Genomic DNA, 112738 nt, shown 5'->3' with positions numbered 1-112738 from the left:
GTGTTGATTTTCTACTTTTCATTCAAAAATATTTTGCAATCTTGCCCTAAACTAAACGATTTCCTGAAAAAGATCAATAAATTGTATCTTATAAAGAGAGAAGACTTTCGGCTGTGTGAATGTCAGTTATGGTTAGAAATAACTTTATTTATGAGTTGGACACACTTTGTAACACAAAGGAAGTTTAAGAACCTGGTTAAGATAATGAAAAAAGTAAATACAACCTGTTTTCTCTAAAATAAGTAAATTAGGCCTATCTAAATTCCGTTTTAAACATGTAATTGCTAGTCTCCTGGTAATCCAATATTTCCACCTGATCTAAGGAAGTATTTTTGGCTCATAATGGTCTTCTAATTGAATATCAGCAAGACGTATGTGTAGTTGACTTCATCATTTGTTCATGTGTATTTCTGAGAAGGGTTTCACAATCTGCTCAGTTTGAGGTAATTTGCTTTCGATATTTGCATGCGTGTGCAGTCAGCAGAAAACTTCCTCTTTTCTTCCTGTGATGAAACACAAAGTTTTACCACTCTGCAGATGTCACTGGATCTTGTTACGTTGTAGAAACAGTTGTTTGTTCAGCTTCTAACTGAATATTCTGTCGTGTGAAAATATGACTCTTGGACATGTATGTATTGGGAGGAATCTTGTAAGGTACTGAGAAGAAGTAATGACATTTTAAGCAACATGCATGGTAAGTCATGTTTCAGTCCTGTATTTCAAATATGATGTTATCATTATCTCTTTGAGTGCTTTGGTTTTCGTGTTTTATCTGTAACTGATCGTGAAATCAACTCACATTTTGACTTTTTTCTAAAACTGATGATTGTTCTGCATATTTTGATATTCATGCTTCAACAGTCTCTATGACAAACTCCTAGACCAGGTGGAATTGATAGATACCAGCTTCTGTGACAAAGGTTGACATGTAATGTTTATCTTGTCTTCCTAAATGTTAGGTTGGTTCCAGAGACTCTGGAAGTCAAGAGTGTCTTTGTTAACACAACGTGAAGAAGAAGCTAACGCGACTAAAACCTCAGCATCCTCAGTCAGCAGTGCTTTCCTGTCACCCTCAGCTGCAACAATCTCACAAGGGACAGCCCCGTTTGAACCACTTCAGCCACCGTCTGCTCTGAGCTCACAGCAGCGATGGAGCAGAAAGTATGATGTGCTTGTGTGCCACAGCTCTGTGGACAGTGACACTGAAGAGGCAGGACGCCTTGTCTCTTTCCTGGAGACTGCTCCCAGTGATCTCAGGTGCTTTATCAGGCATAGGGATGATAGTCCAGGTGGTGCAGTTTCCGCAGAGTTGTGCGAGGCTGTTCAAAACAGTCACATATGGGCTCTGCTTATTACTCCTCACTTCCTGCATGATGAGTGGTGCAGGTATATGATGCATCAGGCCCTGGCAGAAGGACCTATGTCTCATCGGATTATACCACTGGTTAAAAATATGTCCCGCTCTCAAGTTCCTCAGGAACTAAAGTTCTTTATCAACGTTGACCTAAATATTAACCCTCATCAAGGCTATGCTCTCCTCAACCAAACTGTGCTCAAGTGTGAGTATTTTGTTAAATTCAACTTTTTTTCTGCCAACACTTTTTCCAGTGTTCTAGAATTTTATGGTGGCAAGTTATCTTTAGTAACCCCCTCCTATTCTCTTCTTCTAGATCTGGAAGAGCTGGTGAAAAAATCAAAAACACTTCACTGCAACTCAGAAAGCTCAAGCAAAGGACTAAGTGGAGGCAGTTGAAAAAAGCAGGTCTCAAAGTATAATTGAGCCAAGACGTCAACGTCTTTGGAAGTAAAGAGGAGAGATTGAGGCTTTAGGGCAAGAAACTCTGATTGCTGCTTTTGACTGAACTGAACTTTATTCCACGGGGCAGCTGACATAGGATTTGAGGTCACTGAGAATCAAAGTTTGGTCTCAGTGTCTTAAAGGAACACACCCCAAATGTATTCTCACTTCTGGTTGAAGCCTGCCTGATCATTGTTTCACCACAAAGCTTCTATTTTTAAGGCCTCTGTTTACCTCGTGCTCTCACACTGTCAACTTTTTTCTTCTTCTTTTGTTCTTGATGAAGACATACTGACTGCTTTCACAAGGCCACCGCTTCATATGCACAATGCAATAATCAAAAGAAAATAAATACATAATACATGTGAGGTTGATGAAGTTGAACTCAGAGCACACCTTATTTAAAGACAGAACAAACAAAAGAACATATGCAGATGAGTAGATTGTAAATCACAGTCTATTGGATTCTGATGTCAGCTACACAAAAGCCGATTTTTTTCTCAAATTTGACTCCTCAACTGAACGACCTTAGTAACTTTGATACCTTTTGTCCATTTTGATTCTTAAATATCAGTTCAGCATTCTAAGCAGGTTGTACTGCACTGCTTGGGAAGTGGTTTGTTGAAAGTTCCTGCTCTGTGGCCTTTCTGGCCTCAGTTCCCCACTGCATTAAAAATACTCACTTCCACAATGCAGTGCTATTGTGAAGAGAAAGACACACATTGAAAGTAAAGGATGGATGTTTTAGTTAGTTGTCTTAAAAAAAAAACCTGGATGTCACAAGACTTTTTAAAGCTAAGTGTTAGCTAATCTTAAAATGTAAAATTGCAGTTTAAAGCTCCAGAAACCATGGTGTTTTATTTGACACTAATCTTTCATAGTTATAAAAGTTGTTCTTTCACGTTTGTGTGAACTGATGTTAGGGTTTCAAACATCCTATCCCTTGGCCAGATCTTGAAAAAACGGTCATACATCAGCTTGCTTGGATTAATAGAATTCTTTGTTCTCAGGGTTGAGCCAAAAATTTATGGAATGCCTGCAGATTGTAAAAAAGCGAGCTGCTCTGGGTACGGGAAGACAAGATCATAATGGTTCTGTTTGAGATGTTTTAAGTCATTAAAATGATATCTAGATATTCTTAATCATCTTTAAAGCATATCAGTTTTTACACCTGTGTTGCATTGCTGATAACTGCTCCCTATGAGCTTGAGTGCAGCCTCAAATCCTGAAGCAGGTCTCTGCTGCCTGTTTCTCCGTCCTACTTATCAATGAATGTGACTTTGCTTTTATTTTCTCAGTAAAGACCCCTCATATCAGAAGTCTGTGTTTATAAGTCTGTGTTTATAAAGGTAGTATCAATAATAGATTTAATTTCATTCAGGAGAGACACATTAATAAACAAATATTGTGTGCTAGAATTAATTATTCTCAGAGTCTCTTTGGTGCTTGAACTCTACAGGGAGTAATCAAAGGGTGTCTGCCCTGAGCGGCTGCAAAATCTACCCCCCTGTGGAGTTCAGACACCGGCGGTGGAGATGTTGGCTAATATCATCAGAGGCTGTGATGGCGAGATTGCTGAATGTGTTGTGTCTAATGGGGAGGTGGAGGATTGCACGCAACTACTGAATGAATTTACAAAATGAAGAGAGAACCATATTTGAAATAGTCAGCAGCAAAGTGACCAGCTAACAATGAGGGTGTGCTGCAGGGCTGCTGGATAGATATGACCAGGTGATGAGACACCTGATGACTATACAGTAAATAAGAGTGAGCATGCGTGGAGGAGTGACTACAATAAATAAAATGAATCAAACAATGAAACAGCATGCAGAATAAAGTCACCCTGACTGAACTTTCACTGGAGCTTTAATCCGCCAAACTATCAATTCATTATCATTATAACTATGATAGCTATTGGGAATTATGTTTTGTTGTTTTATCCTCATCATACAAGTTATGTTTGTATCACCTTATTGTAGACAAACATAATGATCCATTTCAGTCATGTGAATAACTTAGAAACTTCTCTCAAAAAACTCTATAAATACTTGTATACTTTATTTTTTTATAAGTGTTTTATCACGTTATTGGTAAACTGTAAAAGAAAGACAAGCTATAATTGCGCATGCTGTTGTTAGAGAGACTTTTTATCTTTCTTGTGCAAACCCAAAATTATCATGTAATAAGGATATTCATACAGTTAAGGGTAAATATTTTATTCTGAGCAGCGCATGCTTTTGTTCCCTGAGTCGTATCATTATAAGTTCACATGAGCTGAAATTGTTAAACAGTAGTTGCAGTAACTACCATAAATGAGCACATATCCTGGGAATTTCTATTCATAGTGTCAGCTTGTCACACATAATTCAGCTGAATTTCAGCCCTTTGTCTCGGTTTACGATAAAGCGTTATCAATGCATGTGATCCTCATCCTAACAGAGCAGAAAACTGGAACAGGATGTCAAGTGTGACAGTGAATGTGACTATGAACAAGCCTACCAGTAGGTGGCATAGTTTCCTGTTTTATCTGACAGAGTGCTGGTGTGTTAAACCCACTCTGTTGACAGATCTTCTTCCTTTCAGCACATTATCAAAAGCTTTTCCTAAAAACCAAATTGAAACAGTAATAGAAATAGTTGCCTTTATGTGTCTCATGTATTTGTATGTGTGATCGTGTTTAAATGTGTTTGTGTATGTGAGACAGAAAGTGGGAGTAAGAGGAAACACCCACCCAACAAACTGCTGACAGTGGTCTGACCTTTCCTCAGAACTGAACTTAAAGCAGCAACAGGGGAAGTACAAGAAAAAAAGACCACTTTGGCTTACCCCAACTTTCTATAAACGCCCTCTTTACCAAATCAAGAAACCAGACTTCTTCATCTATTCTGCTGGTATTAATACTCCAAGCCACAATATTTCTGACTGACAGAGTGGTTTTAGCTCAGCTGCTTGGAACAAAGTCATAATATGTTGAAGGAACACCCTTCTTTCTCCATCCAAACAAATGATCTTCTCTGTAGGTATGATTTAATGTCCCTGGCAGCAGCTTCCCTTGTTGATTAAGAATACTGGCAGTGTTTTGCTCCAGATTGAATATCAAGTACTCAATGAACTGAGGCAAAACAGTTGTTGTCTAATATCACTTTTATTATTTTTTTTAACGCATGCAATTTTTTCCCCTTTTACAAGAAACACCATCTGCCCCTGATCTGTCAAAATGTTCTCCTTTTATTAACACCATCTCCCCACATCCCCACCCCCCTTAACAAAAGCAGTCCCACAAAGAGGGACCCTCAGTAATCATCTCTTTTGTGGTAAGCCAACATTATAACACTGAAATTTAGACTAATCTCTTAAAATCACAGATGTTGCACGAGGACTCTGCTGTAATGACAAATCCTCCACCAGATGACACACACACAAACGCACACGCACACAGTGAGAGTTTACTTTCTTAATTTTCTTATCATTGTGGTCAGGATGTGAATAAAGTCATGTACTGGAGAAAATCTTTTATTTATAGAAGTGATATCAGTAGAGGAAAAAGACAGGGATCAGTGCACCATGATTATTTGGAATTGCATGAGGTCATCTAGGCTAACTTTACTGTATTTCACAAGAATCCTCATTAGCTATGAGTCTGTTTTTCTATGTTACAAAGATGTTCCCATGTTTTTTAATATATCCAGGGTTATAAAAGTCTTGATGGGAAAACCACATCCCATGCTTTCACTGACCTTTGTCTAAAACTAGACCTATATGAGATGTGTTTCTAGAGATTAAAATGTAAATAGTTGTCTGTGACAAAAAAAAGTCTAGACTTTGAGAAACGAGTAACTGCCTAAAAAACGGGAAGGTTAAAGTTTACTTAATTAATCAATCAATCATCAATCAAGCTGTATTTATAGAGCACATCCAAATCAAAAGCAGTTCAAAGGGCTTTACAGTGATTGAAAAAAATCTAAATCAAATATATAATGACTAACAACCGACTAATGCACACAAAACAACAAAGGGAAAAAAGTTCAAATATAAGTAAATACAAGATAAAACATAACTAGCTAAGACAATGAAAAGGTAAAGATACAAGTCTAAGAAAAATCAAAGAGCCAAAAATGACAATACAAATTAGAAATATAACATGACCAGAATTCAGAATTAGTTTTGTGCTCAGGTCTAAGACTGAGTTAAACAAGGTAAGAAATTGAAAATAATTCAAGTGCTGGAGAGCTCTCTAACAGACATGACTCTACTGTTGGCATGAAACATGATATAAATGAGAGGAGAGCAGGCCACACAGTGGCAAGCTGCTGTGCTTTAGACCACCAACTGTACAGAGAAGCAGTCAGCTGCTCGTCAACAAGGTGGTCTGTCTTGGGTGCGGCAGTACTGACCTGGATGCTTCTATGTGGGGTGAGTACACTCAGCTCGCTGGTAGGGCACCTGCTAGCTTCATGGTGGAGAGAGCAGGAGATCCAAACATTTTCATTGGGTTTCTAGGAAATATACAGACTGTGCAATGAGACACAAGAAGGCAACTGGTCGAAGGAGACATCACTTTGGTTTAAGTGAGATGCTGAAAATTGTTTTCAATTAACAAATGTTGGATGAAGTCGAATGATACAGTGTTGAACATCTGCTTTCCACGAAAACAAATATGCCTCACCAAATATGTCCTCAATAGTCCCATTGTTTTGTTGTCTTCATATTGTATGTCTGTAATAGTTTATGATTTATTAGTGCTGCCTTGCAGGGAAACCATTTGCCTTTTGTGGGGCAATAAAAATCTGATCTGAACTGAACATGAAATGAAAAACAAGACCCCAGGATCTGCAGGAATTTTACTGTATTTTGGCAAACCATGGGAAAATGTTGTGCCAGCTGGAAAACACAGTTTCTCTTGCACGTCTCCTAGAGAGGCTGTTCTCTACAATTATCTGGGTGCAGACTGAATGAACAGCCGCTCTTACATGCTGATTCTGACTTGAATCACAGACCCAATAACTTGATAATGGAATGCTGCAGTGAGTTGGTTGGCTTGTAAAACAGTGATGCACCTTCAGGCTCTCTCAGATTATTTACAGAACCCCGACACTGTCCTTGAGCCAGAGCCAGCAAACATTTGCGTAGGGATCAGGTTTACACTTTGTGCAAAACAATTTTGTTGCCAGGAGTTACATTAGAAGATATACAGGATCCAGACAGTCTATTTGCAAACTAAATAAAGCAGTTGTGATTATGGTTGATGAATTAGATGTATCTTCTGAGATGCATAAACCTGACAGGTACATCCGTCCTGAAGTGTCACAATGTTGTCTCCTTTACGAACCAACCAACAGCAACAGGACACTGCAAGTACTGGTCCCTGTGGGGAAAATATGTTGTCAGATGTAAGACAAATCATCATCATTTACTACAGATCACCGGCATGGAAAGTTGACACAGCTGCCATCAGCTTCAGCCCACAGGCAGTCCACATTTCTACAGCTATTGTATTTGGATGTGCCTGGACCAAAGTTCATTACTGCTGAACTTTGATGCCAACATCCACAGTTACCACTGTCCTCTGGGAAACTATAGGCAAATATTTATCCAAATGTTTCAGCAGTCTCATGTATCTCATGTCTCACTATCACTCCTTCTATTATTAGTTTAGTTCTTGAAAAACGTGTCCCTCATGTGCTTTTTAACGCCAAATGTCAGGTCTTAACATCCCATGAACAAAAACATAACTAATTCTAAATGTTTTATACATGCTTAGACAAGAAGGACCCGGACATGTTCAGGACCGGGAGTTTTTACCCTCATAGCAGATGTATCACAGAGCAGATGTGGCCTTATATGGACATAACAAAACTGCAGAAGTTGCGGATAAAGCTTGATAACGATGAGTAACAGATAACAGAGTGAGAGGAAGAAGAGCACAACAGGCTGGGGAAATAAGTCATTTAGTTTAATAATGTATTAAACTTGATTAAGGGAAATAAACCTATTTTACTAGTGTTACATACACAAAAGGAAAGAGGCCAACGTTCACCTCGTCCTTGGAGGTAAGCTTCTCAAAGTACTGTGCCTTCAAGCTTCAAGTCTGAGCCAACATGTGTTTTACCTGGGAAGTAGTCAAAGTTTACCACTCCACACCATAGAAGCATTGATTGTACAATGTACTTTGGTGAAAATACTGTTTTCCTTCAATTAAAGTATCCTACTATTGTCCTTCTACTTTCTCTGCATAGTCTCAGAGTGAATAGGCTGATGCAAATAAAAAAGAAATTAGTGAATAGGTCGTGTTAAAATTAAAACCTCCCTTTACCACAGCCTGCAAAGTCTAGATTGTATTGTGCATGCTACAGCCAAGCAATGAAATACAAATTTGTACTCTTAAGAGACACCCTTCCTATCTTGGTCTTGTGCAACTTCGTTATCTTAACCTTTCACTGCTTCAAAAATGCAAACTGAAAAGTTCTTCCGTATATGGCTCCCTCTGATAAAACGTCTAGTTTAAGGCGAACTGGAGAGATATGGGGACAACAATCTCCCAAACTTGATGATTTACATGAGACATTTCGATAACCTGTGTATTACATTCAGCAGCAGCACCATCAGGTCTCAGCTTGTACATTAAAGCAGCCACGGTATGTGCCTCTGCTCTCTCCAGTGCGCGTACCCAAACGCGCATGCGTTACTCCACTTCAGAGGAAAGGGAACGCGCTGTAACAGAGAAAGCGTTCCAGTAAACCGCTATAACTGCCTGCGGACTGCATGCCACTGAGACCCACAGTAAACTACCCTGCGCGATTCTTGTTTCCGTTACATTGTTCAGAGGAGGGATGAGCTTTGATGCTAACGTCACATCACTGCTCCTATCCGTGTGTGCGCGCTGCGGGCTTCACCGCATATTCCTCGTTTTCCCACGCAGGGATTGCCACCCAAAAGCAACGTGAACTTGGTTGCAACATCAGTGTACAGTCCAACAGGCTCGCTCCACGGATTAAACCTCATCTGTCTGGGAGCGCTGCTGGTGCTGGTGAGTAAGACTGTACAAAAGGCTTCCGAGTCAACGTAGAGCAGCAGTTGGTGTGTGGAAGGAGTTCTCTGCAGGCTTGTACTGAGGCACAGTTAAACGTTGATATGTTGTGACTGGTTTTATTGGATCCGTGGTATCAGATTTAATTTGGTTGGCACGTCTCAGTCAGTTTCATTACTCTTATTTTGAGTTGTTCCTTGTTAGGTTTGGTTGTTAGAAGAATGGGATGGAGCCACAACTTGCATGCCTTATGATCAAGAGAGCTTATAACACGTTTTCTCTTTTTCCAACCACAGACAGTGATTTTATTTCCTTTGAATCTAACTTCAGTTCAAGTTGCTCTCTGGCACTGAACCCTGTGCCTCCTGCTTTCCTCTTTGGCACATGTTTCTTGCCAGTGCTGAGAGTGGTGAAAATGATGAGCTGACTTGCAACTATTGTAATTATAGTCATCAAGCAATGTAAATTGTTTTTCATATATCAACCTTGTGTGTTAGGTATTACTACCTACAAGTCAAATTATGCTGCATCAAACAGGATTAGTTTCTGCCTTCCCCTTTATGCAGAGTATTGCAACATTTGTTAGTTTTGTAGTCATTTGTAATCACTGATGTACTGAAAGGGGCTTTGTAATAGTTTTCACATGGCAACTTGAGGCAAACTGGCTGCCTTCCCTGTGCCTCAGTTATTCTGCTATGAAGTGCTCGTCCTTGAATCAGTCAAGATGTGTTAGCACACATCTGCACACTGAAGGTTCATTTCAGGCGAGTTCTATAAACTGTCTTGTGGTGGCTTCATAAAGATAACTGAAAGAACTACCTGTATTATTAGAGTCAAACTTAAGATCACAAAGTGAAAGATCTTTGTAGCTAAATGCAGAATCACACCAACAGTTTTTTATAAAATTATTTAATAGTGGAGTTAGATTACATTTGATCACACTATAGTATAAGAAAGCCTACTGTGAAAATGGAGAGTTGTAGACAAGCTGCAAACCTTGAACTTATATATCATAAAGGTGAGGTAGTCAAAATGAGGTAATTTATGGACTTTTTATCTGAAGGAGAGCTCAAAGTATTATACAAGATTAGATAAACTGGATTCAAACAAACAGCCTGATAGCATAATATTGTACTTTACCCTTCAAGTGGATTTGATCTTTAAACCTGTCTGATCCTGTACCACTGATCTCCACAGCTAGGTTGGTATAATATGGAACATCAACCACAGCTATAAAGTTGCAGAAATTCTGAATACTTTTTATTTTTTACTAATTTTTCATTTATTGACCACAAAAACAGATATTTGTCTTGTGTAATATCAATCTATCGAATATTATCACAGCAAATATTAAGATAAGGTAAGGTAGGGTGGAATTGGTGCCTTTTGGAAACACATCACTGTAATCACAAACCCTAGAAAATGACTTGTCATTGCAAGCAAAAGTAAATAAATGAATAAAGAAATAAAAAGCTCTGCAAATTATCAATATTCATATTTTGTTGAAAAATGATTTAGTTGTTATTTGAACTGCAGCCTTTGCTGACACCGTTTTGGATGAAGATGCATCAAAGGCCCTGAAGATGTCTTTGAGCTTGATTTCATAGGTGTATCCCATTTAATGAGACTAAAACGTTTAAAGGTTTGACCAAAATAGTGTTAAATGTTGAAAACTTGCTTTGTTGATGGATATTACACTATGATAGGTTATAAGGGCCACCTTATAGAAAAAAAGTGAGATTTTGAGATTAAAGTCGCACATTTATGAGAATAAAGTCCAAACCTTAGTCTATGAATAACCATGTTATGTTGAAGGGACAGATCATAAGAGCAGCCTGCAGCTCTCTGAACCAAAGTAAGGAACGTGGAGCATCTTGTGAAATTATTCTTTGGTATAAGTTTCACAAAAATCTCAATGCCTAATCTTTTAGCTCATCAGCAACCAAAGTATCAAGGTTCTGAGTCGATTGTGCAAAGAGCTGAGTCTGTTTTGAAGACGGGCAGGCTAATAGGCAGCAGCCTGGGCACGCTTTTACAACCACTGTTTGTCCTCAGCTGTTGCGTATAACTTCACAAGATGATACATGTTCCTCATTCTAATGCAGGCAGCTGGTTGCTCTTCCAATATCACAGTTTATGTTGTTTTGGAATACAGATAGATTAACCACATCCTGTTGGGACTTCTTCTTTCTCATTAAATTACAGCTTTATTGTCCTAAGATAATGACTTTATTCTCACACATTTTTTCCAGTAAATTTACGATTTTATTCACAAAACAAATAGCTGTAATGTGGCAAATACGATAACAAACACATTCATGTGCTATATAAAATATTAAAAAAATAACCTTATGCTATCTAGATGGATGGATGGATGGATGGACAGATAGACAGACAGAGAGATAGAGCTCTGTTCCTGTACAAATCTTTCATCTGACCGACTGAGTCAGCAGCTCCAACACTGTGCCTGCCTCTGATAGGCTTCAGTACTCCGCTTCAAAACCAGTGGGTGACAACACTGAGGCTGTGTCCTTGTTTTATACACTCTATGTGAGATACCTATTGAAAGGTCCTTCATTTATTCCATTAATAATTTAGAATGAGTGATATAAGAATAGAAAAGTGTACTCAAAGAGAACAGATGATAAACAGGATGATGGTAACTGTTGCTGTCAATAGGACCCACTCCTTATATTTGTCTCAGGAGGCAAACATTGGGTCTTCAATAGACCAGACTGGTTGTTCTAATCCAAAACCTCTCTCACATCTCATAGAAAAAACATCTTCTTAAATGGGGATTCTGGTCTGAGTAAGAGAACTCACCAAGCCACACCTAGTCATGGCTTTTAAAATGGAGAAGAGGAGTAGGCAGTGGTGTAGACAAGGATACAATACATGTAGAGTCACTGTGAGGGTGATTTTTCATTAATATAGAAGTAAAGAATATTTTGTTCATAATACATCTCATCAACTGGACTTCTTCTGTAGAACTCACATTGTCCTCTAAAACACACACACCATCCCAAGGTCAGCACTAAGATCCAAAAGAGGCCTGCTGTTACAGCTCCCACTTTATGAGACACACTTTCAGAGGAATCAGCCAAAGTATTCCTCATGCATGTCTCATTTGAACGCTCACAGTAGCTTTTTTTTGCATTAAATCCCTGATAATACCTCATATACACAACATGAGATAAAACACCCGAGTAAAACTGCAACTAAGACACAATGAGTCAGCTGATTTTAGATGGAAAGACCTGTAAAGCCCAAAGATATGTAACCTTGGTTCAATATGATAATGTGGTCTGTGATGACTAAATGGAAAAGATCAGCAGCTGCCAAAACACATCTTTCATCCAACTAATTATAAACAGATTGATTTCCATTGATAGTGCTTTTGAATACACACATACACACTTAGACAGTGGATTTATAGATACATAACTACGTAGCAAAGCTTTCAAATCTAATCTGGTTGAAGTAGTAAATCTAAATCCTGGACATTTTATTGATCCTTTAGTTACTGATTTTCATTCCAATGCCATTTCAACTGAATCTGCAAGTAACTGAAATACATAAAAGACATAGACAAAAAAGAAGACTGCTGATTTGCTGTTATTATGAAATCCCATCTAAATGTTTCAGTTTTGATGGTCAAAACAGCTCAACTTTAGGGAATGTAAGGTCTCAAGTATTACATGACATGTATTCTTGCTCGCATGAAAAGAAAGTTTTGTGTAGAGTTTATAGACTAACAAGTAACTTACACAAACTAGTTTTTTGGCTGATTCACATTCAGCCAAAACTGGATTCAACAAGTTCTGCCTGTCAGTCATAGATGTTATACATAACAGAGGCATCTTTTCTCTGCTTGAATTTCCGTCTTGTTTGTTTTGACATGTTTTTATGTTGTTTTTTCTTCATGACATGTTTGTCCTCAATGAAAGCTGTGATTGAGCCACCAAGGAAGTTTCTCTCTATGTGTTGCTGTGCAGTGTGTTAAGATCATTGAAGTTCATTCTAAATACACTAGACAGTAACACATAGAGAGACACTTACGTGGTGGATCAATCTTAGTTTTCATTGAGGACAAACATGACGTGCAAACTGACCCCTCAACATTCAGAGTTAACGGGATCATGATGTTGAGGGGGCAGTGCACACTAATGCAAAATCTATTATCTTGACCGCTTATCCCGTTAGGGGTCACGGGGGCTGGAGCCTATCCCAGCTGGCTTCGGGCGTAAGGCAGGGTACACCCTGGACAGGTCACCAACCTATCACAGGGCTCTAATGCAAAATAATATCTACAATTCCTGTTAAATGTGTTCAAAGGAAATTAAATGTTCCTTGAAGACTTTCACTTTCTATATAAACATTGAGGGTAAAAGTAAAATGTCAAGGGCCGCTGGTGGTTATGGTCTATGCGCCCCACATACAGAGGCTATAGCCCTCGTTGCAGAGGTTGCCGGTTCAACTCCCGACCGCGACCATTTCCTTCCTGCATGTTTCCCCCTGCTCTCTAAAACCCACATTTCTTGTCTCTCTACAGCTATCCTATCAATAAAAAATGTAACTTAAAAAAAGAAAAGTAAAATGTCATATAAATAATTATCTGAAGTTAAAGCTGCTGTGAGGAACTTTTGTTTTGTATCGATTCTGGCCCCCCTTGTGGACAAAGTGATGCCTCTTATCTCTTGTCCTATACATGCAAAAGTAATGTTTTCAACAAAAAACCTCATCCTGTTGTCTTTTAACAGTCAACTTTATCAGGCAATGTGATTATTTTCCATGAAAACAGTCAAATAAAGGCTGTTTCTGAAGCAAGATGTCCATCATCTGGTCTGACACCTACCCCCTCAGGGCAGTTTCAGGCATTAAAAATAACAACAGAGAAGGTGCCAGTGTTGCTGCTGATGGTCTTGTTTGCTATTGAAGGTCATAAAGAGGCATCAGTATCATTTTCAGTCTGTTTCTCAGCCAGTTCAAAACTCCTCACAGGGCCTTTAATTTCAGTGACCTGAATAATCTTTAAAAGATAAAAAAGTTTTTCCTTATCAGACTTCTAGTCAACAATTCAGATCTTTGGCTAGCTTGCCAACAAGCTGGTATGTAGGAGAAATGTGCACCAAGATCAAACTCTCTGTGACTGCCTCACCAATACCCTGCAGGGAATCCCAGCATCTCATCCACAGCCCTCCCAGGGCTCCAGAAATTGCTTTTCAAATGCAGTTGTTTTTTTGGAAGCAAAAAAGGCTTGATTAGGCGTGCAAATTCTTTGAAAGCTTCCCCTCATGAAAGCGGTCAAAATGTTACAAATGGGCACCAGATTTAGCTCCTCTGGCTGGATTAAGTTCATGGATTATGTGTTTTAGAGGTGATTTTCTATTGTGAGTAGAGTACACATGTGATTTTCTTTTGAGTGTGTGTCTGTGGTTGACAGAAATCAGCTAGTGGGTGAAAGTTCATTTGAAAAGAATATCATTTTAATCTTCATTATGTTTACATATTAGATTAACCCATTCATAAGGATTTCCCTTCAAGCTTCTTTAGATTATATTAATGACCAAAGAATTGGTTCTCACAGTAATCTGAAAATTTATATCCAATGTAAATTTTAATCATCAATCTGATTGATTTATTGAATAATACAAACACAGACGTTATAGTCTGCTTCCAAGCTACCATATCACAGTGATACTTTAAGTATGAAGCACATATCAAAGTTTGTTGACATTAAGCTGTAATAATTAGCTTAGCTATTTTTCATGTTAGCATATGACTCTTTGTTAGCATGTATTCTTCCTCTGATATAAAGAGAAAAGAGCTTTAACCAGGAAGTCATTGACAGTGTTTTCCCATGAAGTGCTTTTGCAGGAATTACTTCACTTCCACAGCGCTGCCTGACTCATCTTTAATCACTACAGTGTGTGGCTAAGCTCTTTAAGTGGTCTGTCTGCATTACTATCGTGATCCATGGTTAGACTTGCAGCATCGCTTTAGGAACATCTGTGGTAAAGGGCATTTCTGACAGGGCTAAATCTAACCCTGCTGTACTCTGCTGGCCTCTCACATCTTGAGGACTCTTGCCTGTGTCAGTCAGCCGGACAGTGAATCTCCCAGCGTATACAAAGTGCAGCGCTTGACCCTCACTGCTCTCTGGACCAGCCCTCCCTCCGCCCCCCCCTTCCCACACTCACTGTATCACACACAGCCAGCTATTGTGCTGCTCTGATCTCTGTGTTGCCTGTGGTGTCTGTGAGGAGGTCCTGTGCCTTCTGTGCTTCCTGTGATTCACGCTCATGAGAGCTATACAGTGTGTGCAGCTTTTGTAAGTCCCTCATGTTCAGGGGGCTGGGGGTGAACAAGCTGAAGGTAATAGATAGTGTTTTATTCTAGATATTGATGAGAAAAAAAGAGGTTTATAGGGCTGTCTGAAAGGCTGAAACATTTCTTGTACAAGTGATTATTTTACCAGTCACTTTTACAGAGAATAGGAAGAGAGTTTTTGGAAATTGAAAGAAGACCTGCTGACATCTTCCAGAGCCTGAGCTGGCATTCTTTAATTTTGTCTGACCAACCATCCAAATGTCAGACATGTTCAAAATCAAACAGTTTGGAACAGGAACATGCATTTTAAAGCTTTTAGCAGGAAATGATCAAGATTTTTTGATCAAGAAAGTGAAAATCAGCCCTTTTTAAAAAGTTTGATATCTTTTAATCTTTAAATAATAATATACAATGATTATTTCATTTAACCAGCTATGTAAACAAATGAAGGCTGGAAGACAATTAGCCCATTGCGAAGCTGAAGACCAATTTATAATGCCAATATCATGCTGTTGTTCTTTATTTACATTTGATTTAAATTTGATAATACATACATAGAGGAATGCAAATAGTTATGCCATAGATCTTAGAACATGACTGATATTTATGTCAGGTACAATTAAACTGCATTATTTCTATACCAGAAGTTATATTAAACACTAGTCGGGTGTTGTTTTAGATTTATTTTTGCTTTCATTTAGGATGGGGAAAATTTAAGGCAGAAAAAATAACAATAGTGACTGAGGAAATGAATAGAAGGTTTGCTTAATGTAGAATACAGAAAGACAAAAATGTACTTAAGGGGAAGCGCAAGCTAAGCATGGGGAGGTTACCGGTTTCAAGATATGCGGCGATTTATAAAATTCACCATTACAAAACCTTCTGGTCATTGATAATAGGGAACCTCTGTGTCAGCCCCCGACAGTCATTATATGAGGTTGGTGAATGTTCATGTAGAGAAACCGTGAGGTGATGTGCATTAATGTTACCCCACTACGAGCCACAATTAGGTCACATTAGTCCATTGAGCTTTTTGTACAGCTGTTCCTAAGGAGAACAGAGCGTAATAAGCAGCGTGGGAGTACACAGAGAGAAACTGTTGCCCTCAGCTTTTTATTTCAGGGCAATCAGGGTGTTATTTTAGTGTTTCATTAGCTGCCTGTGCTGTTCTGCAAGGTGCTAGTGCTCCTGTTGCAGACAACCAGTCATAAACGAGATGGGACGGGATTGGTCACCCAGCCACACTGAGGAAGCTGCCTGCAGTGTCTGCATACATTATTTTGTTTGAGCCCAGGCATTGGCAGATGTTGATTATTTCAAATGCCTTCAACCAGCACATTTAATCAGCTGACTCCTTAATCAGTATACCTCTAACCAGGACTATGTTAGCATGACATTTCTGTTTTTTTTAAATGTGTGTGAGTGAATGATGCATGTGAAGACATGCAGCATCAAACTCAGGATCACTGTGGCAAACCATATTTCAGCTCCTTGATACAAACAATTATTTAATGATTGTTGAGTGATTCCTTCTCAGGAGTTAATTTCTCTTTAGACTACAGAGATGATATTTTACTTCAAGTCCTCATATAACTCTGCAGACAAGTCAAAGCTTAACAAGTAAATTATGCAGAAATTTGTCAGTTGCTTTAATATGTCACATATTTATTTGTTTTGACTGCAGGTTGAAGCCCAGACTTTTTGCATCTGTAACACGGAGGATTTAATCATTGGCAATGAAAGAAGGAAAAGGTAAGATATTCTGTTGTGACGGTTTTTATGTGAACATGTAGGCGGTGCTTGCGCAGTGCCTTGAAAAAGTCCCTCACATTTCAATACTAAGTTATGTGTTGGTTGTGACACGTTAGGTGAATCTGTTCTAAAGGAGACTACTGGTTGGAAAGGTATGGTTTCTGAGAAATCAAACCGTGACTGCATCAGCACTAGAGCACAATTTATTCTAACAATTTCAATATGCAATATTTTTAGTTAAAAGAATATATCTCATTGTGTACCTTCCAAATAACCAAAGGACATTTAATTTAGGATTTTCCTGATTCTGTCAAAAAACCAAAGAAATATTAAGTTACCGTGTTTATAGACTTTGAAGGGAATATATTCTCACATCTGTCAAGCTCAGGAAATGTTTCAGCATTGTCTCTCAATAACTGACTAAACATAGAGACATCATAAGTGTTTAAAGAAAGAATCAAGCACCACAGAGGAGAGGGAAAAAGGTTAATTTCCCTGTTTCAGAAGAGAAAAAAAATGCATTTGAAGATTGGTCCTCTGCACATTCTTTAGTGTTCCCATCATATCCTAAACAATAACTTAGGAAACAAACACAGCCCGGCCTCATATCCGGCTCAGGATGAAGCATACTCCATTATAACTCAAAGAAACTACACCCTGATACAGGAGGAAACAGAATCATAACATGTCTTCTGTCGACAGGAAGAGGCAGAGTGTCCTTGTGTTGTGGAGTGAAGTCTACTTGGAGTCCCTGTGGTAGTGTTAATCGATCATGTGGTTTCCTCCCCTTGGCTAGCTCCAAGTTTAGGGCGTGCGTGGTGTAAAAGGACATTTACAGCAGTGTTACATTACTGTTGTTGCAATGTAGCAAGTATGAGCAGACATACACATCTCAAAATAGACATTCAGCTGTGCACTCTATTGAATTTAGCTGATCTGCCTGTTCTAAAACTATGCCATGCATGTTCAGTATAGAGCCATTTAGTTCACAGATGGTTCTGTCCTCTGTAGATAATTACTCAGGATGTTTATGGCTAAATTGTATACTGCACATGGAATAGTATGTGTGTGGCCATAAATGCCTTTTAATCTGATCTGAGCTGTTATCTGAGCCATCTGAAGACTGTGCAACTCTGAACACAGGATGCAACGTGTGTTACTCATTTCAGATCCACTTAATCAAATCAGTACTCATCTTCTGTCACTGTCTTTCTCTTCTTCCTTTTTTCTTGACATGTTTTCCTTCTCCTCTCTGTGCTTGCATGTTTTGGTTCTGCCTCACTGCATCAATTTGTTTCTCTACCACTCCCCTCTTCAACCAAATCTGAGGCTCAGCCAATTCAAAGTAACTTACTTGTTTGTGCCTTGCTTGTGTGTGTGTTCACCCCGGACTCAATTAACTGCTGTGTGCTCAATATTTCAGTGGTTCTTCTTTTGAATTCCTTCTCTCAGAAGGGTTGGTTGCTATAAACTCTAGTTAATCATCAAGGAGGTGCTCACAATTGTTGTCTTTTTCCCTCCCTGGACGAATCACCAGGATAACCTCATGCACTGTGTAGACATGAGAGGACCAAGGAGCACCTGAAGATGTCCCAGAAGACAACCAAAAGTAAGCTTGATGGCTGTGGGATGATGAGTGTTTTCTACCACATGTTGTTGGCTATTTGTTATGATTTGTCACTGACGCAGAGCAGATTATTTGAACGCGACTGTCTCTGAGTTGATATCCAGTAAAGCACTAATCTGATCTGTGTGTTATTTCACATGCCATGAAAACGAGAGGATTATGGACCAAAATGATCTTTGCCCCAGATTAATGATCACATTTATTCTTTACTCACAGTTTTTTTTTACTGGGTTACCTGTGCAGAGAAGCACCAGTAACTTTTCATTTGATCTCACTTAAAAATAACCGACAGTCAATGCTTCAGAACGACAACGCATGACAGCACACATTGGGTCACACAATGATAGCCACCTATGCCACACAACAGTCTAAAATTGAATGTCTGTCTTACCCCCAATGGTATCTGTAATACATTATCAAAGGAAAGAATGGATCTGTCTGGATGCTTTTTAAACTTTTGTCCTTTGATTTAAAAAGAGGCCCTGGCTTTTGTACCACGCACAAAGACCCTGTACAATGATTTGTTTTCATCTCAACTCTACAGTGGCAGCTGCATTGAGAGTTTCTGTATTTTGTTTTGCCATTGAGTGTTTGAAATGGGGCCTGTCACTGAAGTCGGTCTCAGTTACAGTAGATTTCTTGTCTCCTTCTTAGAACATTTTTCATTCCTCTCATGGCCATGCGGTTGCTAGACAACCAGGTCCTGTAAGTCACTGTGCCATGACAAGAAATAGTTCCACGCGAACCTCCTGTATCTCCGCAACTTGTTGTTTGTACACATTTGTTTTTCTTTGGAATTAACCGGGAGGATATAAGGTGTTAATTTAGTTGTCTTTGCACTGAGCCAAAATAGCTGTTTCAAGTTTTTGTGCTGAGCTCAGCTAATCAGCTGCTAACGCTGGCTACCTAACTGTACAGATATGAGAATTGTATAAGTTAATTTATAATTTAACTAAGTCTTTTGAAGAAGTGGTAAATCATTTTCTGAATTTCACTGGGTTTTGAATATAATTTGTGTTTTTTAGGGACGTATTAGGGAATTTCCAAAGTGACTACTTTCCTGTTTGTTATAACAGAAATTTTAATTTCAACTCATTGACTGGTCTAAAGTTAATACCAATTCAGGAAACAGTCAAAATTTTGCATTTTTTTTTTTTAGCACAGCTAAAAACAGGATCATAGATAACACTGATAAACAATTTCATATCGGTTTATAGAGTGTGCCTAATGATAGCAGTGCTAGCACCACCAGCTTTGGGTCCTCCTTGCAGGTTAACAGAACAACTTTATCTTCATTTTATGAATCAAAATACGGTCAAACTGTGCAGCTCTGCAAGATTCAATCAGTTTTCTTTGATTACAACCAGACAATGGAGCATCATTTAGGATTATGACAGTAACCGTAACTGCCATGACCAGTGGCGGGTGGCTGCACTACAGCTGAGGTACATAATATTGCAGTTTGGGTCTACTATGATAAAAAAATATCATTAACTTGTTTCTGGTGCCAACTAGTATGTATGTTCCGAAGAACTGGGTTGCCTCTTCCTTTCCATCTATATAAGAAAGAGTTAATTAGAAAGTTTCCTTACATATAGGATTCAAAACGAATATCATCATGTCCACTTTATATAAGGATGTCTTATTTTGTCCAAGTATAGAAACTAATTGAGTTGAAATTGTACGGACATGAAAAATTGAGAAGACGAGCGGTTCTAGGATAATTGAATAAGGCTTTCATTCATTTTTCAGTTATGAAAAACATGTCGGGGGTTTCCAAAACCTTCTCACATCTCCTCTCTTAATTCATTGCTTTGGGTCAAAATCGATCACAATAATTGTCAACTTTAACATGTCATATATTTCGCACATTTTACAGAATTGGATCTCTTTTTTGTGTTTAATGCATCTGATATTTAAATAAGATCACAGTATCCAGGTGGTTATTTTAATTCAAAGGTTTCTCTTTGTTAACCGATAGATTCTGTAATGGGTGGGGCATTCCCTGGAGGCTATGAAGTGTCTCTAAATCCCAGGTGGTGCCCAACGTCATGCTTTTAATATTAATTTCACTCTCATTTTCGGTACCCAGTTTGATTACGAAACTACACCTGACTTTCATGGGTACCTATTCAGTCGTAGTACCTTTTCTTAAAGAAAAACGTTTAGTTCTCATTGATTAGACACGCTTCTGGGTTAATTTCTGTTGTCTTATACCACTCTCACGGTCTTTACAACAAAGGAAACTTGAAACAAAACTGTCCATACAAGCCTCTAACTGCTGAAACTGTATTTGAAATTGAATCATTGTGTCTTTTAAAATAATTGTTTGTTTGCCTCTGTTTTTGTCTTCTTTGACTCCAGCATGGTGCCTTAGGCTTCTCCCAGTTCTCCTGTTCTTCATCTCCTTTATTACATACTACTGCTCCTATGCCATACTTCAGAGGTAATTCCACACACTCTAGCACAGCCGTTTTTTTATTTTCCTCCTTGTTTGCTCTGGTATTGAGGTCACACAATTACAGAAATGCCCATTTCTGGTAAAAAAGATTAGCTCATGAGGTCTGTGCAGAACTGAGTCATTCTTGATCATCTGAGCTGCTGGTCAACTCAATGCTTTACATTTGCTCATTCTTGCATTTTCTAAGTGTTACTGGCACACTGTTTTTATAGATTCAGCAGTAGTGTCATGCCAGCTGTGGTTATTGTCTGTCTTTCAGTTACGGAGGCACCAGCAAGTCTCTGAACAGTAGCAAGTCGCTGTGTGGTGGCTGGCTAACCCAGAAGAAGTGGGAGAGCCTTAACTTTAAGTGAGTAATGGCATGTCTGTGTTTTTTTTTTTAACTGGAGAGAGTGGATAGCCTATTAAGGAAGAGAGGTTTGCCAACAGTTTTATATGAACTTAAGGTGCCAGGCTCCTTTAAAATGGCAGAAGTACTCTTTACTGGTCGTTAAGGACAGGCGAAAAACAGGGCTTAATATTAAAAATGATTTTCCATCTAAATCATGATTACTGTAAGTTTCAGTCACTGAAGTGGAATGTGTATGTGAAATGGTTCAGAGGGAGAGTTAATGTTGGCTAAGTAGTTGGCTTGATAAAGGTTTTTTTAGGGGCAGACAAAAGCTTGTTTGTCCTGCTCAGGTTCTGCCTTGTTAAGTAATCACTGTTCCACAGCCCTGAGCCCCCTCTCATTTATTTTTCCTGCTCTATTATCAGTTTATTCAGCTGTTATTTACTGTTGCTCTTTTTGGGCCCTCTATTCTGTTATACAAAGGGTGACATGGTCCTCATATGTAGTTTGTCCCAATCTTCTTCAACTTCCCCATTTATATCCTCATCTCAGTCAACCTTCCTCCTCCTGTCCTTTGACATTTGACTTTTTTAACAGTCAAAGTTCATGCTTGCTGTGTTAACTATAAAAAGACATGAATTGCATTCCAACATAGTGTTGCCGCTGGTTGTTCTCGGACTTATGCATCACTCATTAGAGTCACACTGAGACCTTCCAGGCAATCATAGTGACATTTCTCTAATTAGTCCCCTCCCTGGAGATTTATCCTGATCTCCTGTGAACAGCTAGCTAGCGCACAAGGGTAAATGTCTCGGAGACTCACCGTCAAAGACAGTAGGTCACAAACAGCTGGAGTGTGCAGCCGGCAAACACAGAAAGGCTATATCTTCACATATTACAACCTGCCATATTTGTCTCACTCCACGGGCTCTATGAATGTTATTGTTTTCTTTTCCCTCTCTTCAGCGCAGAAATGCCAACAGAGTTTTAATGAGGGAAAATTGCTCTTGAATGACATCATGTTCATAGAGAGTTCACTTACAATGAGTCTGGTTTACCTGTTTAATAGATACCAGAACATTTGAGAAAGTGCAAATAAAGCTTTTCCATATGCCAATATGAACAGAGGACTGTTTGGCAGCACAGCTGGTATTGTCCATTGTGTGGTTTTATGGTTGTTACGGCTGAAATTTTTTAAAGTGCTTTGTTCACCCTTAATGCCTTACACCTCATTCATGTCCTCTCTGCTCTTTCAGCCACAAATCCTCTTGTAATATAATTCATCTATGCAGTGAAATTGTGTGCACTCCAGCATTGTTTGTAATTCCTGCTCTGACATTTTCATGCAGCATTAGCCGACAGACAAAGCTCTTTCTGAAACTGGAGGATTTCTTCTGGCGGGAGCATCTGTCTAAGCTGGCATTACCTTATGGCATTAAGGGCAGTGGTATGTTGATTTTGCATGATCCTACATCATCTCTGCCCCGTTTATCAGCTCATGTCTCACATCCCAGTGTTACTGGCTGTTTTTATGATGGTGCATGTTTTATACTTTTTTCATATGTTCACACATTTTAACAGGTGAATGTAACAGCTGAAAAGAAGTCTTTTCTTTTAACGTTCTGTGAATGGCACTATTAAAAGTGTTTTGTTTCTTTTTCAACATTTAACAGCCCCCTTATTTCCTCCCCTCAGAGCTGCTGCTGCTGAAAGTTCTTGCTGTAACTGCAAATTACCAGGTGCCAACCAACATTCAAAAGTAAGAGCGAGCCCACTTAAGCCAAACTGGTGCATAATGTCTAAGCCCTTTTTCCATTAAACACAGGATGAATTGTGAAAAACTATGAACACAGGATTTTGAAAAGTAATAATTTAACCATAGACAGAAATATTTTACCCTGCTTTGTGATTGGACACTTTGTCCCAATGGTACACACCCACATTCTGTTACACAGCTGTAGTCACGCATGAGCCTGTGACTTTAATTTTTAACACTTACTTGTTGTTTCATATAAACATATGACTGTTGCTTTTGCTTTATGATGAGCAAAGGTCAGTTATGTCTCTGGGGAGAATGGCTGTTTCTCACTGATCAAAACTTGAAAAGTCTCGCCTCAACACCCATGGGTGAAGTGTTTGAACGCAAATTAACCACATTGAAACAGCATGCGTGTGTTTGTGTGTGTGTGTGTGTGTGTGTGTGTGTGTGTGTTAATGTGTGTGTGTCCCGTATGTTTGTTTTTTTTTCCACAGACTTGAATGCAGAACCTGTGCAGTAATAGGCAATGGCTTTGCCATTAAGAACAGCTCATTGGGAAGCACCATCAACAAATATGACGTTGTTATTCGGTAAGAAAAAAAGTATATTTATTAGTTTACCACATTGTATTTATTCCATTTTGTTGTTGTTCTATGTATGTATTACTGTTGACTTAAAGGAAAAGAGACAGGGGAAACTTCTGCTTTCGAATCCTGTTACATCATACATTTGTCAAAAAATAACCGTGCTTTATCTTAAACCTTAAAATAGCAAAATAATACTTGGCTCAAACACTTTTCCTAATCACCCATTTTGGAACTTCAAGGGCTGACTAATAGGACTAGAAGCATCACTGGTAAATGACCTGTAAAAGGAAACGTGGTGAAAGCTCCAGTATCAGGATTGAAATCTGAAGTTCCCTTGGCTGTATGCTAATGATGGACAGTAGCCGACTGTGTGACCGTCTGACCCTGACACAGAGCTGTTGTCAAAGTAATTAGCAAGAGTTTGGGTCAAGTGAAGTTCTTCAAAGTAAAAAAAAAGGAGGTTAGTTTATTCAGGGACAAAAGCATTCTGCAAATCTAACTTTACAGCCTTGGAATGAACCCATGCATTCTGAGTTTTTATAAGCCTCTTTCGAACAGCCAGAATTTGGCCGGGCCACAATGCATTTTTCTCCCCCTGTCAACCCCTCCCTTACTCCCACCCTCCTGCCCTCCTGCCCTCCCTCCCTCTTCTCTCAGAAGCTTATCATCCACCGGCCGAGTCGAGTAAGGTTATTGACATTCAGAGTAACAATGCATGCCTGAGACTTCAACGTCATCTGCCTGGTTCTGCCGTAGGAACACGGCTAGACGGTGTCAAAGCATGTCTGGACAAAAGTTTCCAAAGTGCAGGCTTATCATTTCAGAAAAACAAGGTCTCAGTCGTTGTTAGAAAAAATGACTCATGTTGTGGATTTTAGAATATGTCAGGAATATAAAGTAATGAAGCCAATATGTTTTTATGATAGCAGTCTTTTTAAGGACTTTTGTTATATGGGCAGCTCTGGGAAATGATAGATGGGATGTGATGACAAGAGAAGAACCTGGGCTCAATGAAATCCTGGCTGCTGATTTGAGTAGCAAAGTCCTTAAGCTACCTTGATAACACTATTGCATTAAGATATTTACACAAACAAATGTTATCTCAAGATGCTTTAAAAAAAGAGCAGGTCTAGACCGTACTTTATGTTATGTTATAAACAAAGACCCAACAACAAGACAGGATAAGATCCAGTCCCATCTTACAGACCGGACTCAGTCTGATCTCATCTTAATCCACTATGAGCAGAGCACTTTGCAGCATTTAGTAAGTTACAGCTGCAAGGACAAACTTCCTTTAACAGGCAGAAACCTCGAGCAGAACCAGACTCATGTTAGACAGCCATCTGCCTCAACCGTATTAGGGTTGGAAAGAGGGATAGAGGGAGATGTATATTTGTCTCTTAATACAGTTCCTTGTCCCTGTCTCAGGTTGAATGATGCCCCAGTGAAAGGCTATGAGGATGACGTGGGGAACAAAACCACCATGAGGTTCTTCTACCCTGAGTCAGCCTCTTACAACCCTGGACAACACAACGAGCCCAGCACACTCATGGTCCTGGTGCCTTTTAAGCAGCAAGATCTACGGTGGCTTAAAGAGATCCTTTATAATGAGAAGAGGGTACAGGATATGTGTGAGAATACACTCTCTCACACAAACGCACACACTTGCTTGGTCTCTCTCTGTCTCACTTTGTTCCTCTCTTAGTTTCACATAAACACTCCTGAGCTTTTCTCTTCCTGCCCTTGCCACTCATCCAGAGCAAAACAAATACTTAAAAGGTTCTACTTCAGTGATGCCAGTGCCCTTTACATTCAAATGTAGTTTCCATTGGAGACATCCTTCACTCTGTTGCTCCCAGCACCTCCGGCCGCACTCTGCTAATAGTTGCAAGGTCATTACCCTCTAATTTGCACATCGATTTGGTTGCCTCGGGCCGTGAGGGAGTCATAGGTTCAATTGCATCTCTGTCTGTGTAAATGAACTCAGTGTACTAAGCAGGACTGTCTGTCTTTGACTCTACTTTCTGCTCTTCTGTTCCTTTTAGTTCACAACATCCTGTGTTTTATCTTTCCCTGTGTTTATATGTGCATTCCAGGTCAGGAAAGGCTTTTGGAAGCCTCCTCCCCAAATCTGGTTGGGTGACGTCAGCAAAATCAGAGTGCTGGACCCCGTCTTTTTACACCAGACTGCAGACAGACTGCTCCGGATCCCTCTCTATCCCAAGAGTAAACAGGTGAGGCATCACTTCCATTTCACTGGTTTGAAAACCATGACACTGCAGGTGTAGAGATCACAATATCAGAACCAGGATTTTTATTTTAGGTCCACACTAAATTATCCTTCTGTTCTTGAGAAGAAAGTCTTTTGTGGCTTTATTCCTCTGGTGGGGATGCCTCTCCTCTTGTGGTGCTAATTCATTTTGTCCATTCCTGAGATTTCCCACTCGAATCTTCCCTCTTGTTTGTTCCTCTTCTCCCATGCCCTCTTTCTCTTGCCCTTCACTGCCTCCCACATGAATTTTAACAAGGCTGGATGGAGCATCCACTGATTAGCCACAGCTCTTCAAGTGACACATCATGAGCGCTGTGATAAAATGTTTACTGGAAGAGGCACATCTCTTGAAATGTAGCTGGTTCAATAGCAATTTTGTGGATCCAATTACTGCAAAACATGATGAAGATTAGCTTCTGGTCTGCAGTCTGGCATCTCATTACAAGATAAGCTACTCATGTCTTTCAAGCCGCACAGTAACTCGCTGCAATATAATTGACTTTTGAAGGAAAGCCAAAATATTGTGTAAATTTCAACCAGATGCTGTGTTTTAAGAAAATTTAAAGCTCCCCGTGCTCCTTCTCTGCAAGGCTCTTCATTGTTTTATTCTCTGGAGAAAGTCCAGATTTTGTGACAGTCAGTTTTTTTCAGGATATCAGGATTTAGCTGATCTTCATTAAGCAGGAAAAGTGAAATTTGTCTTAAAGTAAAGATGAAAACAAACTCAAAAGAAACAGAAAGTCCACTTTGAGCACAACAAAAAAGTGAAAACCCAAACACAAGCTAACTTTTGAGATTATGGCTGAAGAGTAGTGATTGTGCAATAAGAAAATGATGCATTACATTTTTTTTCTAAGTACGTTGATCTGTTTTTGTTTCACAAACTGGCCTTCAACTCCCTTTGACTGAGGCAATTTAATTTTGACCCCCCCCCCCCCCTGCTATTCAAATTGGACTATTACTCATCTGGAGTGGAGCTCTAACTGGTCCATTGCATCCCTCCTGCCAAGTGGGACTTGTGTGTTTGGTGGGGATTGTCTCTGACGTGGGTGCTAGCCAAGTTTTGTTTTGGTTCTGCTTGTTCCCCTCTCCTGAGCCCTTTTGTTGTAGAGTCAGGGGGGAGAGAGGGGTGTTACCCTTTTGGACTGCAGTAAAAACACAACTGGCTGGTGCATGAGAAGATTGAGCAGTGGGAAGGCAGCGATCCTACAGGCGATCAGCGGGCTCACCCATCAGGAGCTCTGCACCATCTGCTCAGACTGGAGATGATGCAGGGAGGAAGATTGTGGGCTGGAGGAGGAAGATTTTAGGGATATGTTGATAGGGAGAGAAGGGGGTCCTCAGTTGGTTACATTTGGTGTGAAATATATACAAAATAACTCTCATTATTCAAGGCTTTACAAATGTAAGAGAGCAACTTCTTCCATAGTCTATCTTAAGGTGGTTTAGCCTCAGTCTTCTTTTTTTCAGAGGTTTGGTATTTCCTCATACTTTCAAAATCCACAAGAGGTGCCTTTTTTTAAAGAAGGAATTGAGAATGTAGACCTCCTCTTTGCAGGCACGCCACCCTCCCTCAGATAATGATCCTGCCAGATAGACTAGGACCCCCTCAAACACACACACACACACACACACACACACACACACACACACACACACACACACACACACACACACACACACACACACACACACACACACACACAGATGCATAAGCACAGGTACAAACTCATAATCCTGCACGTGTAACCACTTTCCCCTCCTTGACCGTTTAATCTTTCTTTTATGCATTGGACACACACATAACTCTTACGTTCACACCCGTCTCCCTCGTGCTGAGCTCCTGCAGGTCTGGCTTGCAGGAATGACAGTATGCAGCCCCCCTCACCGCCCTTGCTCACCAAGGCTCCATGGGCCTGCGTCCAAACTATGTGCTGGGTCGCTGCAGAGCTATGGTGTTCGCCTGTGAGCTGGCGACCACATGAGGCTAATACACACAAAATGTCAGCTGTGGCCAATTGTGGGGTGCTCATTAGATACTGAATCATAGAAAAAAAAATAGCAACTTGATCATGTATACTGTTTTAGGGGGAGGAGGAACATAGGAAATAGGTTGGTTTTCAGCTTCCTTGTGAAGTGTATCATGGTGAGATTGTCTCCTGTATGCTGCTCCGCTTTGGACAGATTGTTCTGTTTGGATATTTAACCGTGAGTTCATTGAAGCACACAACACAGAAAACACAAACTTTTAATTTACACATATCTGTCTAAATATAAACATCTAAAAAAAAGTATGAGCAAGGCTGAAAGTACTAGTTCAGGCCTTGATGTGTTTTAGCCTTTTTCCTGTCTGTGTGTTAAAAACAAATCAACACCCAGCAGTTTGATAGCTCAGTGTAGCATGAGACTTGAGGAAACAGCAGGCCTGGCTCTGTCTAAAGGTAACATCATCTGCCTACCAACTGTAGCTTGAGGGCTGCCAGACTACCAAGGGGAGACTTGAGGAAGTCACAGCCTTCAGCCAAGAACTAGTCCCATATGTCCAGTATAACTACAACTGGTGACTGATGGATTGATTCTTTGGGAAATAATAAGCAAATGTGTTAAATTATGACGTTTTGAAGTTTACACTGTGGTTTACTCTTGTTTTTGGTCTAAGCTAAGTTAATGGGGAGACAACAGTGATGGACTCTTTGTAAGCTGTTTTTTGAATATTGTTTCACAGTTGGTGTCTGAAATCAAAAATATAGTATTAAAGCTAGGGTTGGTAGTCACGGAAAACTAGCATGAATTTGAATGTAACATTTCCTCAGGACTCTGTCTAACCCCTCCCCATCTTCCCTCGGAGCTCCTCCAAAACGACGCCCCTGCTCACATACACGAGTGCCACTGATTCGCGACCATATGATCGTGACTGATTCAAAACCGGTCTTCATCACATCATTTGTGTTTTGCACTACGTCAACTCATGTCTACCTCAGCGGTAAGAAAACACCAAACATTATCATAGTGAAAGTTAAAAACACAAACAAACATGAAATGTACGCGCAAGAGGCGGGCAGAACGGCAGGACAGGATTTGATTGGTTTCATAAATTGGATCCTAATGGCAGGGATTGGTTGATGTTTTCCCAGGTTTACTCCGGCTGTAGATAGCGGCTTTTTTTGGCTCTTTTTTAAGAACATATTATGTATTGATTACCATCGGGACATAAAGATAATTTTAACCAGTATAACAAAAAGAGTATCTAAATCTGACTACCAACCCCAGCTTTAAGATTGTTTATTTATTTAAAGGGACAGTGCATATTAATTAGCATTTCAGCATAGTACCCATGTAAATATGCCAGAGTTAGACATAAGGCATAATTTTCATCTGTTGACCCCGGCAGGTCAAAACAGAGTTCATAACAAAAGATAAAGATGGAAACAATACACCATGATAGCATGACAATGAAAACACAATATATCACAAGAGCATCAGATATACAAAAATCACTAACATGAATGATGCTATCAGAAACACTGGTCAGTTCACAAAAGATCTCGAGTTACGGTACAAATCAATGTTCTAGGCAATCAGTAAACCCCAGTAAATGGAGATATTGGAGGCTAGAGTCGGGAAATACTGGTGCGTGCAGTAGAAACGTCCTTGCTGACAGGACTCTCACAGAGGAAAGCTGATGATAACATGGAAAGTGGTACAGAAGAGAGACATGAATAGGCTGTTTGGTGAGAGTGCAGCATTCTGCAGAGCGATGGAAAGAAAAGGCTCCTTCTATCTCCTGGTCACATGGAAGTGATTCTTCTTGCCCCTGTGGACATGGAAAATCATTGACAGAGTCATATGGGAAATGGCAAACAACACAGGCAATTATCTGTGTACTGTAAGACTCTGCCAGGGACAACACAACAAACATGTCTCCTCTCATTAAATCTCACATTAGTTTTATTTCTCAAGTGATGCCAGCGGGGTCAGATAATGTCCCTCTGTGTTTTTGTTTCCAGCGCAGGCAGATCACAAGTGACAGGCAGATGAAAAAGAAGGTGGCGATATGTATCTTAGCACAGAGAAATCTGCTGTGTTGAGCCACACAGAATATTGCTGTTTTCATATGTAAAGAAAATAAGGGTTTTGATGTAGAGTTTAATGGAGATAGAGATAGCACGTAAGAAATCTAATCTTATATGTATCGCACCAACTATAAACGTTGGCAGGTTTATTTTTTAACAACCTTTTATCCCCACTGTACCATGACCCCTGACACAGCCTTTATTGATCACTTCTGCATTCTCCAGATGTCATGAACTGAACAGATGCAGCATCAGTGTTGACGTATATCCAGGAGCATTTAGCAGTGACTCAGACTCAGTTTAACCCATGTGTAGAGACCATGAACTTACAGGAGCAGAACTGTGAGCAGAGAAAGCAAACATTTCAAAACAATGACGAATGCCTGACTGCTTTCAATCAGCCAGCGTAGGGATTTAATTTGGATAATACTTGACACTCATTTGGTTTTGGTTAGAATGCTAACTTGCAGATTTTTCAATGATATTCATCCTCGAGGGTCAAAAGTGCATCAGAGCAGTAAAGATGACTTTAAAATTAATTTATTGACTGTTGTATAATTATACCATTATTAAAGGGCAGTACAGAGATGTCAGGAAACAAGGGACTAGTGAGAGCTGTACTAAACAACATGCAGCTGATTTCTAGGCTGGATTTGAAGAAGAGATGTTGAAGTTTGTCGCCAGTGCTTAAAAATGAATGAACTCAGTTTTGTAGATAATACATTTTTGTACCTGTGCATATTATTGACATTTTGATTTTGTTCAAGGTATTCGTGATATAGAAAAGATAAGCTAAACCTTTATTTGTCCAACAATGGGGAAATTTTGTGTTAAAGCTGCAAAGTGGAAAGTGCAAACAATAAAGAGCATTAAAAAATAGTAATTATTAAGAATTTGAATATCTTCAGAAAAATATGTCCAGAACTAAATAAGTACATTTGCAGTATATTTACAGAACCAATAATACAAGTAAGAACTAGCACATGGGTAAAGATGTATTGCACATTTGTAGGATTGAGATGAATTGAAGTGATAATTGCTCATTCATAAATAGATTGTGTCTTGTGTCCATTTTGGTGAGAGTGTTTATCGTTGATTATAAAGTAGGACCACTGCAGGAAGGAAAGACCTGCAGTATCTCTCCGTGAGACACCCAGGGAAGGACCCTGTCACTGAACAAGCTCTCCAGTGTTGTTAGGGTCTCCTGCAAGGGGAAGGACCCACATATTTGCTGACTAGTCATTGATTTCCATGAAGGGATAGCTGGTTCTCAGTAAGATATTTCTGGGGGAATAGCAAAACGTTTACATCACAGTGTACACATGCACTGGATGATGCTGTCAACCTAATAGCAGTAAAGTAGCAACCAACACACACACGCAGAAGGTTTTACTGAATGAAACTTCTCAAGAACAAAACAGGGGTTTTGAGTTAACTTAGACTCGTATACGAATTATCCAGTAAGGACAGAGCAATATGTGCTGTTTAATCTTGTGCTGCTGTAAAAAGAAACAGAAAACTCCAGAGTGTTTTTCCTTTGTTTCTTCTTCCCTGATATTCAAATCCACAAAAACAGTTTGTGCTCCAACTTTGAACAAAACTGTGTCAGTGAGCACACTGACTCTATGCCAAGTAAGCAACATTCGTTGGAAGTTATGAAATCTCCAAAGAAGAACACTGTGAAGTCCTGTTGATCAGAGACATCATGTGGGAAATCACTGTGGAGTTGTTAGTCACTGGCATCATGAGAGCTATTCTTCAGAAGAAGTCGTAATACGCTTGTGACGAAGCTGCTGGAAAGCAGCCACAGTGCAGGGTGAGGCTGGCTGATGTTTCTTACTCCTCTGTCATCAACCAAGCTCTTGTCAATATCTTTTGAGTTTCTGCTCTGCAAGCAGCTCACAAGATGTTAAATGAATACGTTGCATAATGTTAATTTTGCAGATGCTATTACCGAATAGAGTCAAACAAGAGTTAACAAGCTCTGAAGAAACAACTGCTAATAAGAGACTGCTCGCATGTCGTAAGCTTTGGAGGTTTCACAACAGTTATTGGATGGTGTCCTGCACTCAGAAAGTTTGTGTTGATAAAGTACAAGAGAAGGTCAGAGGCAGAATTGTATGTTGCCCTCTACTACCACCTAGTGTTGAAATCAGAGGCTGCATTTAAGTCAGTTGTACCTGAATAGAGCAGAATATAGATTTTTCATACACAACAGAAGCATTTGCGGCTTCACATAAATGCTCACTGCCTTAATTTTATACACAAAGCCTACCAAATGTATGATGCATATAAAGATGAGTGTGTGTATATATGATGTGTATATATATATTGCTAAGTTTCGTTTCTTTCAACAGCCAGTGCATCCTACCACGGGTATCCTTGCTGTGTTCGTCGCTCTCAACTACTGTGATGTGGTCCATGTTGCTGGGTTTGGATACCCAAACTCAAGGAGCCAAAAGCAGCCTATCCATTACTATGGAAAAGACAACATGATGTCTATGAAAGTGGGTAGCAGTCTTCTATACCACCACAAATATAACCTGTGTACTCACATGTATGCTGGAGAAGTATTTCTACCCCCTGCTTTCTCTCTCTGCAGAATTCCTACCATGACCTCAATCAAGAAGCAGAAGCCTTAAAAAGACTGGAGGATTCAGGAGCCATTCTTTACCTGCACTCACGCCCACATTGATGATACACACACTTGATCAGTCAATTAAACCCAAAAAACTGGTTGAACATCAAATCCAATTTCAGCTCTGTTTCGGGTCCCTTTGATCCAGATCAGAGCTGAGTGTGCCTTCTGCGTTGGGATCCAAGACATCTTGCTGGTGCGTTCAGTTACACTTTTTGACATGAGTGGCACAGGTGTAGATATCAAGAATGTCCTCACGAGCACCTTAATATTTCCTTAGATTTGTCAAGTAGAATGAGTTCTGGAAATCTGGCTCGGCACTTTGGATGACATGAAAAAGTTTATAACAACTTTAAAAGTTGCAGAAAGTGTAATTACTATTTATGGTGAAACCATGTGTCTGTCATGAACCCTGTTCTGGAAAACAAGTCATGATAAACTTTGCTGGATTTTGGATCATTTTAATGCACAAATGTTGCTTTTTGAGCCCAACAGAGGATACAACTGCCACGTCTAATGAATGGAACATTTCACAGCTCAGCTCTTTTTTTTTCACTACGTCCAGACATTTCACGAATATCACTGAGCTGTAAACTTAATCAACGTGGATTATTTCTTGCTGCATACACATCAACATGATGCACATTTCTTTCTTTTTTTTAGTTCTATCAAGCCAAAATATTCTTGCTGTTGAACATAAATCTGATTCACGACTAAGATGTATGTCACAGGTCATGGGGACTTTTTAAAAACTTCACTTTAAATGTGCTTTTGTTGAAATGGAAATCACCTGATCACAATCCTGATGTACACACTTAGCTGGAGAAACATCACTTTACTTTTATGATTCCTGGACTGGAAATACTTCTTGTATTTTGCTCATTTGTGTTGTTTTGTTTTGTTTTGTTTTTTAATTTATTTAATCATTTTTTTCTGAAACAAACAATACTGGTAACTGGTACCACTGGATATTTTTTAATGTACAGAATTTGAATACATTTTTAATTACGCTGAATTTGAATTGGTTCCATTGGAGTTTTGTTAAAAGTCATATTTTTGCCAATTTTTTCCTCTTAATGAACAGGTTCATGTACTCACATATAGACATCATTATGCTTTATTGAGTTAGATGACCGTAACAAATCTGCATTATGTTAATTTTGCATTTATTTTGATATCACTGTCTTTCACCACTAGATGGCAGAGAGCATCTACAGCGTTCACTTCACACAGCATATACTTTACTGCACTGCACATGGTGCATTCATGCAGCAGCCCATCTTAAAGTGCCTGGGGTTAATGTAACAGCACATGTGCTAGGAACACATGTACAGTGTGGACATCTGGAAGACCAGAAAACTACACAACACTAATTCACATTGACTAACATACATTTGCCCCCAGAGACAGATGTTAATGATGGTTTCTACTCACTGTACACTGCTATATATTAGGTTGGTATGAATAGAGTTGTGTACTTAGCATGTTTAAACTAGACTTATTCGTGGTAAGATGTTAGCAGAGACAGGGTTCAGATCATGAGCCGAGATCTGAGTGAAAGGTGACTTTCGATGAGCTGTCAATCACAAGACTGGCAGTAAAGACTGTAATACTTCTAATTCAGCTACAATTGCTAACTAATTCAGTAATAGCAGGAGCTTCCTTAATGTGCCACATTCAGCAAAATCTGTGAATTTTTTTCTAAATCTCAAGTGAGTTACTCCATACAGTGTTGAATATTTGAATAGTGATGCCAACCTTCTTCTCAAGGTCAGACTGTACAAGAAGTACCTTTGTATGGTAAGATATGCTGGTCTTTGCTACTGTTATAGAACCCAACTGCAAGTCTATGACAGGAGGTTTTTTAACACTAACTTCTAATCCTACCATTCTACATTAGCTCAGCTGTGTGTTCTGTACTGTTTAAATCTGTGTGCTCTGCCTGCATAGTGCTGATACGAACGTTTGCAGCAGGGTAGAGACCACAATCAAACGCCTACTCTCATTTTCAGTTAACTATAATTGTCAGTTGTTGGTGCTAACTGATTGTCTTGCCACTGAAACTCAATCTGACAGACAACAAAACTTCCTTTTCATCCAATTTAAAGCTTATCATTTCAGCTCTGAGAGCCACCCATTATGTGTGGAGAGAGCATTGTTTCGTACTGTAACACCATCCCCTCTACCCCCTCCTCGTGCACTCAAATATATTTTAAAAGCACCCTAATACCGGTTCCACATGTTTCTCCTCAGGTGTACCAACACCTTAAGCATCTCACCTGTATTGTGTCTTCAAAATGTTCCACTATTTATTTTAGAGGAAGAGACGGACTGATGGTATGCGTTTGTTTTCCCAACAGAACAGGGGGATTGGCAAAGAAAGCGTCCTTCCATGTCATACATGACAGGCTGTGTTCACTTCCCTTACACAACAGGGAGTTACATAATTAAACAGGATTTGTGTGAATCTGCGGGCTGTTGATATGACAACTTGAAATCAGGTCAGACTTTTCAGCTGAAGGTATAAGCACACCTTTGAACCCCCAAGTCCTGAGTGGGCTTTAGTATGCTACATGAGCTAACACACAGCATGTACATACCAGTATGTTATCCCTGGCAATGATCACACGAGATAGCAACTGAATCCAATAAGCCCACTTGAGCATGTTATCATGACCAAATGCGCCCAAAGCTGCACTAAACAATAAGGTTCATTTGAAATGCATAGCTTTGAACTTTCAGGCACACCCTCAGTGCGCCGTGAACCCAAATGCATTGGGTTTAATTTTACATTGCTGCAGTGTCATAGAAAAATACATGTTCCATGATGATTTCTGTGTTAGTGCAGTCTCAAACAGACAGAGGGCTTTGACCGTGTGATCGTTATAACAGTGTATCTCATTACACCATCTGCTTGTATCACAGCGTTCTCAGCCTGCCAGTGCAACATCTTACTTTAGAGCAGTTGTTTTCTTTTCAGAAATCGAGTCCCTCTGATGGATCATGTGATGATGTGTCAGTCTCGGCACATCAAGGTGTTGTGTATCTAATAGTTTGTTTTTCATTCTGTGACAGGTGGAAAAACAAAATGCAGTAAATGTGGAGAACACACACACACACAAACAAACAAACAAACACAAGCACACATTTCAAAGTGCAAAAAGAAAGTCAAGAGCTGGGACATTTTATTTCAGGTGCCATAAAGTAAAAGAGCGGGAGCCACTGCTGATGTTTCTTCCTACCTTGAGTCATGGACTGGATGTTTTTGGATGTACACCTGAGAAGACACCTGAGGCCTCTATTTTTCTCAGCATTGTTAAAATAAAACGAAGACACACAATGTGGCTCTATGGTGTGTCTGTGTAAGTAGCCCAGCGGACAGTTTGTGTGGGAAGAGGCAGAAGAGGTGCAGTATGCAGCCAGCTACCTAGAGAGAGGGCATCTGGCTTGGCTCACTGATAACTCCCCCACAGCCCAGAGAGCTGCCGTGAGTCAGGTGCTCATGCAAACACTACCATGGGAACCAGGAGTATGAGTAGGAAATAAGAGTGATAGAGAGAGAGTGAAAAAAAAAGATAAGCTGCTTTTCTCCTGTGTAAGTTTTGCTAGTTCTGCTTTTTCTTTCAAAAAGCCTTTTCCCTGACTCTCATGTGGATACTGCCTCCAAGTGACGTCAAATTTTCAGTATGATTTCCCTCCTTTACTCCACACTGAGGATTTGGGTTGAAAAATGGGTTTTCTTCTCCAGCTGAAAAGGACAAGTGTCAAAAATAGCTGCAGACCTTAAAAGAAACTGAATGAAAAAATAGAAACAGGCTAATTCACAGCACTTTATGCTAAGTGGTTCTGTGTATGTGTTGCACAGCTCAAAAGGTCAGCCAACTCAGCTGATTTAAAGGCTAACGCGCCATCATTGTTTCCTAACAGGCAGCCAAAGGAACATTTTAGGTTAGCTCAGTATTTGTTTTTGCCATGAACTCAATAAAAAATGACACGACATTTTGCTTTCAGTGTAAACGAGATGCTGAAATGTGAACTTGACACCCGATGATGTTTTATTATCAGGTTTCATGAAGGTTACATCACTGCTGAGCATAATGTGGAGAAATACAGATCTTATTTGAAGCCAAGCTGAACAACAAAACTGTGTGATTAACTTGTTTCCAGACTTCTAAGGAAAACACTACAATAAAAAGGTCACCACAATGACAAAGCAATATATTAACATGATTTTAGCGTTTATATACTGTTAAACATAAAAGCTTGTGCTTCAAAATGACTACATAGAAAACAGCACAGAGAAAACAGAGACACACATTTTACCCTGAGATAATGAATTAAATTACAATCATGTATCTACACCTTTCTCCAGAGGTGACCAGTATAGAGCCACAATACATGCTTACCATTCTTACTGGCCCATTACAAATTAAATGGTAAATGGTATGCACCAGTGCAGCCACAGAGCACTGACAATGATTTATCCACAATCAATAATTCAATGTACAATATTACAACTGGAAACTCTTTTAAATATTCTGCACAACATAATAGGCCGCAGTCCCATGGTGGCCATCTTTGTGTGATGTCATGCTCCGGGTGGGAAACTTATATTGTTATCATGTATTATTACTGTTTCCCAGGCCATAAATTGTATTCATTGATAATCTGACACACTGTTGTAATTTCTCCACTCCCAAATTCACAAGCTGCAACAAAAAGCCCTTATTTTAAGCCAAAAAACAAACAACATCCGACAGTCCATTAGCTAACATCACAGCTAACGTTAGCTTTCAGCCACTTCCTGGTATTACAATCAAAAAGATTGGATGGAAAAACAGAAACAATTATTTTAGAGATGATTTCTTTGGAACTGCTAATGTTTATGTTGGTGTCTATTTCAACATCCCGTAAGCTAGCCAATCAAACAATGTTTAAGCGTTGTTCAGGCAGACTTGGGGTTCTGGCTTAATGATTGACCCTGGTAAGTTGGGACATTCAGCCTGTCACTACAACAATCACATAAGCATTACACCAGAATCTGGTAGCAAGATAAGAAATCTTGCTTGCTTACCGGTGATTTATTTTGAAACAATTTAGCATATGGCAGATGAACTTGCCAAGATTCAGATAAAGAAAGCATATTGGGGCTAATATGCTTGATGTCATATGGAAGACCCCTTTACGTTACTTAAACATGATATTATTAGCTAATTAACGTGATGTGAAAATAGACCGCAACATTAACTATAGTACCTCTAGATTCCTCTATAACATAATCAATTGGCTGTGGCAAACATTTCTCTATTCCCGTGGTATCTGTGATTCTTAATCGTAGTTGTTAACAAGGAAGTAACTGATTGTTAATGTGTGTTCTTATATTAGTTAATAGACAGTCAAATATGTTTATTAACTTAAAATCTGGCCTGATTCTCTTTATCTATTGTCTTGTCACAACTAAAGGGTGCCAAAAAAGTAGGAAAGTATGGATCAGTTACTTTGGTACTTTTCCAACTTTGAGGAAACGCCAACTACTGCGTATGGTATACCGAAACCCACAGCTTGGTGGAAATGCAGCTTTGGTAGCTGCTTATCAATCAGGGAGCGGTGAAATGACCATAATTTGTCAGAATATCAAGGTTCATATGACTTACAACCTGGGATATAGTAAGAACACATGATAAAAATATTTGACTTTGCCAATGTTTGAGGAAGATGGCCGCCGTGTGCAGTGGCGTGACCAGAAATAGGCAAAGTAAACCCATAGACAGATCAGTTTAGCCATTTTAAAGAGTGGTACGCTGAATGCACTGTATATTATATACTGCACTGTGTATGTCTGAGTACTACCTGGTTGATGCTGCATGTCTGCCTTTTAATTGGCAACCAATGACGTGCAATTTTTCACTACCACTGCCACATTTTTCATTGACATTGCCACAACATATGAATGAAAATGGATGAAAAATCATCTTTCACTCCAGGGAAATATTAAGAATTGAATTATTTTAGCATCTATACCTGACAGCAGGGACCACTGCTTCAATAATTTATGCTTCATGGCTTTTCTGTTCATCGATTTTTTTTCTCCATCAGGGTCAAAGGTCTGATGAATAAATAGGCTGTTTTGTCAAATCTAAGGCAAATTCACAACTTTGTTAAAACCTATGGAAGGTAGACCTACCTAAAAAACTATACAATATGCAACAGTCTGTTGGATGGCTTTAACACAAACACATAAAAAACTCAAGGCCAAGGAATGGCAGGAAAGGTGTTGGAGATCAGATGACTGACAGGAAGCTGCTGATTTTCCTGCCAAGATAGGCCCTTTCTAAATGACCTCCAGATATTCTTTGGGATATAAATACCATTGTATATGATTTTCTTTTTGTGTTTGTGTGTATGTGTGTGTGTGCGTGTGCGTGTGTGCGTGCGTGCATGTGTGCGAGTGTGTGTGTGTGTTTGGATGTACTGATTTGTTCTGGCTCTTGTACAGATCTGCAGATTATTTGTATCACTAAGCTATATAAGACATTTATCCCTCTCTACACATGGAGTGCGACTTGACAATCCTGTCCTCGTTCTGTTATGCCAAAGCGGGGGGAGTTTCATCCTGGCACCACTCTGTCTGTCAGTCTGTTGGTACATCTGTCTGCTTGTCCTCCAGGACTGCATGTCTGGAGGCGGCAGTGTGTACTGTTCCTCTATAACACACCACCCAGTATTTTATTTTATTTTGAGTCACTGGAGATGGCAGAAGACCTGTTCATGACCGTGACCTGTATTATGCACCAGCTAACTTTGCATTACAGTGGCATGATAGTGAGGGTATGCTATCTGGTGTGTGTTTGGGGTTAGAGTCATTGGGTTCATGTCAGCTCGGGGGCTAAATAGGACTAATCAAAAATAATGGCATAAATAGAGTTTATCTTTATTTTATCTCTATAATGGTAAATAATCACAACTTAATAATTTGAACAGGCCTACAGAAGAAAGCTCATTGAAGCAGCCCCTGGTGTTGAGGATAGGCCTGCTCGTGGGAAAGTGTTAACCCGGGAAATGTAATCTGATTACATGTAATTTGATTAAATGTATACTTCATTAAGTACATACCTGAACAAGTCCATACTTTAAGCACATACTTGTAAATAACAATTAAGTGGAAAATAGACCACCTGTAGCTCATTGAGTTGACGTGTGACTACAGCAATAGTAAAAGCGAAGTAAGACCTTAGGTGTCACCAGGGGTGGCCCATAAGATTTTAAGGGGGCCCTTGGCATCCCTGGCTACCCCTCTAGATGTGCGCCTTGGAGTAGTAGTTGCAAACATAAATGGATGTCTTCAGCCGAGCTAACTTCAAACCAGTAAGGAGAACAGAGAGATAGAGAGAGAGATAGAGAGAAAAGAGACCCCCCTCTGTTTCTTGCATGGTAAAAAGCAGAACTTTTAAAACTTTGGCAGAAACTGAATTGATGTCAGCAAGAATTACACAAAGTAAGAAACTAATGAGAAAATACAAAAATTCAGCCCGATTGCAAGTAAAGATGGAGATCCTTCTATTTTAATTTGTGTTTCTATTGTCAATGAGAAAAGTGGAAGTATGATCATAGCTGGGTACACTGCTGACCAAGCCCAAGGTAAAGCCAGATTATAGAAAAAAAAATAATGATTTCTGCAAGGAGTAAGAAAACCTTTGACTTTAGCCCCAAACACAAGGTTTAATCAAGCCAGCAGTAACAATGGACTCCCAAGCATTTGATGTTCAGAGTCAGACCCTTCCATCTCCCAAATAGTTATTTAAAATAGCTTATTAGAGCTCACCAGATAAAACAGCTGCAGAGATTCATTAAAAAGAGGGAATCTTATTAGTTTAGCGATACATATAACAATATATTTACATGTGACAACTGTGATGCAAGCAAGGCACATCACAGACAGTCCCTTATGTTTCTTGTCCCTTAATGGCCCACTGGGAGTATTTGTTCTTCAATGAAACTGTTTGCTGACACAGGGGAGTGCTTCACTCATCAGGTCGTGTTGACTGTAAATCCAGACGAAAGCTCAGAGAAGAGTGATGATGGATCTGTCATGCTGCGCGGGATCTTACTGTTATTATTACATACAGATAAATAAAAGTCTGCGTGCGTACTAGCATTGTGAGCTTAAGGGGAACATTAAATAAAATAAATCTTTTCTTCTGTCTCTGCTGGTCTCTCTGAAATAGACTCAGAGCTACTGTGAATAATTGCCCGGCCTTTTCCACTATGATGTGTTTTGGGCTTGTTATGTGCACTTGCATTATAATGTGTTGTCCCTTTTTTTCTCATATCTAATCGACTTTTTGGAGTAAGCTGAAGCCTTTTGTACCTGTCAACCACCTCTCAATGTGGTAATGCCCACCCACATGTTCAAGAGGTCAATTCTCTCTTTTTTTCCCTCTCTCTGTCTGCTTGTAATACAGAGGCTTGAGTAATGACCGTACAGAAAATGTTAAAAATACCGCCAGAAGTGGATGGTTTCATAAAGCCATGTTTTTTTCCGCCTGTCTAAAAGATATTCCAAAGCGAAAACTCTAATTAAGGGAAGAGAGCTCTTAACAACATTCATTCGTAAGCAATGTCATGGTAGTGACACTGTGTATTTTGTACACAGGTTTTATGTTGTTTGGTGACTGACAGTGCAAATGCCATACAACACTTATTTCTTTTACAAAATCAAATTTTGATCCTTCATATGACATGCAACGTAAAATAACTATTACAAAATTGGCAACCAGAGGTCTCATCATATCCCAAAGAGCAGTGATTTCAAAACATGTCCTAAGTTTTATACTTGACAGTAATGAAGCTTCTGTACACTCAGCTTTTTACGCCATAATGTATGCCTCTGTATTTATTTGTCATATTTCTGTCTTACTTCTCCCTCGTGCACCTCGAGAACAAAGCTCTCTCTGTACTATAAGCTCAGTTTCCGCCATCTTAGGCTAACTTCAGAGAGATTCAAGCCTTCTTCTCCCTGAGCGCTGAATGACAGTGATAGATGATGCTGTCATTAGAAGCAGTGAAGCTCATCTACTGGCCCTTTCTGCTGATTTCTATGAACTTCACCCACTTTTTTTAGCCATTCCCATAAAAGGCACAGGCAGTTTAATGACATAGTTACACCTCCTCCCAGCTAGTGTAGTTATGTAGTCTTCTCTTAAACTAAAAGCAACAGTCTGAGCTAAAGTAGATCACTTATTTAATTTGAGAGGAAATAGAGGGGTGGTAAAAGGAAACTAGTCTAAGCCAGACATGATTAAATAAGAGCCAGCGTCTCAGGAGAAATCATCAATTGGCTCAGTTATACGGTGGCCACACATATTTAGTAATTCAGTTTCCTTTGAATTACGTATTACACCTCCCTACAGATTCCTCAAAAGGAGACCATATCTGACACACCTGAATTTATTCCATCCTGTACAAGAGGGAGAAAAAGTGCTACAGTAAGCAGATGAGCGACAGGGCCTTGATTAGCTGCCTCTTTGCTGGCTTCGGGCAATGAAAAGGACCTTGGCGAGAGGCTGACGGCTCTGTGTTTTTATGTGAAACGATCCATATGAGAGAAAAAGAGACAGAGAAAATGAGTGTGAGAGAGAGCAGCAAGCTGGGCAGACAGTATACCTCCTTATCTTGAGGCAGAGAATTGAATAATACTTAAGCCAGTATTGCTTTACATCTTGGTGGCTTCTAAGCGTAATCCTGTGGGCTCAAGATCTAAAAGTGCTCTCATGTAATGGAATGTGCTGCACCCTGTATAACCTGGACCAGGAGCAAGGCAATAATTAATCATGTTTTGGTTGTCTGCAGAATAGCTTTGCCTATGGTGTGATTCTGGGTCATGATAGGAGGTTGACTTTGTGAGGCGTCAAAGAAGCCAGAAGACTCGGGATGCATTTTAAAACATCTTCTAAGTTTTGATAAACTTTGTACTTTAGAGCTCAGATAATTAATTATGTAAAACTTAATTATTTACTAAACTGCATAAAAAAAAATTAAAAAAAATCCTTTAATTTTCATGATTTCCTACCCTTTGGAATAGATGTACAGATTGACATTTCATATTTTGACAGGATGCTTTCATGTTAGAATTGATAATTTGCTTAGACTGGGGCTAGCCAAAAGTAAAGTCAAAGTCAATCTGTCCTTCTTGCACTAAAGAAAATGGCCGCTTACTTTGGCTGCCTGTTTTATTTTTTGATACATCTGTTTTTTTTTTTTCATGTTATGTTCAATAATGAAACAGTATCAAAGAAATGAAATAACCACCACTTCTTTGCACTCCATTAAATGCTGCTGTGCATGTTACGTGCTGAAATTACTTATCTCAGGTTCTGTTCATGACGAAGGTAATTAATTCTGGACTTAATTAATCTTCATGCTAATTACCTAACTTTCTTGAGGAGTCCTGTATCCTCCACGATAAAGGACACCAATTTACTTTCTTTTGGCATTTTTTCAGTCATTTAAATATTTAATGTGTGTAATTGGGTGTTAGGACGTCCTGTGAGGAACTCTTGTTTTCAATTTTAGCGCCTCTGTGGACAAAAAATGTGGACAGCAAATGTGTGAGTCGTGTTTTCTCACCCTGCTGTCCTTAAACAGTCTAATGTAAATCTTTCCCAGAGAAATGTAAAAAAAAAAAAAAAAAAAAAAAAAAAAAGAGGTTGTTTCTGCAGCAATACTGTAACACCTACCTCTCAGCAGTGGTTATGTGCATTTAAAATAACTATAACAAAACTGTCAGTCTCATTGCTTATGGTGTTGTCCGCTCTTGCGAGTTACGTAATGGTATCATCATTATTTTTATTCTGCATCTTAAACAAAAACCATGACTCCAAACATCTCACTGGATCTTTAACATGTTTGTGTAGGCTCTTAGTGTCACGGTTTGGTCTGTTCTCAGTTTTCTTTTAGTGATTTTTGGTTATTCTTGTTTTTCTTCAGGTTTATTTAGTTTCTATTGTCTCTTGTTTCATGTGTTGATTTTCCCCTTGGGTTATACGTTCTCCTTTTTTGTATACCATCATGTTTGTGTATAGTCTAGTGATTTCGGTTTTATTTTGTGGAAAATGATCCCAGTGTGTTAAGTTTAGTTTTACTTCCTGTGTTTTCCCTCCGTTTTGATTGTCCACACCTGTGCCTTGTTGATCTCACCTGTGTCCCCGTACTTGTTACCCAGTGTGTGTGTTTAGTCTCTGTGTATCCTCCCTTATGTGTCTGTTCATTGTTATGTGTTATGTCAAGTCTTACCGTGTCGTCCTGTGTTTGTGTTTCTAGTGGGTTTTTTTGAGGTAAAATTTTGTTGCTCTTTTGTTTATTAAATCCTTTTTATTTCAGTCTGCACATGGGGCCTCTTTCTCATTTTTCCCATCGTGACACAAGTTTTGGTACCACATGAAGTGTATAATGTTCTATCAGTGCCACAGTTTTGCCCCATCTGACTGCAATAACCCACCGGACATTCAAAGCGTAGTGCAGCCAAATGCTTTGAATGTCCGGTGGGGTAGAACGGAAGCTAGGCTATCAACCTCTTCAGACGGGGTCGGCTTTACCGTATAACTTAACTAATTCTAACAAACTAACAACAAACACTATTCTCTGTGTAAGTGAACGCTCTATTTTCAGGTGTGCAGTGCTTAACCCATTCGTCATACATATAATATGAATTTTGTGTCATTCTGAATACCTGATTTAACTTCTGAATATTGAAGGGAGTCAGTATGGTTGTGTCACTGTGGTTGGTGAGTGATGCAGACTGCAGCTGTATGTTATCCACTGGTATCCTCTGACTCCTGAAAAGTCTTAAAGTCCTGCTGTTACCATTGACGACAGCTGTAAGCTCTCTCAGTTTGTGGGCATGGGTTCGCTGTTTACACATTTTTACCACCGAGGAACTTGAAATCTCCCCTGCTGTCCAGTTAGCAGACAAGTTTCTCCCCTCTTCTTTTGGCTGTCTGAGTCTCTTTCTTCCTCTGTACACCCCAGCTCATAAAATTGTCTTTGTGTCCACAGTAAGCATCTTGGCATCATCATATCAGATTCGCTCATTTTTAGTTAAACTGAACTATCCCTTTAAGTGTTTGTTTTTTTCAACATCTGTTGTTATGCTCCTTCAAAGTGACCTGCTAAGACTATGAAAAAATTGCAAATGTGGTTGCTTTTAAACAACACTCAATGCAGAAACCAGTATCTCCCCACAGAGAAGAGGAAAGGGGTAAATGGTTAATTTAGCATGAGAAAAGCAAAGGCCTGGATGTAGTGCATACAGACAAATGTGGTCTGACTTTGTTGTCATATCATTGGATCTGGAGCGGCATGTGTTGGCCAGAGAGGAGCAATGTAACATAAGGGGATTGCCTGATACTGTCACCATAATGGTCACATGTTAATGTAGCTTACCTGTGAAATGCAAAACTATTCAGTGTTAAAAGAATTAGGTTAAGAGGTTATTTTTCATTGAAAGTGTGTGTTTGCTCATGGTGTAGGTTGCGGTGGTAACCTTGGAGCAGCCTGGGTGTTTCCTGAAGCAGCTGGTGCTGCGTATTCCAGAGGGCTGTAGCTTTAAGGAAAAATGTCAGATGACTCAAGATGGGAGAGCAGGGCTTGGCTTATGTTGTTTTCCTACCAGGGAGCAGAACTGCTGATCCTGACAAAGTGGGGATATCAATGAGAAATAGAAAAAACACTGCTCAAACAGCACAAACCCAAACAGCTCATCCTCTGACGAGAAGGCATGATTAGAAGAGCGGAAGTCTGTGAAAGCTCTCAGTTATCCAGGTCATGGTAATTCAAAGTTTAATTCAAAGGCAACTGGACTTGGTTGAGATTCTTAAAGAAGTTTTGCCTCTCATTTAAAACTTAACTGGATTCAACCTAGTTCAGTTGCCTTTGGATTAAACTTCAATTCCAGCTGCAGCCTTGCCCATGCATATCATTGGCAGTGATCTGCTGGTGTATTGAAGGAGTTTCTCAGTGACAGGGCTGCAGGTATGGATGTGATTCTCAATGTTATGCTGAAGGCTTTAGAGCTTGATAGGTTGTCTTGGCTGACACGTCTTTTAGTTTCAGGTTTGGAGGTCTGGGACTGTTCCCGTGGAGGGGATGCTGGCTGCTAATATATAAAACGATCAAGAGGTTGTTGTGGGGCTATTTCACTACTCAGTCTTGGGAAGTGTACTTCAGGGTGCTTGCTGGTTCCATCAACCCTGACCTCAGGCTGGCACTGGGGATGTTTGCAACCAGGTGTGATGTGGTCTGCTGGAAAATGTGGTGCCTTAAACAAACAAATTCAAGAATCATGAGGACTCATATGACATTGCAGACTTTTTTGACAAAGGCATCCCTTTTGCATCATCGGATCTACATTCCTCTACTACTCCTCACTCACACAGACAAGCATGTTCCAGTTTTGAGCCTAATCTAATTTAAATGTATCAATTATTTAAGCCTCTCTTTAAATTTCCAAGTGACTAGTATGGCAGAGTAGCAGATGCCAGTTTGATCTCTGGGTTTTTCTGAAAGTGAAACTGTTGGAACATTTTCCCCCTGGTGTGGTAGCACTGCAGAAGACCTGCTATTAGTAATAGCGGTAAAATATAGTGATACAAAAAACGGTTCAGTTGTAATAGAAATAAAAACTGGTATTGATTAGAGAGTAGTCAGCTCTATCTTTGTGTTGAAAAAAGCTTCAGTCCTTTCTACTATTATATTGCCAGTTGTATACCTTTTTGTCACATGTGTCCATTGCATGTTTACTATATTTGGTTATCCAACTTCAATCCTTTTTCAGTGTCTATCCTGCAAAGCACACGCAGGTCAGTGGAGACGTACTTCATAATTACAAGGTGACACAAATAAAATGAGTGATGATACCCTGACTGACCTCTGAACTCTGAACTCAAATACAGTTCGTATCTTGATGTGCATCATAATTTTGTCCTTCTCCAACCATATCTGAATGTTAACCTCAAGTGAAAGACATGAGCCAAATTCGTAACATTAGTTGAAACCAAAATAAACACATCTTCCCAAATGTCTCCATTACCACAACAAAATCTAAAAACTAGAGCTGTCAGAATTAATGCCTGCTATTTGCACACCCTGGTTAAGCCTCTTCAGCTTCTTCCTGCTGTGGCTGTGATCCAAAATTACGACAGCGCTGCGCTTTTGAATGACACATCTCACTTTGAAAAAAAACCTCCCAGACGGCTGAGCTGACGAGTCAAAAATAATGTGCATTTGTGTCGGATTGAACTGAAATATCACCAATCACCTATACCACCTGCCAGCTAAGCATGCAGGTGCAGCTAATCAGACCGATGTCAGCAGGTAACCCATCACAGAAGCCGACAGAGCTCTATTTTGGAGTGAGCGTAAGGCCTCAGACCTGTAGTTGACTCTGAATCAAAGAAGTTGTTGAAAGTCATATGCTTTTCAATCAATGAGATCATGCATACAGGATCTGTATGAAACAGAAAAGGCAATCAAACGACTCCTGAGAAGTGCAAATGCTGCCGAGTTAATCTAGGATCACTGGATGAGTGAGTAATGACTAATCTCTGAACAAATGGACACCATATTGACAAAACTTAAAAAACATAATTGTTTGATGGCCCACTGAAATCTAACGGAGTGCTTCACAGGCTATAATTATCTTCAGTTCGATGTTGTGGCCAGCAGGAAGCCCAAAGTCAAAGTACCATTGATCACTGTATCCAAAGTGAACAGTCGTAGTCTAGAGCAGTTTTGTATTCAGTACCATGCTGCCATAGTAGTATCCTGGGGGCTGCTTTCTCAACAAGATTCTGAAGGCAAGTTGAGTGGTCTATGTGGAGCTCCAAATGTCACTTTTGATTCCCATTTTGCCACATCTAAACTATCAGTCTTAAACTCTTTTTCTTTTTCTCTCGTTGACACCCTCCCCCTCTTTCCCTCGTCTCTCTTCATCATTTGTATGTGTGTTTCTGGGTGTGTGTGTGTACATAAATGCATGCTTGTGTATTGGTCTAAGAGGACTGGGTTAACCCAGGGGCACAGAAGCGGGAAGGAGCAGCTGGAGATCCACTCTCCCTTGGTTCCTGTCCCAATTAATTAGCATGGACATAGATGTGTGCACAAAAGCACACAAACACATGCACCCACGCACACATGCACACATCTGGCACGTGCACGCATATGCACACATGCACAAAGTAATATTTGCTCTGAGTTTACTACATAGTGTATTGTGCGATTCCTAGGATTCTAAATTTCTGAATCTTTGTAAACGTCAGGACTAAAATGGCCTGTGATGTCACCATAAGGGTAAAAACTCAGACACAAACAGAGTTTTATAAAACCAGATGAATGTGAATAAATGCATGAGGGCAATTCTAAACTCCAAATGTTTTTCGGTCAGCCAAAATGAAAATTTTGTAACATTAATTATTTTGTATTGCTGCCCAAATGATGGGCTTTTGACCACTTGCTTTCTCAAATGAAGAAATATCACAGAAACAGTCTCTTTAATGTCCTGCTGATGTTAAGAGAGTCAGACATGCTTTCTCGTTTATGCCCGCCTGAGCTAGATTTGTCCCAACAGGTCCAAAATGCAGCCTGCAGGCTTATCCAAGTCAAGAAAACATTATATTTATCAATTCTATCTTGGCCTCTTTTCACTGGAAACTGATTAATTTTAGAATCCTTTTAAAAAAAAATGGATCACTGTCAAGGCAAAACCAGGCCTAGCCCTGAGCTACATAACCCAGGGGTACAATTCCTGTGTGTGTTTTGAGGACAGATTACACCCTGAAGCTATGAGGAAGCACATTTCTCACCCACTTTACACAAGGATGTAAAGATTATTTAATGCATGAAAAAGTGACCCACGAGTTAAAGAGATTATTAATGCACACCTGACACTGAAACAGGAGCCATCTGAACATAATTTAATGCTGGGCTGCCAATTTATTCAACAAAATCTTTTATGTATAATGTATTGTTAAGGGATGGTTATGCAAATTAGAACCCTGACAGGGTGACACAAGACCCCTCTGCTTTGCATTGGTGTCCTGTTCACCCTGTACGCAGGGGAATGTCCAGAGGGTTGGCACCGGCCTCCCTTGAAAACCGATCAGCCATCCCAGGTTCCATCTGAAACAGCTGGCTATTTGCCTCGTTGGAGCCAGGACTTCTGCAATAATCAGCTATTTGGGATTCACATGCTGGCACTAGCTTTCTGCGTATTTAAATGTAACACATCTATTTTTGTACACTGTCTTTCTCTATGCTGACATATTTATTGAGTCACACAACGTTTCAGTCTACCATCAGGCATGACTGATGAAGATCTTTTAGACTGAAACGTTGTGTGACTTAATAAATATCTCAGCATAAAACGAGACAGTGTGCGTGAGCCTTTTTTCATTGTCTTATAGTTTCACCTTCTTCTGACCCACCTGTCACACATTTAGTTGTGCAGCAATTTTTTTTCAGCATTCAACAAATAAAGACATAAACAAGTCGACACAAAATATTTATTGAAAGATGCTTGCATTGATACCATGGAGGGCAGGGTATAAGGCAGCCTGTGCTACAACTGCTGTTTGTCCTCAGCTGTTCAGTAGTACTTCAAAAGATGATCCACACCCCTTATTTTAATAAGTTAAGAGCTGTCTTCCCCTTCAATATACCCTCCTACACAGTCTGTAATTAAAACTTCTTTCACATAAGATTACAACTTTGTTCTTGTAAGATTACAACTTCAATCTTATTAATTTGTGACTTTATCCTCAAAACCCGCTGTCATAGATGTGAAAGGGTATCTGAACAAAATGTCATGGGTTTTGTTTCTTCCTTTGTTTTTATCTGTATTGTTCTTCTTGTATTCCTTGCCTGTGTATTTTCATCCTTCTTTCTTTAGTCTTTATTATTTCTTGTTTTGTTTTGAAGTTCTTGCTGTGTGTGTGTGGTTTAGTTTTACCTTCTGCCCTTGGGTGTTTCCATCCACTTTGATTGCACCTCATTAGTTTCACCTGTGTCTTGTTTCACACCTGTGTCTGGTGAGCATGTATTCAGTCTCTGTGGCCGTTTTCGCCTACTGGCCAAAATTCAGTATGTAGTATGTAGTATGTGAAAAAGAGCAAAATCTGCAGTATGCCAAAACTACCCGGATGTCGTATTGGTTCGGGAAAATTTCACAGCATGCATCGGACCAGTCTCCCTCGCATACTGTTTCCCACAACGCACAGCGCTAACTTTCTCCTTTTATTTTTTCTTCTTTTTTGATGGGGGGAACTCTGTTTTTAGGTGCTGGGAAAATTATAAAATTCAATATAAACCATTTCTTCACTTTTTAAATCATAAGTGGATGCTAAAGAAGCAGTTTCTGGTAGTAGGTACTGCCTACTACTGCTCTTAAATTTAGTCTGTAGAATGACCTGTTCGATCTGTTATGCTGTATGCTGGGTGAGATAGTGATGCATGTACCCTGTCAATCCTGCAATCATCAAATGTACATGTCATAACCTGATAAATATCAGTTATATTGTGTATTTTATTTTCTGCTAAACCACATGGGGTTTTGTCTGCTAATGATAAAAATGCCTGATAGATATTCAGTCGACAGATTAAGTTTATGCTCATTTGCATTTAATTATAGTTTTAGATGCAAAAATAATTTACTGTTGAAATATGTACATTTTATGATTTTATATGAGTTAAAGTATTTTAAAAGCTTAAAAGTAATTTTGGTTTTGTTAAAAAGTTATGACTTTGGAAAGTTCGTCTTCCGGTAAAGAGAGAGAACCTGAAGTGAGCTGCAGAACGACGCAGAGACTCGTGCAGAATTCGTTAAAGGCTGTCTTGTGTTTATTGAGTTTTTTTTTCACATGTTGGACTGCAAACTGTTCTCATTTTATGTCGCTTTTGAATGGGCCTATATGAATGTTTACAACAGACGGAGCGTGTTTCTCCACTGCAAAAAGTGAGTTGCTGTGTTAGTTAGCTGCCGAGACGTCGGGTCTTCCTCTGTGCAGACGACCGGAAGCTGTGGACGTGCGGAGCTCCAGCTGATGTTGCCGGTGAGAGCCCCAAATCAAGGACGGTCATCTGTATCCCTGGCGGGTGTTTGGACCTTGCTGTTCATCGTTGCTGTGCTGCTGCAGATTGAGAAACACAAGAGGGACTTCAACAAGGTAGGAGTTGTTTACGTTTCACCTGATGGAGACTACAGCTGTTTGGTCTGCATGAGCTCCAACTTTAAAGGGAGCCAACAGTTTAAAACACAAGCTTGTTAGAAAACTTTAAAGAGTGCACCCAGGTAAATATTTGTCTGAACACTATACAAAATCCTTGGTCCTTTTATTTTGCTGTTTATTTTGCATACGTGTTTTCTCTCAGTTTATGGGAACTTGAATACAAGTCCCCAAACTGAGATACTGTGTGTATGCTTTGTTATTGCATGCTTTATAGTGAGTGAGAATCAGAATTTACCCTGGATGGTTATTATACATGGAGATGTCTCTTTCACCATCACATAGTATTTGAGTTAAAAGGGGTTTTAAAGCTGTATCCACACCTACATGCTGTTACGTTGACCAGCCGATGGTGAAAGGTTGCATACACCTCTACCTTTACCTCATGTTCAAAATAAACAAACCACATAGCTATCCGCCCAGGTGATCAACTGAAGACATCCATTCCTATGTTTGTACTTTTCACAGTGTCTAGTTTTCTACCTACTCCTTCTTATTGAGAACAATAAGCATGTTCACGTGATCAGAAAACACCTCCCTGATAGCTGAATGTAATATGAGACCTCATGCTGTTTGTTTCAGGTGATGGAAAATTGAGTAAGCGTGTTTTGAGTAAGTTCTTAAAGGTGACATATCATGCAAAATTGACTTTTTAATGGTTCTCTACCTGAAATATGTGTCCCTGGCATGTCTACAAACCCCCCGAGAATGAAAAAAATCCATTCTGCCCCTGTTTTGATTTCTCCACCTTTCTGTAAATGTGTGTGAAACGAGCCGTTTCAGACTTCCGTGTTTTTGTTACGTAACAACAATATCCGGTCTGTCACGGAGTCAGAGCTCGGAGCTTGTTCAGCCCATAGACTGTATAAAATAATACTGAATCCCCCCTCCGTTTTTCATTACTGCACAAATTTGTGCTAACAAGGAGCTTAGGAGGGAGGCATGCTAGTTGTAGGCTGTCTTAATAAACACAAAGGTCGGTTTTACTCCCCACGTCTGCAGATTTGAAGATCTAGTGGATGATTTTTATTTATCATGGATAAGTGCTAGCGCTAGTTAGCATAGCTACATGTCGTAGCTGTAGCTGTGTACCAAGACACACGTCAACATACTGACAAATAAAACAACAAGAAACACAGAATCTGTGACCAATCCTTCAGAAAAGGTCCCGCTGCCTTTCTGGCAGAGGTCGGTTTTACTCCCCACGTCTGCAGATTTGAAGATTTAGTGGATGATTTTTATTTGTCATGGATAAGTGCTAGCGCTAATTAGCATAGCCACATAGCTACATGTTCTTAGCTGTAACTGTAGCTGTAGCTGTGTACCAAGACACACGTCGATATACTGACAAATAAAACAACAAGAAACACTAAATCTGTGACCAATCCTTCATAAAAGGTCCTGCTGCCTTTCTGGCAGAGGTCGGTTTTACTCCCCACGTCTGCAGATTTGAAGATCTAGTGGATGATTTTTATTTATCATGGATAAGTGCTAGCGCTAGTTAGCATAACCACATAGCTACATGTTCGTAGCTGTGTACCAATACACACGTCTACATACTGATAAATAAAACAACAAGAAACACTAAATCTATGACCAATCGTTCAGAAAGGTCCTGCTACAGGCGCCTCTCCGTCAGGATCAGATTCAGAGGGTTGAAGTAACGCGATCTCTGAGCAGCCGTGTATATTCAGCCAACATGTAAACATTAGATCAACGTGCTGGAGAGCCGAGGCACATCCATTTCCGGAGGGGGCGTGGTCAGAGAAAAAACAGAGTGTTCTGAGGACGACTGAAGAAGAGGGATTTTCAGGCATGCCAAAATCTGATTTCAAAGTGTTTTTTTGAGCATAAACTTTAAAGACATGTTTTGGGGACCTCTTAGACCAATATATATTGATGAAAAAAGCGTGATATGTCCCCTTTAATAATCAATTAATCAATACTCGATTAAACTCAAGACCTCGACAGACCCTGAAGTTTACAAGAATTGAGTCAGAACACTTTAAACCCAGATATTATTGATGCACCGCTATTTCCATTTTGTAAAAGAAGCTAATTAAGCTCTGATGTGAAAGAAAGAAAAAGAAAATTAAAAAAGATTGTCTTTCAATCTCTCTCAGCTAGCTTCCACTGTATTCAGATTTTCAAAGTGAAATGAGGTATCGCACAGGCACCTCATCCATGCCTTCTAGAGCAATCAGAATGGAAATGGAAACAGGAAGTCACACTGCATAGCATTGTGTTGTGTTGCATTGTGTTGCTTAGTGCTTTGTTGCTTGCAGCAAGGACACTACAGCAGATCTTCTGATTTGGACTAAACTGTGGCAGCCTTAAATGGTGAATGGTATATGAGCAGCACTTATATAGTGTTATTTCTGCTCCACTAACCACTCAAAGCGCTTTTACACTGCACGTGTCACAATGCCCTTTTACCCACACATTCACACGCTGATAGCAGAGGCTTTTATGTAAAGTGCCCAACTGCCTATCAGTACCAATCATATTCACATTTCAATTCCTACCCTATAACATCAAATAGTACCATTAGACCGTTTTTTAAATATATGAAACATTTGAAACAGTCATTGTGAGAATGTTTGAAATGATGAAGACAGTTGGGGAATAATTAGAATAAATATACTTATTATAATAATAATGATATGAAGGGTCTCAAAGACATTTGCTGTGAATGGGTAAAAGGTCTCTGAGGCAGCTTGCCCCCTGAACCTACCTGCAGCTTTGACCTTAGCCCCAAGTGTTTACCGCGTACGGATACACCTCTGCTAATGGCTACTCTTTGGGAAACACCCATTAATGGATTACCCGCTCCAATTCTGAGCCACAGCTTGTAAACCTTTCCAAAATAACAATGGCTCTATGTGACAGCATTGCATGGATTCTCACTTAAATAAAATACATCATCCCATAAGAAACCTTCTTTACCTTACGCTTGCTCTGGTACTCATTAGTAACAGTAACCTGTTCTCACCGCCTAGCTCATTAAGGTAGCATTGCCTGGAGTAATGACCATGTTAGCACATGCTATTTGCATGAAATAAGTGTACTTGCGTTTTTTTCTTCTTCTACTGATTACTCACCATGACCCATTGCTGTCTCTCCTGGCAGCTGCCTGATGTGTCAAACAGGAATTGTTAAAACCGTCTCTCTAATTCTCTCTCTTTTTTTTGTTTCTCTTTTTTCTGGTGCCTCCGTTTTGCAACCTTGGCAGACTCAGTGCTGTAAAATAAATAGACATATAGAGCAGACAGGTTTAATAATGTTTTCCTCAGCAGCTGTGACAGGTAGACTTGCTAAGCGTTACTGGCTTAGTTGAAATTGTTTTTGCAGATGAACATTCATTTTAATTTAACACTTGGGTGATACCATATTTGCAGATGAGGAACTAAGCAATTGAGCTTTTAAATCCATTATCTTAAAACAGGTTATGTGGATATTGTATGCTTTTGCAGTAATCACTCAAGAGGATGTTATTCCTTTAGTTTGGTGCATGATATTTAGGCTAAATAGCAGGGATGAGACATGTTTTTCAAATGTTCGAATATTTGTTCACTTAGTAAAAATCCAAGAGTTAATATTTCCTCATTTTAAGATTACAGTTTTTCATTGTTTTCACCGCTGCCTGGTTGTAATTATGGAAGCAAATAGGTACCAAAATTCAAATGAAAAAAAAAAGCAAATTTGAATATTAAATTGCATCAACAGAAATGCTTATTAATTTAATACCCATCGGTACTCAAGTAAGTGTACTGTAAGTGAAGTGATTTGAGACTATTGCGAAATCTGTGTTTTCCATATAAAGCAATGTTATTATTCACCTCATTCCGTTATTACGGACCAATCATAGCTAATCTCCAATTCTCCACCCTGATTGGCAAAGGGGCGGACCCTACTACGTCCTCCAATTGGTTATGAGTCCGACGCTATCATGAGCGCGAACGTCGATCTGTGTGTGGGTGTGGCTTGCAGGAGCAGAGAGGGGAGGGGGGGGCTAAGAGGGAATCTAGTTGGGAGAGGTAAGATAAGATAAGATATTACTTTATTGATCCCCTGGGGGGGAAATTCAGTTGTTACTGCAACCCAGACATAAGTACAATCAAGAAGAAATTTCAATAAGTAAACTAAAATAAAATAAGATAAATAAAAATAAAAATAGATAAATAAAGCTAGAATACAATTTAGATATATACAATGTTACAAATGGAATATAGATTAAATAGCAGTAATTACAGGCAGCATTAAAAATGTTTCAGTAACAGTTTGACATGGTGTGATTATGGTTGGTAATGACAGATTAAGCAATAAATAAAAATAAATATGGGTATGTAATATGACCGTGAGTTGCAGTTACAATAATAGTGTTATATAACATAATGTAATATGGCAAAGGTTGTGTTGACATTCAAAGTCCTTCTCTCTTAACAGATGTTTAGTCCGTGACTACCAACAGCGGCTTTAAGTAACAGGAGAAGAAGAATGCTAACTGCATTAAATTGCAAAAGAAGAAGAAAACATTAGCGACAGTCGCTGCAATTTTCTCCGTTTCTGAAGCTCACACTACTACACATGTATTTCCAGCGACTCCAGAGAGCATGGCTTTAAAACGTAAACACACACACCATGCTGCTGCGTCAACAAAACACCAATTTAAAGATCGAGCTGGACGCTGTCAGTGCCTGCGACTAGCAGCACCTCGTCCTGCTGCTGGTTAACGCGACTGCCACACAAACAGACTCTAAACGGGACAGATGTGTGTGAGTGTGTGTTGCCGAATAGATGCCAATGATTATCGAATAGTATTTTGGCTTGGAATGCCCATCCCTGCTAAACTGTCAGTATTAAAGACATTGTCAAGCAGGTTTGACAGTCAGCATTACTACAATAAATGTTACACTGAAGACTCTGTGGACATGAGAAGCGTTTTCTTTGCACTGACTCGTGCATTCAACTGAACCAGCAATTCTGTTTCAGTTTCATATAGACATACTGTGCATTCAGAGGTAGCCAACTGTAACTGATGGGGAAAATTTGCATAGATGCACAATTCGAAACATTTCATGGGTATATTGGAGCTCAATATAAGCCATCTGTCTGCATGCAATTGACAGCTGTCAGAGAGAGAGAGAGAGAGAGAGAGAGAGAGAGAGAGAGAGAGAGAGAGAGAGAGAGAGAGAGAGAGAGAGAGAGAGAGAGAGAGAGAGAGAGAGAGGAGAGAGAGAGAGAGAGAATTAGGATTTTCAGTCAGACTGAACAGTCTTTTGTGACAAAAACGGAGTAGTAAATGAAAGATGGAGAAAGTGCATGCTGGCCATTAACACTTGAGGTGTGATGGAGTGAGGGTTAGTAACAGTGGTTATTAGACAGGCTCCCTGCAGTGAGCCAGGGCCAAAGGAGCCCCTTCGCCACAGTTCATGCTTTCTCAGTCGAAACATTGGCTAATAAAATCTCAGCCTCAGGGGCATATTACGTCCTGATAGTCATACATCAAAGGGCTGCTGTCAGCTTTAGCTGGGTTGTCTGTTAATTAAAGGAAAATAGGAGAAGAACCATTAGAAAATAAAGATAGACTGTCATTTACCTAGGCCAATTAACTTTGTTGGAGGACTGCTGTTGTCAAAAGCATCACTACATTCAAAAGGGGAATGAGTTTGGGCTGCTTGGCTTCAGTATAGATAATGATGTTGTCATGGGGGGTTAGCCTTTTCTGTCCTCAAGTTCAACTTGGCAAGCTCTTATATTATAGAGGCAGGATGGTTGTAGGGGAACCAAATAGTCAATTATGTTCAGAAAAGGAGCAGCTCCTTACTTTTTTACCATCTCCATTGTTTATCACCTCGGGAAACCACTTCCTCTATTTTATAGAAAACAGCTGTGACACTTTTTCTCAAACCAACTGTCGGGCTGTGCTCAAACAAGATAGAGGCAGACAGTTAGAATGAACTAAGGAGACAGTAGCGTGGTGTCAGTGCCATGCTGGGTAGAGTGAACTACATAAGATTGACTGTGACTGTCAGTACACTTTATTCAGGACCCCCTTCTGAAATAGTCCTATCTCGCTCTCTCATCATTTTTCAGGAATTTCACAAGAGGAGACGAGTGTTTTCTGACTTTTCTTTGTTTCACAATGTATTTCTGTGCTGTAGGTTTGATATTAAGAGGTTAATGCAACCAGTAGAGCATGTAACACCAAGGCATCCCAAAATATAAAGGAGATGTTGGAACGAGTTTAAAGGTAAAATATGAATTCAAAAAACATGGTGGTGTTTTTATGGTAATGTTGTTCTCTTTTGTTCATGGATCAGAGTCATGCTGTTCATCCACATAAATGTGAAACCAATTTACAGTTAAAAGAACATATTAAAGCATACATAGTGAGGCTGATACACAATTAACATTATTCAGTATTTCTTCCTCGTATATTAACACATCTATATAAAAAACATCACCTTTTAGAAAACCATCCTCCAGAATTACACCTTTTTTTTCAATGAAGCCCAGCTTACTTTTTTCGTGCATTCAAAGCACAAGCATATGAATAAATTGGCTGAGGAATTCTATTTTTCCAGCCATGAATCCTTCATAGTGTGGCTCACAGCACTGCTGTGAGAAGGCATGAATTTCCACCTTTAGAGCCGGCAGTCTGAGCGAGGCAGACTGCTCTGATGGAGGGTATTACCTTTGCTGAAAGGATCTGAGACTCTTATGTGATGATTCTGTGTGTGCCAGCAGGAAAACGTCTGGTCTCTGATCAGCCAAAACTGGATTGACACCATTACATAACAAAACAGTTCAAAACAACGGTATGTAAACAATCTTTACAATGAAATGTGTACATGTTTGATATCAATCTTGTGATTTAAAATCACCAACAGACAATGAGTACAATAAAAACCAATCCTACTGCAACGTTTCTGATGTAAATAAAAGACAGATCATTCCCAATCAGTGTTAGTTTTCCTGTTCAAGTTCAATCAGGCAGTGTTCCACAAGTGTCACACTGTCACCAAGATTTCACTACTTGGGCTCATCAAGCCACATGACACTTTCCTGATGATGCTGTCATACTGCAGATGGCTGACAGCCCCTTCACTCACAACTTCTACCCAGCGGGAATATGTGCAGATTAAGAATGACATTAACAAGAGCCATCAAGAGGCATCTGTCAGATGGTGCATTCGTGCTTTACAAATTGCTAGATCACGTGACCCTTTTGTTGCTTTGTCATCACTCTGAAGGCCACCTTGACATCGCACAGAGGCTGAAGCTATTCACTGTAAAACACTGAGATTAATTAAAGGATATATGTATTCTGGTTGATTGGTCGCATGATGGTCCCATCAGATGATATCAGACGACAAAGGGGAATGTGAGGCCTCTGCTCTTTGATGAATAAACGGAATGGTTGAATACATCTTGGTGAAAAGTAGTTCTTCATTTCTAATTTAAGAGAGCTTGTCCCAAAGGAGGTCTGCCCGAGAAAGAGCTGAGATTATCCAGAATTCATCCAGTCCTAATTAAAGACCTTTTACAGCTGAGTCCTCATATAAATACAAGCACAGACTCAGACACACACACGCTTCTTATTTTTATCACATGAACAGGCAGCCATGCAAAGATTGGCACAGATAAACATAGACAAGGCCAGCTGACTGCTGTGGTGTCTTATATCCATAAGCACTAAAAACATAAATACGACACTTCTCTGTGTTGGACTGAACACATCTTTAGCCACTGCTACGTGTTTAATGAGCCGTCTCCCAATTAAGAGTCAGTGAGAGGAGATTTAAAAAATTAAGCCTCATTAACAACTTCAAAGGAACAACTCCGGTTACAGCTTCTGTGCTCCTATCCCTTTGTCTGATTTCAATGATCTTTCTTGTCACAGAATGCTTTGACATTTTTTGAAATATGTGCAGTTCTTAGTTGAAGTGAGCTTAGAAGACTGTTGTCAATCTCATGCCTTTAAAGTAAATATGAAGCTTTACCAGCAGCTGAGCATAAAGCTTGAGGGAGGAACCTTTAACCGCCATGCTAAGCTCTTAAGGTACCTGCTGTTGTTCCATATTACCACCTGCACTAAGAATGAACAACTACCACAAATTGCAGTTTCTGTAATTGCTGTTTAATTTACTTTACATAGAAATGTCTTACTCACAGCAGAAATGTTTTTCTCTTTCAAGATAATTTGCCCATTCATCATGTCCTAATTGGGAGAATTCTGTATTTTTAACATTTTTGAAATAGGAAGGGCTGCTTTGGTTATGTGAGTGATGCTGGCTGCTTAGTTGTGGTTTTCTTCAACTCAGTTTACAGTTACTGTATTTAACCCCTACACCCTTTTTTAATTATTGCCTGAAGGAGAAAGCACAGCCTAAACACTGTTTCTGGTTTCTAGTAGGGATGGGCAATGATTTTTTTAATATTCGTTCACTTAGTAAAAATTTGAATAATCCAGGAATAGAAGCCAATGATTATCGAATCGTATTTTTGCTTGAAATGCCCATCCCTAGTTTCTAACTGACACAATTCTCAGTTTAATTTCCAACGCCTCTGTTAATGGCAAATGCAACTGAGCTAATTGTGCACATATGGATGCATTGGGCCATGAACAAGATGTGCATGTTGTAGCATTGCTTTTTTGATGCGACACAAAGTGATAGAGCAAATGACTAAGAAAATCCTGGTCTTATGATGGCAGTAATTTACCATGTTTATTCAGAGTAAAACAAATGTAAGATTTATGGATAATAAGTGTGGTAGTCAGGTACAACTAAAACCACATCAACAGTGCCCATTTTCATCGCAGTAACCAAATTACTATGTAAAATTTAGGGAAATATCACCAATAATTAGAGCTGTCAGCCTTATAGCATTTAGCAGGATGTGATTAAGGTCAGAACCCATTAACTTGTTAATTTATTTAAAACTTTGTGCTATTTTATTTCCCTTTCTGCACACTGTTGTTGAGTCACAGCTACATGTTCCTGCTCTTACTGCTACCTCGATGGAAAATAACCCCACTGCACTTCTGGAAGCACGTTTCACTTTGAAAAACTCTCAGGCGGCTCAGTTGACAGGTCAAAAGTAATATGCACTTAGTGTCAAATAGAATTATAATATCATCAAAGTACATTGAGTTTGAGTAACCACCCATGAGATAAGCATACAGATGCAGGCGATCAGACTGATGTCAGTGGGTAACCCATCATTAAAGCTGACAGAGCACTATTCTGGAGTAAGGGAACAAAATCAAAGAAGTTAACTGCAGCACTTGCTAAATGGATGGCATCTGACTGGAAGCCAGTCAACACTGTGGAAGACTCGGGTCAAAGGGAGGTCCTCGGGTTTGCATGTAATGCCTGACAGTCGCAGGGAATAAAAGTTTCACACATACAGGACCTGTATGAAACCGAGACAGCACCAAAACTGGAACGTCTGAAAAGTGTAAATGCTGCTGCATTAACGGAGGATCATCAGACGTCTAGAGTAAAAAAAAGTATCTCAGAATAACTGCACATCATATTGTTATTGATTGGTCATTTTGTAAATGCGCTCATGCATATTTCCATAATGTGTTACATTCATAGACTATAAATAATGGACGTAGTATCCGCGGGAGCCATATTGCAAATGCCGAAGTCAACATAACTCCTGTCGAGCTAGTGTGAGGTAAAGAGGCAGGCTTTGAGCCTCCTCGCCAACAGCTACAGTGTTCCTGCCTGTCAATCAAGTCAGCTGTGCCTTTCATAATGGAAAACTCATAATCTTAATAACTTTGAAATTGCCGCATTATGAAAAAATTCACCCCCCTTACAGTGTGTGTCGATCGGGAAATTAGATTTCCAGACTACACTCGTTTTTTGTACCAGGCTGTAAACATGTTTAATTCTGCTGTAAAGATCGGCTTTTTTGAATTGGTGTGTATGTGGTTTCTGGTACTTCCGGAGCCAGCCTTAAGCGGACACTTCCGCTTTGGATTTAATTCTTGCAGCTTGAGGTTGCCGCTTGCCTACAATGATATCCTTTAGAATCCAACAAAAAACCCCACTGTATTTCAAAGACTAAGCACTTAGAAGCTATCTCCTACCTCTAAGGGCTCATTTATGCTCCCTTTGCTTATGAAAATAGATCTGCTCGTTTCAAATATTGTAATCATCACATCCCTCATATGTCCGTGCTTCCTTTGCGATGGAATGGAGGTTAAAGAATACAGCTGCTAGACAGGGCTGCTCAAAGTTAGACATAAAAAAGTAAAGTAGAGGAAAAGTTTAAATATTTAAAGAGGAAATGGAATTAGGTACAAGCACCCACAGTACAGAGAAGGCACAGTGGCCTACTGAGCCAATATACAAATCCAAGAAAATATTCATTTGATTGAGAAAGAAGTGTGTGCACCAGTTTTTGTTCCAAATGTAAAACCCATCCTTCCATCCTTCCATCCTTCCATCCTTCCATCCATCCATCCATCCATCCATCCACCGTTGGCATAAAACTAACCTGGCTTGTCGGCTCTTCCTGTGAACCAGGTCAACTCAATAACTTCTCAAAAGCATTAAATTCCTGCCCACCTCTGGCGCCACCACTCAGTCAAAATATGATACCATTCGGTTTCAGAAAGCTAAATGCCAAACTCAAGACTTAAGAACCCAGTTCCACTTCATCCTGGTGATGAATCTGCTGCTCTATACAGCCTATAGTACACACTTGGGGTTTGATCAGTTTTCTTTAACCCTCAGCCGGAAAAAAATTCCCCAAAATGTCAAACTCCTTCTTAATCTCCACCCTGACTACTTTGTAAATAAAGTATTATATTAATACCTTACATTGACTTTACTTGGAATGGTTTCCTTTATGTTCTTACAGAGTCGAGTAAAGATGTGCACTAAATAAAGACAATGTTCACTATGTAATCCAGTTTAGCCCTATTAATTGTCAAGATGACAATTAGAAAGGCAACATTTGATGTCATCCAGAGACACAAACGGATTTTATAACACATCACGGTTTTAGCTGCATGTGTCTCAATGACACTTTAGAGGACTGAAGGATTCATCAAACATCATTCATCATGTCCTGAGAGCCATCATGAGATTGCTATCATGGGGTTTCTGTTTGATGAGGTGGTGTAGAGTGTGGGCACACGGGATATAAAGGATGAGGTTTCATTATACAGTAAATGTGACAACCTGGAACCACACAACTTGTTCGGCCCACTTATTCGTGATCATGGATCTGATCGTTGAGGTCTGACTGGGGCTTTTTAACATTTAGCATTTGATGCTTGCCTTACAGCACTCACAGCATTCAAACATGTTGTAGAGTAATCATTCAGAGGATATCAGAACAAACAAACAAGTAAGACCACACAAATATAGCTTTAATCCTGAATGAGCACTAACAAAGCACTATAAGTCTGGAATAATGTGTCACTACAGAATCTGTGCTGAAACTCAGGAATAAATCAAGACATTTTGTGCTGTTGAATAAATTATCTCGTGCACAACTTTTCCATGGAATATATTTAGACTCCAGTTGAATACTTGGGTATTACACCCCTTGTAAGCCTAATGTCTGTCATGCAAACTGGAAACAGTTAACCACATCCATCACCAGGCTTCTTACTTACCACCAAGCTGTGATTGGTCAAAACTCAAAAAAAGTCCACATGGTCACGTGGACGAGGAACTCTGCAGGTTTCATTCCAACCTACCTCTCTGCATGTCATCCCTCCCTCTCCATCATTTTCCTGTCTGCCTCTGCCTTTCCTGTCCAATGAAGGCGCATACTTTTAAAAAGACTGAACCAGAAGCTCTATAGAATTGATGCCAGAGGTTTAAAAGCTTACTACAGAAAATAGCTATCATTGATTATAGGAATACTGTGGGGTCCTCTTGATTAGAGACAGTGAATAGACCCTCCTTTATTCCTTTGACAAAAGCCGGATCAGTTAACCTTTTATGGAATACTTCACAGGTATTCCTAATTGTGTAAGGCTTGTGGGTTGTTGCTGCTTGTTTTTGGGTATCTCTTATCTTAGATAGCAAAAATCAACTCGGTGACGGGAAAGTGTTCCAAAAATAAGTTTTATTTATTTTTAGATGAAACAAGAAAACCGCTCTGCCGTGATACAGCTTCCGCGGTGAGACTGTGCTGTTTCCCACCATGACGAGATTACATGAAAGAGACGTGATTTTGCAGTTAGATCAGTGTCATAGATTTAGCTTATAAAGGTGCGTGCTCCCAACAGTGATTCAGCTGGACAGTCAGCACAGTGCAGCCTGGGGACTAATTTCTTATCTCCATCTGAGAAAGCACAGTTATGCAAGAGTTTTTTTTTCCCTCTGGGGGCTTGCTAAGTGTCAAATTAAAATGCAGATCAGCACCTAATAGGCGTGAGAACTCCCCTCACCCTTTGCACTCATATGCATGTGAAGCACCTTATGTTATGCAACTCTATAAGCATTTTAACAAAAAGATTACAATAGAGGGAAAAAAATTGAGGGATTATGGGGTTAAGATTATGGACTTGGCAGAGCTTGTGGTGGAGGCTGTCAGATATGCCTTCCAGAAGCTAGGTGCTCATTAGCATACTTCATTTGTCTAAATATAGTCCTATTCCAATGCTGAAGGGCAAGCAAACAAATCACAGCGCGTGTGGGAGGCATTTTACGGATGCTTCACCCTTATAATTTCACATCATGACAACAACATCCGCAATCTGTATCAAAATCATCAAACATCTACCTTGACATACAGTTTATGACCCTTTTAGAAACGTTTACTATGCTGCTTGTGACAGAGCACACTGCAAATGACTGCAGGCTGCAGTGATGCCAGGGGAATCTGTTAAAAGGTCACAGGCAAAACAACTAGCTTGGCTGGAGGGAGGACATGCAGTGACAAGGAGGCACGTGTTGAAGATGCATAAAGCTTCTGGGACTTCAAGAGTCTTTGAGACTCATCGGCTTAGTTTGCATATAGAGGAGCCGCGATGTAAGGAGTGTTTCCCTCAGAGGTGCATGTTAAGTGGACTGCTGCGAATGCATATGAAACAGAAGCGATGTATTTGCAGGGCTATGTATGCTTGAAGTGATTATAGAATGACTCATAAAGGATGGCTGCCTTATGCATGACGAGTTATAGTACAAAGCAGCTCACAGATGCATGGAAATGCCAAGACCCAACAGAGACAATAGCCCCAGTTGAAAATGCTTCAATTCGGTCCATTTCAACGTGGCTTGGTTTAGTCACAATCTATTAATGTTAGATACTTCTCTCCAAACCCAAACAGCCCACTAAAGTTGAAGTGAGGCAGCATTTGTACTGTACGGTGATGCGATTCGGTAGTGTGAGTAATAACTGTGCACATCTTTTAAGAGGCAAGGATTTGGCTGTCTGTGCACTCACTCTGTCAGCTGGTAGGGTGCTGCATTTTGTAACAGAGACTATGAGCTAAAGCAGTCGGTGCCTCTGCTGAAAAATGAAAATGTGTTCCAATTTTCCCCATCGTCATAGTTACAGGAGAACACTTGTTCAGCAATTTAAGCTGCATGACAAAGCAAGGACTTGCAGATCACTGTTTGTTGATGTTTTTTTTTTTCTCAGACGACATGTACTCTTGTAAATCTGTGGATATACTCAAATTGTCTGTATCATGATCTCTTTTAAATTACTCATTGATTTAAGTCCTGTGGGTGTGGGTTTGTTATTGTGTGCACGCTGTGGTGATTATTTGCCCTGAAACAGGTTAGTCATCTCGAGGTAGGTGAGAACCGGACAGCGCTCTTTCCTCTTCTAGTATTGTTTTGGTGCGTGGGAGGGAGAGGAGTCATGAGGGTTACCTACTCAATGAGCTAGAGAGATGGATAGAGAGAGGAAAAGAGGGAGAGAGAAATGGAAAGACAAATATAGAGAGAACAAACTTATCTCTGCATGAAGCAATTTGGTTTCCCACAGTTGCCTTTTGCAGACACGCCGCTGATGTGCTCAGGATGCAGTGAGTTTGATTTGCCTTGCTGCTTTACACAATGCCTCTGTGTTAAAGAATTCAAAATCAACTGAATCTCATGTGATTTGTTAGTGTCAGCACATTAACCAACCGTTTCTTTTTATCTTTATACACTTCCCTCACTCCAGGGGGCAAATAAACTGTGAAACCTGCTGTAGTTTAATTGTACGATTTTCTCAGACAATGGAAACTGTATTGGCTTGAGTGTTTAGTCAGACACTGTTAGTTTCAGGTAACAAATAGCTTACTTAAGCTTTATAAAAGTGTTTAAAAGCATAAACGTGTCCTTAACATCCTCTCTACTGATTTGAGTTCCTTTCAACATCCATATATTGTTGCATCTCTCCTGAATGGGAGACTGGAAACCTTCCTGCCAGCATGCAGAGCAGGTCTTGCGGAGGCTTTAAAATCCTGTTTGTGCTTCATGGTAACGGCACTCAGACAAAGCTGAGCGATGCCTTCATTTAGAGCCATTGTGTGGATCTATTGATTTATCTCCATCAATGATGTGGGATCTTTCACATCTCACAGACTTCTCTCGCCTTCTCCTACACACTCAAAGGCTTTCAAGTGAGCTTAAATCCTTCTCGACTTCAAAAGAAAGCCTCTAGCCTCTTTTTCCGTTCACTTAACAGTGCAACACCAAGATAAGAGACAGAGAAATGGTTCATGTCATAACTGGACAAAAAAATACTTCAGAAAATGAGAAGTAGTCAAACAATGGTCTTGAGGGAGTGAAGTTTACTAAAAAAAAAAAAGTAACCCAAAAGGTCTTTTGTTTAACTCTGTACCCATCAACCCCTCTGGAAGACATTGTAATCTAGATCAGGTTTGGTAACATTAAAGGAAAATATATAACACAGGACTTCCACCAGATCAATGTCCGGTCCTTCTCCGATCCGCTGCTGTCCAGCTCTGTGCTGTCTTGTCCGTCAACACCCACCGGTTGCGTTTTTCGGAACGCAGCACGGAGCAGGACCGCCAGACGGCTGGAGTCATGTCATCGAGGTTTCGCTGTTGTAATTACTGAATCAAGGATTGTCCAACTCCTCTCCTCATCAATGTTGTTTTTATCGTCCTCTGAAAAACCTCGGACCTGTTGACTCCAGGCCTGGCTATGCTCATCTTGACGTTTTTTTGTTTTAGTTAAGTTAGAAAGGATGTTGCGCTAACCAGAGTGTTTTATTCTGAAGATCTACCGGATTTTTTTATTTTGTTTTAGTGCCTGACTTCCTGTCCTGCTCGATCTGTGCTGATTGATGGGTCATGCTCCAGCATCCAGCAAAAATAGAAGTCTTGCGTATTTGGTCCGGAGGGCTCTGACCTGCCGGATCAGAGACGCAGCCGTAACGCAACAGAGCGGATCCAGTGGAAGTTAACAAATTGACTACAATAGAAACCTATCAGATCCGGTGCCGTGTTGGATCGGAGACGGACCGGACATAGATCCGGTGGATTTTGGCCTTAAGAATGACTAACTATGACAAGTATAAAAAGTAGGTATGCACCGAAAATTCTGCCACCTGAACATTTTCTGCCGAAAATGGCTCTAAAGTGCATTTTTGGTTTTCAGGCGAAGCGCTTTTATCACCGAACAGCACGGTCGAAACAGAATGTTGTGGTGATGCAAGCAAAAATTGCGTCTGGATTGCTTTGCGCAAGAGCGAGTCTTGACTGATTACAGCGTAGGTCACGAGTTCTCCCCGAAATTCACTTCACACCAGTGGGTCTTAACAGAGAACATTCCCTCTCTTCTTTGAGCAGCTAACTAAAGAGATCAGCTCCTCTGATGCATCTGTATCAGACATTATTCCTTTCATTGCAGCACTAAAGCGTCTTCTGAGCAAAGAGGTCGAAACAGACCACGGAGTGAAAACAATGAAAAGTACAATCTTAGAGTCCGTCAGCACACGTTTCACTGAGATCTATGTGGATCCTCTGCACTTCACCGCGACTGTATTTGATCCACGTTATAAAGATCATTACTTGGATGTGGGAATAAAGCAGTGTGCACAAGAAATTATCCAGGCCGCGATGGATGTGGAGAACCCGCTTGGAGACGGAGAAGCGCACAGCGCAGAAAAAGGACTTGTCTCTCTGAACCAGATGAGGGGCACCCTGGTTGTCTGATATGTTCAATGAGATCCTTGATTTTAGTGAGGTTAGTACACAGTCAGAGCCATAAATGCAATGGTAGGGGCAGGGGCGTGTCCATAACTTTTTGACCGGGTTGGCCCAACTAAGGCTCTCACATAGGAAGGGGTGGCCAGTGCAATTACAAATTAATAAAATTTACCCTTTCTGTCTTCACAACCTACTTTCATTAAAGTACTAAACAGTTAATCTATTCCTTTTGACTTAAAAAAAAAAACATGACAAAGAGGCATACATCTTCTAAGCTTAATTCTTTAAGGACTTACAAAAGATGTTTTTTCAAAGTCACATTTGAGGGCACTAATAAATCCACTGTCAGCCTTTTAACTCATCCCAAATTATAGATTTTAACAGAAACCCAATCTCTGACAAGGGAAACAGCCAATCATAGTTTAGAATTTTGGGGTGGCCCCTGGGATGGCCAATTGGATTTCAAGGGGTGCCAGTGCCACCCTTGGCCACCCTTCTGGACATGCCACTGGGTATGGTAGACCGGGGACAGTTGTAACATTTTTTGATATTTCTGTCTATAACTTTGAGCTCATTTAACCAAGAGTGTTCAAACTGCTATACAAACTAGCTTCAAGTGACTGCTAATAAATGGCCTAGAAAATGCCTGTCTAACACAAACAGAAAATGCATGGCTTAATCTCAAATCCAAGGAGTGAAATGTTACAACTGTCCCCGGTCTCCCTACTAATAATTGACATAATCATTTATGTCAGTGTTTCGGTTTTCGGTTTTCGGCCTTGGTTTCCTCATTTTCGGTTTTCGGTTTTCGGTTTCGGCCAAGAATTTTCATTTTGGTGCATCCCTAATAAAAAAGCGAAACTGCTTTTCTCTTCTTTTGATTTCTCCTTTCTGTAAATATATACATACTTTGTGAGAGAAAGCTCGCTTCATAATTACTTGAGGGTTTTTTCACCTTGGCTACAAACCAGCAGAATTCTTCTTCTGCAACAAAACAAAAGAAAGAAAACTACAAAATGCAAACAAAACTTCATCATAATCCATCCGCTTTTTTTTAACATCTCAAGTATCAAAGCATCAAGTGTTTGCTGCATTGCACTGCATGCCATGAGGATGAGTCAGTAAGCTTCTAAAGTGGTTGTGGATTAAAACTCTCTCCACCTCAGACAGAAATTTAGAGCATGTTTCAATGCAGGATGAATATCGAAGTGGTAGCTAACCCTGGTGCAACGAGGTCAGTGTTAATAAGTCTGACTCTGCATGCAGTCCCTGAAGTTTCTTACATGAAGTGAGATAAATAATTTATTTTAGCTTTTTTTTCTTACACTGAGAGATGCAACAGCAATAGTTTATGAGTCGTATATTCACTTGTATCATGGGAGAATGTGTAATTGTCAGTCCTAAAATTTGTAATATTTCAATTGAAGATATCCGATGGCCTCAAGGTACTTTGGTATAAAGAGCAACAAACCCCAGAAGTAAAACAAAATCAAAAACAAGAATGTCACTTATCAGAATGTCATAAACTAAAAGTCAACATGACTTATTATTTCAACCAAATGATACCATCATCGTTTTCTTAACCTTACAAAACCGTTAATATATCACTAATGGACACTTATTAGAAAGGTTGTCTGTTCTCCCATGGGCAAAGTTTCTGTGGTTCTGGCACACACTTTTAACTCACTACTTGTCGCCTCCACTTATGAGGCTCTCTTTTTTTTCACTAAGAATCAAGATTACGTTTGTGTTTGTCGCAAACTAATGTAAAAGTGTGGTGTGTGTGTCACATGAAGCCATAGCAACCAGCTGGTTAGGTTGGCTTATCATATACACTGAAGACCTGAGGGGAAAAAGCCTTGTCACATATGCAACCCCATCTCTCCATTTTGACATGATTAACAAGATATTAGGGTTTAATATATCGTGAGCAGGTTGTTATAGCAGATTGGAGATTGGAACCCAACAGGGTGAGCAGAACCAAGTGTGTCCAGACTTTGGGCGCTGTCTCATTAATGTGCACACACTAAAATGTATATAATGTATCTACCCTTTCTATCAACACCAGTCATATCTACTTTGATTACTAACATTCAAGCATCATACTGATAACACAACAAAGTGTGAACATATGGGGGACAAAAGTAGCTCAGTCCGTAGGGACTTGGCTTGGAAACCAGAGGGTGACTGGTTCAAGTCCCTCTGCGGAACAAGCTTGGACATTGGGCTTGTAGCTGGAGAGGTGCCAGTTCACTTCCTGGGTACTGTTAAGGCACTGCTCAGGGCGCTCATGCATGTGCAAGCTGCCTCAGTCTGACATCTCTCCATTAGTGCCTGTCCATAGGATCCTGCTTATGCTTATGCATGTGTGTGTTTCAGCATATGTGTGTGTAGCATGTTCAACACCAGAGTGAAAAATAACAGAATCTGCCCTCAGGGAGAATATAAAAGGAAATCTCCTTATATCTTTATGGAAGATATATAGATATAAGGATATTTATCTTATCTTATTAATATAGTTTGTCAAATTTTACAATTTGAAATACTTTAAAACTAAAAGCAAACTCCTAACTGGCAACGTTTCAGTACCATCACGTTGCCAGTCTTTTACAATATTGAGAGCCAAAAAAACCAAACAAACAAAAATTAAACACTCCATTTAAATTCAGAGTATTAGCAGCCTGTTGTAACACAAACTGGTAGATGATTTTAACAGAAAGCTGCTTCAGACAAAGCAATCAACCAATCATAGTCTAGGATTTGGCACCTAGGCAACTAGGGTGGCCAATCAGATTTCAGCCTCCACCTAAGCCCCCCCACCCCCCATCCCACAGCAACATACTTAATAAATCAATGTTTCACACCAAAAATGAGTCAGGAGTGATTTTATTCATTCTTGCAGGATTATATTTCTTTTATTGAAAGTAGAAACTTTATTTATTGTTGCTTGGCAACAACTTAATCATCCTTGCAGACACCATCAAAATGATATCTGTTGAAAATCTGAGGATAAAAGCCAGGGAGCGGTCAGGCTCAATACAAACTGCTTAAGTGCGTAGTAGCTTGTACATTTGATATGACATAAACTCATAAAATGTATATCTCATGTCCTAAAGTTTTCAATGCACATTGTAGCATAAAAGCCTACAGGATGTGATTATTTCTGTTCCAGCAGGCTGTCTGCTGTGGAGTGTGATGCTGCCCCCAGAGATAAGGTGGTTGTCATGCAGCGCCTCAGCATTTTCAATAAGAAAATGTCAGTAAAGTCAAGTAAATTATAGATTTCATTTATCCAGTGAATGCTCCAAACACTGACATCAGGTGGTAATTAACGAGTTACCAGAGGTCCCCAGGTGATACCAATCCTGCGTAATTAGTACCAATCATAATCAAGCACTTAACACATGCATGTCATAATGAGGGAGCTTTATATGTTCTGTGGAGAGGGGCAACTTCTCTTAGTCAGAGAATATTTATCGCATTTTTGATTTAATGCTTCAAAATCCAACAGGGACAACCTTTTATCCCAGTGTCTTCTTGTGTTGTCAGTGTTGCCTCCCTGTACTTCTCAGCAGGTGAATCTCAGCCAGCTCAATTTGAAGCCCCAGCCACTCTGCTGCATTACAAATCCTCATCAAAGGCTGCCATCATCCAAACACATCAAAGGGTGGACCTCTGTCTCCTGGCTGGGAAAAGGCAAAGGTTTCTGTCTCTGTGTCTGGGCATCTGTCTGTCTGTTCCATTCAAAACTCCGGAAATCCATCCTTTATTAAGCTCCTTTTATACAGAACCAAACAGAATTGTTTGCCAGTGCGAGTGGTTTTCTCTTTTCATACCTCTGACCACGGACTGTGAATCGTCTGTGTCGTGTTGGGCACCAGTTTTTTTGTCTGCAAGAGAAGTGCGGGTGGATGAGTGACCAACACACGGCGTATTGTTTTAGCTGAATCTCTGACATTTGGGAAAGATTTGTTCTCCTAAATTAACTCCTTCAAACTGTTTAACTAAACTGCTTCAGACAGATTTCTCACCATGAACAAACAGCAGGCTGAGTATACGTCACCTCAAAGCCTCGTGTGATTGGTTCATTTGCTCTCTGTGAAGCTGTATTACATAAGGTTTTTGTAACATCTTCACAGCTGGATTGTGGAGGCTTACAGCTTCTGCTCAGACTAGCAGTACAGGGGAAGACTCCCAGGAAACAAACAAGGTCTTTTAGTACATGAAACATGGAGCTACAAAACAATAGAGGCTTCAAGATATAGTACAACTTTCACTATTTGAGGAGAGTTAAATTACATGCTTCAAAAAAAAAGAGTAGAGAAACATTAAGCTGCCTTTTTCCTTTGGGTGCTTTCAGGAAAAGAGGACAGGGAACAATTACAGTAGCATGTAATAGGATATTTGAATGGCTAATGCTGTTGCCATCTTGTCTCTGAATGTTGCTACTGATGGTGAAAAACAAAATAATAGGCAACTCAGAAATACTTGAATAGCATTGTTTAACTTTCTCTGTGTCTGTGTATTTTAACCTCTGTGTGGGAGATGTTTGACGAGGTCAGCTTGTTTTCAAGAGCCAAACTCGAGGACAAAAGAAGAATATGGCAAGAACTTACTGGTGTGTTGTACTAGTTATTTTCCTCCCACTTGGCTTTTTTCCCTGGGACTGTAAATCTCTTTCTTGAGCAGGATGTTTTATTCTGTCTACACAGTTGTTAATGGCCTATGTGCTTCCTTCCTCGTCACATGCATGCATTATTTAGGGGGGGAAGAAAAAGGGTATTAGCTAGCTGTGGAAGAGGAAGAACAATAGCTAGTTATTTTGTTGGTGTTGTGCCATTCATCAGCTTTAGCAAGTTAATTTTTCTTTGTTCCTTTCCTTTCATAATTCCCTCATTGTCAAAGGGCACATCTTACTTGGCAAACGCTTAAATGGATAATTCTGTGTTTTGTTGCGTTTGTGGGTTCAATTGTGTGCTTTTGGCTTGAGGTTATGATGACTGATCATTCCTCTCCCTCACTCCCTCTCTTTCTCTCCATCTCACACACACACACACACACACACACACACACACACACACTCACACCCATGCTCTCCCACATGCACCTGCCTTGTACCTATTTCAATGCACCCTTCAATGGATGCATTATATTCATCATCGTACATTATTCAGATTTGAATCAGGGGCTGTCAGCTTGCTGACGATCCAGCTTCCAAATTTAATAGCTCGGACAAGAATAGCCTTGACGGCATATTGCTGTGATTCAGTGATTCTCTGACATGCTGGCCACTAAATGTAACATCAGGTTTCTCTTTATGACTGCTTGTGCTCTGTAGTCGCTGGATAAATGCGATTACCCCTGTGACTTTTTGCAGTGTTTTTCTCTGTGGCTAGTTAATAGCTGTAGGGGCCTTAATCAGTCTGCCAGCTGTTTTTTGTGATTGTGTCTTCCGTGTGTGTGCAGGGGTCTGTGTAATTGTAGTTTCCTGACACACAAAGCTGACTCAGGGAGGCTGTTTAAGTCCTCAGGACTCCAGGAGCTATAATCATGATAACCCATGAGAAACAACTGTTTATTGGCCTTTATAGGTTTGGACAACTACTGGTAGATTGCAGTTAAGCACACGGAGGGTTTGGGACAGAGATGGAACCAGACATTATTCTCTACACTTTTAATTGATTATTTCATATTGAGAAAGAAAGGGGAAGAGGGTGTGATGTTATCCATCCATTTTCTTGTTCTTGTTTTCACACCATGCAAGATGAAATTTTTGCCTTGAGCGTCAGAGCGAGACAAGATTGCTGTGTGTTGATAATTAAAGGTTGCTTGAGTTTCCTTTTCATGATTCGATACACAACTAATCCACTTTCAGAAAGCTTTTGTGTGGGATACAGGTTGTTTTTTCTTCTAACAAAGAGCTTAGGGTTAAATCGGTCGTTTTGTCACACTGTTGGTGATGTAATGAATTTTATGAAAAAGGCTACCTAATACTTTTTATACCTTCAATTACAAAGTTATGTGCATAGATTAATACATACACCCCCTCCACGAGCAGACACGTACACACACTGAATCCGTACACATATTATCTAACAAGGAAATGTTCTTCTTTTGGCCATAGTATGTTTATTCCCATGAGAACACACAGAAAACAGATGACATTCCAGCTATGAAAGATGATCTCTCTCTAATGATAAACATGTTGTTTAGCAAATGGAATACATAGTAAGATGCTAAAATGTCATAGTGAAAATCAATACATTGATTAGACAAGCATTTAAAAAATGGAGTGGGAAATTTAAAGATTTAGGTATCTCATTTTTTCGACAAAAGATAATTCAATATTAATACATTATCTGATAATATATAGTATAAATCTCATAATTTGCATGCCTAGAAAATACCCTGTATCTCTTACTGTAATAAACCTACCCAGCGATGAGACGCATAGGGGTTGATTCATGCATGCTAGCTCTGAAATGTGTCCCTTCAAAGATACGTTTTCTTAAAAATACTGTAAGCTCTGTCAGTTCCAGGACACGTGTCAGCTTCTTAAAGAGTAGGAACGAGGTCAAAGAACCATTTTCAAGGAAAAGACCCAGGGGCTAGGTGTGGAACAGGGCCAAAGTGCATATTGATACTTGCGTGGACAAAGAGGACTTGAAATCATTAAGGTGAAGGCTTGACTTGACGATTAAAAGAGATGATCACAAAGTAGACAAAGATTGCTGTAATTGGATGGAAAAAACCTGCTGCTATCATCAGAAGACTCAACATTAATGTGGCCGAGAAATGTCAAAGTTGAATGTCTTTGAAATATTTAAAACAAAACAAAACAAACATAAATGGATACATATTTCATTTGGCTTGTGGAGCATCTAAAATATTCATATGTGTGGTATATAAAAATCAAGAACATTGCAAAGAGCAGTTGAGCATAAATATTTAATATAAATATTTGAATCTACATTTGAATGTCTAACCAGGACTGACATGCATCAGTCAGGAGCAGTGGCTTGAGTGGGTGGTCAGGTCAGTGTGGGACACCTCGTGGGAGATTGTGCTTTCTGTACCCACAACAGGGCTTGGAATTAATGTTTTAGCTGTTGCAGATGGGAGGAGAATCCAATCTTCAACTGATAAAGATCATTGTTTACTTATGAGTCAGTAGCAAATACAGCTTTTAACATTTGCGTAGTTATAATTGTTAATTTCCAACCCTGAAAATGAGTATAAAATGAGGTACTAATTGGTTACTTTTGGGTCAAAATCCAAGCAGTTTGGGGAGACACCAGTACCAAAGAATGAGAGCATAAACAATAAGCATTAGAAGAGTGAACAAAGAAGCTAAACAGGGAAGTGGTTCTGAGTACACAGTGCCTTTTACAGAGCAGATTCCTACATCATGTCTTGTCTCTATGCAAACTAAAGGGTGAAAAGGGTTTCTGACACAGAATATCAACAATACTGACAGAGAAAGTAAATAATAATACCCCCCCCCCCCCCCCCCCCCCCCCCCCCCCCACATTTTGAAAAAATAATCAATATCAAGGGTTCATTACAACGCAGAAGCTGCTGTCGGACACATAAGCTGAGTTATGAGACTTATCAAATGAAGGTGAGTCAACACAATCTAGAGTGATATTATAGCAGTATCCATAAAAAGCCAATGGTACTCTGTTATGGCTACCAGTTTCAACTCAAATTTACATAATACAACTCGAGCTGTTATAGCAGTAAGTGGTCATTGCGATTATAAAAAGACAATCTGAACCACCGACCTTTAAGTGTAGATATAGATATTGTACGTGTGTGTCTGTATATGTGTACTTACGTGTCTACAAAACCAATCTATACTATAGATTGACACTCTAGTAGAGGAGTATTGCATGAGTTGGGGCTGGAGACAGATGTCTTGTATCTCCAGGCTTTGCAATGGAACAAGCTGGCCATTGGCTAAATGAAGCATTATATTGTCCTGCCCTCTTGTCAATTCTCTCCTGGGTTTTTCAGCTGATGCTGCCTTCAGTTACGTCAGTCAGGCAGTCCATCAACAAGGGGTGGCTCCTCCAAAGCTGCGGCAGAGCCATTGGTCTCTCCTCTGTCACCCCCTGAATCTCTCTCCTCCTTGTCCTCATCCGGACTGAGCGGGTCCGGTTGGGACAGGCGGTCTAGGGGGTCAAAAGTATGCATTTTGGGCTCAGGGCTGAGGAGCGACAGCTGAGGCAACAGTGGCCCCTCCCGTATCTTAGTAGCTAGCTCCTTGGCGCTGCAGGAAGGGGTATTGGTCTCATAGATATCGTGGAAGTTGTTATAGTCAACTTCATAGAAGCCTTTCTCCAGGGAGAGAACTGGTGTGAAGCGATAGCCCCAGAGCACCTCTGTATCTAGGTAGGAACTCCGAGCCTGACATGTCATTCCTGCCAAAGGTATGGATAGACACACACACACACACACACACACACACACACACACACACACACACACACACACACACACACACACACACACACACACACACACACACACACACACCAACATGCGCAGTACATTAATTTGTAGTGCACCCACATACACACAAACACACACACAGATGAAGAATGTAAGAAAAAGAAGAATCAGTAAATTATTCATGGTTACAGAGAGAGGGCAAAAACCTTCACTGTGTTTCCTCTAAGCCTATACATCATGTTGCTGTAATGTAGGAAACACGGCTGATCTAAATACAGCCTTATTTAGAGCCTGAGCTGAATAAATACATGCTTTATTCACACAAAGAGGATTACTAGATTAAAGAGTCAATATTTATAATCATGGGTTGCCTTTTGGAAAAAAAACAAGTTAGAGGAAAAAAGAGCACATTTGGCATCCCGGTCTAGCAACTACTTTTATAAATGGAAAGAGAGAGAGAGGCTACAGTGTTAGTGGAGTGAGAGATACATTTTGACATATTCTGCAGGTCTATTTATAGAATTGCTTTGAGTGATAAGAGAAATATTCAAGGTGTAACTAATAACATCAATGATAGCTCTGCTCCATTTAGTGCCCCAGGAAGCCATTTTTAGCAACGCAGCTTGTACAAAACAAAGACCCTGAAATGGATTTGTCCCAACAAGTCCCCAAACCTGTAAAACCACATGGGTTGTTTGTTTATATAATATACACCTACAAGAGTGTTTCTTGAATTAGCAACCCCAATGATGGCAACATAGGCTCACACAAAAATATCTCCATAATGTTGCACATTCAAACCTAACATAACTCACACTGTTTTGTAGAATTTGTGGGCTGATTTTCATCACAGGTAATTGTTTTAGTTGATAACAGGAAAATAAAAATTAAGCATAATAATTAGTCTTAATTATTCTTGTTATTGTAATTTGGTGGTCTCTGGAAGGCTAGACCCAGCCATTGCCCCCAACTGCCCTTCTCAGATGTTGGTGTAAATGATCTCAGGTTACAGTTATTAATACTGTGGTTATTCAATGTATTTTAAAACGCAGTAATTAACAAGCTATGAACCGTGCCATGGTAACAAGGCTCTCTCATTAGTAGGTAGCATGCTACCCACTGTAGTCTCTCATGTTCATTCAATATTCTCTTTTTTTGTGAAGAGGGGCTGTATGAGGTACAATTCAATAGTAATTTTATTACTCACAGGGGTCATGGTCAGAGTTCCAGAACGGATGCTAGACTAACTGCTTCTGCAGACGAGGTCAACTCTGTGCGTAATTAAGCTAATTTTAAGAGACTCAAACCCAAACACTTATGTTGTTGTAGATGTGCAGTATATTAAGAACTTTGCTTTGCAGTCAGAAAACCCTTTCATTTTTTCACTATACGCAGACGCAATGTTCATCCCCCGGTAGTGCACTTATCAGCGGTTGGAATCTGCAGCCTTCATCAGAGACCAAGAGACAAAAGTACAACCAAACTAAAGAGATAATGATAGCAACAATGACATGCTGTTTACTGCAGATACAAGATGGTAGTAGGGGCCAAATGAGTCTCAATGGATCAAAGAGAGAGGGGAGAAACTTCTTTGCTAACTGGAGGGCAGGAAAGATCTCAAGTTACCTGGTGGAGCAGTTATGTAAACTGTGAGCTCATGCCCACAAGCCAAGAGAGCTACTGCTGTCACGAGTAGGACGTGATAACAACAAGACTTCAGAGGCTTTCTGAATCAGAGGATACCAGTGGCTCACATATTGCTGCAGTCTGCATCACTCACCATTTAGAGTTCCCTGCTCTGCTGAACGCCACTGTTTTACCTCTCTTCACTCTTTTAGTGGCATATCAACTCAGTTCTAAATAAGGGACAGTATATTTTGTTTGGAGCTCAGTGCCACAGCAGTGTGGGTATGATGTAAGAATGTACAGTCATGGCCAAAAGTTTTGAGAATGACACAACTATTAATTTTCACAAAGTCTGCTGTTTCAGTTTTTATAATGGCAATTTGCATATACTCAACTGCAATTAATTGCAAAGTCCCTCTTTGCCTTGAAAATGAACTTTATCACCAAAAACACATTTCCACTGCATTTCAGCCCTGCCACAAAAGGACCAGCTAACATAATTTCAATGACACACAGGTGTCACACACATTAACACAGGTGTGGGTGTTGATGAGGACAAGGCTGGCGATCAATCTGTCATGATTGAGTGACTGGACACTTTAAAAGGAAGATGGTGCATGACACCATTGTTCCTCATCTGTTAGCCATGGTTACCTGCAAGGAAACACATGCAGCCATCATTGCATTGCACAAAAAGGGCCTAACAGGGAAGTTTATAGCAGCGAGTAAGATTGCACCTCAGTCAACCGTCTATCGAATTATCAAGAACTTCAAGGAGAGAGGTTCAATTGTTGCCAAACAGGCTCCAGGGCGCCCAAGAAAGTCCAGCAAGTGCCAGGACCGTCTCCTGAAGGTGTTACAGCTGCGGGATCGGGCCACCACCAGTGCAGAGCTTGCTCAGGAATGGCAGCAGGCAGGTGTGAGTGCATCTGCACGCACAGTGAGGCGAAGACTTTTGGAGGAAGGCCTGGTGTCAAGGAGGGCAGCAAAGAAGCCACTTCTCTCCAGTAAAAACATCAGGGACAGACTGATATTCTGCAGAAGGTACAGGGACTGGACTGCTGAGGACTGGGGTAAAGTCATTTTCTCTGATGAATACTCTTTCCGATTGTTTGGGGCATCTGGAGGAAGGCTTGTTTGGAGAAGACGAGGTGAGCGCTACCATCAGTCCTGTCTCTTGCCAACAGTGAAGCATCCTGAGACCATTCATGTGTGGGGTTGCTTTTCGGTCAAGGGAGTGGGCTCTCTCACAATCTTGCCTAAAAACACAGCCATGAATAAAGAATGGTACCAGAACGTCCTCCGAGAGCAACTTCTCCCAACCATCCAAGGGCAGTTTGGTGATGAAGAATGCCTTTTCCAGCATGATGGAGCACCTTGCTATAAAGCAAAAGTCATAACAAAATGGCTCGGGGAACAAAACATTAAGATTTTGGGCCCTTGGCCAGGAAACTCCCCAGATCTTAATCCCATTGAGAACTTGTGGTCAATCCTCAAGAGGTGGGTGGACAATAAAAAACCCACACATTCTGACAAACTCCAAGCATTGATTATGCAAGAATGGACTGCCATCAGTCAGGATTTGGTCCAGAAGTTGATTGACAGCATGCCAGGGAGAATTGCAGAGGTCTTGAAAAAGAAGGGTCAACACTGCAAATATTGACTTATTGCGTGAATTCTGTGTAATTCTCAATAAAAGCTTTTGATACTTTTGAAATGCTTATAATTGTATTTCATTATACCATAGAAACATCTGACAAAAACACCTAAAAACCCTGAAGCAGCAGACTTTGTGAAAATGTAATATTTGTGTCATTCTCAAAACTTTTGGCCATGACTGTACAGTATAAAAGCAAGAAATGAGCATATGATCTGTGGTGTTACTAAAACTGTATTATTATGTACAGTGAAGCTTTAATAAACCTCTATTTTTCTTAAAAAGTACACCTAAAGTGACAAATTATATCACAGACCTCCATTTGAGAGCTATTTTAAATACCAATTGTATCGAACCATGCTCAAAGTTATCATATTATGTCACTGTGTTGCTTATAGATTAAATTATTATGGTGGAAATGAATGGTTCCACTCTTAACTTTGGATCCCACCCTTGCAGATCCGTGACAGTCCTTGGACTTCACTTTGAAAACCACTCAAGATAAATCACAGGTTGGAGGAGCCTTACAGTGAAAATAAGAAAAGATGATTCATATAAATTCCAACAGAGAGACATGACTCACCAAGTTCACTATTTTGTATTGCTCTTCTTGACAGTTTCAAGTAGTCTTTTGTGAAAAAAGCACCATTATTGCTTATACCTTTTGCCAACATGGCCTTTTTTATGCATCTCGGTCACAGCATGCTGTGTTAGGTCATGCTCTCCTTCATGTCCTATTAGAAATTCCAGAAGGCATGAAGTGAAGAGAGCTTTTGTTGAGTTGCTGCTGACAGGCTTAACCGTACGACTCCTTTGCTTCCCATTGCTTGTTATAGCTGCAAAGTCATTTCTTTTTTTTGCTTTGTTTATCACTATTTTCATCATTGCGCTGCTGGCCGAGGAACACGTGTCGCGTCTGCGAATACTGTAAGACAAATGGGCTTTCAGACGGCAAAGTGGTCAATAGCCTATAGCTTCTGTTCCGCTTTCTTAACAAAGGGGCTGAGCTGACCAAGATCCTCTGTGGGTAATACACTTACTGTTGACGAGTATCTCATACAAGCCTACTATGAAAAACCAAAAAATCCCTTTAACATTGCCTACTTAAATTATGACAAAAGAAGAAGAAATTCCGTAAAGAAATAGAGATGAACAAGGCTGTAATTGGAACAAAATAGTAAACATCTTACTGGATTAATACATTTAAGTGTTTTCCCCTAGGTTTGCCACGACAATCTATCTATTTTTAAATATTTCATGTAGTTGATCAGATATCGGTATCAGGGTTTTACCAAGTGTTAAAATTGGCAACATTTCTCTCTTTCAACACTTTTGCTTTTGTAATATCTTAAGTTAAATAATCTACCCTGCAAAAAAGTCAAAAGAAAACTGTCCTAATGTGACCAATATATCTGATTCTCTTCTCTTGATTCAAATAGAAATGCCATGAACGCAAAATACAGGTCTGCATTGCACTTTTGCGACGGTCCCTGAATGCACCTGCAGTGACAGGCGCTCTTGAAAGACAGTCAGCTCACGGCATTCTTTGATGCCAAGGAGTTTATCCAAACTTACTAAATGTGTCTGATGTTTCACCAAACTGGATAAATCAAGCTCTAGATGCAGAGCTTTTTACAGTGAGAGCGGCTAAAACGGCAAACATCAAATATTAAACAGACGTCTCCGGGTTGTGTCTTTGTCACTAACTCACACCTGGCGTAAAAATCCTCAATGAAGAGGAAACACTGCATTTAAATCAAACTTTCAGAGCACTAGCTTTTTCAACCTTTATTTTGATGATTTCTAACAGTTTATGAAACAGTCTTAGTGTGACCATGCGTCTATATGACCTAAAATGCCAAACCTCATAGTCAAGTATTTAATTCTATTGCTATTATTGTTTCAGATTCATAAAGCAATGGACACCATACAGACCAAAAGAGCCACGTTCATTTCTGCCCAGCAGAGACTCTTAGTGAAGAGGGTGTTATCAGTTAAAAGGAATTAGGAAACAAAAGGAGGTTCTACCCAAGAGAATACTGAGCACAAATTCATGAGTCTGTATGAGCCGAGATATAAAAGCAAAGAATAGATTGAAGAGCAAAGAATTTCAAATATGCATGATGATAGAGAATTCACTGGCGAAATCATGAGCCAACCTTGATCCATCATTCTCTGGTGGAGAGAAGTGCAAAATCTCAAGAGTCAAAACTGATACTGGACCATTATCCTCCTAGACAGGTATGCCATGTACTTACTAAATGCAACTCTTCTATAACACGAGATTTATGGTGGTACTTGCTACGGCGTGTTACCATGAAGACAACTACACAACTATGAGAAGATGATAACGCAGCAAGTTTAAAAGCAGATTGACCAATTGTGTTAAACTAGGTGTAAGTAAGTAGTTCAACAATGAGCTTTCTATCATGATGTCACAACTATTGAAACTATCTAAATACTTGGATCAAAAGCTTCCTTACACCAAGCATCCTCTAGAGACACTTGGCTGTCTCTTCCCTGTTTTGTACTTTCAGAGGACTATCACAAGTTCACAAAGTTTGGCTGAAGAGACCTTTTCCTGGAAATGGCCACAAACTAACCAAGGCCACAACTCTTTAGATCACATTTCAGTCCTTCATTGGACAACTGCTGATTCTCAAAAGGCAGTAAGTTACATTTGATCTGTTTTTAAATACATTGCACCAAAAGTAACATCATCCAGAAGCTTTAAGATAGATGGAAATGGCAAACTGATGAGGCGTGTTGTGCCACAGCAAAAGGAAAGCATCTGTACCTTTTCTTCAGCTTTCCCTCTGGATGTGAGTGGCCTAGTTTCCATATTTAATCTGTCAAATGTTTGTTATTTCTGTGACCAGATCAGCAAAGAAATTATAAGATCTTTCAGACCTTGTGAGAAGGATTTTCTGTAGTGTCTGAGGTGTTGGCATACTCTTTGATATGTTGTTTTCAAAGTATCAGTTTAGCTAATACTTAATGCTCCAATTATGGTAGTGTTGTGAAGAACTGTTCATCTTCATTCTGTCCTATTAGCTTTTTGAAGATTCAGCACAAGCTGTTATTAATTCTAATGGTTGTATCATTTTATTTCAAGATTCAAGTTTCACTACTTCATTTTTTCAGATGCTGCATGTGCAGGTTTACAGAGACTCCTCACACACAGCTACAATAGCTGTTGGTGCATTTGAATTGTGTTTATAACTTATTTGGTTAATGTTAAATTGACTTAAACTAGTGTAGCGCTTTTCTAGCCTTTATGATGACTAAGAGCTTTTACACCACTTGTCACGCCACCCATTTCACACTACATTGACACACTGATAGCGGAGGATGCTATAGAGTGTGACCATCAGTGTTAGCTATTTCCACTTACACTCATTCATACTGTTGACTATGTCACCAGGAGCAATTTAGGTTTCATCGGCTTGCCCAAGAACACTTCGACATGTGATTACAAGAGCTAGGATTGAACCATCAACCTTCTGATAGAGAGACAGCTGACTCTGAAATGTTTAGTATCAACTAAGGCTGTCGAACAAACCTGTATTGACTATACAGAAGAAGAAGCAGTAGGGACAAAAGAAGAAGAAGACTGGGTTGTCAGCTAGCCAGCTAGCTATCTGAACCCCCAAAAAGTTGCCTGTTTGGGAGTTTTTGGATATTGTAAAAAAGATGGGACGTTTGTGGCCTGACGTTTCCTGTATCTCTTCAGCTGTCCTATCAATAAAAGCAAAAATGCCCCAAAAACTAACAAAAAAATAAGAGGCGATGAAGAGCAAAGTTGAAGGTTCATCTGACTGATATATATATATATATATATATATATATATATATATATATATATATATATATATATTGTTCTCTACCAATGTTTCAATAAATTTGGCAATCATTTTGTTATCTAAAATATTTTTGGCCACAGTAAAGAGTAAAATTGTGATATTGTCACAGCCCTGGTATAAACAGTTGCAAATATCACGATAATCTTCCTGTGGTGATAAGCCTATGGCTCCATAAAATACATTTTTATAGTTTAATATTTGTAAAAAAAAAACGATCAATATAACAAATATATAACAACAAATAATAATTCATCTTGTTTGACACACTTGGTTGAGAATGTCTGCTGCAGGATGTTGTGAGTACTGAAGACTCTTGTACTTTTGTGCAGTCATGAGCTTGAAGACTTGACAGCTGGCAGCAGCCATTATAATAAAAGAGGTTACTTTATTTAGCTGTGTTTGTATGTCTGATTTTCGGGTTTAATTTTCTGTAAACAAAACACACATTTGGAAGATGAAACTCATGATTTAAGTTCATAAATACCCACTCCAGTCCTTTGATAAATTACACTGCAATGCACGGAGCACGCTCACCATTTCGTGTTATATTCCTTTTATTTATTTCTGCTTAAGATATAACTGAACTCGTAGAACATTAATCACTGTAATTGCTGACATCCATAATATCATTGTGTTCAGCTGTGTTTCCCTTTCAGACCAACAGCGACAAAGCAACAAACAAACAATGAGCAAACAAGGGCGCCTTGAAAGGGACGATTAGAATTTGGTAGCTTCTTACATTACAAAAGCTGTAGCTGGGGATTTTCACAGCATGTAACACACACACAGCTTAGTGTCACCTAAAAGCAGAGCAGCAAGAACACTTTTCCACTCAAATGCACACGACAGGATACAGCCTACAAAACACCAGCATGATCTGTTAGCATAAAATATGCAAGAGTGAGGGAGGAGCGGAGAGACACGATGAAGTCCTTTACTCTGTAACTGACAAACCTCACTCACAACAGACGGTTTGACTTGTCAAACACACTCATCTTAGATCACGGCTGCTTCCCATCAAGGAGTGTCACTGTCAGTGTCAAGGTCATGTGTGTGTTGTGCATCATGGTTTACTGGCTCTCAAAATGGAAAAACCATTGATAATGTTATTGGTTGCACCTTTGTTTTACAGTTGTTGATATGTCAAAGTGTCATGATGACATTGAAGGTTTAACTGCTGCGGTCACATGCTGCTGCTGCTGCTGCTGCTGCTGCTGCTGCTGCTGCTGCTGCTGCTGCGTCTCATGCAGCACTTCATAAGGGCTATTACCTCCACCCCAGCTTATACCTGTAGACTCTGACTCTAAATTTGCCTGGGGGAAAGTGTTTCCTGCCTCTCTCCAGTCTCTGATGTGCTAAAGTTGATTTATCCTCACTGGCAGTTACTATGTCAGAGCCTATATGTCAAATAAATTATCTCTGTTTTATGTTTCATTTATAAAACACTACATCCAAGCAAGGTGAGCTGGCAGTCAAATTTAGCACTCCAAGCAAGTCGGCAGTAACACAGTTTCCTCTGTCTCGGAAAAGTCTGCTGTTTTTCTACAATTTAGCATTAGTTCATCCCCAGCTGGTACTGCGGGTTATTACAGGTCATTTGTTATCGAATGCAAAATTCTCATAATAGAATGCCCATTCATTTTATAGAACATCATATGTCTTCAATAAAACTAATAAATATCTTGTTGTTTGACAGGGTCATGTTCTTGTGTTTTTATGTGAGTCAGAGTTTACACTTGTTGTGGTGACTTTTTGTTTTGCCCTGAAGACCTGAAAATATTGTGATGTGTTGTGCTGACTAAGCTATGGATCGGCACGTAGGCCGAACAGCAGCAACTCACAGTTGACTCATTTATGTAACTGAAACCAAGAAACTGATGGTTTATTTTGAAGCAGTTTCTATTAAATAATTTTGTGAATGACAATTTTTTTGTCTAAGTTTGAAAATGTTGACAAATTACACATAAAAAAGAGGATACAGATTGCCTTGCGGTGTCAACATTTCAAAGCTTATTTCCCCTGGATGGCACACATTAAAAGGTCCACACCACTCGTTTCACGGACTCTGCCGATAGTAGGAGCTGTAGATGCAGAATATGGGCTTTGTACCTTTTAGAGTGGCTGTCACTTTTGGCAGGGCTTTACTTTTGATGGCTCATTAGTAGTCACGTTAACATGGACACTATTTCCTCTTTCCGATCTAAATCATTCTGATTGAAGGAACGAGTCCTGTGTTTACATGCACCTACGAATCTGATCAGAATAGCTATGTTACATGCCACTCTCCTCTTCCGGTCTAAGCTCAAATAGACTTTTTGTGTGATCAGCTACCTCGCCCGAAGATAGATATTTACTGCCTATTCAGTGGAGAAGTTGTCGTTACTTTGCTGTTATTATTCAAGCAACAGCTTCATATCAACCAAACCTTACTCCTACTGAGTGCAAGGAGGCGTAGATGTGCCTACTAAAAGCTTTTTAGGTACAGCTACCTGGCGACACATAACATTACCACCATGAGGATGAGAAAGCTACGGCTGAAGAACCGCACGTCACTGTTTATGTGCAATAAGACGTTGGGTATGAGCAGAAAGAACACAGCGGGAAGACAAATAGAAGTACTGCTAACATGGGAACACTTTAATTTACCACCCCTCTACAACCAAATTAAGTTGAATTGATTCAGATTAAGGTGTTTATACTGAGCATTTTTACTCTGTTTAGGTTTTTTAGCCATTAATTGAAATGTTATGCTCCATGTCAATGCAGCTAGCTTTGCTGTATGTTGATCATTGGAAAATTACTTCTTAACTCTAAGCTTGCTGATCGTAAATGTTTCCATTTCAATCTTGCTTCCATGTACAGTAAAACGCCACCAACCTTTCTCTTTCAGGATTAAGTGCTGCCACTATTTTCCAAGATTTTCCTTAAAGGTTTAAAAACAAAAGTCAAAGACAGTCTTGTTTACACTGCAACATTATTGCTGCAAGATCATTTCGATTCTGAGAAACTGCATAAAGCAAGCCTTATTTTTAATATAAATAACTTATTTTTAAAAGAACCAGAGTAACCTGAAACCTGCTGTCCTCAGAGACACTCCTGTAATAAAAACAGTGTTTGTATGGCAATACTGCTGCACATGACTGAGCCTTTGGCACAGCAGAACATTATCACAAACATTTGAAGAAACTCTACCAAAATCTCTGCATTGAAAAGTCATGTTTGAACGGCTCCCAAAGAGCTGATGAAAAGATAACTTAATATGGTGCATTAATGTTTACAAATACTCCACCACAAAGATTAGCAAATGATTATTACATTGCTGTTACAGCAAAGATGAAAAATTAACAAGAAGGGTCCTAAACATTTAGTACCTTCATTTATAGATAGCCGTAGAACAGAGGACTCAGCCTCCATAGAAGTAGCTTTCAGACTAAACACTGATCATTTCAGATGCTCTAAATGCTTTACTGCTATTTAAATATTCAAACAAGGGTTTCTACTACAGGTGTAAACACTTTTAGCTTATGTTTGGCAGAGCTACAGGACACCTAACTATATTTTTGAATAAATTGCATGTCTAAAGTTTTGTGCTTTTACTTCATTTCAAACTTGTCAATCCAAAAAGGTTTTAATAAGAGTGAGTAGAACTGATGAAGGGCAATTCTTTGGATAATAGAATAAAGTATCAATATGTATCAGCACATCAAATCTTTGTGCAAAAAATATAATTGTGTTTCACTTAAGTTATGAATTTGTACACGACTTATGACCATAAAACATCACAGAAATGAGCCTAAATTGCAAACTTGTAAAATGATTTGATATCATATCGGTTATGTGGTTTTATTACCTAATGGAATGCAACTGATTGTGTTCTGTGTTGTGTCTATTTAATGCATTATTAATGGTGCTACTGAGCTGTTTCATCACTTATGAGGGCATCAAGTGTTGTGCTTTTCTGCCAAATGCTGTAGGAGGGCCTGAGAAACATAAGTGAGTGTTTTTAGGAAACTAATTCACAATTATCCGTTAAACCAACCTGGATGTTGGCGGTGGCTTTAAAGAGAAAATAAAGCCGCTGACACCAACATTACTCTGTTACTATTCTATGTGCCAGTATCTATGACATGGTTCATAATTTGTTTAATATTTAGTGTTCTGAGCAATCAGAAATTAATCTCCCTCCACTTAATCGGCTTTGTGAGATCACTGCATTGTTGAAACAGACCAAAAATGTTACTTCTTCATTCCAAACAAAGAACACAAAGTAAAAGATGTACTGGATAATATAACAAGAACATTATTTTTGCAAACCACAGTATTGGCTATTTATATATTGATACATAACTACACTGACAAGCAGGTTTATCACTTTTGAAGTATCCACTAAGGATGCTTATTCAGCTTTAGAACTGAATGCTGAATAGCTTAAATAGAGAAACAGCCTTTGTACTTCTTTCACTTTGTGCTCCTGTTTTTTTGTGAACAAACATCGTAAAATACTGCAGCATCCTGTTACTAAGGCTTATATTCACCACCCCCTCAAACAAGTCTCACTAAGGTCAACGGGGGACGTGAGGGAGGGCCACTAGACGGTCAGAGGGGCCTGTTGCCATGCGGTCAAGGACGGTGTCAGCACAACCCCTGTCCCCTGTATGATTCCATGATCTCTGCCTTAGGGGTAAGAGGTGATTTAATGCCTGAGTCAAGTATGAGTAGGAAACCTGATGACTAATGGAAAAAATCTATATGAAATAGAGTAGACCTTTTCAGATGCATGAGCAGCTTTGCCTGATCGCATTAGGGAGCTTGAGTAAAAACAAGAAATGTGTGCTGATGATTCACTGCTCAATCAGTGTGTGCCATTTACTGACGCAATATGTAATAATTAACAAATGTTTAAATTGTTGTAATTAAAAGTGAGTGATTTGTCTAACAATGGCAAATAAACCATTCTGTTAAGGGATACAAATGATTTAGCTAATACCTCACGAAAACACGCTGGAACATTAAATCAACAGCTAGCAGTCAGCCATTTTTGAATCTCACAAATTCAGTGATTCACAATATCTGTCGTTGTGATAATCTAAACATTGGGATTGTCTGGTTGAGATGTTTTTCTGCTCTTAGAGGTCTTGAGTACAGTCTCGTGCTACAAAACAGAAGCATTGTGGAACTTTACAGAAACACCTGGTCACGTCTGCGTCCTAAATGTAACCAGCCTGGGGCACTTTTCAGGGCCGTTTGGCCTTTACCCAAAACACAGACCAGCAGTGTGGGTAGCTTCACTTCATTCATTTTGAAATAAACAATATCAAAGACATAACCTTGGAGTAGCAACAGTGGAAATGTGGGACAGAGAACATTTGCAGGGCTGTAATGGCATTATATTATTCCAAATGTCTGCCTCACTTAAAAGAAATAATGATTTCTAACTCAGCTGAAATGATCTCTTGATTAAGACATGTTTTGTGTTTTAGTCCTGATGAAAGCACCATTTTCACCTGCCTCTGAATACCATTTGTCAGCTTCCACGAAACAATAAAATCCTCATTAAAACCTGCACTAACTCAGGAATGAAATGCATTAATATTATTTATGTCTCACTTAGGGAGTGTATTGTCTCGTAATGTTAGTCTCTCTGCCTTTCCATCCATTACAATATTATCTTTTGCAATCAGCAGCACTTACAGGTACTCAGTTCTGCCTCTCATTTTTAAGCAATGTATCTCCATGTCAGCCTCCTCTCTCTTTCCATCCATTTACATCTTCCCATCCCTCCCACTCAGCTCACTTCCTGCATCAAACATTTCATCAGTGTCTGCCTCTGTTGATCTCTTTATCTATTGTTTTTATGACTTCCCTTCCCACCTTTCTCCCTCTCATTATTTCATCCCTTGATCTCCCCACAGTTCATACCTGTTGCCTCCACCATGCCTTCAAGGATCACCACAATCTCAAACTCCTCCTTCTCAATTTGAGCCATCGACATCTCCCAGAAAGGGCTCTTCTCATTGATCTCGTGAGAGATGATAAGTGGCGACACCAGGAACAGCCGGTCGTCTCCCGTGTCAAAGCCGATGTTTATGTCAGTCTGGTTGAGTGGGATGAACTCCCCCTCCTTGGTCTGCTGTGAGCGGATCAGCTTTGCTCTGATCGATGCTTCCACGATGTGAGAGTTCCTCAGGTCCCCTACCCTAAACATCAGGCACATCTTGTTGTCTCGCACTGATATGACAGCTTTGTGCGAGAACATCAGGGTCTCGGCGCGGTTCTTTGGCTGTGAGATCTTGACGAACATGCATCCAACCATCATTGCATTCACAATGGAACCCAAGATGGCCTGCACCAAAAGTAGTATGATGCCTTCTGGACATTTTTCTGTGATTACTCGATAACCGTACCCAATGGTGGTCTCTGTTTCGATGGAGAAGAGGAAGGCTGAGACAAAACTGTTTAGGTTCTCCACACAGGGGGTCCAGCCCTCCTCATCTGCATGCAGAAGATCCCCACGGATTAGTGCAATCAGCCACCACAGGAAGCCAAAGAAAAGCCAGTTGACTACATAGACCAAGGTGAATATGAAGAGACTAAGTCGCCATCGAAGATCCACCAGCGTGGTGAACAAGTCACTGAGGTAACGGTAGGTCTCTTGCACATTTCCGTGATGAACGTTGCACTTGCCGTCCTTCTGCACATATCGCTGACGTGGCTTCTTTGCCGGGTCGGAAATCAAGTGGGTTCGCTCTGTTGAGATCTGAGCCTCCCTCAAGTGTTTAGGGAGCTTCTTCACCTATGTTGAAGTGAATAGAAAATAGAGAGGAAACCAAAGTCAAGGGATGAAAGAGAAAGATAAGAATCATTTTAAGTGCTTCTCAAAATGGGTGTACTTAATGGTAGCCACTGCGGTTTCTTTCCATAAATACTTTCTCTACGGTTGTATCAAGTTTGGATTGGGGGATGAAGGTGTTAACCTTTTAAATGAGATTTCCTTTCAGTCTTTCCAATACCACCCTGCTCTGTGCTGCTGGCAGGGAGGCAAATAAAATTAAGAGCTGCTATAAAGTCACTGGTCTGTGCCTCTCCACTGTGACATTGTAGGTGTCAGTGGATGCAGTTTTATATACAGGGGAGAGGAGAAAGTAAGGACACAATAAGGACACAAGGGCACCCAGGTCTTTGTCTATGTTGGCTCGGCTCCATCGAGGCGATCTGTCCCCACAGCTGTGCCCTGCCTCTCTCCCTGTCCCCTGTGTTCCCTCCCCCCGCACCCTCTGGGACTTTGGCAGGCCTGGATAGGAACAGATCTTCCATCTTTTCCCAATGGACTCTTATGGCATCCTTAAAAAGAGTGGCATATGCCTGGGCACACGCATTGTATTATGTAAAAACAACTTTCAGGCACAAACAAGTAAGATTCTAATATTGTTTGTTTTAAACATGATAAAAAAATATTGACTTATGCAAAGCCTGGGAATGTATTCCTGCAGGTGCTGCATTTAGTTACCCCCCTTTTTGGAATGGACACACACTTGAATATATAGAAAAAGGGACAAACATATAGGAGGACAGAGCTGTCAGGCACCTTTCAAACAGACAAAGGACACATTGGCAGCACACTGACACCCTCCAATCTCAGCTGATAATCGAAAAGCATTGTGTAGAGGCAAGAAAACACCTCTTGTGTCCTATGAATCTTGCTGCTAATCGGACACCTGTGATCTATCTCTCTCTAGAGTCTTGCTCACATCTGGCGTCCCGTTGTAGCTATCCTGACTGCTCTTCCCCTCTATCAGAAAAACGATCACTCTCACAGTCCAGCATGGAGAGGAAATAATTCAAGATGCTATAATATTGTTACAGTGTGTACAATTGTGGAGATGTGATAATAAAATCTGTCAGATAGGTTTGTTGGGTTGCCTTGAGATGTCAGGTGCTGTGTCATTGCAGTCCTGCGTACATGCCTATTGTCAGGCCTGCATGTGCAGTATTGAGTTTTCACATATTGATTTGAGTGATCCCTGTGTAAGGAACATTTCAACAAAGAGGAATTGAAAGACAATGCTTATTGATCGGCATCGCAATTAGTGGTTAGATGACAGTGCATTCACTAAATGTCAGTGGGCTCCCTTATTACCAGCTGTGCTCAGGGATATTGGACCCAAATCTATTCGGGACAAAGTCAGGCCAGCATTTCTAAACTAAACCCCTTTATTTGACAACATCATGCAATGTACACAACATTTTTTTAACCACGTTAATCAGTACACTGCTTTCAGATGGAATACAGCCAAAACAGGCCCTTTTATTTCAACACTGCGGCTAATTGAATGATAGATGAAGCTGTCAAAGCAACGCCTCCCAATCTTTGGCCTTTTTAGTCAATGTGGTCTATGGGGGTGATAGTCGATAAACAAATTCATTAGTTCTCTCTGCGTGGCAGTACAAGCACTGGGTGTTCTCCTTCATTGAGCTTTTTTGGACACACTCGGGTGGACAGTACAAGTTTTAATCAGCTTGGGAATCAGGACAGATAACTAGCGCAAGCCAAGCATCCTTGATTGGGTCTTCTTTTTCCAGACTTCCAATCTCACCTGCCAAGTAAACCAATCTATATCTATCTAAGCCAGAGAATCAGGTACTGTTGTACTCTCTGGAGCATGTTAAATTACCTATACAGCTTATTTACACCGTGAAGTTTGTATACAGCTTCTATTCTTTAACTAGCAGGCTTTTAATATTATTTCATTCTCAGTCCTAATTTCTTCTCCCTTACACGGCTCACTTCCCTCTAATCATTACCTTCCCTCCACACCTTCTCCAAGCTTGATTCTTCCTCTGATTTCTTGAATCAATCTCCATCACCATGCCCTCTGTCTTTTACAATGTCTCCCATGTATTCCACTTTTCCCTTTTTTGAAAAGATGTGTATTTGAACAGAACATCTTTTACTAGTAGTTCAGTAGTGGCTGTATACCTGCGCAGGCGTGACTCCTATCTCCATGTTGTGGTCCATGAGGACTCGGGAATCTCCTGCCATCCTCAGCTGAAGCTCAACACCTGTAAGATAAAAAAAATATACTGAGGTCAGTTTAAGATTTCAAAGATATGAATTTCTTTAAGTATTGGCATTATTAGTCCTTTCAATCTTTTCTTCTCTGGACGTGCAAAATACACTTCCTCATTGAGCACTGCATACATTAGTACTCCACTAACAATTTGGTGTTGATGTATAGTGCAACCCCCCCCCCCGGGGGACCCTATTACCCACCTGGCATTTAAATTGGTTTAGACTGTCAATATGTCAATGTTAGCCATTTAGTACAGAGCCCACAGAAAACCATGAGGGCTTCTTAAAAAGGTCAGATCTTAATCAAAGTGAGGTGTTTTGGTAAATGGTAAATGAGCTTGTACCTATTTAGTGCTTATCTGTTCTTTACTGACCTATCAAATTGCTTTTCCACTACATGCTACATTCACCCATTCACACCACATTTGGGAATTCTGGCTCTTCTTCGTGATGTGGATTGTTTGGCTCGGCTCAGCGATGAAGGTCGGCTCTTTCAGCTCTGAAATGGCTCTTCATTACCATTTTGGCTTTCATTAAATCAGACATTTGTAGCAATGTTTTGACCTATGACTGATATGTGTTTATGTATTTTACTTTAATTATTATATGTAATTATAATAAACTGTATCATTCCCAGAATAACACTATTTTACATGATGGTTGGTACGAAATAATTCATATAATATCAACCAACACACCAGTCCTCTGGCCACCATCACTTCCCTTCACCTGCATCTGATTGGTCACATGGCACACACTTTGACACAGCACTCAGTCACTGGTGTGCTGATGGCTGAGTGGTGTGGATAGAAAATTGTCCCTTTATTCTATCCTGTATTAAATAAAAACACAAAGCGTAGGAAAGGAAACCTGCTCTCAAATGGAGTGCTGGCTAATATCGTTCACGTACAAAAGCCGGCTCTTAGAGCTGAGTCGTTAGTGATTGACACATCGCCAAATCATACACTGAAACTTATTGTAGGGGACCATCAGTATCAAATAATTCCATTCATATCTATTCACACACTGCTGAGTATGTCGCCGGGAGCTATCTGAGTGATTGAACCATCAACCTTCCAATTGAGAGACAACCAACTCTGCCACAGAGCCACAGCCATCTCTGTTCAAGCATTGCACATGTATTAGTATTTTTTGAAATACCTTAAATCAGCTATATGTTGTGAGTGGCTTTTGTTTAGTTTTGTATTTTGGCTTCATTTCCTGTTTTATTTTGTGTTTTTCGTGTTGTCTTGTGTTCTTGTCTTTTAACATCATTATATTTTTAGTTTTCATAGTGGTCTTCAATTGTTGTTTCTTGTTTTTATTTTTGTTGTACTCTACCACTGTGCCCAGTCTAGTTTTACCTCCTGTGTATTTCCCTCCAGTTTGATTTCTTCATATTTGTTTCACCTGTGCTTCGTTATAACACCTGTGTTGGATTGCCCTGTGTGCATTTAGTATTACCCTGTGTTCACCTGTGATCTTCAGTTGGACATTTTTGAAATTATTTTATGGATGTTTTAGACCTTCAGGTTACCTTTGAGCTTAGTTATTAAATAGTGTTATTGTTAGTCTAAAATTGGATCCCCACTTTTGTGTTTTTCCTCAAGTCATGACACTTAAACCAGATTCAGGTTTCACATCTGCTGTTATTTGTTTAATCAACATTTCAGGTGCAAAGTCTAATTTTCAAAAGAAGTCATTATTTAGGACCATACACAATTAGATTTGTTTTTCTCTTTTGGGTTAATAATTAGCATCCCACAGTGAATAAAATATGAGCTTAAGACCGGTAATCATATGCATGATGAAGAGCTGACACAGCTCTTTTCCATCAATGTGCTGGAGGTCAGTCATCAATCCTCTTTTTGTACTTTTACTATCACTTAAACTGCTCAGTTTGTTCTCCTTGACAGTAATGATGGTTTTACTAATTAATGTACCCATTAGATCACCCTGTCAGAACTACTATTCTCTGAACATTTTAGCTATGCTAGCAGCATGGCTCTTGGAATGACAGTCTAGGTCAGTAGAGCAGTCCAACCTCCACTTTGGCCAAGACTTGAATTTCGTGACACACACTTTAAGAACTGTTATGAATTTTGGCACAAGCATTCAAAGTGCTAAGATAGTCATCCATAAAACTGTGATCTCCTGACTTCTCTTTAATTTTGCGCTATTAGTACATCAAAATATATGTTTATCTGAACCTCAGAGCTAATGACATTCCCACCAGCTGTGCCTGTGCCAAGTGCTTATTAGCAAGTGGATTCAGCAAAGATGGTGAACATGGCAAACAACCTTGAGCATCAACACATTAGCATAGTGAATGTGAGCCTGCTAGCATGCAGGAGTTAGCACCTAGCAAAGCCTGACAGAACTCTAAGCATGAAGACTCCTTTAGTCTTGCTAAGGAACTGAACTAAACAAGTTGCTAAATGTTACAACTGAACATTTCTTTAAGGAGTTAATCCACACACATTTCTCTTGACTTGAATCACTGGATAGGGGATTAGTGTGTTTTTGTATGTTGAACAGAGCAGTGGCACTTAGTGTAGTCCTTCAAATCATATAATGACTTGTAAATGCATTCCCAGCTTGGCCTATAATAGAGCACCCATGCTGCATTACAAAATTCTACCTAATAAAGAAAAACCTCTGCTCCCTCTATGGCAATAAAGCTATAGTGTTTTCATTACTATTAAACTCGTAAAGGATATGGTGTTAATCTCACACGTGAGCTGGCGCAGTGTCCACTGTGTGCCCGTATGAAGCAGGCTCAGCTGCAGTGTTTTTTCCAGCCTTGTTTTCTCAAAGAGCAGACTCATTATTGCCAGCATGGCCAGTTGCTTCCACTACATGTGCCCACATGCACACACACACACACACACACACCACACACACACACACACACACACACACACACACACACACACACACACACACACACACACACACACACACACACACAGTTACAGACACACAACTCTCTCTGTACAAATACACCCATCTCACACAGTTCCTCTGTGTTTCAGATCTGATTCAGTGATTGCTTTCTTAATCAGCTGGAGACAGACAAATAAATACTTGCTGTCAGAGGAAATCCAGTTGCCTCTTTTACTTTAAATTTAATCTCATATAAAACAAGTGTATGCATTATCTTTGTGGCTGTTTTTAGCCCCACTGGAGCCTCTGGGTGATATGCTGACAGTTTACACTTAGTGTGATGTGATTTTAAAGACTTTTATTCTCTGCTTGGTTGTATGCTGAAACTGGTATTTTTAACATCTGTTATCTTAGGTACAAAGTGACAGGAGGAGTGGAGAAGTGACACTTTCAAGGTCTCCTAAAAAATGTGGGATATAAAAAAAACAGCCGCTACAATACTCGTAATGGAGAGTGGGGGTGTCGGTGTGTGTAAGGGTGGGACCGGAGATAAAGTCCTACTTTTAGCCGCAATCTTACAACACCTTTGGAGCTCCACAAGAGGCAATGAAGTTATAGAGCCCTCGGGTGTTGTTTGAAAATCAGCTACTTTTAATTTTACTACAACAACAATGGGTAAACAGGGCCTTGCGATGAACCAACCTGAAGAACAAGGGTAAATTACTTTTGCTGCTTGTTCCTGACCTTAACTACATCTGACATTTCTTTGTCATCTGGCCCTGATGTTACTCTATTTGATCGCTGACAAGTGAGGAGAGGGAATGAAAGGCAAGCTTGGAGAAGTGAGGGGACCGCGTCACAAGTCAGATCCACACAGGAATGTGGTGTTGACATTGATGGTCCAAAGCAAAGGGCAGAGTGACGTGACAGGCATCTGAGAAGGGAAAAGACAGACAGACGGACAGCAGAGGCGCGGCACACACACAAAGCTTCTGACAAACCTCGCTGAATACATTAAAGGGGTTGCAAGGTCTCGCTTTCTGACTCATTTTAGGTTCTCTCATGAATTAAACATAGCTCTCTGGAGATTTGTGAACTCCAGACCTGTGTGTATTTTCAGCGAGGCTGTGATTGTGTTGTCTGTACACAGCAGCAGACTCAACAAGCCCGAATGAGAGGTGTTCGAACATAGATATCAGCTGCAGTGTTTTATCTTGGAGCTTTAAGAGGGTAACAAGCATTTATCTTGTTACCAGCAGAGTGACAGGATGCTTTGGCTGAATTGTGTCTGTGTCCTGATAACAAGACCACTCATCTGTTGTGCCTAAAGCAAAAGGGTACTAGTAAACCAGGGAACTTGCTTCCTAAGGGATATCTACAGGACATATATTTTCTTGTTTGCTGACACTGCATGTTGTGAACAATAATGTGCACGGAGCACAGCAAAATGTGGCCTTTTCCTTTCTAACCTGTGGCAAGCTCTATAATTTCCCCCCAGAGTCTGTAGTGTACTGAGTAGCACCTGCTTCATGATTTAATTTTGTACATTTTTAGGACTGTACAAATCTACAGAACTGAAAGGTAAGAGCTGGCTTGCAGCTGAGCCAAAGGGAAGGTTTATCAATACTAATCAAGGATTAGAAAAGGCCCATGCCACCATGAAATGAACTGAATCTTAATTCTCACTTGATCAACAAAACTGTAAACTGTTTCATTCTGTGATTTACTTTTTATTTCCCTCTGCATGGAGGCAATCAATTCAGTTTTTCTACTCTACAGAGATAAAATGTTTCCTTGAAATTTGCACAGATGTGCTCGTTTTGCAAATGCTGAGAATGCTGTTGCTGTACCTGCGTACGAATCTCCCGAAAATGAAATTGTTTACTTTCCTGGAATAAAATGTAATCAGCAGTATTCCCTATATATGTATATATTTATAACATTTATGCATTTCCATAACCCTTCCAGCTTTTGACCCTGCAATACTGCTTATTCTGCTGAGCATGACAGGGTTACAAATGGCAGCAGGATGTTGCAAACTCAGCAGTAATCCTTAGTTTACAATACAAATTCAAGCATAAGTGGGCTCTCATCCATAGATTTTGAGGTCATAGCTTGCAGTTTTTTGTCAGTTCATCAAACACACTGCTGACATCAGAGAGATAAATCAGCCAGAATATAGAAATAGAGAGAAGAAGAAAAAAGGGAGACAAAGGCTGCTGCAGAGATGAGCTTTTTGAGATTAAAACAACAGCTATATTTGTCAAATCTCCGCGTCAGATAGATATCTACACTGGTGGAGTTGTTTCTGCTTATCTGCTGTCTCTGTTTCTCGGCTGTGGAAGCTCTAGAACTTTCTCTTTCCCGGATTCCCTATCCTCCTTCGCTTCTCCCTTTGAGCGAGAGCAAAGAGTCATGGTTACCGGGCCTGGCATGATTGTGTCTCAGGCTAAGATTGGCCCATAAAATAACATGGCTTCATCCCTATCTCCACTCACTTATGACACTTTGAGGTCGGGCGGGTCAAATGACTAAAAACATCCCCAGCTCGTTTGGCTCCAGGCCCAGCAAACACACACACACACACACACGCACGCACGCACACACAAACTTCATACCATCCCTCCCTCCATTTACCCATTATGCCGATAGTGAGCTGAGTGTATCCAGTTGTGTCCTTCTCATGGATGACCTTCTCTGGAGTGACACTGCTGCACGGAGACGTTTGACTCACATTGGAGGAACAATTTCCCTAATGATACGTCCAACTGGCCCCCCTTTATTTCTCACGCACACACACACAAACACACATAAAAATCCCTCTCTTTTCTGTACCTCATTCAGCTTTCCACTAACAGTACATTTTGTGCACACCCTGACATAAAAAGACTGCCATTCAGCCATTTGAGCTGTTATAATATAGTTGCTGCATGTTTCAGATCTACTCTCCTCCTCAACTGATAGGAGTACAAAAAAGAGAGAGAGAGAGAGAGAGAGAGAAATAGCAAAAATTTCACAGTGCTGCCGAGTGGAGCCTGGATGGGCTTGAAACCCAACACCTAATGTAGCCAAATACCCACTTCAACCACACCGGACTGGAGCACGAGAGACGTGACAGAAAGATGAAGTGTGAGGTTGAGTGTCACAACATGCGCCCTGACACCCTTTCTTTTTTGTACAAGGCATTTCTGTCAGGCCCTCGCTGTGATATGTGGCTGTGGATCCAAGAATGTCTTTCCACTGCGCTGTCTCCGAGGGCAAACATTTCTAAGTAAAGGGATGAATTATAATGAGGGGGAAGCATGCATGGAGGAGTATGGTGATCTATGTTTGACAATAAATATATGATGCTTTCACAGTAATTACTGTGTATCACAAACAAAGTATGTAAATCAGATCCAGTTCTACAGTTTATCTGCATCCGACTAATCACACTACACTGCCTGTGGTTCATTAATCTTCTGCTTCACCCCACTGTAGAGGACACATGAGCACGGGAGGATGGGACAAGGGAGGATGGTAGGCCGTGAGCAGGGGTGGGGCGGAGCTGCAGAGCCAGGCAGTGCATGGCGAATACTGGAGGAGCCAAAGGTCAAATGGTCTTGATTGGAATTCCTGACATGCCTCGCTGTGTCCCCTTGCTTGTCCCTTTGAGGAGCCTCCTTCTCTATAGTCATCACATGCCAAATCAGGACGAAATGAGATTACAGCCCAACAGTTACATATTAACAATCCTCAGAGCAGCTTGTTGGGCAAAGCAGCTGAGTAATGCACCCTTTGCTCAAGAGCACTTCCTGACAAGGTGTCCTTTCGTGATGAGCTGAAACTTCTGTTGATGACAGATGCCAGAGTGAGTGAGTCTGAGCTGTGCGAATGTGAAGTAAGATGATGTTGGAACATTGCTCAGTGATCATTTACCCCCAAAACTAGTGCTAAAGAAGAGGCATGTTGATTATGAAAATCAGTGCTGTTACTCTACAGACTTTACCAATCATACAGTGTTTCCCGTTTCTACATGCAGATTCATGAAGATGTGTTTCCCTTGAGAGATGGATGCTCACACGTTTTGACATGCTAATGCAAAACCTGTATATAAAACAAATCCCCCCCAGATGTTGTTGGTAAACTGAATGTCTTTCCTACATCTTAATGATACTCCAGTGATAAGCAACATCTCTGAATGGAATGGTGCATGTATCAAACGTCTTCTATTTGCATAACATGTGAAGCTAATTTGCTTCAGTGGACGGTAAGAATTTAACTGTGCCACAAGTGTGTGTTTGTACATCAGTGTAAGAAAATTATATTTATGGGTAGTTATTATACCCTGTAATTCAGGTGAGGGTGGCTGTAGAGTTGATATTTTTACATTTTTAATTAAAACCCGGCTTTCTTACTGATCTTCAGGTTGTCTAAGATGCTTGATTCTGATTAGTCAAAACCCCTTGACGATGGTTATTAACTTTCACTAACATTAGCAACGTCAGAGGCAAACTGATCACACGTCATGTCTAATCAATACGCGGAAAAGAGTTCCGGCACACCTTGCTTCTGCTTGTTGACACCATCGACCATAAGGTGAGGTTAGTTTCTGTTGCCATCAAAACAATCTGGCTAGAAACGTTAGTTTCAGTTAGCATGCTAATGCAGCAGGCTACAGACATTTCATATTGGATCCTGTCCAGCAATATTAGCAACAGCAGCAGAGCAGCTGAATGTAACTTTAGGTTACCGGTCACTACCAAGAAACTTAAACCATGAGCGATGGTGATGATAGCTGCACTCACCCTGTCAGGATTCTATTTCCCATAACCACCTGCTATCCATACATTATCCCTCACATAATAGAAAAACACCTAACAGGATCAATTCGGCTTCCATATGTGAGCTGTACAATGTACAAGTAAATCTACTTTATGACTGCAGGAATCCTGCAACACAATTAGCATAAACCTTGGTGTGATGAAGTCAAACTTGCCTGACCTGAATACTTATCAGCTGCATGTGAGACATCAACACATCTCTCACCATGGTTAGGACAAAAGAATCCTCATGAATAGTACAGCGGAGACTCTTTTGTTCAAATGACTTCAGATAAAGACTGGTTTTGCCCCAATGGCTAAGCCAGGAGCAGGAGACGCACTCAAAATCCATTTCATTCTACATAACCTGCTGCTGACAGATAAGGCCATGAGCCGTTATGAAGATTCTTGAAGTCTGGTTAACGTGGACATGGGATGAATGTTGGAATGCATTTCACAGTGGTCGAATGCGTGAGGGAGAACACTGAATGGTCCTTTTGGTTGCAATTACTTTTTCAGCACCCTGTGTGCTTTCCAAACCACTTGACAAGTAAGAACCTTAAAAAACAGACATTTTTCCTGATTAATCATATTAAAGACAACAACTGCATTAAACCTCAAAGAGCCAGCAGACTGTATTGTTTTCTGCTCTTATTGTCCTGGGACTCTGGATGTGTATGTGTGTGTAAACATACACTTTAATGGCAGTTTACTAAAGTGTTAGTGTGCTGGACCATCAGACAAACAGAGAACAAACAAGTAATCTCCGAAACAGTTGTTTCCTTGCCAAACAGAGTGAAGGTGTGTTTGTGCTGCATGTAGGCTGAAGCAGCAGCACTGTACGCACTGTATCAACATTATGTGTGACATGACTGTTGTATAAATACATGCATTGTGAAGTCATATTTGAATAAGTGAGTGGGTCCCACTATAAATCTGGTACATAACCATCTTTGTTGACACAGGAGCTTGAATTTGCATAGGTTGCAGATTTATGAGGACATAAAGGGAGTGATGGGCCATGGAGGATGTCAAAATTGTTTAAGAAATTGTATGCTGCTTGCCTGAGCCATATAAATTCCAAGAGACTGAATTGGATTCATATTTGGCACACAAAGTGCAAGGCTATGCCTTTTATATGATACACCTTTTAAAGATAGAGCAGTATGAATGAAAACTCAACAGTATATACATGACAATTGAATCAGTGGTGTGGTATATCTAAGGCATCTTCATGTGAGCCTTTCACCAGCCCCCTGTAAAGAATGTGATTTGTAAGCAGTGCTTTGACATGCTCACACATTTTCCAGTTTTCCAGGGCACTAAATACAAAAAAAGATCTTCACGCCTGGCTAAGCTCTTGACACAAATGCGCCTCTGCCGTAATAGAGAATTTGGATCTGCTTGAAAAACAGAGCTTTCCATACATCCCCCCGAGACATGCAGTCTTGACTAAATACACAGATCCAATTAATTATTCACAGTGGCTTCTCTTTGGAGAGGCTCCTGAGATCCTGCTGAGAATTACATCTGCCCTTTGCCCTCTTTTGTCCACTTGTTAAGGAGATCAGGACGTGGATAATAACCAAGCAAAAAGGGGAGCAAGGTACATAGCGCTGAGTTGCTGTTACAATGATAGCGCAGATAATAAGGTCAAAAGGCCATCCATCAGAAAGCATTAAGTCTTGGCAGTTTGCACTTCCCCCTACACTCCTCAAAGGGTGATGATGGTTTTACCAGTGACGAGCAGGTTTACGGTGATAAAAGTAGCCTGTAGTGTGGCAAATGGGAGCTTTCTTTCAAACAGGTATTAAGGAATCATTACTGTCAGGGTTGGTGTTCGCTTCAGTTTCACTTCAATGGGTCTGAGCTAAGAATGTGCCATATGTGGAAAAAAAGGCTACTAATGAGAACAGATATGGCTGACACTAATTATTCCTCCAATGTGCCAGAGAAAAGATATTAAAAAATGATAACTGAGTGCACTTGCTGTCTTTCTACTCCCTGATGAGGCAATATCAAGAAGAGCAGGAGCTCTGGGGAAACGGGGCTCGATTAATGTGGCAGTTTAGTCCACTGCATTGTCATCAAAGTTTTACAGCAACAACTCTTGAGATGCGTGTCCAGCTGAGTGCACTGAACTGGAGCTACAGTAGTGGAGAAAATAGTGATGTTCATCATACATTAAAGCTAGCAGCCCTAATCCTCAGCTCAGAGAAAGAGCTACAAGGGGATCAATATAAATGATTTCCTCTCAATGCTTTTGATGTAGCCTACAATATTTATGAAAAGACTGCAAACAGCTATCACTGCCCAATGTCCGCTGTTTTATCTCCTGCTTTTATTGAACACATTAGAACATGTAGGAACTGAAACACGGTGCGCTGTGTGTGTCAGCGGTGCAAGATCCCCCTCCTCCACACACTACACACTTTCTCCTTCACTAACGCACGGTCAGATGCACATTGACGCCAGTGTTGCTCCTGCTGCACTCGTAAAACTCCTGCATTGCACTAAGAGAACTACAGCTCTGCACATGGGTATCAGCCAGCAGGAGTGTTGACAGGCTTTTCTGTGCTTGCGTCACAGAAATCAGTAGCCTTTTTGATTACCCTGCCCCCGCCATGAGGGTGAGGAGATGCATGGTGATGATCCATGTATCTCTGCGGTGACAGAAGGCGAAGACGGCAAGATGTGGTGATAAAGGCTGAGCCTGATGGAGGGGGGTAATCCTGCTACTTTTCCCTTCATCACTTTCCCTCTTGCTGTTCTCTCGCTCTTGCATTGTCTTCGCATCTTCTCTCACTATTCTCCTCATCGCAGTGTTTCATGCTATCTGATTCGCATACTTTTTGATCTCTCTTCTAGAAAAGCACACTTTTTACTTGGCAAGCCACCCCAGATGGGATTTGTGGCTGTGCAATTGAACACATAATGCAATCACAGCATGCGATGCCATCCACAGACAAATGGAGAGGAGGCTGCTCGTACATAGAGACACGGTCGTACCATGCATCAACGGCTTTAAAACCCTCTTCCTCTTTTGCCTTGCTCTCTCTCTCTGTCTCTTTCTCTGTTTTTCTCTCCATCATTGATGCACAAGCCTTACCTTCAGGTCTCTGCAGGAGTAGCTGGCAGGCTCCCTTCCAGGCATTTCACAGCTTCTTTACTCCCCAGGACTGCGCACTCCTTTCCTGGCTTTGTTAAATCAACAACAGCCCTCCTGCATCTCTCCTGCCACCCAGCTCCTTCTGCTCTTCACCGCTCTCTATCTACTCCTGTGTGAGAGGGGGGTCTGTCTGTGCATGTGTGTGCGTATGTGTGTCTGAGGGAGAGAGAGAGAGAGAGAGGAGGAGGGAGAGTGGAGCACAATCAGAGTGGGTGAGAGAAGAGATGGAGAGGATGTAAATATGCGTGTGCTCTCTCTTGAACGCTTCTCTCTTCCACACAGAGATTGGACCTATTGTCTCACAGGATTTGTCCTTTATAAAAGTGTGTGTTTATGCCTATTTAGACAAAGAACCTCTGCATCCTTGTGTGTACATGTGTGTGGGTATACATCCGCCACATGGCTCCCTTCTCGCTACTGCAAAGGCAAAGAGAAATATGTGTAACAGAAAGTCAAGTGCGGTGGAAAAGAGAGATGAGTTTTGTGTGTGCGTGCGTGTTGGGGGTGCAGACAGAGAGAGAGCGATGGTGACGAGGAGTGTGGTATAATCAATTGCTCTAAAACTGCAGTTGAGAAAAAAAGCCCTGAGGGTTTGAAAGAGATATAAAGTGGAAGCAGAGAAAAGAACCTCTGTGAAAAACACACGGACGAAAAATAGGAGCTGGGGATTGAAAAAGTAACAGTGGAGCAAGGGATGAAAAGAGGAAGGAGGAGGTGAAAGAGTGCAAGCACAAAGGAATTTGGTAGAGGTAATGAATTTCATTTCAGAATTAGCCTGCAAATATGTTCGGTGTCACTATTACTGAACTCCCTCCTTAAATATCGATATACGACAGTAAAGTGATAAAATATGCTGATCTAAAAGTGGACTGACCCCAGCTTGGCCTTATTAGCATCAAATCAACCATAATGAAGAGCAGTGTGATCGTAACACTAGCTTCACATGTGAAATCAATTCATATAGCTGAGGAGCAGAGTGGAGTGTCCTGCTTCATTTGTTCCCTATGATGTAAATTTGGTTCAGTAACTGTGTTCCCCACAGTGTGTGTACATGTGAGGTAATAGCAGACAGATGGATGGATGCCTGACACTGACATGTTGTCATACATAGAGAAAATTGAATGTAGACTCCACGTAACAGAGGAGGAGTAATGAGACTGGGAGCCATGAGGGAGAGCGATAGGGAGATGATGATAAGTGGGGGAGGAGCGACAGTAGCAGCTATCACCACAAAGTCCCTTCATGTACTTCCTGCATTGAGTTTAGGAGATTTATGACTCTGCAGCCCTGCTTTGTTCCTGCATGCTCCCCCCTCGCCTCCCTTTACTTTCTCCCTGCTGAGTCGCAGGGGCACCGCGAGATGGCTACGAGATACTTCGTCTTTTCCCAGCCTCGGCCGGTCGGGGAGCCAATGACAGCGGATTATGGAACATCAAGGAGTGAGGCTGCAATAATGAGAAGCTTGGGATTTGGCTGAAGGATACGACATGTGGGCCACGCTCTCTCACACTCACTCCCGGGGTAGCAGTGCTAATCTCAGCAGTGATCATGAAGTGTTGGGGTTCTTAATTGTAAAAATTCTGGTCCTTTGGTGATGGAGCCACATGGATAGAGTGTGTGGATCAGCCCCTGGTGGCTCCCACTTGCACAGAACCAGAGCATGTGTAATTATTCCCCCTCCTGAGGTTACACCATTATTGATCAAAGCTGAGCCCCCTCCACCTTATTGCCTCTGCTGTTCATCCTGTGGAGAGAGCCATTTGGTTAACTGTACCTCCTCACATTAATCACCCATCACACATTAATAAAGCTCCTTGGCACATTCATTATTACAAGTGCTCGGAGGAAACTTGTGTATACTGTGCACTCATTAGCATAATGCTAAGAGAGGTGGGTAGCACAACATAATAGGCTCTTCATTTGTCCTCTAAAAGATGATCCATAGGAGGTATCAGACAGTGGACAAACCTAAGAGGTGAGCTGCAGTATGACGATGCCTGAAAGGGAAGTGTGCTGCTTTTTCAGTCTGATTTCATATTCATCAATGCAACGTTTGTCATGTACGACACTGTAAACAAAGCTTTATCTACCATGTTCACGGTGAGAACATTCTGTTCTTTGTGTTCATAATACAGTCATAAATATAAATATGCATGACATGTACTCTGATTTACAACTTCTACTATAAATCAAAACACATGGGATGGAGTAGAAAGTGTGGAGGGATTGATTGTTCATCTGTTCATCAAAATACCTAATTTAAAACACACACTGATGCAACAGTTCAGATAGGACAACAGAGGCAGGAGGGAGCGGCGCTTTTTACCCAGAGACCTCACCATTATGGGATACTGTATAGTAAAGTTTCGTGAGCAGGACCACGCCTTAACCTATCCCTATCCTGCGCCTTTTGTTCTAAATTTCTGCACCCCTTTTCTTCCTATTTCTTTCTTTCCCTCTCCATAGGTTTCTTAAGGGGGTTTGTCATCGGATCCCCTAATAAGCTTCCCCAAACCAGCAACAGTGAATAGTTCAACAGCAAATTCAGAATCCTTATTCCAAATTACCCTTGATTTGATCCATTTGCCCTGTGATAGGTTAGCGACCTGTCGGGGGTTTACCCTGCCATCCGCCCTAAGTCAGCTGGGATTGGCTCCAGCCCCCCATGGCCCCAAAACAGGATAAGTGGTCAAGATAATGGTTGGATGGATGGATTGATATTCCAAATTACATCCTGTTGATGGCCTGGTTCTTGCTTGTGAAGCTATCTTTATACACTAACTCTAATCTCTATCTACAGATTCATCATGAAATTATAGAAAATGCTTAGGTTGCTGGATTTCAGCACAGGACGTAGTGTGGTTTCACTTTCAGTAGTCTGACCACTCAAAGCACCTTTACATGACATGCCACATTCACACCACATTCATACACTGACGGCAGTTAACACACTGATGTAATGAGACCATCAGTGTTAACTAATCCCATTCACACCCCACTGGCACAGCCATCGAGGGCAGTTTGGGGTTAAGTGTCTTGCGCAAGAACGCCTCAGTCTGTGGACAATGTTGCCTGGGATCAAACTCCAGATCTTCTAATTCATAGAAGTCCTTTGTTGTATGTTTGTAGTCTAAGTAGTGTTGGTCGATCAGTATCAGCAGGATATTATGCGGGAGAAACTGTTTGTGTGTAGAGCAATAGCAGATGAAAATCACACCACTTTAATGACATCCCGACGATCGGTGGTAATCTGACAACTCTATAAAGAGATGTCTTCATGCAAGGGCGGAAAATAGAATGATAAAATATTTAAACTTGAGTGACAGATCTGCTTGCCGCTGTGTTGTGAAACCAATCAGTGATTACATTTTCATGCTCTTTGGAATGCATCAGAAATGACTGATCCGACCTGTGTTCGACAAACAACCATTAAAATAGTTTCCTTCCCCTCCTGCAAATGGACATGATAAATATTTTATTTTTAACACACCTTTATCACGGCACACTTAAGACCTGACAGTGTTTTTTATCTTTTGGGCTCATCTCGTTGAGGTAAGCCAGAGTGGAGTCTCTGTGTAACTGTACTGTCAACTGTTGAGCTGACACCTACTTGTGCAACAGATGAATGGCCGCTACTCCAGGGGATGAAATGAACCAAGAAATGACACGGTAAAGGAAGACTTGACTGGAAGTCATTTCACGCTAACCCCTGGCTACATTGGAAATACCGATGGACAATGGGTTAGAGGCGCTTAAAGTGTTGTCAGGTGATGATAGATGATCATTGCAATTGTGATGATTCTGTTCAGAGTTTGCTCTGAACTGGTTAGCACCATCTTTCCACTGTCCCACTGTGTGATTTTACACCCCCACACACACTCAACACTATTCTATTCTGCCAGCTATGCCATTTACAGAAACCCTGTTTAGCCTCAGTTATGCCTCTGTTACTCTGCTCCCGGCTTAACAGGAGAACAAATTTGCCTCACCATTCCACTTTGGTGCCTTTGACATTTGGCGAGGCATAACACAGGCTTGACGGACCTGTCTTTAACAGACTGTGTAAAAGGGGCTATAGTGGGCTCTAAAGGGAGAACGCCTTGGTCCCAATCAGCAACCCCCCATGCCCCTGAAGCTCTCAGTCAATAGTGTGTGTCAGGTCATTGCCATCAGGGGAAGGTATGATCATTTCAGAGGTCATAACTGAGGAGAGAGGAATTAGTTCTCTCTTGCATGGAATGATGGGTGAGAAGGAAGTGTCATTTTTCTTAATCCTGCCTCTACTCCCTTGGCTCTAGTCTTCTTTTTACTACCATCTCCCTCCCTTCCAACCCCATCATCCCTTCTCCTCCATTCATCCCTTCTTTGGATTCATCCCTCTTCACTCTCCCTCACCTCCTCCCAGGCTTCATTAGCTCTGATTGATCTTCTTGTCAGAGCTTATGGCACAGGGATGAACTGCATTATTACTAGCACTACAGAGCAAAAAAGAATGGTAAGATAATCAGGGAGACCCCCCCCCCCCCAGTAAGCATATCACTACATGTGTGGTCTTTTGAGGTGTTTCCTTAAAACACAACAAATATGACACAGTGTTACTCTGAGTCACTATGCAGAAATACCCATGGTGTCCTGTTGTGTGGTATTATCTAAAATATTAACTGCTCAACCATGTGCCTTATGTGCATTGGTATGACACAAAGAACAGGCCGGCAGGCCAGCATTTAATAGCAGAGCGAACTGGTGAACGCATGAAGAGGCAAGGTATGTTTGCAATGGAAAATGTATAAATTATTAAACAATCTGTCTGAGCTAGCTGCTACAGCCTTATCCTAAACTAATCCAGCATTGTCAACACATTGATTGAACACCATTAAGAAGAAATCAAATTCAGGGTTTTGTCGAATAGTAGCAAACACCATGTATTGGTCATTTTTAATATTTACACTGCATAATTTGAATGGTAAACTTAAGGAAATGAGTGCATCTATTAATGTTTAAATGATGAACTATGCGAGTGTGAAGACCTACAGAGCAGCACTGTGCTTGTTACATGTGAATAAATAATTCAGAAATGCTGTAGGATGTTTTTTTTTTCTTGTGCTTTGAACATTGAATTATCCACAGTGGAAGTCCTAAAGTAAAGCAGTTATACATTACATGCATTGAATGGGATGTCCATTGGTTGACCCCAAATTGATGCACTTAAATGTGTATATTACAGATTTAACCAGAGTCAACAAATGAAACAGGCCTTTCTTGATTGGCTCAATGAAAATCAGTTATTTTCTTTTGCTAGTTAAAGGATGAGCTACCATAGGAATTATATTAACTCTTTATTAATGGGTCTAACTTTGTCATTCTGACAAAGTAGATTTTCTTTCAAATCCAAAAATTGTGAATGGACATTTTGTTAGACGTGTACCTACCAATGTGTCTGTTTCATGTGTCATCAGTCATATTTTAAACTGACTAGACATAATGAGACCACACAGTCCAGGCACAGTGACACTGTGTGGGGGAAAGAGGCATAGCAGCAGTGATAACACACAACCACCTACCACTGCTCTGTGTTTGAATGTATCAGGGGTATTCTTAAATCTTTGCTACTCAACAAGTGAGTGAATGTAACTATTGTTAGCTCTGGTATGCTTTGAATAGTCTACAAACTGTTTATAATAAACAGATGAGCTGCTGTTTACACGTCACATCCAAGCACTTACTCAAGTCTCATGTTGAAGCAGCAAGTGGCCAAGAAAATAAGTAGATTTCATCTTAAACTTTAAGATTAGTAATTGAATCCCCTTGGAATACCATCTAAAAATGGCAGGCATCATGGAAATCTAGTACATCATGGTGGGTTGATGTTCCCTTTTCATTGAAAGGCAGACTAACATCCTTGAAAAAGCCTTCTTGGACCATAGTTCTATGAGAAAAGAGAACAAAACATGTTTATGTCAGTAAGGAGTATTTATGGTGGGTAAATGTTTGTTTGAGTCCAAAGCAGAGCCAATTATTGCACGAGTGACTCTCCAAATAGCCTGAGGGAGACAAACATATTTCATCTAATTAAATCCTTTTAAAGGAAATAACTGAGGGAAACATTCTCAAACCACAACGATATAATGTCTTAGAAGACTAAAAACAAAAAAAGCACATGTCCACTTTGACTTTTTTTGGTTCCGTCTTATAGTGTTGGCTTCAGTCCAGGACAATCAATATCAAAATGCTTTGGCATCCAGGGCTACCATCCATCATCTTTACCACTTCTCCCGTTGGGGGTCCGGGGGGGCTAGAGCCTATCCCAGTTGTCATTCAGCACGAGGCAGGGTACACCCTCAACAGGTTGCCAGCCTATCACAGGGCTAACACGTAGAGACAGACAACCATTCACGCACTCATTCACATCATGAGCGATTGTGGAGTGACAGATCAACCTGGTGAGCATGTTTTTGAACTGTGGGAGGAAGCCGGAGTAATCAGAGAGACTGCCACCCATTCATGCACAGGGAAAATATGCTAACGCCACACAGACAGGCACCTGCCCGACCAGGGATTTGAACCAAGAGCATTCTTGCTGGGAGATAACAGCGCTAACCACTGCACCACCATGCAGCCCAAGACCTCCATCGCTGTTTAATAGCTGCGTGTTAAAATATATAATCTGCAGGGAAGTCCAGTTGGTATCAGAGCATCTATGGTCAGAAAGATATTTGAGACCTCTTATCCAAAAAAATGTCTTTGTGACACAAGGATCCTTTTTGTAGTCTGAAGAACACTCTTTGAGATACAGAAAAAAGAGGGAAGGCAAAACTGAATGAGCCATAACAAAAGAATAAAGACCTGTGAAATTACATGAAATGTGATATAGTGGCTGTATCCACCATTAAGATGTAATCCCTCAACTGGAACAACACTTCAGTGTTTTCTTGTGGCTTTGGTGACTGGGTGTCACTTTACTTTGTACAAAATTGAATTTGTGCTCTTTCTACACGTACCACGCACAGTGCAGAATGATTGGGTGACAAAAAAAGGAAAAGACAGAGAGGTGAACAGAGCTTTTAAGAAGGTTTTGTAATTTCTTTCCCTTTCATTGAGCTACTTTTACAGGCTATGTGGCTGCTCAATCAGGCTGAAGTCCTTTGGGTGGTGGGTGTGTCACAGAGAGACCGGAAAATAATGTGACCTTAGACTAATTTTGATGAAAGAAAAAAAAAAACGTGTGATCCCCTGTGACCATGAAAACTGCTAAATTGCTGACTGATCCCACAAAAGGTTAGGAGAGTTTACACAGCTTCACAGTTAATTATCATGATCAAAGTCATCCCAATGCTTAAGAAAGAATTCATCTCTAATATTGACATCAAAGATCAAATTTTCAGTGTATCATTAGTTAAGTAAGAAGTTAATTAATTTTTGTCCTGTTTGTCTTCCTGTTGGCAGAACCCAACTTTGTATTCATTACTTTATCTCAAACAAACAGACCCCAGACTCCAATGTTCTGGAAACAAAGAGGCATCACCTTGCAGCCCTGCATAGCACATCTAACTCCGCTTGAAATGTTTATTTCATGCTTTTCATCTTACACTTCATTGCCTGCTGTACTGTACATGCTGCAGTCACATCCTGACCATCTGCTTATGAAGCTGAAATAGGTTAGCACAGTCAAAGGGCTGAAGTATTGCATAGTAAAAGCATGCATGATTCTGTTTGTTTTGATGAAGGCCAATAGTTAGTGGGCATGCAATCAAAGTGTGAGCCCTATGTTGGAAAACCCCCACAAACCCTTTTGGCAAAGCCTCTCATCGTTGTCCTCATTCAGGCCTGACAGCTGAAGTCCTGGTCTATGGTTATCTCTTGATATGCACATTGAGCTTATAGGCATCAAAACTTGGTGCACAATTCCTACGGTCAATTAAACTCCTGCAGTTTGATCTCCAAATACTTACATCTTCAAACTGTACAGGAAAGCTGGTCTTCAACAATGAGGGCTCAAAGTGCAGAGACAATTTCTATAAAACTGTCTTTGACTTTTGTTAGTATTACAACAAGAAGCAAACGCTCCACAAGGAAATGCACAGTTCATGACTGCAATGCCTGGCATTTAGCACTGTGCCATTTTTACCCTGTGATGATGGAAATGGAATATGAATGCTCAGTGACATGATGACCCAGCAAAATGGTTTCATCAGTGTATGACCCCCTCACACCCGATGGTGCTCACACAGAGACACACATGCAACCATCATCCTCAATGGATCAACCTGCTCAGTTCAAACCAAGCAGATCTATAAAGGTATATGAAGCTAATGTGTGATGTGTTTGGAAACATGTCTGAAACACTTTCTTCAGTTACTATCAACATAATTCAAAGGTTTATACCAAATGCACAACGCTACATTTCATAAACTCGGATGTCAAACTAATTTTGTGAAAAGTTGTTTTAAATATTAGTCATTTTGTATTCCTTGTGTTGTTTATTTGTGATCCATGTCTTGTGTTCCACTCCTTGTGTGTGTATTTCCATTGGCCTTAAGTCAAATCTGTTGTGTTTCCTGTTTGATTTTGTAGTTCTTGCTCCTTGTGTGTCTGGTTTAGTTTTACTTCCTGCCCTTGTGTTTCCCTCCACTTTGATTAAGCTCATTAGTTTCACCTGACTCCACACCTGTGTCTCATTACCTGATTGTCACATCTACCTTGACTCTTGTTTGCATCCTTTCCTGTGTCCTTCCCCTGTGTTTCCTCATGAGTCCTGTACTGGTTTTTGTCATTTGGACCTTTTAGACAATTATTTATTGACATTTTAAAGGTTTTTTTTCCCATCTTTTACCTTTTTGTTATTTTGCTTAAATTAACTTCTATGTTCTACACATTGATCCTCCTTCATTTTTTACTAGCTGTGACGATAAGTAATTGGGTTTGGTTGGTCATCTGTGTCAGGCTAAGCAAACCCACAGCAAGTCAAATGAAACACCAAGCCCTAATACTCAATAAATTCAAATTGACAACAAGGCTGTCAACTTTATTGCATAGTTGAGTCATGGTTGGTTATCCCCATTCTGTCCTACCTGCACCTGTTGCACATCACAATTTTATGTCAAGAAAATGTAAAGGCCTGCTCTGGGTGAATATCACAACTGGCTCACTACACTAAAATGTCTGTGTAAAACAATATTTTCTTAATCAAAACTATGTATAATACATCTTTATTGTGCATGTGAGCCTTCTTAAACCTAGCAATTACGCATTTGGATACTAACTACTCTGTCCTGCTGTTCAAGAATGTACGCAAGACATTTTACCTTCAAGATATCACATATCCTGAATGTTATTTTTCTTATTCCACATCTGACAACACTTATCATCCAGCTTTGTCAAGTACTTCCTTCTAATTGGTGAAAACCTCCAAACAATGGTTATTAATTGTGAACAGCAGGAGTTATGCAAGGGACATATCTTACACCCCAAATCAAATCAATCTGTGTAAAGACTTTCTGGCACATTTTTTCATAAACTTTGCTTGTTGGCGATGAGACAACAAGTTAGTTAGTTTCCACTGTCATGCCTAATCAGGAGACTGAACAAAATGAAGGATATTTTAATGCTGGATCCTGTCCTTCAATCAAGGCAAGGCCAGCAGAGCTGATGATCTCATCTGTAAGTTGCTGATCATTACAAAGTAACTTAAGTCATGAGGGGTAGTAAGAATAGCAACAATGTAAGAAGTTGTGATGTTTGCTTCATTTATTTTGAAGTGTGTCAACTGCAAAGTTCTGAGATGTAGAGGCAAAGAGAAGGAGAGCTAAATGAGGAAATTAAAATCAATATTTATCCTTGAAGAAATCCAGCTTTCCTTGCCTAACTTTACCTTCATTTGAACTGTTCAGTTTGGTGAGAATTATTAAAAAAATGAAGACTAATGTTTGGCTGGAACCTGACTGAAATGTCCAGTTTAATATTTTTACTTCCTGCTTTGTGACCTGGGTCCTGCTCACCATGTAAGGATTTTAATTCACATAACTATGCTCACTGAAGGCTGACATTATCCTTTAGATGTGCTCTGTGTTTCTTGTGTTCTTTTGTGAAACAACCACGTTAACAAAGTGAATACCAATCCGAATTTTAACA

At 40.2% G+C, this 112738-nt stretch overlaps 3 protein-coding genes and 2 long non-coding RNA genes across 5 annotated transcripts; 3 read left to right on the top strand and 2 right to left on the bottom strand.

Moving 5' to 3' along the window:
• Positions 1-530: 530 nt before the first annotated feature.
• On the top strand, positions 531-3117 carry tirap (toll-interleukin 1 receptor (TIR) domain containing adaptor protein). Its single transcript, XM_034701344.1, has 3 exons — positions 531-694; positions 960-1559; positions 1671-3117. Exons 1-3 carry the CDS (start codon positions 631-633, stop codon positions 1751-1753), a joined length of 747 nt encoding a protein of 248 aa, XP_034557235.1. The 5' UTR covers positions 531-630; the 3' UTR covers positions 1754-3117.
• Positions 3118-8451: 5334 nt separating this feature from the next.
• Positions 8452-35995, top strand: st3gal4 (ST3 beta-galactoside alpha-2,3-sialyltransferase 4). Its single transcript, XM_034701515.1, has 12 exons — positions 8452-8825; positions 16840-16907; positions 18445-18516; positions 20899-20980; positions 21255-21344; positions 22676-22773; positions 23022-23085; positions 23580-23675; positions 25101-25290; positions 25769-25906; positions 32375-32524; positions 32620-35995. The coding sequence occupies exons 3-12, from the start codon at positions 18495-18497 to the stop codon at positions 32710-32712; spliced, it is 1023 nt and encodes a 340-aa protein (XP_034557406.1). The 5' UTR covers positions 8452-8825; positions 16840-16907; positions 18445-18494; the 3' UTR covers positions 32713-35995.
• Positions 35996-50487: 14492 nt separating this feature from the next.
• Positions 50488-90592, top strand: LOC117825519. Its single transcript, XR_004633860.1, has 2 exons — positions 50488-50870; positions 88596-90592. It is a non-coding gene; the product is annotated as an uncharacterized LOC117825519 (long non-coding RNA).
• Positions 50523-54164, bottom strand: LOC117825520. Its single transcript, XR_004633861.1, has 2 exons — positions 54032-54164; positions 50523-50834 (listed from the first exon to the last, which is right to left on the bottom strand). It is a non-coding gene; the product is annotated as an uncharacterized LOC117825520 (long non-coding RNA).
• kcnj5 (potassium inwardly rectifying channel subfamily J member 5) lies at positions 74646-91735 on the bottom strand. The gene is made up of 3 exons (XM_034701415.1): positions 91661-91735; positions 88603-89476; positions 74646-75506 (listed from the first exon to the last, which is right to left on the bottom strand). The coding sequence occupies exons 1-3, from the start codon at positions 91721-91723 to the stop codon at positions 75121-75123; spliced, it is 1323 nt and encodes a 440-aa protein (XP_034557306.1). The 5' UTR covers positions 91724-91735; the 3' UTR covers positions 74646-75120.
• Positions 91736-112738: the final 21003 nt, after the last annotated feature.

This window comes from Notolabrus celidotus, chromosome 14 (genome assembly GCF_009762535.1).
Source record: "Notolabrus celidotus isolate fNotCel1 chromosome 14, fNotCel1.pri, whole genome shotgun sequence".
NCBI classification, from domain to species: Eukaryota; Metazoa; Chordata; class Actinopteri; order Labriformes; family Labridae; genus Notolabrus; species Notolabrus celidotus.
The sequence above is the reverse complement of the archived record's forward strand: the minus strand, read 5'-3'. Positions and strand labels throughout refer to the sequence as shown.

Excerpts from the sequence above, each read along its gene's own strand:
- tirap (XM_034701344.1), top strand. The coding sequence starts at position 631 with ATGTATTGGGAGGAATCTTGTAAGGTACTGAGAAGAAGTAATGACATT. Across the intron at positions 695-959 it reads CATTTTAAGCAACATGCATG|GTTGGTTCCAGAGACTCTGG; the intron begins GTAAGTCATGTT and ends CCTAAATGTTAG. Across the intron at positions 1,560-1,670 it reads CAACCAAACTGTGCTCAAGT|ATCTGGAAGAGCTGGTGAAA; the intron begins GTGAGTATTTTG and ends CTCTTCTTCTAG.
- kcnj5 (XM_034701415.1), bottom strand. The coding sequence starts at position 91,723 with ATGGCAGGAGATTCCCGAGTCCTCATGGACCACAACATGGAGATAGGA. Across the intron at positions 89,477-91,660 it reads TAGGAGTCACGCCTGCGCAG|GTGAAGAAGCTCCCTAAACA; the intron begins GTATACAGCCAC and ends ACTTCAACATAG. Across the intron at positions 75,507-88,602 it reads AGGCATGGTGGAGGCAACAG|GAATGACATGTCAGGCTCGG; the intron begins GTATGAACTGTG and ends TACCTTTGGCAG.
- st3gal4 (XM_034701515.1), top strand. The coding sequence starts at position 18,495 with ATGTCCCAGAAGACAACCAAAA. Across the intron at positions 25,291-25,768 it reads TCCTTTATAATGAGAAGAGG|GTCAGGAAAGGCTTTTGGAA; the intron begins GTACAGGATATG and ends TGTGCATTCCAG. Across the intron at positions 25,907-32,374 it reads TCTATCCCAAGAGTAAACAG|CCAGTGCATCCTACCACGGG; the intron begins GTGAGGCATCAC and ends TTCTTTCAACAG.